General features: G+C 31.8%; 1 protein-coding gene across 1 annotated transcript; it reads left to right on the top strand.

The window, feature by feature from the left end:
- Positions 1-8,721: 8,721 nt before the first annotated feature.
- LOC145268369 (uncharacterized) lies at positions 8,722-98,870 on the top strand. The gene is made up of 18 exons (XM_080123919.1): positions 8,722-9,364; positions 10,653-11,041; positions 13,425-13,522; positions 14,887-15,040; positions 15,446-15,517; positions 15,910-15,958; positions 16,372-16,457; positions 23,493-23,695; positions 24,969-25,119; positions 28,748-29,520; positions 41,034-41,261; positions 44,943-45,035; positions 46,867-47,272; positions 49,915-50,054; positions 81,482-81,614; positions 83,576-83,718; positions 92,714-92,893; positions 98,502-98,870. Exons 1-18 carry the CDS (start codon positions 9,297-9,299, stop codon positions 98,748-98,750), a joined length of 3,615 nt encoding a protein of 1,204 aa, XP_079980045.1. The 5' UTR covers positions 8,722-9,296; the 3' UTR covers positions 98,751-98,870.
- The last annotated feature ends 15,462 nt before the right edge of the window (positions 98,871-114,332 follow it).

Below are 114,332 nucleotides of genomic sequence, written 5' to 3'. Positions count from 1 at the left end.
GACTGAATAGAGGTCCTAAGTAATTCGCAAATGTATTTTTTCAGTCGCCCACACTGAGGATTGAACTTTCAACCTTCAGGAGAATATCACTTTTACAATTGATTTTTCCCAGTACTCTAACCACTGCACCATGGGTCCACACTTGGGATGAGAACAGTAGTCTCATGAATAATAATACAAATAACCAATCCTCATCTCAAAGATTCAGAAACGTCATGAATAGGTTAGCCAAATTAATCATGAGCAGATAACTAGATCCAATATCTGGAACATTTTTTGTTCTTGTGATTAAGGATGGTGGTGTTTGAAGTACATTAAATTTTTTATTTTTATGTTAGCTAGTATGTTTACTTTTAGGCCTAATATTTTCATTTCTTTGTGTATGATTTTCTTAAAGTTTTCCCTCTTGACTTTGTTAGAATCTTTTATTATAGCCAATCCATCATCTCTATATAGGCCGATATCTGTAGTATCAAATATGCTTGTGAGAGTGTATAGAATGAACAATCCCACAAGATCTAATGCCTCTGTAGAGTCTAAAGTACCCATTGCCAAGTCAAAAGAGTTTGTTATTTTTGTTTTTATCCATTGGTTATTGTTACTGACTAGAACTGATTTTCTACACTTTTTTCATAATATGGATTTCTACCAAGGATATATCGGTATATACCTCGACAAACTTATGGGCAATGTCAAAAAGTTCTTCAGATATCGAGGGATAGAAATCCATGATGTAAATCTAGAAACATACATTTATTTTTGTTTCTATATTTTTAAACCAAGTGATTGCTTCGGCAGTATTTTCCCACTGGTTTAATTCTAGGTCTTGTTTGATTTGTTTGTTTACTATAGAAAGTATTGTTTTTACAAATCTACCTATTTCTGGTTTGGATTTATGAAGTGAGCGTTAAAGTTATTATTGAAGTCATATTTGTGGTCTTAATAAAATGTATGCTTCTCTAGGTTTTAATTTACCAACTTTATCGCTAATTTTAAGTTTATTGGTGATTTGTTTACTTTCAATATTTATTATATCTATGTAGTTGCATTCATTGCTACCCAGTTTTTGTAGTTTTTTGTAATGCTTATTATGATTAGTTTATATTCTTGTTTATTGTCTATTTTATAAAAATTTCTGGCTTTATCCACTTTTACGAAGATTTTATTAGAGTTGTTTGTGTTTCTAACGATTTTGTGTAGTTTTTTTTAACTATTATGTTGGTTGTGGAATTCTAAATTTTTAATTGCGTTTTAAAGGTCATTTTCAAAGTTTATCATAAGATCTACTTCTTTTGCATTTTTAGGGGTTTAAAACCGTAGGATTCTTTTTTTTTATGTGTTCGTTTTTGTTAAGAAAGAAATTAGCTCGCCATCATATTTGGCGAATTAGTTCATCTGTTTTTTTAAATTAATTTAATAATATAACTATGCTTGCTACGTGTTGGGATGTTTTAAAGCGATTTTTCAAAGTTAACTCTTTCCATATCTATTTCTGGTGTGGTGTGCACAGGATAAACTTTACTCTAGGATAAATTTTGAAATTGGAAATAACAAGAGAAAATAAATAAATAAAGTAAAATAAAATAAACATATATATATATATATATATATATATATATATATATATATATATATATATATATATATATATATATATATATATATGAACAAATGATTAATAAAATATGTTAAAAGATCTTGAAAAAGAGTTAAAAACATATTTAATTTTAAAAAAGGAAGCACAAGATAAGTGGATATTCCTAATATATATATATATAAACTAACATAATATCCGAAATGTAGACTAAAACACAAAATAACATGTCTAACTACATATAGGCTGAAAGTAGGTCAGCTTACTACAACAACAAAAGTATATCTACCCTTCTCATCAAACACACAAAGAAAAGGGGTGAACCGGAGATCAACTGTGCCTTTATTCTGTAAGTGCCCGTCCATTGGCTGATTAGGATAGGCGTGGTGGCAACTAGGAAGCTGATTGGCTACCTAGAAAATTCAATAGCATGTGCGTATATATAAATGGATGATAACTACAATTTTTTGCATAAGCCTGACGAATTCTCACGAGAATGAAACGTGGAATATTCTGTGTAGCTTCATTGCCATATATATTTTCATAACTTACTATATATATATATATATATATATATATATATATATATATATATATATATATATATGAATGAATTAAAAATAAAAGAGCTAAAAAAGAATATTGTCTTTATAAAGCAAGTCTATCAAGATAGTGGAAGCTATACTTAGTTATAAAGAGCAATTTATAAATTTAAGTAAAATGATGAGGAATAAAAGATGTATAGCTCTTTATTAAATCATCAGATCAATAAGGATGAAAATGAGAGGAAACTGGAAAAGAACCTTTTTGGATCATGTCATTTTGAACCTGAATGCTTCTCATCAGAAGAGGAGAAAAGCCAACATTATAACACCATATTGTTGTACAAAGATAAAACTGGCTTAAGAACATATAGATAAGAAATAAAAAAAAATGTAAAAAGGTATGGGGTAAATTAATGGGGACTATGAAAGAGGATGATGATTAGAAACGAGGAGTGTTGGTAAAGGAGGGCCAGACAACAGGGAATAGAGAAGAAATGATGAAAGAAGACGTAAAAGATAGAAACATGTAATAAAATGTGTAGAGATAAAGCGAATAAAAAGAAAATTTAAGTAGGAAAAAGATTTTAAAAATTTAATACAAAAACAGATAGTCCAACCAAAGTCCAAGAAAAAGCAATCTGGATATGATGACAATAACTCAATATAAGAGGTTGATTCAAAAATAAACTCCAATGGACGAAATCTTAGGTAAGGTAGTCCTCAATCGAACCCCAAAGTTCATTAAATGATCAGGAAGTACTTTAAAAATTGGTTGCAATATAAAATTCACAAGTAAAATAGTCCTCAGGCATATTCCATGTGTTTGGAATTGAATCAGTGAGGCCCCAAATGCAATTTAACTGTAATGTAAATGTAAATGTTGTATCAATTCTCAAAAGAGCCTCATAAAAGCCTCATGGGTTAGTAGTCGGTCTAAGCAATTGATATGTATGAGCATATTTAAATTTGTACTCCTTCATCCCCTTTAACCACTTTAATATGTCTGATTATCTTCCACTTTGTTGTAAGAACTCTGAGAGACATACACACAGACTTGGAGTCTATATTTGTAACACCCTCCCCATTACTAGAGAATCTAAACTAGAATCAGATGACCAGGTCTTCATGTGCTTTAAACTAACTTTACAACATACCGCTTTCCCTTGACCCAAGACTGTACTCTAATCAATCAATTCTCTGACAGCATAGATGTAGCATTCTCCCCAGACATTAGCGCCAAAACACAAGGATTTGGTGACCTTAATGTCCACCATAGTAATTGGCTTGGCTTCTCTAACTACACAAACACAGCTGGTAGCATCATCCTTTTCTATATCCCATTCCTTGACACAGATCTACCAGATCGTCAGGTCCAGCAAGCCTCATTTCTAGACTTATTTCTGACCACAGTTTCTGAGGATTGTGTAACAAATGCCCATTGCCCTCTCGGGAATGCTGATCATGCTGTAATAATAATAGACATCACCCTAAACTCTCAACCCAAAGTTGAAGAACCACTGCTCAAAATGATAAGGTATTACAATAAAGTTGATTGGAGTGCCATCAGGGATCACATCATAGATGCTCCATGGGGAAATATGTTTTCTTCTCCTGCTGACAGTGCACAAATGAAACCACTGAATGGTTCAAAACAGCAATTGAAGCACATGTTCCCACATGTAAGTTCTGTAGCAAAGGTTTACTTCTACTTGTGCAGCTGCCATTGCTCAAAGGCAGCATGCATACCACCCATTTATCTAACATAAATCCAGTACAAACAGACAAATGTTTATAGAAGCTAGAAGTAATCGCAAGAAGAAAGTAGCCACAGCCAAGAGAGAATATACCGAAACCACCAGAAAATGCATCAAAGCACAGAAATTAGGAACTTGTAACTTCTGGAAAATCTATAACAGTGTAGTAAATAATGGGCAATCAACAATTCCCTCACTATACAACAATCATGAGGTTGTTTGCATGGCAACCGAGAAGGCTAATCTGCTTGCCCATCGATTTGCCTCCAACTCTACTTTGGACCCAGCAAACCATTTCTTCCCAGATTTTCTCCTGTGGACAGAAACCACGCTGGAGGATCTGAAAATAACCCCTTCTCAATTACATGATATCATAACAAACCTAGACGCTTCAAAAGCATGTGGACCTGATCTTATCCCAGTTGTACTATTAAAAAAATGGTCCTGTTCTCTGTAAATTTTTCAAAAAATGCCTTAACGAATCTTGCTTTCTTGACAGCTGGGAAACTGCTTCTGTGGTACCAGTTTACAAGAATTCTGGCAAAAGAACTGACCCAATAAATTATTGCCCATTAGCCCCCCTCCCGCTTTTTGTCAAAATATTTGAGTCCATCATTCATCAAGCTGTAGTCCACCACTTCACAGCTGTTAAACTTCTGTCTGATCAACAGTATGGATTAAGACAAGTCCGTTCTACAGCAGATATCCTAATTATAATCTCTGAATGTATATACCATGCACTGGATAAAGCAGGGGAGGCTAGGTATATCTAAGGCATTTGACAGGGTATGGCATGATGGTCTTCTTATGAAAATCAGATCTAATTGTATTACTGGACGAATCTTTAATCTTTCTTAAATAAGAGAAGAATCCATGTTATCCTCGATGGTTGTATGTCAAAACAATACGATATAAATGTGAGTGTATCTCAGGGAGCGATCCTTGAACCGTTATTATTCCTGATATTCATAAATGACCTCCCTGATAAAAGTGTCTCTGAGATGGGTATATTTGCTGATGACACTACATTCTATAACAGGCATGAGGGGAAAATGAATAAACATGTATCCAAGGCAATCGCGGAAACCCTAGAGGAAGACCTCCATTTTGTAGCGAAATGGGGACAAAAATCAATCATCATATTCAATGCTGCCAAGACTAAGCTTCTTTCCTTTAATTACTACAAAAAATCTACTCAACCACTGATAGCCATGCCTAAAGATACATTATCTGAAAGTTCCTTGTTCAAACTCCTTGGCTTAACGTTTAGGGGGAACATGATTTGGAACAAATACATCGAGGGTATTGTCAAGACTGCTGCAAACAAGGTGGGCTGTCTCTACCTTACAGGAGTAAGTAAGTTACTTACTCCTGAGAGTATCATGTACCTCTACAAGGCCACCATTCACCCATGTATGGAGTATTGTTGTCACATGTGGGCTCGTGCATCTGCTACTAGTCTCTCCCTCTTAGACAAAGTTCAAAAGAGTCATCAACCTAATAGGTCCCGCACTATCAGCTAAGCTACAACTGCTGTCCCATCAACAAAATGTTGCATATCTCTGTCTGTTTTACAAGTATTTTAATGGAAGGTGCTCAGACAAATTTCAAGCCCTTATCCCTCCTCACCATGAATACTCCCGACAAACCCAACAAGCAGCAAAATCCCACCCCTACAGAGTAGAAATCCCTAGATGTAAAAAAGCCTTTTACTCTAATAGTTTCTTCCCTAGGGCTGCTAGACTTTGAAATTCTTGGGGTTCCTGCTATCCTGACTGTACTGACATGCAGAAGTTCAAGTGTAATGTAAATAGACATCTTGCTGCTCAACTCCCTACATAGTACCCCTGCAAATTATGTCCCAGATATTCGCCCCCTACATGAAAGTGGCACTGCGCCTTGTTTGGGGTGAAAATTCAGTAAAAAAAATAAGTTTCACCAGTACTATAAATTAAAAAAAAAAAAAAAAATGATCTTTATCAAAAATAATGATAGCAATATAGAAAATTCATGGAAAGAAATCCAATAGAATGTCATTCACTGGTTCCAACATAAAGGAGTATCTTCATTTTTAATCTAAATGCAGAATTTTCAAACCTTTGATCTTTGGAGCCAGGATTGAGAGAAAGTCCTTTGAGAATGAATCCCATCTCTTTTAAGGGAGACGTTGGTAAACGAAATCAGAATTATTATTATTATTATTATTATTATTATTATTATTATTATTATTATTGTGTCAAGAGTGAGATATCTGCTTCTTAGTGAGAAGCTAAATTCTCTTCTATGTCGGCAGTAATTTCCCTCTGTGTCCTTTCGTCTTCTTGCTCCAAAAAACCACTGCCGCACTTTTTGAGATTTTCTTCCTCTTCTCCCAATAACCCTTCCTCATGGTAACAAGTTTCTTGTAATTTAATTGGTTATCACCGTTTGAAATGAGGGTCTAACTCATGAGATGTCCCCCACCCAGTATCAGGTTTCTGACCCTTATTTTAGACTGGCTTAAATTAGAGGAGCATGTACTAGCAGGTCTCTGCAAAGTTTTTTCTTTTTATTAATTGCATTTGTGGGGTAGAATATGTGAATCTAACAGTGTTTGAGAGGTAAAGGAGAACTTTAATGGAGTATTTGAATATCTATGTATCTCATATAGAATATTTGAATATCTGTGTATTTCATATAGAAATCAAGCGTTAACTCCAAGAAGAGGCTCTTTTGATTTCTGAGAACTTCGATCAAAGTAAAATGAAACAAATATATATATTTGATAATCCAAGTATATATAGTAACATGTTAGGGTGGTTACCAATTATAGGTCCTGTCTGTGGGTCACTAATTAGTAAGGGTGTGAGTGAGTATTCACTAATTTATGATCCGGATCTATCAATTTTTAGGACCGAGGTTGCAGGTGTAGGAATCTCTTGAAGTCGAAAGTAGTAGGGTATCTGCAGGACCGTTAAAGGTAAATTTAATGAGATCGTCGATTAATACAAAGATGTCACCAGAGCACATCCTCGCATACATGAAATAAAAAGATAGAAATATATCCGGAAAATAACGATATTTGACAAAGAACTCAAAATCGCTGTATTAATATGAAATAAACAACATTTAGTTACATGTTAGGAATATTAGTAAAAATTGTTCCAACATAAGTGTTTTCTTGGAATGATTGTTCGTTATGCAGAACTAGCTAAATGAGGATCTCGTGAGAATAGCATGGTTTAAAATTACTGATTTTTATGAACAGTGTCACATATGGCTTGAAATTAATGTGATTATTTTTCAAGAGAAAAACAGTCCTTAAAGCATGTAAACGAAATGCATGTGTATTTATCACATAGGAAACAGTGATTCAAGATAACATTGCTTAAAAGAAGATGTGGTAATTTTCCATGATGGGAATTCAGGTTTATGTGCATGCCGCACAAATACAAGACGAGGGATTTTAACACCTTCCAGTGACGGAGTTTCATTGATATCCAGTTTTGGGGAAGACACAAGGAAAACCAGAATTAACTGATTAGATTTTCGCAGCAAATCTTTATATAACAATGTTCTAGAAAATTCCAGCTGCTGTATCACTACGCACGGAAAAATAACATAGTTCCTTTGTTCCATGTGTGCGGGTGGTCAAATCGCAACGTTGTGTGCTTACATGTTCTAATACTCGTGAGTATTGAAACAGTGATTGCTACAAAAATGTTCCTGCCATATGTAATGGTCGCTACATATATAATATAAATTTTATATTATATTATATATTTATATATTACATAAAACTACTGTATATGTGTGTGTGTTTACGTGTGTGTGTGTGTGTGAAAGTTCACAATATATATATATATATATATATATATATATATATATTTCTATGAAAATATAATTTTTTTTTCAACTACATTTCACCGTTTGTATATAGTAATCCTTAATTTATGAAACTTACTGTAATTGCAGAGCATATAACAAATAAATGACAAAAGTCTATATTCCACATTTCATGATGTTAACCATCTTACACTTTATTCCTTTAATTACGTTGACATTACAATTCTTGACAGCAACTGTTTCGTAGTGCAAAATCATTTATTTAATTATTATATCAACCAATGAATCTATTTTGCCCTTAAATCATCAGAAGAAATAGTAACTATCAATCCACCAAAAGTTGCAATGACCCCCCCCTTTTTTTTTTAAATAAAAGGTCATTGCAACTTTTGGTGGATTCATAGTTACTATTTATTCTGATGAGTTAAGGGCAAAATAGATTCATTAATTAATATAATAATTAAAAAAAAAATTGGTGTAATCAAAGATAAGATAAAAAGTAAAAATGGCGTAATAAAATATAAAATAAAAGGTAACTGCAACTTCTTTTCCAATTTTCGAATTTTGTAATCCGTCCCACATTATTTTCTTTTGGTAGATAGTTTCTATTTCTTCTGATAAGTTAAGAGCAAAGTAGATTCATTGATTGATATAATAATTAAATCAATGATTTTGCGCTACGAAACAGTTGCCGTCAAGAATTGTAAGTGTCAACGTAATTAAAGAAATAAATTGTAACATGGTCAACATCATAAAATTTGGAATATAGACTTTTTCATTTGTTATATATATATATATATATATATATATATATATATATATATATATATACTATTCGTTTCATATATACATAACTAATGTATACAGTTCAATTTCGTGTGTATGTGAAAAATAGCCCTTAAATTCCAATTATTCTATAGTAAAAAGCAAAAAAGTGACATAATCCTCCCCCCTTCTCATACACCGAAAAGGGTGAAAAAGGGAAGGAGAAAAGAAAGTTACTGACAAACGAATGGAGGAGTGTTTTTGCGAAAGGTTCTCCTTAACACGTATTCTTTTTCCGTATATATATAATACTTATTTATTTATATATATTTTTAAACCGGTAAATACAAGCATGAAAACGACAACAAAACAATACTTAAATAATTAATTTTATTGCAAAGTATTCAAATTAGTGCATTATTATTATTATTTTCTTTTTTTATTTTACGTAGTTAGGTTCTTTATTTTATTGACTATTTTGCTTGATTCATACTATTTCCTATTTTTCAAGTTTTAATTGAGAGACATTTTTTTTTTCGATTTTGACAATTAAAAAATTATTTAGCGTTTTCGAAAATTATTTCTTGCACATATTCCTTTAAATTGAAGTATAACATTTTCTTCTCTCTGAATTTAACGTGAAACAAATCATGGATTTCCAAATTGGAAAAGTTTTGCTTGCAAGTGAAAGTTTAGAAAAAGACAAAAACAATCTTCATTATATGTGAAACATTTAATAACAACAACAATAATAATTATTGTTGACAATAACTTTAAAGAAAAAGGAAGGAACGAACGAAGTCACTTTTAAACATGGGCATTGGAACGCGGAGTAAAACCCATCAAGGAGAATGTCTAGGGCAAGAACAGTCATCTTTACGGTAAGTTATTTTATTTATTAACAATCATTAAGCTTTTTTATTGTTTTAAATTAATTTAAAAAACTTAAATATAATTCACAAAATAAAAGAAATACCGGTTTAAAATTAAAGACGTTGATTCTAATATATCGTCTTAACTACCGCCATTTTTTTTTTACGGCGTCAACAACGTTTTGTTTTGAAAATAAATATTGCGTATACCTTACCTTTTCTATAAATGTTTAATTATATTATTTATTATTACCTTTAAGTCTGTTTAAAAACTCATATATATAAATATACTAACGCCTGAATGTCAGTGTAATTTATTCGAGTTATTCTTAACATCAATTGTTTATAAATCTTTCACGGAATGTGTTAGTTGGAAATAAATACGGACTTTTAATTTTGCAAAAAATAAAGAAAAAGTGCGAATTATTTTAGTTTCGCTAAAAAATAAAATAAATAATTACTGATTAATAAACATAAAATAAGCTAATTTTTACTGGTTTACAAGCGTCAATTATTTGAAGTAGGTTTAGGCATTTTTCTCGAACTTATTAAAAAGTCATGATTTAAGCAAAACCAACCGTATATAGTTTTCTTTTAACAAGTTAAATTGTACATACACGAAACAGATTTAAAAAATGGTCATAGTGAAAACACATATCTAAAAGTTTGCATATTTATTTATCGCCCAAAACGGGGAGCACTATTAAAAATAGAAACGTCTTGAGGTAGCCATTTTGGAAAAAAAAAAAAAAAAAATCGTTTCAGTTTGCAGACACAATGGATACACCCTGCAAGGGTTCTTTGCAAGGGGTTGTAATGAAGTAAGAGTTGCGTAATCTCTAACTGCACTTCTACAGAATTGACATTGCTTGAGAAGGTAAGGACTAATGGAAACAATGCTTGGCTAAGTAGATGAAGACTGACGTTATTTTGGAGTTTTCTTTGGGCACTAGTTGCACAATAAAGACTCGAGATACTAGTTTATCCTACTATTTAATTTATAACTCTAGGTAGGATAAATGGATTCATACTTTTTCCAAGAGTATTAATAAAAGGTATGCAGCATTGCAGTATCTGTGGCAGAACTCCGAACCCACTGCACTATTTCCCTGTTTTATTTAAATCTGTTCATTTAACAACTCAAAATGTATTAAACTTATTCTAGTTGAGAAAGAAAACAAAAATACAAAAACACTGTCTTCTTGTTTTACTTTTCTAATTTCTTTTTTATTTACTATGTTTCTTTATTATGGTTATTATTTATTTATTTTTATTTTTTGGGTGTATTTTTTCGCAGCCTGACAATCGACAATAGTACGACCGAGAAAAATGTTGTGAAAGGGGCGACAAGCGATGCCAGCACAAATCAGTCCACTAATTCGTCTGGCTGTGGCCATTCCAGTGTCTTCTCTGTCAGCACAAGTGTCAATGAAAGACGTCTCAACAAACAGTCTAGAGCTGATTCACTTTTACAGCAAGGTGTTGACGATGGCACTGTGTTATCGGGCAGTGTCATTGCAGGTGCTTCGGGAAATACTGGGGCATGCTCATCAGCCAGTGAAAACAAAACCACAGGCAGCAACAATACAAACAGTACTACTGGCTTAACTTTAGTGACCAGAACTCGAGGAGTCAAAAGACCAAAAAGAGAACCCAGCCCGCCAGGATCTCCGGCTAAAAAAGTTGGTGAGTATATCTTTATTTTTAAATAAATAAAGTCATTCAAATAAAATGTATTTAGCAAAAAAAAAAAAAAAAATTAGCAAAGTGTAACAAGCCATGCAAATATACACATAGAAGTTATTTACATCCACATATAGTCCAAATGTTTTGTCCAAGGTTGCTTTAAACCTGAATGTGGTAGTCATTGTCATGGCCTACTTTGGTAGGTTGTTCCACGACGCAACAACACAGACAGATAATGTTGCCTTCTATTGAGTCAAACGATAGTGATACAACTTTTGTAGATGCTCACTGATATCATGACTTGATGCTGGAGAGAAAATCTTTTTAAAAGATAGATGTAAATCTCCGTGGATGCCAAAATCAAGTCTCCTTCATCTTCCACTGCTTAACTGAGTTTGGATAGTCTTTGGAGTTGTTCTTTGTAAGTAAGCATGGAGAGTTCTGTCACTATTCTGGTTGCCAACTATTAAACACACTTCAAGTGTACGTTATTTTATTGCCCAATTTAGATATTAAGCTTTGGAATTTCTTCACTATCTTGTTTCAACACTAGCATGACCCCTCAATACAAACAATAATGCTTACAGACATTGTCATTCATCCATTGCATACACATCCTACTATCACCATAATACCACATTCACTCTAAAATGTATTTAAAATTTTTTTTTTTTTTTTTTTAAACATAGTTTGATAAATGTTGCTATTGGTAACATACTGTATTTTAAAAGAAATACAGTTAGAAACTAGTAAAAAATAATGCATTTTTGTTTACCTACTTATTTGTGACATATTTGCGTCAAAACATTAATCTTTGATATAAAATATAAACCTGGAAAGTTAATGTAAATATTGGTTGTTAGTTGAGGACATGTGTTGCATGGAAAGAAATGATATAAGGATGATGCAATGGATGTGTAATGTGAGTCTTAACCCAAAAAATCTCATCTATTATTTCAATATGGCTTAGTTTACAAAGGAAGGTAGAAGAAAATATGGGAAAAAGTGACAGAAATAAACCTGAGGAATAAATAAACACATGTCCACACGTAAAATGGACATGAAACTGAATATGATGTTGGTAAAGTAGTCAGCCATGTTAGTTCCAGAATAAGGTATGCAGTAAGTAAATTATAAGAACATGGCTGATCACTTTACTCACAACCAATATTGATGATAACTTACAGATATTACATATTTCCTTTTTAAATAATTTTTTAATGTAAATCTGTCACAAATGAGTATTTTTTGTACTAACGATTCAATGCTTATAAAGGCTTAAAAGCCACTTGAGGATTAGTGTGTTTATCAGATGAATGGTGAGACAAACACCTTGAGTATTAGTAACAGTGACTAAAACTGGTCAGAATTTATTTGAAAGGAGAATCAACAAAAATTTGTTAATATTGGACTTGAAACTGACCATGTTGTAGTCAGCTGGGAAGCAGCCCCATGGTATTGTGTTCCACAGATGGACACTTCTTGTAAAGAAACACTGTTCATCGAATTACTATTTAGCTTCAGGAACATATGGGAAGAAAGGGAAATGATTGTATAGGGGAAATTGTTGATAACGGTTGTAGCTAGATGAATGTTTGTCTTTTTGGGTTTTCTTTTGTGAAAGTTTAGCATGAGTGGCATAGATTTAAGCTCTAATGAGCACTTGTCATAAAATTAGCAATAGAGCAGAGCTAGACTCACAAAGACTCTTCTGTGGGAAAGAGATTGCAGGGAGGAGAAAAGGGCATCACCTGTCAGATTTCAAAGCCAATTTTGAACCGTCAAAGCAGGATAGGATGTGTTGAGCGGCACCTCCTTAGATGTGTCAACAGTATTCCATTTTAGGATGTATTTGATTCTTGTACAGGTAGTGGATTGCGTTAGAATGAGATACCTTCTGGAGTGGTAGATGATGCAATGATTCTTCTAGCGATCTTGGCAACTAATTGATGTAAGTCTTTTATTTCAAATCAAGAGTGAAGGTCAGTACAAGAAGCTTGTTGAAGCAGGGTGCTTCTTTGAGAGTAGTCATTTATATCAACTTGAACCAGATGAGGATCAGTGCATTGGTGGTGAAAAAATAAGCTTGGTTTTGGATGTGTTAAAATTAACCAACCACCATTTGACCCACTGCACCACTCAAGGTCGGATTGGAAAGATTCTGAGAGATCTTGGTCGTTAGATTTAAGAAAGGATTCCTTACAAATTCCTGAGTTTGACAAGACTCATCCAATGAAAGCCAGACGTTACATCAGACAAAACATTATGAGAATAACATTGATGAGAACAGTGGTCAAAATAATCCAGATAATCCAAATTAGGAATTCTCATTTCAAAAATTCCAAAATATATTATACTTATATTTCTCTTTTTTTTTTTTCAGCAAAAGAAGTTAAAAGTGCAACTCCAGAAGCCAAGAAAAGGCAATGGGAATTATGGACAGTCGATGAGAAAAGCACTTTTTTTCAAGCCTTAAATGAGGTTTGTTTCAAATAATTGTTAAATTTGTGTGTGTGTGTGTGTGTGTGTGTGTGTGTGTGTGTGTGTGTGTGTGTGTGTGTGTGTGTGTGTGTGTGTGTGTGTGTAAATACCTAATGAAAACATATCTAGAAAAATTACCCACTGGAAAACTGCCAAGGGAAAATAATATCTCCATGTTGAAAATTGCTAATGAGACAATTTCAAGTGATGCATGCTTCTACAGCGGTTTATTTTGGGGCATTCATCCTCCTGCATAAATCATTATAGAAGCGTGGAGGCCTTAAATCACAGGAAGATTGGCTGACCAAGGAAAGTTTGGAAGCAAGTGATTAGACATAAGAACTCTTAGTTGAATCTGGAAACAGTTGATCTACTGAAGTGAACTTGCATAATATCAGAAAATGTCTGATCCTTGAACATGGGAAAAGTGACATTAATGAATAGACAGAGAAATATTTTCACAGACAAATTAAAATTAATCTAAAAAAATTTAATGTAAATGAAGATGATTCCAGTTTTAAAAATGTAATTTCTCTTTTAGTAATTGCACATTTTATTATTTTAGATGTAATTTAATTGAGCAGAAAAATTATATAAGGTTATCAGTGTTAATGTTGTGCTTGTAATAGTGTTCACTCTGATCAAGTTAAGCTGGCTCCTTTCTTGGCTTGCATCACATTCCAAACCATGGTGACCTGTTGTATGGCAATCCTGAGCAAGGTCGCATAATATTGTTGATCACTTGTGATTCTATGATCAAAGACCAACCACTTGTGGACTGGAGAGCTCAGCCAAGTCCACTGATGGTTACCACCTATGTTCTTATCTGTCACCAACACACTTGCGGCACACAGAGATATAAGGAAGATTGTGTTACTAATCTCCCCTTTTGATGACCAGCTGCATACCTGAACCATTAAAGACATCTCTGTAACAGATAGCAAAGACTTCAGATTGCAACATTGGTGGAGAACAGTAGTTGGGATGTGGCCGAAAATGCAAAATATTTCAAAAGCAGTTATTGTCGAAAAATTTTGCCGATTGACCGTCCTCATTGGCGATGTTTTGCAAGGTTGATATTGAAATCTGGCAAGGTTCTAACTCAATGATTGATTTCTACCCTTCTTGGAAAAAAAAATGGTGGACCAAAGTACACAAATGACTTCATGTAATCAGTTCAACCTATAGTGTTTGATATGAACTGAACGCCTTGATCTAGATTGCCTTTGACTCAATTGCCAAAATCCCTGAGCCATTTATTTGCCACAGGATTTGACATTGGGCTTCTTGTTGAAAATAACTTACAAATTAAGTGATTTGTAAATTTTATAAATTTTTTGTTTTATTTTTTTGTTTTCCTGTAGTGTGGGAGAGATTTTGATGCTATCAAGAATAATTTTGCTCAAAAATATAAGAAGAAAGGAGCTCCAGCAATAATGATAAAAAACAAAGAACAAGTACGGCATTTTTACTACAGAACCTGGCATAAAATTTCTAAATACATAAAAATGAAAGATGGTAAGTCTTTTAATACTTTGTATATATATTTGACCTGTCTCATTACATGATAAAACTATAATCTACCCATTTATTAATCTTGTTAGTGAACCTGTCACCACAACACAGGCATATTATCACAAAGGAGTCCATTTTGTCCCAATCTCTTGCGCATCTCTGTTCTCCCTCATCTCTCACACATCCCTGTTTTCCCCATCTGTCATACATCTCCCCCCTGTCTAGCACACATTCCAATTACCCCCTCTTATGCCTTCCTGTTTTCACCCTGTCTCTCATGCATCCCCTTTTTTTTTATCCAGGCTCTCATATGCTCACATTATGCCATATACTGTTTCAGAAACCATTGCACTACTATCTTATTTAAAAACTATTGGATTAATTTAACTTTTTTCTCTTTGAATTTAGGTATAAAGAAACATGCATTGGAAGTTTATGGTTTGATTCATTATGGAGAAATGCGGAAACGATTGGGAGGAAGTAATTTCATTTTTAACTTTTTCATAATTTTATTTTTTTGGCACTTAAAGTTAGCACCAAGCTAACATTTTTTGGGAAATCTAAAGCATAACTTCAAGATTATATTTAAGTGTATATACATTTGGAAATGTTTGGTTCCCAAGTTATAGGCTATCATATAACATGGGTGGGAATCTTTGTTAACTATTCTGTATCTTACAATTTAATAGATAAAAGATACCATAAAAATTGAATTTAACTTGAAAATCCCATCTACAAAATATAGTATGGTTTGTAAACTGCAAAAATACATAGAGCTTAATCTAAATAAATTAATGAATATATTTATTTAAAACTTGTTTTTATTTAAAAGCCTTTCAATTTTAAAAAATAATTTTCTTTTATATTTTTAGTGTTAGCAGACAAGAATTTACATAAATTAAATGAATTTATACAAGAAGGGTAAGTGAAGCTCTTTTTATTTTTTATTTAGTTACAAAAAAGCTCTGCATACTGATCACCAATGAAGGAAACAAACTTTAAACATGTATAAATCATTTTTTGTTGGATGTCTATTTACTTCTTTCATGTAAATGTTTGATTCTTATGACATATTTGCATTTTACAGCAAACTAGTAGGAATGTTTTTTAATTTTTTTTTTTTTTTTTTTAGTTCTACTCTCTACTCTAATCAAAATATGGAGAAAAAGTATCCGTATTCGAACTCCATATTGTAAGGCATTAAAGAAACTTTAAACTTATAAATCATTTTCTGTTGGATATCTATTTACTTCTTTCATGTAAATGTTTGATTCTTGTAACATATCTGCATTTTACAGCAAACTAGTAGGAATGTTTTTTTTATTTTTTTTTAGTTCTACTTTAATCAAAATATGGAGAAAAAGTATCCGTATTCGAACTCCATATTGTAATGCATTAAAGAAGATTAACAACATTGAAGGTAAGTTAATAATAATAATGTTTATTATTTAAAAAATGTTTACTTTTTATTAATTTTGAAGTCAACATTAATCTTTTATTTGTCATAGTTCATTATTTGTCCCAATTGATTACAGGATTGATTCTATATTCATTTGATCAAAGTGGATTGTCTGATTTGTATTCTGTACAAAAACTGTATTTAAAATATGGCAAGCAAAATTCCCTTTAATTTTTCCTGTTGCATGGAACTTTTTAGATATTTTGATTAAAAAAATAATTTTTATATCAAACTAGCATGACTATTTCAATATATGAACCTATGTTTCTGTGTGTTCACTGAACAGTCTGTGATTGTCCACTTGTCATCTTTGCCTCAATTTGGTGCCTGATTTTGACATTGCTTATATTGTCAAGCATGTGATTTCTGTCATTATTGTAACAAAAGGATTCTCTCTCCAAAGTAATGTTTTATTTTGAGATATTACAATGATTCTTGTTTTATTCTACCTAATGACAAGTCTGCAAAACAAGACAAATGCATCTTTTAACTGAGCACAAACAATCCATTAACTTGAGGCTCATCTGTTTCTGAGACTCATAGAAACTCAACTAACTTTCTCTGCCTGTTTTGTTTGAATTTATATAAATATTTGGTACTTGTACAGTTTAATCAAGACATCAAAAAATGAAAATATCAAAAAAAAGGTTATATTCTACATATATGTTATGTGGAACAAAGTTCTCCGGAAAAAAATTTGACTTAATTTCATCAAGTCGTTTTTCTTTTTTTTTTTTTTTTTTTTTTTTTTACAGCGAAAAAAACAATTATGATACCGAGCAAAAGCTTTGATTTTTTGGAAGAAAAGCTAGTATTAAAGTTGGGGAGGATGTGTTGGGGCTTTAAATTAAGTTATCTACCCATGGCGTGTTAAAAAAATTCCATAATGACTGACTTCAACACGATCTCATAAAAACGTGTTTTTCTGCTGTAAAAAAAAGATCTTCAGTCCAAAACAGATACATATAATATAACCTTTTTTTTTTGATATTTTCATTTTTTAATGTCTTCACTAAACTGTACAAGTACCAAATATATATGTGTGTGTATGTGTGCACATAAAAGTAATAGATCACTGTTATTTGAGGTAGGCTATCCAACAAGACTACTCAAGAATCATAAGCTATCTATGGACATAAACTTACTATCTAAGGTGTCTTGTATATAGAAATACATTAAATTTTGTTAGACTTAAGTGGTTCACAAAAAAGCATGGAACTTTGTATTTGAGAATGCATAATTATTTCATAGAGATCAGCCCTTTTTTTATATAGTCCATTCTATTTTCCACTTTCTGTAGCCATGCCATCTGCAGCAGCATCGATGCATCCCAGTATTTATATGCAACATTATGTACATTTAAAGATATACATTTTCTAGAAAATTAAGAAAATTCTTATATCTGTAGTATAGTGTAGGGTACAAGGATACAAAGGTACCAAATTATGCAGAATAAGAGGGTACTGAAATTTACAGGGTACAAAGGTATAGACTTTTGTACAGTTCATGAGATAAAGTCATTTTCACCTAATTTTGAGAAGCAAACAAGTAACTTGATTGGCCAGCTAAGCTTATACTTGAAAGCAAGTGGTTATACAAGATCATACAGAATGGAATTATTGCATAACAAAAACAGACAGTTTTAATAGAGAATGATTGATAGGTTTAAGTTCAGATATCAACCTTAGCAAGGAAAGAAAACTTAACAAAATCATGTGACTTATGGCAAGAGAGATGTTTTTCTATTTTTTAACAATATACCAAGCAGAACAAATGTAAAAGTCATAATATGTAATATATTTACTTACTAATAATAATTATTAAGCTCTTATGTTGGTGCGTTTTAAGAGATAATAAATATGATTCATAAGTCAATTATGCTGCATAGCTCTCTTTCCCTTGGGGAGATAGAACTAGCAATACACATAAAAAAATTGAAATGGCTTGAAATATTTCAATAATGGCATACATAGAAAGAGCTTGATGAGTTAAGAAAGAATCTTTTTAATTTTTTTTAAATCCGATTAAAATTAAAGTTATGGCTATTTTTGTGCCTTACGCATTTGGATATTTTTCCCTCTTTAAGACCATATGCGTTTTGTCACATTTTTTGCACTACTTTTTCAGTAAAAATGTTATATCTTTGTTAAAACAAGATTAAGCAATGAAATTTGCTACATAAGTGTATTTTTGTGCAAGAAACCATAATATGCTACTGAAAATCTTCAGAAATTAATGGTTTCCAAATAATCTGCAGTAAATGTACATAAGTATGCTGCAATTTCTTAAAATGTCATGTATTCATTAAAAGAAAAGTTAAAACTCAAAGTTGATTTGTAATGCATTTTATATACAAAAACTGAAATAAAAATTTAAGACTGTTTAAAAATAAATATCGCAATATTTCTTTGGTATTATTGTAGATTCGTTACCCCCCCCCCCCCATCTGACCACTTCTCCAAAATATGATTCTATTTTTGTAGACAATTATGTGTGAACACCTTGAAAAACTTTAATAGAAGATAAACAAAAATTATTTGAGAATTTTATTTAAAATGATTCCCCATTTTGAGCCATTCCAGTATTTTAGGGCAGTTAATCTTTTTTTTTTTTTTTTTTTTTATGGGAGATAAATTCTAGGCGTTTTTAAAAAAATTAAAAAAAATTTTTTTCTACAAGCTGATTATGTGTGGTTTTAAGAGGGTCTTTGTGCAATTATGAGGGGGTCTGGAGATTGCCACTGATTTTGGGTTAATGATGGGCTAAAAGAAATTATGTGTGAACATCCTGAAGACTTGATAGAAACAAAACAAAAACAATTTTAGAATTTAGAGTAGAGGTTGGTTTCACATAAATTTAATGTAAAATAATTCACCATTTTGAGACCATTCTAGTGTTTTAGGACAGTTTGACCAATTTATTTTTTATGGGAGATAAATCATGTGCACTTGCTTTCAGGAAAGATGTTTTTTTTAATGTTTATATGTAGCTTACCAAGGAATTTTGTTTGGTGGGGAGCTTGCCACTCAGACAACATTATTATTAGGTCTAAAGAAGATTCTATGGTTAGAGGTAGGATTTAGGGAGTTTTTAAGAGGATGTTTGACACCCATATTTACAGTTAGTTATTATTGACTATTTTAAAATTTGGCCACTGGTCAAATTTTAAAATATTTATATGGTTGATAACAAAATAGCTCTAACTAAACATATATGAATATTCTTTTATCTTCATATTTTCAATTAAAAAAAACAAAAGAATGTCTGTTTACAGCCATGCTATTGCCACTGCTACTAATACAAGACAGTTTACACTCAAACTCCAAACGATTTTTTCTGAGGAATCATGATTTTAAATTGCTAGCTACCACAAGAGAAAACAACATATAATTATACTTTTTATGGATAAAAACAGTAAAAAGATTGTTTTATTTAACAGTGGGTGTCCAAAGAAAACTTTTTTTGCAAAATTTTCAATACTCGTCATGTTGAAGTTTTTGTAGTCAATAAATAGTATTTCAAACACCTCAAACTATTAAAAGTGACATCTCTTCTGGATAGTTTCCAAATTTCATGAAAAATTCTTAATACAAAAGCAGTATGAGCATTTACAGGGGGGGGGGGTCATTACAAAATCTAACCCAAAAAAACTGTTTGTTGATGTTTAGATTTTAATCACTTTATTTGCTTAAACCTCTTAAAATATATAATGTACATTATTATTTATTAATTCTATTATTTGAATTTATTTGAAAGTATATTCATTTCCAAACAAAATGGTGGTATTTTGAGGACTTAAAGTACTTTGTTTTTTAAAATATGACTATTTTAACAGTAACTTATTGAAATCTGTGATTATCCAAAGCCTTTTATCATCCATGTGTATTGCTAATAGAACTCTCTTTAGAATCACATTTTTTGTGCTTGCACTAAAATAAATACAATATTTCTCTCCCATATCAAAACACAATTGTCATGTTGGCTTAATGGTTATGGAACCAAGGTTCATAATGCATGGATCAAATGTTTGAATCCTTCGACTGGTGATGTGGTTACATAATTCCTATCGACAAGCATAAAATAAAGATGGATAAAAATATTAATAACAATAATTATATAGGGGTTCAGTAGCTTCAGAGGTTGAGAAAATCATTTTAAGTTAAGCTTTATTTTTTGCCATAGACTATTCACATCCGTGGAAAAGTAAGCAGATATTATGTATAAAACCAGCTCTGGATTTGTAAAAATAAGTAAAATATAAAAATGTATATATCAGAAAACCTAAATATGTTCCTGCACTAATAAAATTAGAAATATTTCAATTTATTGCTAACAACTGATGGAATGCGTATATAAACAATGTGAAAAGTTTGCTGTGTAAAAAGAAGTCGAGCAAACTATTATCTGCTGAAATGTGCTTGATTCAACTGCCAACACGACTACTCGACCTAGAACTGCTATTGTCTTGCGTGGCAAAGTGAGGGATGAATGAATATCCACAACGGCAATTTCAGGTAAAAAGAACAAATATGGCAGTAATTATACTAAAAACCAAATGAGTTACCAACGAAAGTAGAAGATAGTGTACAGTGTTTACTTAAGTTTTAGTTTCAAATAAAGAAATGTAGGGGAGATTTTGTTATGCATATTCTAAGAACATAATAGGAAAAAAAATTTTGATATCTGTATCATTTGTAATCTGAAAACATGATTTTGTGAAAATCAGACCAAGTATCTTCGTATAAGGCACATCTGGCTGTTTTTCACAGTCAAGTTTCAAATGGCAATTTTGTTGCTAAACATTCAAATTGAATGAACACCTTATACAAATGCAATGTAAGTGTTATAAAAAAAGTATGAAATTTTGCCTTAAGCTTTAAAAATGAATTGCTTACCTTAATATCTAAAAAATAATGAAATCACACAGTGTTTGTAAAAATAGTTTCTTATTAATCATATTGGGTAATATTTTTTGGCACTGCTTACAGAAGACATGATATTAAATTGTGTAACAGCTAAATTTTAAATCTGACAGATTTTTGCAATTTTTTAATCTTTTTCTATATGAATAAAAATATAAAATTATATAAATGAAAGAATCTCTCACCTGTTAGTATCCAGTATCTCTATATAGTTACTATTCACCAATGCATGGAGTATTGTTCCGACATACGAGCTAGAGTGTCATTCACTAGTCTCTCCCACTTTGACAAGGTTCAAAAAAGAGTCTATAATCCAATAGGTCTTACACTGTCTACCAAGCTCCAATCCCTGTCCCATCACCCCAATATTGCATTACTGTGCTTGTTTTACAAGTATGTCAATGGAATGTACTCTAATAAACTCAAAGCACTTGTGTCCTCTCAATGTAAATACCCCTCCCTCGATGAATGTGACAAACAGCATAGCCCCACCCCTTCATTATAGAGGTCCTCAAATGTTGGAAAGCTTTCTACTCTAATAGTATCTTTCTTGAAACTGCTTGACTTTTGAACTTCTTCCCTGTTTCCATAACTGTATCAACATCCAGAAATGCAAATGTAATGTGAACAGACATTTCACTGCACAACTCTCTGATTAGCATATCCCTATAAATCTAACCCTTAATTTACAGTAGCCCCTTACATCTCTGTTCTGATGTGCTTCTGGGGGCGAAGTACAATAAAAATGTTAGTTACATTTGCTGCTGATAACGAAGATGGCATTCATCTGAAAAATGTTCCTAGTCTGATAAATTATTTTTTGAAAGGGGTAGAATCCAATTACATTTTGTTGTTCTGAAGAACACGATGCCACAACCCACAAGAAAAACTAGCTATTCAGAATGAAATATTGATTTTGTAGGACAGAAAATCAACAAGCTGACTTTAATTTATCATATAACTATTAAAAAAGTGCATTCAAGCACCTATGTATAAGAAATATTTATTAGTTTGTCTCTGAAACTTAAGTTTGAAATCAAATAACTTGTTTTTTTTATAGGAAATTTGAATAAAAATAAATTTTCTTGAACTTTTATCATGGCTGTTGTTTTTAGTTTTGTGGCACTATACTCAATGGCATACAGACATAACATGCCAATACAATTTCTATCAAATGTAGTTCTTTTATAAAAGCGGGAAAGTGTGTGATTAGACTTGTGAATTTTGTCGCAGCTATGAAATGGCATATACCAATTTCAAACTCTATTGGATCGATTGTACTCATTTGTTCACTAATACTGTTAGGAAAGTCATAGATCTGTAATTTTTTCTTTTCTATTTTAAAAGCAACCTATGTATGATTATAATATACATCACCTCATTTACAATGTAGGTATTATTTCAATATTCATATCATATGAATCTATTGTTGGTAATTGCATATCTGATATCTTTCTAGTTATAATCTTTCTAGGACATGGAGTAATTACAGAAGGGACTAATTGAAGGTTACTAACATCCTCAGTATAAGTGTTTATGTGAAACGAGCTGGATATGGAAAATTAATATCCTTTTTTCATCATTATTTTCAGATTTGCACTCCTGGGTATCAGTCCAGGACATTAACCACTGTAACCTCCCATTTTGGTATTAAATAATAGCAAAAGACTTCATTTGCTGTAGAACAGCCAACCAAACTTTTTATAAAGTGGAATTGATAATTCTACTAAGGCTTAAATCTTGTTTGACTTACTGTTTCACTCAGAATTTGGGAGAGAAAGAGATAATTAATTTTATTTATTGCGGACTAAGATGAGGATAATAGTGCGCAATAAATAAAAGTAATAATACTCATCTCAATAATGAATTCCAATTAAATAATAGAAATAGATAACGTTATACATTTTCTATGAGTATTGGTACTTGCTTTAAGTTTGACTGCATGCCAAATTCATTCTGTGTTAACTATTTGTACTATTTGCATTTGTCAGAACGCTAATATGTATCAATATTTTATAATAAATGTGTTATCATTTTCTTTTTTATATATTTATTTCATATTTTTCCTGTCTAGATCCAGTTGAGGATAATGATTCAGTTTGTCGTGTCCCAGAGAGACTAACCTTAGAACTCAACCCCAAGAACAATTCAGCATGGTTGCATGTTCAAGAAATGGCGCAGAATCCACGTTTAAGGATGACTCTAAAATCAGATCAGCACTTATCAACCGTTATGTTATTTTTACAAAAGAAATGGAAGCCACCAAGACTAAAATTAGTATCCTTTTTTCATCATTATTTTCAGATTTGCTGTCTTTTAAGCATGTGATGATATGAGTTTCTCACATTATGATTGTATTCTAAAAAGAATATCTCCAGTTGCACTAGTTGGACAATAGAGATTAGACAAGGCAATGTTGATTTGTGTGGTCCTCATTTCCACAGATGTCTGGATTGGTTTTGTAGCCTCATCTGGCCATAGAAACTTTTATCCTCTACTGAACCCAGGATGCTTTTAAGCCAGACTGGAAGATCTCAAAAGAGGTGATTCCCATATTAGTAAGAGGAGAGAATTTTCTACTCTCCTACAGCTTGGTCTATTCTCGAAATGTGGTTAGAAGCTTAGTATAGCCGAAGAAGCTTCTTGACTTCAGTCATTGGACCATTTGTTTACGCCTATGAAGGAGATGATATTCATTATACCTTTGTGAATTTTCTGTCTGACATCTGCATTACTGTAATATGTAGATATATAAAATGAGATGTGTTGTCTGAAAAAAAAAAATGACTGCTATTGCAAATAATTAATTTAAATTCCAAACAACAAACTGCATTTGTTTCCTCCTTCAGAGACATTCTTCACTTTCTCACAATTTCTCCCTCCAGATATGATTAAAATTGCAATGTATCCAATTTAACAGATGTAAGTATTTTTAATGTGCCATTGTTCAATTTTAAATAACCCAAAAGGATAGTTTTTTTTTTTTTTTTTAACTCGTGTGTCACCACTTATCAAAACCAAAAGCCACTCTAGTGTAAGGGTTAATGAGATCGATATTGTCAATTATAGGATGAAGAATATTATGAGATGATTGAAAATGATAAATGGATTAAAGTACAATTTGATTACTTGTGTAGGGATGACTTATGACATACCATAAAATAAAATAACTGAAAACTTCAATTAATGGAGGTCATAATTTTAAACAAAAAGTCAGTTTAATAGTAGAGTTATTTTTTCTAATCAATGCATGATAATTTCCTCTACTCATATTCTGGTCTTCAAAGTAGAGGTCTATGCATGGTTCAACAAGTGAATGAGGAGTTTGTTTATGCTCGTGCATTAGTTGTACACTAACTTCTGTCATGTGTGGGTTTCATGGTTAAAAAATTTATTGCATAAAAAAATTTCACAAAAATCTGAGGTATCTGAATTTTCAAAATACTTCCATCTCCTCTTTAATAACCCCATAAAAGATAAAGTGGTTTTGTGAGATAAAAGTTTTTAAAGCTTGTGAATTGTCATATTTTTGTTCTTAACTTTGTCTCAGAAAGAAAGTTTGAATTCTTTTGATGAAACTCAAAATCAATTGGTTTTGTACCCACATCGTTCAAGCAAGTGCTATCCAGTGTCTTTACAGGTCATAGAAACACAACCAAGGGCAGATTTAAAACTCAATAACTACCATGCAAACCTCAAAGGTAAGTTCTTTCATTTGATAATTTAAATACTAAATAAGTTTAGTGATTGCACTATTATACGCATTCACACATATCTTGTTATAGTCATGTCACAGATAATCTGGCAATAAGCTCTTAATTCCTCACTATCTTCTGCAAAGTATTCCTATTTACTTGCCTCTCCAAGAAGGTAATTAGATATAAGGTCAGTCTTTAATGTGGGGAAAATCCTGCTACTCAAAAAGAGGCTCTCTAAAGTGGGATAATTTTTTTAAAAATTACTTAAATCTAAAAAGATTTCTCTACTGATCAAGGATGGAAAAGATGAAGTGTAGTATCTGTCACTTTGTTCTCACTATAAAAACCCAAAGTCACTCTCCATTTCAATATGTTGCTTTCCTTCTCATTTGTAGTCTTTCTCCCTCTGCAACACCGTTTAGCAAGCCTTGTCAAGAATGTGATGTGCCCGTACCACTCTAATTTGCTTCTTTTTATTGTAGTCAAGAAGTCTTTGTACGATTCAATTTCTTTTCATATTTTATTTCACATTTTCTGATTTCCCTTTGTAATCTATTCCACTTTTAATTACACACCTGTAATTAAATGATATATAACTGTCAGAAAGCATCCACTGGATTGCAGGAATAATATTGTACCCTTCCCTATGATCCTAGGATTTTTTAAAGAAACTAATTTGTATACACACATTAAAATCCAATATTAGCAATATAATAACATTTGACAAGAAACAAATGCATATTAACTTACACAGAAATATTAACTATATTGTTATCAAGCAAACAATTTGAAAATCTGTTCAAAAGAATACTTGACCAGATGCTTGAGAACAAAACTCCACCCAATAGTTGATTGTTTTGTCGTATCTTCACATATGCAATGGTGATGATATATATATATTTTTTCTTTCTATTCAAAAAATGCTACATTGCCTAAAGTGCGTTTATTCATAAAGTCTGAAGAAATGCTGGTTTTTGAAAATTTCCAAATATATAAAAGATATCAAACATATAATGCTTGAAATTGTCGAACTAGACATTGAAACAATTGTAACGTAAAATGAAATACACTTTTTTGTTGCCATACACACCTTGTCTTGAAGTCTTGATTTTGCACACACAGTATATATATATATATATATATATATATATATATATAATGATGAAATTTTTTGATATGAAGAAACTTTGCATAATCATTTGATAGGGATCACTGAGTTGACTTTTTGAGCACTTCTCTGTTCCCATTATTTGTGAGAAAGCTTTAAACCTGCTCTCTGCCAGCCACAGCTGCAGGACATCAAATAAAACTTTCTGATTTTTTGGATATATCTACAAAGACTTTTTAAATTTGGCAAATTAAAACAAGCTATTTATAAGACTAGCTATACCTACCTCTTAATTTTTATTTTAAATTTGTTAAATTCTATTTTGAAATAAAGGTTTATTTTTCAAGTTCGTAAATATATATATGCATAAAACAAAATTATTATTCAAAATTAAACATAGGATTGTTTATTTTATATGTTCATTAGAAAAATTTTAAGTCACCAAACAGTTCAAATTCTTCCTGATGTTCTCAAAGCAATAATTATAAATATAAATATTTTTTAATAATAAATTAATTCCTATATGTATTTTTGGTACTTATTCAGATTGATACTTACAGCAATAAACAAAAATGAAGAAAAACTTATATTGTATCTACTTGTCATGGAATGAAGATTGTATATTCCAAAAATCACAGAAATTGATCAAGTATTTTTTTTTAATTTTTTACGAAAAACAAATTTTCCATTTTTTACTGATAAGTTACAGATGAGGCCATGTTTCTCTATAAAGTCAGGGGAGGTAATAAGTGATTTTGATAGTTTCCATGTATATTAGGGTTATTTGCCACCAATTCATTAATTTCATTTTTTTCACTCTCATTACAACAGAATAAATTTTTTTCTTGAGTAAAAAAAAAAAAAAAAAAAAAACCCCAAAAGAAACTACTTAATCAAATCATGTGATTTTTGGAATTTTTCATCTTTGTCCCATGACTGGTACGTACATCATACAAACATTTTTGTATTTTCTTTAATTGGCATTTATGGCAGCTTTACAATCTGAATAAGCACCATATTTTTTTCTTAATCAAAAGAATATATAAAGTCTCTAGGATATAGTTCAAAGCTGCAGATAAAATGAAGCTCAATAATTTATATCAATTAAATATTCAACCATGTCACTTTCCGTATATGAATATGGAACATGTTGCAAAGATATGGAATAATTAATGTTTTGAACTTTTGAAATGTATACTATTAATATATTAAAGCATGATTGATTTTTACCTATTGAGCTTAATTTTATATTAGTAATAAATGGTATTATTAGACCTCATAAACACTGTTTAAAGCTCTCAAAATTCATGCTAGAATTGGACATGTGGTGCAACAAATAAAGTTAAAGTAAAAATCAGTTCTAAGTGACAGTTTCTGGTATCGAAGGGTCAATCCTCATTGTAGGCAATTTTAAGAATAATATGAAAACTACTTAGCATTTTTATCCATTCATGGCAGGAAAAATTAGAACAATCTAAACTATGGATCAAATAAAGGGTTTAGTTCTAAATTCTGTATACATTCTATAGTTAAAAAAATGCATCTGAAGAAGGTTGTAGGTTTCATTAGCTGAAATATTATGAATATACCAAGATGTAAATACTAGTCCAAATAATCTAAATTATTAATCCACATCTAAAATATTTCATAAAGAAATAACTAGTATTTCTATGCTTCTCTGATACCTGGTATATTAGGAGGAACATATATAAAATGGCACAAAAACCAAAATATAACCAGGTATATAGAACACACCCTATTATCTTTGCTGTCAATTGTTACTTTCTCTTTATTTAATTGTATGTTCTATTAAAGGCTTATATATAATTCTCATAAAATAAGGTAATTAAGAATTGCTCATTTCACCCACAATGTCTCTTCTGGGAAGTTTCTTAAAATCCCCACCTTTCAGACTCTACTTTTTTATTTTCCCTTTCTCTTAGACACTCTCTTATCCTTGTTTTAATGCATACACACTGTTCTCTCAAACACACTTAGTTTACTTTATGTAATAATTACTCTTCTGCAATTTTTTACATCCTCTGACACTCTCCTTCATATTCCCACTTTCACCCTCCCATATTCCCAGACGCTCTCCCCGTTCCATATTCTCAGACATTCACTCTCTATCTACTGCTATATTTTCAGGCATTCTCTCTTTCTTACCCCATTTCTCCCCCAACTAATATTTTTGGATACTCTCATTTATTATCAAACACTCATTTGCATATTTACCCCCATTCTTACAAAAATATTACAGTTTACTTTTATGATTAATATTATTGCTGATACTGACATTATTATGAACAAATAATTCCTTGAGAATGGCTAGAAATTAAAACGTAGAATTTCCTTTATTCTATTAGAAAGAAAAATATCATTACTCGTAAGAGAAAATGAAACGCTACCAGAAAAAAAGACTAAAATGTTCCTTGTTGTTCTTTACTAAATAAAACATCTGAAACAAAAGATGAGCAGACATAATTCTAATATAATACTATTTTTTTTTTAATCTTTTTACAGCCCACAAAGAAAAAATGAAAACCATGTGTGCAAGCAATGAAAATTCTTCTGATATCGCAATGGTCCAGTCTCCTATATTTATGGATTCCATTAAGATTGAAGGTTCTATTGCTAGCAGTTCTACAAAGGAACCAGAAACGTCCTCATCAGTTAGTGGGAGTGATTTTGTTGATCTTGGTTCTGACAATGCTATGTTTCCTGACAATCTTATAAACTTACCAAGCAGCAAACATAGTAATCATTTTCAGTCCTCATTACTTTCCTCGACAGAACTGACCAGTACTGAACCATCTATACAATGCACCACGTCAGAATATTCTTCAGATATCAAGTTTTCTCTTCAACCTTTGACAAACACTTCCCCAACAACCACTGCCATTTCTACCTCCGACACAAATATTAATGTTACGATAACTGCAAATACAGCAGTTTCTACTGTTACGCCTTCCACTTCATCTAGCAATTGTAACATGTCTGCTACAGATCCTGGCGCAACTGAAGATCTTGAGATAATAAAGAGCAGGTTGGTTGAGCAATCCAAGAGAGGTTGGACTTTGAAAGAAGCAGAGGATTTGACCATTGCTCAACTGTTCTTAATATTTGGTAAAGAAGAACTTATAAGGTTAGAATATGATTGGTCAAAGAAGTCTACTGAAACCAAAGAGGATCTTAATGATTGTTATACAATCATTAATAGGTTACGGAGACTTGTACATTTGGCAACAATGGAATTTACAGACTATGTGAAAGTGAAAACACCCAAATCTGGAAAGGTATTTTTATTTTATTAATGAATGAATTTTTTTATTTTATTTAAATTCTCTCCACTTGCATGTTTTTGCTAGTATATATAAGTGCTGAATTTGCTAATAAACAGATAATTGTGACAATTTCTTGTTAATATATGCCCTCCCTCCTCAGGAAGGTAGTGCTAGGGAGGATGGTTTCATGATAACAAAACAGATACTAGACTATGCACTGAAAGTTAATATATTAGCCAGAAATAGTATAGTAAATTGAATTGAGGATTAAAATATAGTACAATTAATAGAAGTAATAGTATAGTTCAACTTTAGATAGCAAGATATAAAATCTTTTTTAGTAATAGATGTGAACAAATTTGTATAAAAGGTACGTCATAAAATACATATTTCTATTTACATTTTCCTTTGGACTGTTGTCTTCATCAGCATTATATCCCCCCCCCTTTTTTCTCTCTCTCTCTCTCTCCTATATATATATGGTCCTGGATATGACCTTAAACTATATCCAGTGGTGAGGCCCCAGCTTGTGGGCTTTGGGGAGTGTGGAGCCACCCTTGAAAACAACAAATATATTCTATTAAAAATTTTTTCTTCAAAATCTTTGGATTCGGCATTGAATAACCCGAAAAGGGTTGATATGCCGTAAAACAAAAACAACCAACCAACCTATATATATATATATATATATATATATATATATATAATGTGTGTGTTGGGACGATTAACCAGAATCGGAAAAATTTGTGCAGAATTTCTGATTCCAAAATCGTTTCTTTTAATATATTTTTAACTTAATTTTCCATTGCTTGTATTGACGATAAATCTTTATTGTTTTTAAACTTTTAGTAAAGCTAAACTCTGTAGATCATAACATCCAAATAAGATGTAATTTTTTTATTTGCATAAAATAAACAAACCTTAAAACATTGTGAAAATTTGCTAGGTAAAGTCTAGAAGAATGTATTTTATTTACAAGGTATCCAAAGAATTGTTTAAAATTAAAGAAATATTTTGTCAAGAAAAATAATATCAAGCATCATTGCTAATTAAATAAGAATAGAATATAAAACGTGTTTTTTTTTTTTATCTCTAATTTATTTATTTTATGGGTTTATGCTCTTTTTGTCCAATTGGGTTTTGTCTGGTAGTTTTTTAAGAGATTCCTGTGGTGCCAAATGCTGTCTTATGTCTGATCAAATATTTAAGTATTTTTTTGCATCTACTTAAATGTCTAGATGATGCTTCTCAGAGAGTTCAATTAAAAGATTTCAAATGAATGGGCAAGTTTTATTTTCTTGGAGCTGTTTTGTCTGACTAGGTGTTCTCTGAAATTGTTAATGTTTTATTGTATCTTTCTCAGGTTATGAAAAAGTTAAAAATATACATGAATATCTCATAATAAATTTATCAAAATCTTGCATAAAGGGAAAACATTTGCATGTTTGTCAAATTAAAAAATGAATTATATCTACGCTTAAAAGTATCTACTTTTTGGGGCGATATTTGTGAACCCACAAAAACCAAAATTGTTTTAGAATTTAGGATGGAGGGTTAGTAGTGCATAGAAATATAGGGCAATTATTGAATAAACATCGATTGAAAATAGTTCGTTGTTCAAGATTTTTTATAAACTACCCCTCCCCCAAAATTTATATTTAAAAAAATGTCTTAAAATTTTAACTAAATAAAATCGATTTTTATAAGTCATTATGAACATGCTACATACTACTGTTCATGTTGAGTGTTCCTATTTACTTGCCTCCCCTAAAGGGTAATGTTAGACACAAGGTCGTTTTTTAATGTGTGGGAATATCCAGCTCAAAAAAAATAGACGCTATGGATCGGAACGAAAATAAAAATTGCCTCAGTCTAGAAGGATTTCTCCTTCATTGACCGAGGAGAGAATAGGTGAAGTGTAGCACCACAAAAGATACATTTTGTTAATATTTCGATTGATATAACCTCCGACCAAAATTCTGTGCAATTTCTTGAGTTCAACAGAAAAATAATTCCCAACGAAACAATTAGTATATTAATATATTTTTTTCATTAGAGTGAGAGATAGGGACCCTCTACTTAAAACAATATCTCCCGTAAGAACTGGTCTAAACTTTATTTTCAATTGATATTTATTCAATAATTGCCCTTTTTGTCTAGCTGGCCAAAATGATCCTTTTTTTTTTTTTTTTTGCCCTTTCGTCCGTTGCCTTTTTCCGTTGCCTAATTAAATGATAAAATGATCACCCGTTTCCGGGCCATTCTAATTGTTTTAAAGCAGTTAACTAAATTTTTTACCACTGACCCCAAAGCCCAATTGGCAAAGTGCAAAAAAGCACAAGTAATCGCTTTATTTTTCATATTATCACCCGGTCTTAGGGTTAGTGGTAGGAAGGAGTCATGTCTTTTATGACTTTTGACAATGACATACTTTATACTACAGTTTGACCAGGAACATGAAAATGGCCAAAATTAAAAACAAACAAAATCCATTACCTGTTATTAAAACACTGTCTGGTTTGAAAGAGGTGATCATTTTACATTAAATTTATATGCAAAACTGTTTTTTTTTAAGATTGTTTACATGCAATTACCTAAAAAAAAAAAATGAAGAATCAAATTTTTCTTTTCGCAACAAAAAGTTATAATTGTGATTTGTGAAAAATGAAAACGTAAGAAAAAACACTGATAATTTCATGAGACTACAGTATTTACATATACCGTTTTAGACATAACTGTTAAAAATTAAATAAAAATTACCTATAAGCACTCATAATCATAAAAAAATAAATATTAAATGATTTATTTAGGAATTTAAAGTGCAAGAACAGTTCCACATATAAATTTAACGTAAAATAAGCATCTTTTTCCGAAACATTCTAGTATGTTAGGGTAGTTAACCAAAAACAAAATATTTTCTTCTATTAGAAATAAATTATGTGCATTTTTATTTGGGGCATGTCTATTTTTTATTAAAGTGATTACGCATGGTTTTACAATGTTGTCAATTGAACTTAAGTTAGTGGGAAACAATTTAATTAACATCCATAAAGAATTAGAATGGCACAGAAATGATTATTTTACGTTAAATTTTATATTCTAAACTGAGATTCCACTCTAAATACTAAAATGATTGCTTTTCTTTCCATTTAAAGGTGTCACATGTAATCACGTATAGAATTAATATTTTATTTTGAAATGGGGATTTAGCTGCGTGTTAATCTACAAATTTTTATTATTTTTTATTTTTTTTGCCTTGCTTTTGTTTTTGCTTTTTTTATAGGAAAGCAAATCGATTTAATAACTCACCAATTTTTTATAATTAAAATAAAATTTTAACTTCATTCATACAGAGAAGACACTGAATAGTTAACAAAGACCACACTCTCTGCATGTTAAAAATTGTTTTCTAAATAATAACATTATTATTTAGAAATTTGTCCATGACAGTGGGAGAAGGTGTTGTTAAATATTTTGTTCTTACATCGTTTTCTCATTTTGCCTTCCAATCGTCGACTATTTTCAGCTGTTTATGAAAACTTTCAAGTAGCATGTAGCACACTAACAAACTGATACAATCTGGCTTTGTTTTAAAATGAAAATAAAGCTTTTGTTGTCTTACAATTTTCAATCTGTTACAAGGAAAACATTTCAGAAAAAATATACGCAGAAATTAGCTGCGCTTATGTAATAATTTAAAACTTTACAGAAAACAACACTAATTAAATATTTATAAATTTTAAAAGTATCAGAATCGGGAATCATATTGGAATCAGAAATTTAGAACAGAATCAGTAATTATATCGGAATCGGGAAAAATTTTGGAATCGTCCCAACATACACACACACATACACACATTGATGAACACATAATACGGTTTGTTCCTTTTTATTTCTCTGCATATATATATACAGTGATGATCATATTTATTGGCATGGTAAAATAAAAGTTAAATTTTGTCTAATAAATTCTAAAAAAGCGATTAAATTAAAGAAAATAACAAAGTATATTATGTATTTTTAACTGGCCTTTCCGATGCAGCAATCGGATTTTAGAAAAAATAAATAACAAAGGAACAACAAACATAATTGCAAAAAACCCTTGTTCAAAATTATTGGCACGGCTTTGTTTTTCTTTTAGTATCAGTATAATATCAATCAATTTCCGGTTTACGTGCTTTCTGAACTTTTTTATAGCCATATTATGCTTGTTTAACGCTAATTCAGTGAATAATTTTTTTCAGATAATTTTTAGATAGCGATTTATTTAAACTATTATAAGTGACTAAATTATAATTTTCAATCGCCATGGTTAAAACTAAGGAACACAGCGAAGACGTTAGGAAGCTTGTTGTAGCATGCCATACCAATGGGGAGGGCTATGATAAGATTTCAAAGAAGCTAAACCTTCCCAAATCCACTGTTAGAGCCATAATAAACAAGTTCAAATCGCAAGGCCACGTTATGAGTTTAGAGGGTAGAGGGAGAAAAAGGATTCTTTCCCCAAGAGATGAACGGAAAATTGTTCGACAAGTAAAACAAAACCCAAGGATCTCTGTTGGGGAGATTGTTGATGAACAGAGCACCTCTGGAGTGAATGTATCTCGACATACAGTTGGTAGAGTTTTTAAGAGAGCTGGTTTAAAAGCATGTCGTCCGAGAAAGACTCCCTTATTGAAGCCTATGCACCTGAAAGCAAGGCTAGCCTTTGCAAAACGTCATATTGATAAAGATGTTGCATTCTGGAAACGTGTTCTATGGACTGACGAAACGAAAATAGAGTTATTTGGCCATAATAAAGTGTCTTATATTTACAGAAAATCTGGCGAAGCTTTCCTGCCTAAGAACACCATACCCACAGTGAAGCACGGTGGAGGCAGTTTGATGTTTTGGGGATCCTTTGCTGCCTCTGGACCAGAGCGACTTGTTAAGGTCACAGGTAGCATAAAAAAGGAAGATTATGTTAAAATATTGGATGAAAACCTGAAAGACTCTGCTAAAGAGCTCTCACTTGGTCGTCGTTGGTGGTTCATGCAAGATAATGACCCAAAGCATTCGGCTAAACTGACTAAGAAATGGCTTGAGGACAATCATATTAATGTTTTGGAGTGGCCATCACAAAGCCCAGACCTTAATCCAATTGAAAATTTATGGAGAACATTAAAATTGAGGGTAATGCAAAGGAAGCCTAAGAATCTTATTCAATTGGAGGATTATTGTCAGGAAGAGTAGGCTAAAATTACTACTGAAGAGTGCAACAACTTGGTTGTAAACTATGAAAAGCGACTGAGGAAGGTAATCAAGGCCAAAGGCTATACAATTGATTATTAAATAAATCATGCCAATAATTTTGAACAAGGATTTTTTGCAATTATGTTTGTTGTTCCTTTGTTATTTATTTTTTCTAAAATCCGATTGCTGCATCGGAAAGGCCAGTTAAAAATACATAATATACTTTGTTATTTTCTTTAATTTAATCCCTTTTTTAGAATTTATTAGACAAAATTTAACTTTTATTTTACCGTGCCAATAAATATGATCATCACTGTATATATATATATATATATATGTGTGTGTACTAGATACTCTGAATTAAATTCATGCAGATTTTATATTCATTATTATAGAGCCAATTCTCTATTGATTATTATATTGTACCTAATATATAGTAGTGATTTTAAAAGTAAAAACATAACTTGAGTGTCATCAGCTAAACTTGAAACCAAGACATATAACTCCCCAGTGTTATTCTTTACCCTACACTAGATCATATGCTTATCAAAACTTTACAATAATGTTGTTGAACGTATAAATTTATATATTTGCGCATGTGTACAAGATACATGTTTAGTCGACTTATGTTTGCCAAATATCAATTTTTTCTGGCTAGTAATCAAACCAAATTTGTTTCACAAATCCAAATCCTCTGTATATCAAGTTTCAAATCTATAGGCTAAAAATTGACCGAGTATTTTAGTAGAGACCATTCTGCATAGGTAAGGTCATTTTTATATATATATATACTAGCAGTTCGCCTTACATTGCCCAGTTGTAAAATACACTTAAATATGATATTTTAATTTATGCAGATTTTCTATTTGTCATTATAGAGCCAATTCTCTATTGATTATTATATTGTACTGGTGCATAGTTCTTATTAGAAGCGGACGTATATTATATCTTTGTTGTTGTGTGTTCGTGTTAGAGTGTTCATGTTGTGAGATAGACAGGTCTTATATATAAGGAGAAAGGGTACATGTTAATACTTGAGAGCCGACAGCATGTAATACACAACGAGAGGAGATTTGATATATAGATAGAGAGATTGATAGTGATATTGACATTTATACGTTTGACAGTTCTGTGAATGGGAGTGTTTCTATAACATTGACACATATATTTCTTTACCTATTTTTGAGATGATGATTTTCACAAAGTTCTTATAATATAAATTCACAATACCTTTTTGTTGTTGAATAACATAACACGAAGACGCAGATACAAAATTATGAAGTTGCTCGTTTATTCCATTCTGACCAGTCAATGGCTTTGCATCAAGGAATTCAAGTCTCTACATGATACTTTCTTCGCCTCCCTTCGCTTCCAAGGTTCCATGTCAACTCTGTCTCTGACTCCTCTCTTCTCCCCTGACTGACTGACTTCTGACTAAAGCTCTCTATATTGAGAACTCATGACGTCATTGCATGACTAAACACGTGCGTATCATACTCGTGGCCTGACATGCATTGTTCCTCCTGTTTCTACAAAGCCGACTCTCTAACCTAATTTTTGATTAACCCATTTTACAAACATTTTCCATCGTCCGTTTTTAAATTCCTTATTTTAATTTCATTTCTTTAACAGAAACAAAATTACATAATTACATTCCTTTTTCAATAAACTATTTTATGTGAACTAAACAATGGTAATTCTATATTCCATTTTCAATAACATTCTGTATTATATTTTAACTTATGATCGGAATTCCCAATTCCAATCTTAGCTTCGCAGGTTCGAATCCTCTGCTATCCTATCTCATATTTACTCACTTACAAGAACAGGCGGCTGTTCTTTAACAGTACCCAATATATAGTATTAGCTGCCCAACATCGCTTGATCATAAAATCTGCTTAAATATGATATCTTAATTTATGCAGATTTCATATGTATTATCATAGAGCCAATACTCTATTATATTGTACCTAATATATATATATATATATATATATATATTAGTAGTGATTTCAAAAGTTAAAAATATATATGACTTGGGTATCATCAACTAGAATTGAAACGAAAACATTTAACATTCTAGCCTTATTTTTTACCATGTGAGCTAACAGCAGTTGGATATCAGAACTTTAAAAATTAACAGACTTTACCGTATAAATGTATATTTATACATACGTACAGGATACACGTTTAGACTTGCCAAGTTTCAATTTTTGTCAGTTTTGACACCTTATCAGTTATTTTTACTGGCTAAAATCCAACTAATGGGAGAAGTTCACTAGTCAAATGCCGTTGTAAGCTTCAGTCTAATATAAGTATTAATGTTTATATTTATCCCAACCAAAGGTTGACAAAGTTCTTGCAGTTTTTAACTTTTAAAATTCAGATAAATATATCTCGGCTCAAACAAAGTTTTATTGATCAAAATAAGCACCATCAGAATCAACACACTTTTGCCAACTCAAAGCAAGTGTATTTATGCCAGTAATGTTAAAATCTTGCATTCTGGTGGTAATGAAGTCGCTGTAGGCATTTTTTGATATCACTTAGGTTTTTGAAGTATTTCTCACGCAGAAAATTGTTGAGATGCTTGAAGAAGTAGTAGTCGAAAGGTGAGAGGTCTGGAGAGTGTGGTAGATGAAGCAGTTTCATAACCCAATTTGTTCAGGTTCTGCAGGGTTGTTTTAGCAACTGTCAGTCAAGCATTGTCATGGAGGAGAATTAGAACTTTTCTGTTGACTAATGCTGGATGTTGTTGTCAAAGTTCCTGATGCATTTCATTCATTTGTTGACAGTACTTCACTGCCGTAATAGTTTCGACTGCATTTAAAAAACTGCAATGGATGAGACTATTTGTAGACCACCAAACGATCAGCATGAGCACCTTTTGGTGCAATTCTGGCTTCGGGAAGTGTCGTTGAGTTTTGTCAGCATCTAACCACTGAGCTGAGCATCGCCAGTTGTTCAAAGAACCAACTTTTCTTTGCAAGTCACGATCCGGTCGAGAAACGGGTTGTTCTCGTTGCGTAAAAAAGGGAAGATGACACTTTATAATGGCGTTTCTTTTGGTTGTCATTTAATTTGTAAGACACCCATTTATGAAGTTTTTTTGTCTTTCCAACTTCTCTCCCAGTGGTTGGAAATCGTTGTATAGGTTACGTCTAATTCAGAAGCAAGTTCTGTAGCAGTTGTGCATAAATTGGCTTCGATTAAGGCTCTTAATTGATCATTGTCAACATCTGATGGCCATTACGCTCATCATCCTCAAGACTCTCGTCACCACCACAAAATTTCTTAAACCATTGTGCTGTGTATGCAGTAGTGATTCCTGGGCCAAACGCTTTGTTGATATTGCAACTGTTTTAGCAGCTTTTCGGCCCAACTTAAATCTAAATTAGAAAATTGTGATTTTGCTTTTTTTCCGTCTTTAACATAATTATTAAAACGTGATATTCTTGTAAATAGATATCACTAATTTCTATTAATGAGATGCTATTTTTAAGTTTCATATAAATATTTTTAAAAATGTAGTAACCGGTATAAAATAAGAAAGAAAAAAAGAATATATTAATTAAATTCTAATTTGCAAAATTAATAGTAATTGTCTGTATTTTTGAGATGAGGTGTTTTCATTGATTGAGATTGTCGGACTGAGAAAAAAACGAGAATCAGCAACTATGTCCCAGAGCCTAGCTGGAGTCCGAACACGGTATCCCCGTAATAATAATAAAGGGTTTGGTTCGAGACTCCTAACAAACTGTTCCCCAGTTCGATATGAAACACCTGATGAAGGCCGGAAGGCAAAACGGCCGAAACGTTGTGACGCTAACAAACAAGATGAGGAAGTCAGTCTGACAATCTCAATCATTGCAAAATTAACTCGCACTAAATCAAAATATTCAGTGATCTTTTGAAGAGTCTGGTGTTATTTCATAGTTATCATTTTTCCCCGGTACAATCTGATCTAGAGATATGATTTGTATCATAAAAACTGTATTTAATATATAAAGTAAAATCAGTCTGATTCTCTATATAAGACCAACCTTGCATTGCATCTGACAAATTGATATTTGATTCTAACTAGCCAGTGATTGGGGAAATTTTTAATATTATATGTTCATAACATAAAAGAAACTCCAGTACTGTTATGCTCAATCTGCCCTGTATATGAAGACCTGAAACTCTATCCAAAGATATTCATAAATATTTCCCTCATGTTTAACTATTTAAAGAAAACTTGAAAAAACTTGGTGTATAAAAAATTTACCAAAATATTTGAATTCAAAATTACAAGATATTTAGGATAAATTTATTTTAGTGTTAAGGCCTTTTTTTTTTAATATAAGATCTTGCAATATAATGGCTACGTGATGCATATTCATAAGATGCAACATCACACATAGTCATTTGAAGTATATTAGATGTATTTGGAACCTGCATAAGGAGACAGAGATGCAAATTCTCTGCTTTTTAACAGAATTTCACCATTTTATTTTTTTTAATCCAGAAAAGGTAAATTTTTTGCTTAAATCATGAGAACCTTTCATGTGAAATCTTAGCTTTTAGATCCAATTTATTTTCTAATTGAGAAAAACTTTATTCTCCCTCTTATGACGGTTCTCTCTAAAAACTGAAAATGTTAATTTTGTCATGAAGGCTAAAATTTCAAGTAATTCATAATAGGAGAGGAGTAGTTAGATTATTTTTGTTTCATTGAAGAATGAATTTTCTTTCTTCCTACATTTAGTATCTTTCTTTTAATTTAGACTTCTTTAGTTGAAATTAATTGGAGTTGTTCAAGAAAAAGTTGGTTTTTGCATTTCTTTCTTTTCACACACATCACCCCCACCAGTGGGGAAATTCATCTTGATTTCAGTATAAAAAATTTTTTTTTTTTTGGTTGTTCACATGCTGAGATAATAAGAAAAATGTTACACAATGATTTGCATCAACAATGAGTTGAAGATAATTACCTTTTTTTTTTTTTTGCATTTTCACCCCAAACAAGGCACAGTGTCACTTTGATGTAGGGGGCTACTATCTGGGACATAATTTGCATGCATACTATGTAGAAAGTTGACAGCTAGATATCTGTTTACGTTACACTTGAACATCTACATGTCTGTCTAGTCAAGGAAGCCAGAACCCAGAAGAGAATTCCAAAGTCTAGCAGTCCTTGAAGAAATTAGAGTAGAAAGCTTTCTGGCATCTGGGGATCTCTACTGTATTGGGGTGGGATTTTGCTGCTTGTCGGGTTTATTAACGTTGAGGGGTGTACGATGGTTTGGAGTTTGTCGGAGCACCTACCATTAAAATACTTGTACAACAGACAAAGGGATGCAACATTTTGTTGATGGGACACATGTTGAAGCCTTGTTGACAGTGAAGGATCTATTAGGTCGGCGACTCTCTTTTATGTGGATATCAAAGAAATAAGAGGTTTTGTTACGTATTTCATATTCTATTTGATACATTAAATGAGGGACTGTTACACTCTTAAAGCAATGAATTTACTCCTCCTCTGAAGATAAACATGATTTATTTGTCTCTCTTTACTTGCCCCTCTCCATGGGAGCAGAGTTAGACATAGTCAGTTTTTAATTAAAAAAAACTTCTTTTTATTTACATTTATTCATTCTAAACAAGCACCACCAAAGTGTAAGGACTACTGTAGGTAGGAGGTACTCTAAATGAGGAGTTTGTAGCAAGATTTTTGTTTATATTACGTTTAAATTTCTGCATGTTGGAGCATAAAGGGAATTCCAAAAGAAAGTGGCCATAAAAAGAAGCTATTAGAGTAGAAAATTTTCCAGCATCTGGGGATCTCTACAGTGAAGGGATGGGGTTTTGCTACTGGTCTGGTTTGTCAAGGGTATTTACTACAAGAAAGTACAAGTGCAGTAAGTTTGTTAGAGCGCATTCAGCAGAAGTACTCGTAAAACAAGCACATGAATGTAACATTGTGGTGATGGGATAAGGACTGATTAGATTAGAGATTTATTTTTTTGTTTTACTCTGTCCAAGAAAGAGAGACTAGTGGTTGGTGCACCAGACCCAATGTCGCAACAATATTCTATTAGCTTGGGGAAAATGCAACTTCAAAAAAAAACGGTACACTCTGGGTTAAAACAAAAAGTAAAATTGCTTCAGTCTTGAAAGATTTCTAACTGACTGAAAACAGAAAAAGATAGTGTTGTATCAAAACAAATACTACATTTTGCTTCTAGCCAAAACAAAGTCCCAATTTATTTGTCATTTAATCAAGAAATTCTTTGTTTTTATTTCTTTTGCAGTCTAACATTGGTTGTGAGGCATGTGGGAAAATTTTAAATCAATCCGATTCCAAAGGAAATTCAAAATTAATGAATAAAAATATCAACAAGAACTTATATCTTCAGAACAATGCAAAACCTGGGAACATTTTCAAAGAATCCTGTGGAAGTTCAGAAAGTGCCATCAAAGACAAGAAAGATTCAAAAACGGACAAAACTGATAAAGATGCGAATGTAGAGAAAACAATTGTAAGAAATTTTATTTTACTTTTTAATCTAAAAAATAAAATTCTAATTTTTTTTATATTTTTTTTTGTCTGTTACGCACTTATATTATTATTGTTATAAATGTTGAAGTTTGAATTGTCTAACTTGGTATTTGTATATAGAAAATAGTTGCTCCTCAAAGTCAAGAGGCACCTTCCTGGGATTAACACTTAATTTCTTTATGAAATGCATAAATATCCTAATGTTCATTTATGGTTCTCCCCTACTTCTCAAAGCTTAAGTTAGTAAAACCATGAAGAATATTAATTTTCCTTTTCTCATTTGATCAGTTTATTTGATTTATATTTCTTATGGTCTGTTCTTAGTCTTGCGGGATTTTAGCATAAAAATTAATTTGGTCTGATAACGTATCCAGCTAAGTGCCGTTATTTAAAGTAACCTCATTTTGAGAAAGTGCACTATTTTTTGTATGAGCCAGTTTATAGGTGTGTTCAGGATTTTTCTTATTTTGAGATTCGAATACTGTTATTTTGAAAATTTGGTCAGGGTTTACTTGTAGAGGGAAGTATTCTAATGCTATCTTGTCCTGACAAACCCTTGTACAGAGACCAAAAACCCTCAAGACTAGTGTCTAATAGACATTCAAACTCTCTTCTGATTATATATATCAGGAGAGTGTTTAAATGTTTATATTAGACACTACTCTTGAGGGTCCTCGGTCTGTTTGTACAAGAATTTGTCAGAGAAACATGGCATGAGAATACTTCTCCTTACAAGTAAACCCTGATCAAATTTGTGAATTGTATCCCTTGTTTTTGTGGCAAAAATTAAACATGGCATTCAGATAAGCACACGTTGCATCTATTACTGCATTATTGTAATTTACATATATTCATTTTATGTGTGCATATATGTCTTGCTATGGTTAGGATGTTTAGCAGATGTGTTTGATTGTGTGAGTTTCTTATTTCTCTGGTCATTGAATATAAAAAAAAATCTTTTCTTCTGTTGTGTAGGGTTGTCAGATGGAGTTACTCTCTCTTTCTCTCTTATAAGTTCAAATATATTTAACTAAAAAAAACAACAATATTTTTACAAAAGTGCTCAATATGTATGTAGAGCTTTTATAATAAAATTACATACACATCAGAAAAAGGTCTACACAGATTGCTCTATGCTTTGTCGTTAATCATCTTGTAAGGGGTTCAATATTCTATTATCACTAACAAAGCATTCACATGCGATTGGGAAGGAGAAGGACAATCTTTGACAAAACCAGAAATAGGTATTCTTCTAACCTTTACATTATCTGTTTTGTATCCAGTCCCACATATTTCCTTTAGAGAGCATGAACTGAAGAAAGAAAGAAAACAGAAGAGAAACAAGCAATAAATATAGTAGTGCCTTCCACTTTGGATAATTGATAATTATTATTGTCACACGTTATTCAAGAAAATTTACAATGATAATAAAAATCCTGAAGATTTATATTCACTGGATAACTTTTAAAGAAACTTTAATTTGACATCATCATAATTTATTATCTTTGGTTTAACGTTTGTTTTACATACTGACATGTTCTGAATTTTTGAGATGAGGATTCATTATTTGTGTTGTTTGAATTCTTCAAACTACTGTTCTCACCTTGAGTGTTATTTGCACAACATTTCAGTTGGCGTAACTTCCGACAATCTTCAGGTGTATCTTGTTGAACTCGGTGAATCTTTCTGTCAAACTCGGTGAATCTTTCTGTCAAACTCGGGGCATCTTTCTGTCAAACTTGGGAATCTGCGCAGTATTTCACATGGAACTCTTTATTTAATCCATGGAGGTAGCATGCTCTCATTATGTCAGCCATGAGTGGGTAAAAGTCCTAAGTAATTTGAAGTTATATTTTTGAGTCACTGCACTTTGTGAATTACTTAGGACTTTTACCCAGTCATGGCTGACGGAACAAGAACATATTACCTCCATTTATTAAATAAAGGATTCCATTCAAAATTTTAAGTCTTTAGGTCTTTATTTATTTCTTGTTCTCTCAAATCCATCCTTATTATTTTCTCTCCTGTTATACTAGGCTTTACCCCTGCTACCTTAATTGTTTTACATCTAACTTATGAACTCTCATCCATTCTTTCAATGTGGTTTAATGTCTTTTTTCATGCTGGCATGTGTTGGAAGTAGTCATACAATTATAGGCTCCTGTTCTACACACATCACCCTATACTGTCCACACATTTAATCATCCTCTGAAGTCATCATACTTAAGATTGCCTTTGAGGCTTGCATTATACAAATATATAAAGTCAAAATGTTCTGCTCAAAAATGAATATTCCAAGCTTTTGCTTTGCATAAGTCATCATCAAAGAATAGCAGATATCTTGTGAACAAACTAGGGAATTTGGATTTTGTGTTATCCTTCTTTATCAAAAGTTTTAAGATGAGGACTGATAATTTGGATTGTTCAGATAACTGTTCTTATCCAATGTAACCGACAACTTTCTTGAAGTGCATCTTGTTGAACCCAGAAATTCTGTACAGAATTTTGAATAGAACCCTTCATTTAATCTATATGGATACCTTGTTCTCATTCCATCAGCCATGACTGGGTAGCAGTCTTCAGTAATTTGTCATTGTATTCTTAATATTGTCCATTGTGCAATAAATTAGTGTTAAATAATAATAAGTTCTAATTGACGGTCTTCTCGAGGTATTTGGACTAATGTTCTCATCTTGAGTATTATTTTCACAACAGTTCAGTTGAAACCTCCAATGTTCTGCAAGTATATCTTGTCAAACTTGGAAATCTTCCTAAAATATTGAACATAACCCTTTATTTAATCCATGGGAGTAGCCTGCTCTTGTTCTGTCAGGCATGACTGTGTAGAACTTCTACACAATTTGTAATTATATTAAGAGTGTAATATTACAATTGAACTTTTTTATTAAGTAATATATTCACTATGTCACAGGTTTGTATGGAAATAATATCAATAATCAATCATCGTCTCAAAATGTTAGAAACATTTCTATCGAGGTTGAAAATGTAATCCTCAGTATAGGTGAGAATAACATTCAAAATGAGAATAGTAATCTGAATAGTTCAAATAATACCTTCATTTTAAGAAAGATTGGGTGCTTATGTAGTACTGGGCACAAAGCGAAAATCGCATTACAAGTAAAAACTCTTTGATATACTTGCATATCATGCAAAAAATAAGTATCCTCAACAAAAATTATATTTCCTCAAAGAATGAGTCAGCATAAGGGAAATAATTCCTTGATTAAAAACTCAGTTATTGTTATTAAAATTTTCAAATGCAAGGTTGGGTCCATATTGTGCTCTTAGTTCCTTTAAAATACTCCAAAGAAAGTAAATTTTTGGGAATATTATTAATTGATGTCTAATACCTCTTGTTACAATTTCAGAAAAAATCAAATGTATCTGAATTTTCATGAAGGTCTTCCACCACACCCTCTTTGTCCCTTTGTATAAAGCTAAATTAAATTAGCTGTAGGCCACATGATCTAACTTTATCCATAGCAGCTGTGTTCCAGAATTCATAATGATCAGTTAATTAATTTAGGAATGAATCCTATCTACAAATATATAAAACTACAGATACCCAACTTTCTCGAAGATGTGCATATTTGATACTTTTCGATTATTATTTGAATATATTTTCTCTTTTTTTATTCAGGATGATTCAGAACGAGTAGATGGTGTATTCCGTGTGCCAGTAATACCTGGCCGAGGACCTTTGTCACAAACACTTGTTCCAAATGAATACATTGTAAGTAAAAGGAAATTTGCATTTTATTTTTTATGTACTTACACTTCTTATATATAAGTCATTAGTTTCTTCTATCAATGTTTTAATCTATTATACAAAGGGCAGGTGTATGTGTGTCAAAGTCACAAAGTTGGTAAATTCTCGATCAGCGTTGCCTTGGATGAATAATATCTAAAATTTAGAAAAAAATTATTTATTCTTTGACTTTGAACGCATACAAATTCCATCAAAGATTGTTGGTTTTCAGCCCAAGAGAAGTAACTGATTTTTCAATCAAGGAGTTAATTCTCTTATGCTGACTCTTCCTTGGAATCTATATATAAAAAAATTGTGTGTGTGTGTGTATGCTCAGGTAAGAAGAGAAAGAGGGGGTTGAGAGAGCAAGGGGAGAAACAGGGGAGGAGAAAGAGAGACAGATAAAGATGGGTAGCCTTGCTAGTACATTCTAAAGAACAAAAAGGAATAATTGAGGTGACTAAGTAAAATTTTCTTTTTACAATTCAGTGTTTTTTTTTTTTTTTTTTTTTTATCAATTTTGATAAATAAATGTAAAAAGTTCATAGAAAAAGTATATATTGCATACAGAAACATCATATCTACATTTTTATAATTTATGAAAACTTACTGGTAATTGTTGGACTTTAACTTTTTCTATTGGGAAATTTGGTGCTTATCTATATAGGGAGTTTGACATAAATTTAACAATTTTTGAAAAAGGGGGAAAAACCTGTCATATCTTGGCCAATAATTGATGTATTCACAAAATTCTAAGTACATCTCTTAGAGGACCTTTTACTGAATACAGCTCACCTGTAAGATGTTCTAAACTTTGCCCTTGGTTTCCAGGTAGGACATGATCCTCTCTTTTGAAAGATGCTTGTTTGATCTTGGTGATCAGCTTGTTTTTGATGTTGCAGGTGATAAGGTTGGTCAATTCCTCCCATGCATAATAGTACATAAGGTTGCAGATGATGGGAGAAGTGGTAAAGTAAAGGTAAATAGTCATCTGAATCAAGTTAGAATTCCTCAGAGCAGCATATTGTGATATTTGTTAGAGGCACATCTATAGACCATCACAGTTTGAAGAACCTTGGTCTACATGATGCAGGGGACTTTGTGTAGATTTTAGGCCAACCATCTGTTCTTCCATTCATTGTACAACTTGCTCTAGCAGAATTACTTTGTCTGAGGAAAACCAGAAAATTACCAGTTCTATTGGATGCTTGACCCTGCCGAGAATTTTCTTGGCTTTAAAGGTGGTTCTCGGGGCCTTGGTGGTGAGTTGTTGGCAATTACAATTTTTATCTAAGGAATGGCAATGATCCCTGTTCAGTTCAGTTTGATACTTGAATCTCTTGGAAAGATTGGCATTGTCTTGCTATACATGTTTTTTTCAACTTCTCTCACAATTTTGGTTGTGTGCTCTAATTTCCATCTTCAAAATGCATTGAGCTGCAGCTAAGATTTCCAAATGCAAATCATCATGATATATTACAATGTTTTCCAGTCATCCATGGTGTCCATTTCTCAAATTAGTAGTATACAGAAACAACTATCTATTACACTTTACTGCTATTAAATACTTTAAATGATTTTGAAATGAAAAAATAGATAAAAAAATCAAAATCATCCCAAACCCCTGCATATTAATAAAGCATAGTTGAATATTTAGATGCCTAAAACATAAGTATATCACTTCAGCATCTTTGCAACAAGGTTTAGATGTGTTTTTTTTTATATATTAGATGGGCAATGCTGAGTAGCCGTGTTAGTCCAGATTAAAAAAAAAAAAGAAAAAAATAACTTTTTTTTTTTTTATGACTATTTTCAGAATCAGTACAGACCTCCAAAATTTCGTAGGAAGTTACAACGTAGTGCCAGGAAACCTGTATTCTTTCAGAGGGCATTTGTGCCAAAGGAAAATCCACGCATGATGACCCTCGCACTTTTACCTAATGCCACCCCTGTAAATGTGGAATCATCATTCTTGTCTGTGAGTAATCGGCCTAATACTGTGATCACTACCAGAACTGTGTCTTCATTTTCAAATACTTATACCACGCAAGTATTAACCCAACCGATTGCTAGTACACTTTCTGTACACCATCCAAACAATTCAGTCCTTGTGCAAGGGGCTATATCATCACAACCATCTACAGGAATAACTCTTAACACAAATCCAAAAACCACTACAACGACTGCGACAGCCACTACCTTAACGGATTCATTCAATACAGGTAAGAAAAACAAGATTATATATTTGTTAACCTGAATTATATAATATTTGCATTTATATATATAGCAATTTATGGGTACAATTTACAAAAATGTTCAATATGCTGTTTTTTAGTCTTCATGCTAATAGTATTTTTATTTATGTGCTACAGTTTGAGTCTGTAAGGAAAAATATCTCCATGTTAACAATATTAATAGCAGAAAACCGTATTTTCGGGAGAAAACTAAAGCAAAACACATATCATACAGAGAACATAGTGTGAGAGGGAAAAAGAAAAAAACTAGTTAGAATCAAATATTAATGTCAGATGCAATGCTATCACTATCTAAATTCAATTTTGTAAACAGTTTTTTGCTCATTTCTGATGAAGTTTCTATTTACATGCCTCCGTCAAGGGCATACACAAGATCAGATTTTGATGTGGGGGAAAAACCCAAAACTTCCCAAAAGAGGGAAAGCCGAGGAGCTGTCTTCGTTTCAGTTAGTTTTACTTTATTTATACTAAAAAGCTGATAAATCTAGATGCGACGCACGTTCATAAATTGTAGATATTACAATCTAGACGGTATATAAAAAGTTCTAAGACATAATAACCCCCCCTCCTCCTCCTCGAGAAGCCTGGCGAAAAAAGCCTTTCTTTGACAGACAAAAATGCGCATGCTGCATTTGTCTTTTATATATATATATATATATATATATATATATATATATATATATATATATATATATAAGATTAGTTGCAAAAATAGGTAAATATAGTGAAATTCACTTAAATTTCCATTTTATTTTGGTGTCATTTTGATGAAATTTAAATGGAAACAATTTAAACTTTTCCTTTATAAATGTACTAGCGGGGGTGCCCGGTTGCTTGGGTGTAAAAGAAAAAAAAAATTTTGTTAGGGAGGTAGGCTTGAACTAGAAGCCTTGAGGCGAATAGCCTGACAACTTACCACGATGCTACATGGGCAGAGAATTGAGGAAGGGTGTAATTAAATGTTTAAAAAAGCAAGTGGTTAAACGAACGTAAACATGTGGTTTTCTAGGTCAAACATCATGCCACAGTAGTAAAGAAAATGAAATCACAATGTGAATTTTGTAACATAAAAGATTCGGACAACCTCGTTTTGTAAATCGGACATATTATAATCTAGACAGTATATAAAAAATTGTAAGATTTAGTGACCCCCCCCCCCTCCTAGCGCCCCCCACAAAAAAGCCTGTGGCAGAAATACAAAAAAAATGCACACACATACAAACACACACACATAAATACACACATTTTTGCTTTTATATTATAGATAATACTTTCTCTTGTGTCATTAATATTGTTTTTCATTTTTAGGCTATCATGAGTTAGCTCACTATTTTCATTAACAAAAATTTATTTTGTATGTGAAAAAAACATTTTAGAATTTTTGAGTTGAAGGTTAGTGATTTGCATTATTCAGTTATTCAGAGTACTGTTCTCATTTTGGATATTATCCTAGTGTTTTAGTCTCCTTCAAGTACATTTTGTCAAACTTGGGAATCTCTATAGAATTTTGAATAGAACACTTTATTTAATCGATGGAAATAGCTTGCCTTCATTCTATCAGCGATGACTGGGGAGAAGTTTTTAGCAATTCTTAATCATATTCTTTGTATCACACATACTTCATAACCCTTATCCCTAAATGGCTCCCGGGCCTTCATATGTGGTGACCACCTTGTAAAAAAAAAAATACTTAAGATTACACCTTCAACCTCTAAAAGACTGACACAAAAATGTTTGCAAGAACTATTGATGCCAGGGATAAAAGTGCTAATTTATAATCAAATTTACGTAATAATCTGAATAATTTAAATAATAAAAAATATTATTGTTTTTCAAATTTGTTGTACATAATATTGTGTGTAAAAACACAACCCCATCTTCAAGAAAAATGGGCATTTGTCAATATAGTGGGAGTTAGTAAAAGGTTTTGAGTTGTCTTAAAAAAATCCGATATTGAAAATTTTCATGAATTAAATATTAAAGAAATTGAATTTTAAAAAATCCTGAGAATTATAGCATTTTGCAGAGATTTATTTTTATTGATTTGCTGAGGTCATATTACTATGCAAATAAAGAAAGTTGTACATGGAATTTGAAAATTTACTGTATTTGAAAATTTACAACTGTTAACATAAGTGCACAAGCCACATTCACATATAAGCAGTGATCAAACGTTAATAATAACTATGTCTTTTTTGTCTTAATTAAAACTTATTTAAAATAATAAATCCAAGAATATATTTAATTGAAAGCACTACTTGAAGTTACCTGAATATATATATATATATATATATATATATATATATATATATATATATATATATATATATTTTATGACACCAGAGAAAAAAAATTATACATCTATGAAGAGAAAGGATTAAATTTTGTTTTACATTCCAGTTTTATCAAAATAACAAAATAAAAATGAGTTGCCACAAAGGAACTTTCCCATTTTTGTACACTAAACTCTATGCTGGTTTGTGCTAACTAATTTTAGTCATACCTAGCATCACTAAAATAAAAATCACACGGAAAAGTATTGATAAGCAGATTATTTTATTAAAAACAAAATCTTTATTAATTTTAATTATTTCTTTTTACTCTTATAGCTAATTCTGCAGTTGTTATATCTGCCTCACATTCATCTTTACCTGTAGAAACCAATCCATTATCATTAAAATTATCTTCCATTGTGACAACTTCTTCATCACCTGCAGTTTCAGAATTAACTGACACATCCTCTGACATGGTAAGTATTGAGATTTTTCTCTCTTCTTACATGTATAATAAGAATGTCTGTTGCATTTTTGCTTACCAATGGGTGTATAAACTCTTATATGCTTGTGTTGTTGTTACAAACCCAGTCTCTACTCATTTGCTGCCAAACCCATGTGATTTGTTAGATCCTTGTATTGCATGAGAGATTAACAAACTTCATTAATTATGTTTCAAGGATAGTTTATTTCAATACACATATGTAGCTGTGAAAACTTGTTGGCACTTTTCTGAATTAAAGAAAAAAGCTGCTACTACATTTAGCTAACTGACCAGAGGGAGAAAAATGATGAGCAAAGTGGCCTGTACTCTTCAGAACCAAATCTCCAAAGGCTGACCTCTCTTTCTATGGTATTGATTTGCCTAAAGAGACTGACTGAATCACCATTCAAATGTAGGGGCCTCTACATTATTTTAATTTTCAAGTTATGTAGAAGATAAGTAGTCATTTATTTTGGTTATTAGACCGCATATATATTATTATCTATTTATGTCATCATTATGTGCATATATATATATATATATATACTAGCAAAAGTACCCATCAATGACTGGGTTCAAAAACAGCCTATAGAAAATGAACTCTGATTTATGAAAGTATGATAGGTTATGAAAAGGAATGGTTGTAAAGAGAGAGCTTCGAATTTGGGGGTATCAAAACCAAAGCAAAATATGATGAGTAAAAATAAAATAGATAAACCCCATAATTTATTATACCATACCTGTTCACACTGAAACACTTATCACAATATTCTGTGAATCTATATTAAAAAACCTTGTTAAACTTTGTGACATATTTTCATTCTATGGAGATCAGGCGCGAACGAACACCCCATAATTTTATTATACCATATTTCTTCAAACTCGAACATAATTATCAAAGTATACTTACGCAGATAGATATGAAAAGTCTTTATTAAAGTTTGTGCCACACTAGATGATCTGAAAATTACCCCTTCTCAGGTGCATGGCAGCATAAAAAAACCTTACCACCTCAAAAGCATGTGGATCCAATCTCATTCCGGCTGTGCTATTAAAAAAAAATGCTCTTCCAAGGTTGCTTCAGTTCTCTCCAAACTTTACAACAAATGCCTAAATGAATCTTGCTTTCCTGACTGCTAGAAATCTGCTTCTGTGGTGCCTGTTTTCAAGAATTCTGGCGAAAGAACTGACCCATTAAATTATCGCCCTATTAACCTCTTCTTGCTTTTCGCCAAAATATTTGAGTCCATAATTAACCAAGCTCTAGTCCATCACCTTACAGCTGCTAAATTTCTGACCGACCAACAATATTGATTTAGGCAAGCCTGTTCTACAACAGATATCTTAATGCTGATCTCTTGATGTATATACCATACACTGGACAAAGCAGAGGAGGGGATAGCATTAGCCCTAGATATATCTAAGGCTTCTGACAGAGCATGGCACAATGGTTTTCTCAACAAAATCAAATCATACAGTATAACTGGATGAATACTTACCATAATTAAATCCTTCTTAAGTAAGAGAAGAATCCAGGTTGTTCTCGACGGTTGTACATCTAAACAATATGATATTAATGCGGGAGTATCTCAAGGGTCTATCCATGGATTTTTATTATTCCTAATATTCATAAATGACCTCCCTGATAAAATTGTCTTTGAGATGGATATATTTGCTGATGACACCACTGTCTATAACAGGCACGAGGGTAAAACAAATGAACACATATCTAAGGAAATGGCAGAAACACTAGAGGAAGACCTCCAATCTGTAGTGGAATGGGAACAAAAATGGATAATCAGATCCAATGCTGTCAAGACTAAATTTCTTTCCTTCAATAATTACAAGAAACCTTCTCAACCACCAGTAGCAATGGTTAAAGATACATTACCTGAAAGTACTTCTTTTAAATTCTTTGGCTCAGTATTCACAGGGAACATGTGTTGGAACAGATACATTGAGACCACTGCCAGGGCCGCTGTCAGGAAGGTAGGCTCTCTCTACCGTACTAGAAAGCTACTTTCGCCTGAAAGTATCTTGTAGCTCTATAAGGCCACCATTTGGCCATGTATGGAGTACTGTTGTCACATTTGGGCTGGTACATCTGCTACTCGTCTCTTGCACTTGAACAGGGTTCAAAAGAGTCGCCAACCTAAGTCCTGAACTGTTATCTAAGCTTCCATATCTGTTCCATAGATGAAATGTTGTATCCTCTGCCTGTTCTACAAGTATTTTAATGCTGAATGCTCCGATAAACTACAAACCCTTGTACCCCCTCGATGTAAATACTCTCGACAAATCCAACAAGCAGCAAAATCCCACCTCTAAATAGTAGAGATCGCTAGATGTAAAAAAAACCTTCTACTCTAATAGTTTCCTCCCCAGAACTGCTAGACTTTGGAACTCCCTTCCAGGATTCTGCTTTCCCAATTGTACTGACATGCAGAAGTTCAAGTGTAATGTGAACAGACATCTTGCCGCTCATCGCCACACATAGTATCCCTGCAATTTATGTCCCTGATAGTAGCCCCCTACATCAAGGTGGCACTGTACCTTGTTTGGGATGAAATTGGAATAAAAAAAATAAATTCAATAAAGCTCAGTTCAGGGCTGATTGAGTGTGATGACCTGGATGCAGTGGTAAAATTAAAAGGCATCTGGGCTGATAGTCAGTCGCTGGACCAGTGGCACTAGTCAACAGTCAGTCGTGCAGCCATGATCATAACAGTTAACTATGTGGGCTGGTGTAGTTAACAAAACTGCGGCAAACGTCCTATTGCCAAACAGGAAATAAATCAGGCCAGTAATTTAATATGGTTCAGGGTTAGATCAGATATTACATTTTGATCATGATGATCAGTGCCAACTAATTGGCCTGAGAGGCAATTTTTTGTTCACTCACTGCTAATTTTATTTTTTGCTAAAATAATCTTCAGTACAATTCAATTCAAGAAATTTGGTGGTGGTGGGGGAAACTAAAACAAGCCTGCTTCAATTTCTATATCATGGTAGGATGTTACAAATTTAAACCAAAGAGAAAAATGGTAGCAAGTCACCTGTACAAATTCACCTTGAATTATTGTGTTAGCACATTTAGTAAATCTCCATGAAGTCCATTTCAAGGTTCATGGACCCTGATTGAGAAAGCGTCCCTTCTTTGGTTCAATTGAAATGGCAGTAAAACTGTTTTTTCTGGTCTTGATAAAGATCATAATGGCCATTGAGGAGATTATAGGTCCAAATGAGATCACTGCATAAAGTCAGCATTCAAGTATTTAGCTTCTAGAGTTGGCTCTCAAAAATTTAGTTAGTGGAGATCATTTTCCAAAATGTTTTACAATATAATTTATATTTTATGGAAATAATCTCTCTCTCTCTCTCTCTCTCTCTCTATATATATATATATATATATATATATATATATATATATTATAAGATAAAATTAAAAGCCAAGAACAATGCGAGATTTTTTTTTTATATAGAGTAAAATTAAATGCAAACAAAAGAAATAAATTTCTTTTTTTTTTGTTGTTTGTTTTTTCTTTTTCACACAAATTTTAACTCTAAACAACAGTAATTTTTTTTTTTCTGTTGTATTCAATGGTGTTGTAAATCTCAATATATTTCAGACTTATTAGTCCATTTTCAAGAGAAGACAGCGGAAGAGTGTTCAAAATTGGAAAAGTAGCCGCAGAGTTTGCCACGTGATACCGCGAAATATAGAACAAAAAATGACGTTAGGAGAACGTTAAAATAAATCAGTTGATGTTTGAAATACTTGTTGCGTTTGTGAATCAAGGGAGATGACTATTCAAGCAAGGTTTTTTTTTTTTTTTTAATTATTGTTTTTTTTATGTTTTAAACTTATATTATAAAAGCGGAGCTCAATTCCAGTCTATTGTTTAGTGTGGGAGTATTTTTTTAAATAATTAAAGATTCGAGGATACGAAGTTGATCTACGTTTCTTGAAGAAGCAAGAATGTTGATGTGAAAATCTGGTTCTGAATTAATGCAAGTGCGAATATGTTTATAGAACGACGAAGCAGTAGTGTTTAAGTGCTCTTTAATGCGGTGATGAAGCAATCTGGTAGTGCTTCCGATGTAAGATGCACTGCATTTAGCGCATTGTAGGTCGTAAACAACGTGGTTCTTAAAGCATAAACCTGTGTGTGATATTGGGCAATTAGAGAGTGAACAAGGGGAAGGTGTATGCGATGGATGTTTTCGGTTGAGCTGTTGTCTTAAAGTAGATCCAGTGTGGATGAGTTGAATGTTGTGCCCCTCGCTGCGGATGGCTTTTCGGATTGAAGATGAGATTTTGTCACTGAGGAAGGGTAGTTTTAGAAAACAATTGTTAGAGAAGGGTCGGGTGTTGCGTTTTTTCTTTTTAAGTGAGGATAGGATCGTATTAGGGTAGCCGTTTAGTGAGAGGGTCTGTAGGAAATTGTTAGTGTGTGTATGTTTGTCGGAGATGTTAGTGCATTTGTCTTGTATGCGTGAGATTTCAGCATGTGCGTAGTTTAGTTTGTCCTTGAGAGGTAGCGCAGATTTGAAATGTACGAAGAGGCGTTTGCTGGCGGGTTTTCTGTAGAATTCAGTGCATATAGCACCATTTTTTTTTATTTGTATTTTAAAATCAAGTAGAGAAAGAGATTCCGAAGAGTCTGGGTGTTCTATAGTAAATTTTAAGTTTGGGTCGGCGTTATTGAATTTGTGGAAAATGTTAATAGCTTCTTCGCGGGAGTATGTGATAATTAAAATGTCATCGATATATCTAGTAAAAAGGAGATAAGAATAGCAGGTACTAAGGGTGTGTCTTTTGAGTTTGTCCATATAAGCAATGGCAAGAATACCGGATAGACTGGAGCCCATGGGTAGTCCAGATACTTGTTTGAACGTGTTTTGTAGGAAAGTAAAGTAAGTGTTGTCTACTATAATACGGAGGAGTTGTAAGAGATCTCCTGGAGTAATTCCGAAGCATTGTGGGTTTTTAGATGCTATAATGTCTGCCATGAGATTGATGGCTGGATGTGCAGGAATGGAGGTGTATTCACTCTCTAATTGCCCAATATCACACACAGGTTTATGCTTTAAGAACCACGTTGTTTACGACCTACAATGCGCTAAATGCAGTGCATCTTACATCGGAAGCACTACCAGATTGCTTCATCACCGCATTAAAGAGCACTTAAACACTACTGCTTCGTCGTTCTATAAACATATTCGCACTTGCATTAATTCAGAACCAGATTTTCACATCAACATTCTATATATAAGTTTAAAACATAAGAAAAACAATAATTAAAAAAAAAAAAAACCTTGCTTGAATAGTCATCTCCCTTGATTCACAAACGCAACAAGTATTTCAAACATCAACTGATTTATTTTAACGTTCTCCTAACGTCATTTTTTGTTCTATATTTCGCAGTATCACGTGGCAAACTCTGCGGCTACTTTTCCAATTTTGAACACTCTTCCGCTGTCTTCTCTTGAAAATGGACTAATAAGTCTGAAATATATTGAGATTTACAACACCATTGAATACAACAGAAAAAAAAAATTACTGTTGTTTAGAGTTAAAATTTGTGTGAAAAAGAAAAAACAAACAACAACAAAAAAAGAAATTTATTTCTTTTGTTTGCATTTAATTTTACTCTATATAAAAAAAAAAAAATCTCGCATTGTTCTTGGCTTTTAATTTTATCTTATAATTTTCTTCAACAATGCTTCAAGCAAACTACAACCTACTTATATATATATATATATATATATATATATATATATATATATATATATATAAGCGAAAATGTATGTATGTATGTTCGCTTTTCCTCGATGTCCACAAAAGGCTTCTTTCAAAGAAGCGCTTGCTCGCTTCACAACTTTTTAAAACTTTTTATATCATCTATAAATTGTAATATCTACGAATTATCCACGGAGCTCGCCTCTATTTAATTTTATTGACTTTCAAACGTTAATTATTCCACATTTCCCGCATCGTTACATTCGGTTTTCCGTATAAAAAAAGCGAACCTCGACTCTAATCACAGGCCCAGAGCCAGTTTGTTCAATGTCGACTTCGTCATATCAGACTGTAGCTTTCATTTTGAGACGAGGGAGCAGGTTTTTAAAAACAAACAAACCCATTTATTCAAAACTGCCCCGCACAAAATAACTGCTGAATACCTATCGGCATCACGTCAATCAAAAACACGCACCTGTTTTTTTTTTTAAACACTTTACTATTTTCCAACTGCGCGTCGTCAATGCTTCGGGTTTTTTTCACATACCCCGAAAAACACTCGGGCAACGCCGGGTACTCCTCGCTAGTATATATATAAAAGCGAAAATATGTGTATGTATGTATGTGTGTTCACTTTTTGTGTATGTCTACAAAAGACATTTTTTGCCGTGATTCTCAGTTGGCTCGCTCCTTAAAACTTTTTATATGCAGTCTAAATAATAATATCTATGACTAAGGAACTTGCGTCGCAGCTATCTTTAATTTACCCAACTTTTACGAGCTATTTTTGAGATATTTTTTGATCGCCATGTAGTGGAGAAAACAAACTAGCTTACAATGCAAAACTAGATCAAACATTACGTGACTTAGCGTTCTCGCACCTATTAATTTCGCTTTATAAACTTAACACCTATCAATTCATCTATTCACGTGGTTGAGATGGTTAGGTTGCAGGGTTTTTTTTCCATTTTCTTTCCACCTCCGAGTCAAAGGTTCGGGGTTCAAGCCTACCTTTCTATTAAAACTTTTTTCTTTTACACCTCCAAACACCCGGCCAACTTTTTTTTTTTATTTATTTTTTTTTTTTTTTTATAAACAGGGTTGTTTTGATCTACCTCCCCCCTCCAAGCCCCCGCCCCTACACACACCTCCAAGCACCCGGGCAACGCCCCCCCCCACCCAACTCTCCGCTAGTCATGAAATAAAAGGCAACTCAAATAGCCGAAGAAATAAAGAAAACACTGAAAAAAAATAGTGAAATTTTTATGACCATAAAACAGTTTCATGTTCAAATTCCTATTAAAAATGTGGTGATTGAGCATAACAGTCGCTTAACTTTCAAATACATTGTTAGAGGGCACTCGTGTTTCTTAATTGAGATATGAAAGCATAAAATGGAAACAGTACCTCTGCTTTTCTACAAAACTGCTGACATTTTTTTAATTAAAAAAAATTTTTTTATCGCATATTTTTAAAAAAATACTATGTTTATAGTTTGGTAAACTGTTTAGATACTTAAAATATTCTGTTTATTTACAGAATTATAAAAAAGAATGAATGTGTCTCGTTGTATTCCAGTTTAAAAAAGCTTTTGTAAAAGTGCTTTTTTTTTTTTTTTCATTTATCTAGATATTTTGAAAATATATTTATTTATAAAAATGTAAAATATTGTTTTGAATTCTAATAAGATTATTTGTAAACTTTTTCTATTATTTAATTTTACTTTCTTTTTTTTTTTTTAAATAGATTACTTTTTCCATTTCTACTGCCACCTACAGGAATTTCTGTGGTATTGCCAATTTAAAAATAAATTTTTGGGTAATATCATCGACTGGATTTGTACTTTGAATTTAAAACTTTTTAAACATTTGTGAAATATTAATATTTTGGCAACTGTTAAACTATTTTTCTCTTGCGCATTTACCTTTTTGTAAATTGTAAAAAATGTGATACATTCATTGTTTGTTTCTTTTTTCAAGTTTCTGCAAATAAATTACTTTAAAAATATCTAAATAGGTTGCTAAAAATAAAAATTGATAAAAAAAAGTTTCAGAATTTAAAACAATATTTTGCGACACATTCATTGTTTTTTCATATTTCTATTAATAAATATATTTTAAATCTTCTATATATTAATAGGATAGTGTGTGTTGTTTATTTTATGTGTCACGCTTACATCAGAGTTACTATTGTTTAATTGTTATGGGCTTCCATTTCTTGTAATAAATAATTTTAACACAAGTTTTGGTTTCGATTATAGTTGAAGGAACTCCTATAATCTAATTTTTTTTTTTATAAATAATTTTATCAAAAACTCATAAGTTTTGTTTCGGTTATAGCTGAAGGAACTCATATTATATGTCTATATATACTATATATACATATTTTTTTCATAAGTTTTGGTTTTGATTTCGATTCAAGCTGATGCACCTAAGTCATAGGGATATATTTTTTATTTCTGAAATCGCAACTTTATAATATATAAAAATCAGTAGAACATAAACTCTGTAATAATATATACAAAATCTGCAAGAATTAAAATATCATATTTAAGTGTACTTTACGATCAGGCTATACCAGGTATCCCTGCTAGCTTAGATAAATACTTTTGCAGTTTTAACAAAAGAGCTACAATAATATCAGAGTGCCTTTTGGCCAAGATCAAAGTGTAGTATTTGTTCTTCAGATGCTGCACTTCCATTTCTTGTTCTCTTTCGGTGGAGGAGCAGTCCTTCGCGACTGAGACAATTTTCTATTTTTTTACCTTTTCTCCACGTTAAAAAACGACCCTGGTGTCTAACTCTGTCCCGTGGAGAGGCATTGTAAATAGGTAAAATAATATCAGAGCGTCTCCATTTACGCTGGACATCTACAGAATGCCAACATCAATATATTACATATGAATGAGTCCCCTGTGGAATTTTCGCAGGTCCTGCTAGTAAATATATTGGCATAAAATATCTTAATATTTTGGCCAAATGTATAAGTAAGCAGTTTTGGAGAAAAGCAGAAGTATTGTTTCCATTTTGTGCTTCCATACCTCAATTGATAGAAGAGGGTGCCCTCTAACGATGTGTTTGGAAGTTAAGCTACCGTGTTATACTCAATTACCAAAAATGTTGTTTTATTTTATAATTTAAAAAAATATTAACATTTATCTGTACTTGAACCTAAAATATAGTGTTTTTCAGAGTTGTCAGAAGGATGGAAATTCTAATGTTCATTGTACCCCACTTCTTTTGTTAGATATATTAGGGAATTAGTTGGGAATAAAACTCATGAATTGAAATGGTCAATTTTAGATAAAGCAAATAAATATATACCTAATAAGAGAAAAAAATATAATTCATGCACTTTGGCATCCTTCCATATAGTAGAGGGAGAATTTGCTTAATAAAAAACAAGAAATTATACAAACTTGTATCAATAGAATGAGATATATGCAGGCCTATTAAAACCTGTGGAAATTCTAGAGTAATAATCTAGTCAAGTTCTGTATATGAATATAGCAGTAATATATATATATATATATGATGATGAAAATAATGGAAATAGTATTCCGACAAAATAGAGAAATAAAAAGGAACAAACCGTATTATGTGTTCATCAACATTTCGTCTTTATTTCGAGACTTCCTTTGGATGAATGAGATTAAGAAACAAAAAGCACCAGTACAAAATATTTGAAAATGTTTCACATGCAAAGTGTGATGCTGTTCTATTTCAGAAAAAAGGAAAAAGACATTGGAAATTCAAAAAGGGGGGGGGGTGCGCTGTTAAAGAGAGGGAAATTTTAGTGATGTCATATAGTCGTTAATGTAATTTTAAGAGATATGAACACGGTTAATATTCTTACTGGAAAGAAATATATCTGTTGAAATTCAAATATAGGTTTGTAACAGAAATGAAATGAGTTTTTTTTTTTTTTTTTTTTTTTTTTTTTTAATGTAATTTATTGATTGAGATTATATGTATTAATTATTACATGGGGTGTTTGAATGGTGTGAGAAGGTTAACCTATGTCTACAGTTAAATTATGTTCTTTTAATAAAAGTTTACTTATCAATGGCGCTATGTTATAGAAACCTGCACATTGTTTAATTACAATCAAATGTAAAAAACAAAACTTTGCAAGAAAAGCACTTCCCAGTATCCAATCCCCTACATAAAATCTAGTGCTAGAAAACTACTTACACCTGAAATTATCCTGTACGTCTATAAGGCCACCATTCACCCATGTATGGAGTATTGTTGTCACATTTGGGCTGGTGCATCTGCTGCTAGTCTCTCGCTCCTAGACAAGGTTCAAAAGAGTCGCCAATCTGATAGGCCCTGAACTGGCATCTAAGCTTCAGCCTCTATCCCATCAACGAAACGTTGCATCCCTCTGCCTGTTCTACAAGTATTTTAATGGTGAATGCTCTGACGAACTGCAGACACTTGTGCTCCCATGACGTAGACACCCTCGACAAACCCGACAGGCAGCTAAATCCCACCCCCACACAGTAGAGATCCCTAGATGTAAAAGATCTTTCTACTCCAGTAGTTTCTTCCTCAGAACCTCTAGACTGGAATTCCATTCCAGGTCCCTGCTTCCCTAACTGTACTGACATGCAGAAGTTCAAGTGTAACGTGATCGACATCTTGCTGCCCAAATCCCAACATAGTGCCCCAGTAGTTGCTGGCCCTGATAGTAGCCCCCTACACCAAAGTGGCAATGTGCCTTGTTTGGGGTGAAAATGTAATAAAAAAAAAATTTTTTTTAAATCTTCAATAAAAATAATCTAAATTTATCATACAGCTGCTGCGAAAATTTAGAGATGATAATTAAAACACATAACAAAATATTAAATAAAGCAATGAAAACAATAATAATAAAATAAATAATAAAAATGTGAACAACAACAAAAATAAAACTAACACAAAGGACAAAAATGTAACTAGTAAAAATAATAATAATAATACACTAAACCTAAACAACTCCCAATAGAAATAAAAATAAGAATACTAATAATGAACAAGATAAATGCAACTGTATATCCCGCATACTCTACCCACTTCAAAATAAATGTCTAACAAAAAGCATAGTTTACCAGGCTACAATATTTGCCAACAAAACCCGAATGATAAGAAATATTACATAGGTATGACTTCTTTAGATTTCAAAACTGGATATTATGACCATAAAAGTATGTTCAAAAACAAAACACTGAATGAAAACAGCACTAGCAAACCAATACTGGGAACTCAAAGAAAGTGGACGTTCGCTGAAAGTCGAATGGAAAGTAGTATGACAAGCAAGTACATTTAGGGATCTAAACTATCCATGTAGATTATGCCTGAATGAAAAATTTCCTATTCTTTAAAGAACTCCAACATCTATTAAACTGTAGGATAGAAATAGCTAACAACTGTGTGCACAAGATAAACTTTGCTCTAGGATAGTGATACGAAATAATCTTAAAATTGACAATAACAATAGAAAATTAATAAATAAATAAAATAAACATACATATTCATGAATAATTTTATATATATACATAAACTAGTATAATATCCGAAATATAGAATAAAACACAAAATAACTTATCTACTTACACTTAAGTTGAAAGTAGGTTAGCTTACTACAACAAAGGATATCTTCCCTTCCCATAAAAACACACAAAGGAGATGGTTGAACCTGAAGATAACTATTCCTTTGTCCCATTGGCTGATTAGGATGGGTGCTGCGGAAACTAGAAAGCTGATTGGCAAACTAGAAAATTCAATAGCATGTGCGTATATAAAAAGGCACACTAACCACAACATTTTGCATAACCTGATGAATTCTCACGAGAATGAAATGTGGAATATTCTGTGTAGCTTAATTGCCATATATATTTTTGTAACTTACTATATATATATATATATAAATGTACTGTTTTTCGTCGATTCATATGTTGAGTTATTTGGAAAATTCGACATAGCGAAGGCCTTCGATAAGGTATGGCATAAGGGCCTACTTCACAAGATTTCCAGCTACGGTATTACTGGAAATGTTTTCTCAATCATTAAATCATTTCTATCCGATAGGTTCATAAGAGTAGTGGTTGATGGGCAGAAATCAGAGGCCCACAGTATTAATGCTGGAGTCCCTCAGGGGTCCATCCTGAGTCCAACTCTCTTCCTGATCTACATCAATGATCTCCCAAAACACATACTTAAATCATTCGTTGACATCTATGCTGATGACACGACCATCTATGGCAACACATCAAAGGCTGTAAATGACAAAGTTCTCTCAAATTCTCTCTCCTCTGATCTTGAACACTTGGTACAATGGGGGAAGAGGTAGCTGGTCACTTTTAATGCATCCAAAACCAAGCTTCTATCTTTACATCATCAATGCTCTGATCCCCATCTGGCATCAATTGAAATGGATGGCTCTCGTCTTGGAGAGGCTCCATGTTTTGACAAGCTTCTGGGTTTGACCTTTACTCCTGATCTAAAATGGAACACGTACATTAAATCTGTTGCCAGGGATGCTGAGAAAATGGTAGGATCCTCCTACCGCTCCAGAAGATATCTCACTACTGATGCAATTCTCTATCTTTATAAAAGCCAAATACGTCCAAGGATGGAGTACTGCTGCCACATCTGGGCAGGAGCTGCTAAAAACAGCCTATCCTGCCTTGACAGAGTACAAAATAGACTTCGTGGTTTAGTGGGGGATGCCCTTTTCTCTTCCCTGCAACCTCTCTCCCACAGAAGAGACGTTGCAAGCCTGTCTTAGTTTTATCACTATTTCCATGGCAGGTGCTCGTCTGAGCTCCAATCTCTAGTCCCCCCTCGCCAATCTTTCCCGAGAAACACCCGTCTGGCTGAAACTACTGTCAATAATTTTCCCCACTCTTTATCTGTGCCTAAATCCAAACGTAGATTCCATGAGCAAAGCTTCTTTCTTAGAGCTGCACGCCAGTGAAACTCTCTGCCGCTTGCCTGTTTCCCACCTGACTACAACTTAGACGTCTTCAAGTCCAACATAAACAAACTCCTGACAAACCGCTCCCTTGAGACATTCTGTCAAAACCCCCAATACTAATGATTACTACAATATTATCTCATTGATTACTGTAGACGCAATAACCCTTATCCCTGAGTGGCCTTCGGGCCTTGATAAGTGGTGACCCCCATGTAAAAAAAAAAATGTGTGAATTTGTCAACATCATCATCATCATCATGTACTGCATATGTGTGAGTCTAAAACAAACTTTTTATTTAAAAAAAAAAAAAAAAAAAAAGGAAGGAGGAAAAAGATCAGGAAGGAAAAGGGACAAAAACGGTCCAGCCGCTGATCACTTACTATGTATGACTTTTGGAATGTTCCTTCATGGGTATTTTACATGTATATGTATGTGTACGTATGTATAGGCATATTTATGTATGTATGTATGTGCATATATGTGTGCCTCTACGTGATTATGGTTGCATGTGTGTGCACATGCATATGTATGTTGGCATACATCTGTATGTATGCATGTGTTTATTGTCATGTGTATGTGGGGTAGAGAGGGCTCCCGTAAGCCGTGGTGAAGGCAATCCCTCTAGGAGAAGCAAATCTTAGATTTAAAGAAAAAGAAAAAAAAAACATAAAGCGGGAGACCAGTACTCGCATTAAGCTGGTTTGCAGTTTGACTTGTTGCTGGCTATCTTGCTCTTGTTTGTTGCTGGATGTCAACATTTTGAACCGAGAGAGAGAGAGATTTAGCTGTTGTACAAAGCTAAAACTCTGTAACATCATCTGTGTCTAGATACTCTCTCAGCCATGGAAAAGTTGTGACGCGTGTAGGTCTGAAATGCTGGAAGCATGTAATAATTGATCTGCCATCATTATATGTATATATGTATGTATAGGTGTATGTATGTTCATGTACAGGTGTATATATATGTGTGTATATCTATGTATATATGTATGTGTGTGTATATACGTATATATATATATATATTGTTTCTATGTATATATATGCATGTGTGTATGTATATGTATGCATGTATATGTGTATGTATCTGCATGTTTGTGTATGAGTGTATATTTATGTATGTGTATGTATGTATATGTAGGTAAGTGTATATGTATATATATATGTGTGTGCGTGTGTGTACATGTATATGTGTGTGTGTACATGTATATGTGTGTGTGTGTACATATGTGTACATGTATGTATATGTGTGTGTACATGTATGTATATGTGTGTGTGTATTTATATGTATGTACATGTGTATGTATGTGTATTATGCATTGTGTATGTATATATGTGTGTATGTTTACAGATGTGTATGTGTATATATGTATATTTGGATTTATATATATATATATATGTATGTATGCCATTGACCATCTTGTGTATGTTTATATATGTATGTGTATTGTGTATGTATGCGTGCATGTATATATGTGTGTATGTATACTAGTGACCGTCTTCAGTGTTATGTCTGTTTGAGTGTGTGAATTTTACCGTCAGGACTAAAGTCATGTTCGGCTCATGGACTTTCAGTGCCTGAGTGAGTGACACTTGTCTGACAAGATGTTGCAATCATCATATATATGCACACATTTACAGACGATTAAAAGTTATTTTATGTGAATAAATTGTTAGAGGAGTTAAATGTTCTCATGTTTGTAGAACGTTCAAAGTGTATATATCTGTTTTCTGTCAATGTGAATATGTGTGTGTGTGAGTTCATAAAGCAGTGTGTGCATATGTAGCTTTTGTCATTGTGTGAACTTCTATGTGAGTGAGTTAAAATAGTTATTTACTTCCTATGCCCCAAAGGCTAGAGGGGAGCTGAGTGTTATGTTTCTGTTGACTGCTTTGTCTCTGGATCCTTCTCTCTCATATTAGCAGTACACATGAACGATAAAACGCTTTGGATAATTACGGATTTCAAAGGGGTTCTGCTAAAATCGTCATATTTTAAAAACAAATGCAACTTAAGTCCTCAAAATACCACCGTTTTGTTTGAAAATGAATATACTTACAAATAAATTAATAAATAATAAGGTACATTATATATTTTAAGAGTTTTAAGCAAATAAAATGCTAAAAATGTTAACATCGTAAAACAGCGTTTTTGGTAAGATTTTGTGATGCCCCCCCCCCCTGATTTGTAAGCAGTCGTACCGCGTTTCTCTTAAGAATTTCATCATGAAATTTGGAAATTAACTAGAAGAGATATTACTTTTAATAGATTCGGTTGTTTGAAATTCTTTTGACAGCTCATTTTTTTGTTGTGTTAAAAAAAGGCTTCAATGACGAGTTTGGAAAATTTTGAAAAATTTCTTTGGACACTCACTGCTAAATAAATAAATCTTTCTATTACATTTATCCGTTAAAAATGCAAATGTAACCAGCTTTATCTTCTGGTACCGAGCAATTTAAAATCATGATACCTGGAAAAATCGTTCTATTTTTAAAAAGTATACAAGAATGATCTGTAGAAGCAGCAACAGCTACTATCGCTGATATTACTTTACTGTAAACAACCTTTTTTTGTTTTGTTTTTTATTCCAGAATGAATTAAAAAAAATTTTTATATGAAAATATGAATATAAAAAAATTTTCTTACATATTTAGTTAGAGCTCATATTATTAGAACATAATTAGCTTAACTAGAGCTATTCAGTTATCAGAATATATAATTTTAAAGCAATCTGGTGTTATTTTTGATCAAATTTTAAAAATATAGTTGAAAAACAAATATGTAACGTGTGCACTTTTATCCATTACATTAGTTTTTAACGGTGAATTAAACAGTGTTTTGTTTTGTTTTTAAAAAAAAAAAAACGAAAATGTGAAATATTTTTTTTTTTTTTGCTTCACGTGTGCGAGCAGTACCCCACCCCCTCCTAATATATTTTTTTCGTCTTTTTTTTTTTTACAATTTTTTTCAGCAGATTATAATTGAATGGACACTAATCTACCCAATTATATATGTAAAAAAAATACAAAATCAAAATTTGAATATTTATAGGAGGTGCTCAGTTTCTAGTTAAGTTCCTATTTACTTGCCACCCCACGAAAACAGGAAGACACAAGGTCAGTTTTTAATGCGAGGAAAATCCAGCTTCCCAAAAAGGGTCAATCTGGATAGAAACAAAAAAGATTTTCTCAGTCATGAAGAATTTCTCCTTTACTGACAGAGGACAAAAAAGGCAAAGTGTAGTATCAGAATACTATGCTGTGATATTGGCCCGAAGTCTAGGTAGAGAAATAAGAAAAACAAAAACGTCTTAAACTGGAAAGTTTAACGAAATAATGTGTCCCTTGGACAAGAAATGTAATTGAAAATAAAACCAAATTTATCAAAAATTTGTGAACGATTTGTTAGCTTTAGCAAAAAATGTTTTTTGATATTTAAATAAGTGGGAAAAAATACTTAATAAGTTTTCCAAATGTCACATTTTCTGTTAGTGACGTCACTTGTTTTTAATAAAATTTATTTTTGTCTATTTGTCATAATCCTTAAGCTTCACACCCCTTAAGAATTATGACAAACAAACAAAAATAAATTTCATATATAAAGGTAATTCGATGTCCAAAATCTAAAGCATAACATTTTCAAAGGCCAATAATTATTACCTACTAACCGTAAATATGGGGGTCAAATGCATTAAAAAAAAAAAAAAAATCCCTTAATCCTACCTCTAACATTAGGTATGAGTGGCAAGCCTTCTCCTCTTAAAACCTTTAGCCCTAACAATAACGCTAAGTCTAAGTGACAAGCTCATCACCAAAGTTCCTTGATAAGCTACATATAAGTGTCTAAAAAAAAAAATCCTTCTTTAAAGGAAAGTGCACCATTTATCACCCATAAAAAAATAAATTAGTCAACTGTCCTAAAATGCTAAAATGGTCTCGAAATGGTGAATTATTTTACATTAAATTTATGTGAAACTAATCCTCACTCTAAATTCTAAAATAGTTTTTGTTTTGTTTCTATCAAGTCTTCAGGATTTTATACATAATTTTCCTTAGCTCTATCATTAACCCAAAGTCAGAGTGTCAACTTCCCCGCCCTCTAATAATTGCACAAAGACCCTCTTAAGACCACACATAATCATCTTAAAAAAAAAAAAAAAAAAAGGCGCACAGGATTTATCTCCTATAGAAAAATATGGTTAACTGCCCTAAAACCCTAGAATGGCCCAAAATAGGGAATCATTTTACATTAAATTCTAAAATAATACTTGTTTATATTTCATTAAAGGTTTTTAAGGTATTCACACGTAATTACCTACAAAGGTAAAATCCCATATTTTGGAGAGGTGGTCAGATGGGGTGGGGGGTTAACAGAAGGTAATAATCTGCAATAATACCAAAGAAATATTGCAATATATTTCATTTTTAAACAGTCCTAGATTTCGATTTCAGTTATTTGTACATATAATGTATTGCAATTCAGCTGTGAGTTTTTTAACTTCTTTTCTTTTAATGTATACAAAGCATTTTTAAGGAATCGCAGCATATTTATGTGCATTTACTGCAGGTTATTTGGAAACCATTAATTTCTAGAAATTTTCAGTAACATATTCTGATTCCTAGTGCAAAAATACACTTATATGGTAAATTTCATTGCTTAATCATGTGTTTTAACAAAGATATAGCATTTTTACTGAAAAAGTAGTGTATAAAATGTGACAAAACGCATATGGTTTTAAAGAGGGGAAAATATCCAAACGTGTGAGGCACAAAAATAGTCATAACTTCCTTGATTTTAATTGGATTTTTAAAATTTAAAAAGATTCTTTCTTACCTCATCAAGCTCTTTCTATAGATACCAATATTGAAATATTGTAAGCTATTTCAATTTTTTCATGCACATAAGAATAATGTTTTTGGCCAATTTTTTTATATTTGTCGGGCAAAGGTTGGAACTTTAAAATGATATCGATCTCGTGAAAATCCGTGACCCATGTCGAAAGTTTTTGCGAGACATACAAACACACATACATACATACATGCACACATTTTTGCTTTTATATATATATATAGATTATATTGGACTCAATATATAGCAATGATTTAAAATTAAAAAAAAAAAAAATGACTCGTGCGCCACCACCGAGAATCGAAACCAAAACGTTGAGCTTATGATTTATTATGTCTTCTACCGTTAATGACTGAGCTATGAAGACGTTTACTGCAAGGCTAAGAATTAAAACATGAACCAATAGCTACTGCGTTATGCATGCATATTTGTAATACTGTCATTTGACCATCACCTGGCAGATTTTATTTTAAAAATACTTTTCACGCTTTTGTACCGATTTTCCCAGGCTAAAACTCAAATATAAAGTTTCACATGGATTCCAATACCTTATACATGAAGTTTCATGTCTGTAGACCAAAAACTATAAGGAGGAGTTTAGTAGGAAAAATTTTTTAAACAAAAATATATACACGTACATAAATATATATGGAAAGAGTTTTGTGTTTACTATAAACCTTTTATGCAAATATAAATCATGTAGAATATCTGCATGAATATAATTACATGTTATATTTAACTAAAGATGATCATCCCATTAGCTAACTAAAAAAACTAATAGGGAATTAAAATGAATGCTTAAAAGGATATGCAAATTACCTAGATCTTTTGCTAGTGAATACAATTCCATGACCCATATATAACAAAGTTATATTTTCTCTATAAATAAATAGAAAAAGAGTTTTTAATATGATTATTAATGCACAAAACCCCCAAATTTATAGGAGTATAAATAAAGCAAAAAGTGTTAAAATTAGTTTTTTTCCTTATTTCTATGTAATGCTAAATTTTCACCTATACATAGTTTTTAATTGTCTTATTGAAGAATCATAAAAATAATAAACATAAGTTGAAAAGAAAAAAATATTGTAAAATTGGTAAAAATTTAAATTATAAACAGGTTTTGTATTTTTTTAATATTCAGTGAAGACAAAAAACAGCAAATCATTGATAGTGACTAGTGGTGGGCATAAAATGTGCTGTTTAATTTAATGTAAAAGTATCCTCTATTTCTGGGCCATGGTAATGTTTTTATTTATTAAAATACTAGTGAGGGCACCCAGCCCTGCTTGGTTGTAAAATATACAAATATATTTTAATACATGCAGATTTCGTATACAACTCTCTATTGAATGTTATATTGTACCTTATATATATTACTGATTTCAAAAGATTAAAAAAATGACTTGGTTGGTATTAGCTAAAATCGAAACCAAAATATTTAGCACTGCGGTCATGTTCCCTACCATTTGAGCTATCAATAAAAGAAAGATTTAACATGAAGTTATGGATAAATTATATATGCGCAAAAGTAATAAAAATATGTCAGGTAGTTTAAATGAATATTTTACATTTCAACTTGACGATATATTTTTGTATGCATCATTCAGCTATCCAAACAAATATTTTATTTGTAATAAACCATCCTTGGTGTATTATTACTATTTTCTGTTGATTTCAGTGTTATGTGATGAGTAGTTTAAAAGTTTATCAGTTAAATATTTTCACACACATCCATCCACTGTTTTATTTATATAGAATAATTAGAAAATACAATACAAGAATGATGTTCCTAGAACAAACACTTACCAAAGTCAATTTTATTCGCTTTAAAACAGCAGTAAATATTTTTAAATATTTGCTTTTAACCCTTTGGACCATGACCCAATTAAGCAATAATTAGCCGAAATGATAATAGGTGATTAGCAAAATTATTTCATAACATATGAGAACCCTTTTTGGTAAGCTATTATGAGAAATCTAGACATCAGACATGTAGAAGAAATATTTAAACAAGACAAACTGAAGAGAAGGTTAACATAAGAAAATTCATGTCTTACCTTCCATAACAGACAATAGAAGTAAAACACAGCAGGCAGTATAATTTTTCCAAGAAAAAACTTTAAAAATTCTGACTTTAGAAGTAGGCACAATTGATTTATTTTAGTCAAAGTACCTAAAAATAAGTTAAAAATAAGTTTTTTTATACAGTTATCTTTGACAAAATGTAATATTTACATGTCTTTTCAACTATTTATACTTCCAAATCATAATTTGAATAAAAGTTATTTTTTTGCTCACAAGTAGAAAAACAGGTGGCTTTGTTTAAATTAAAACGAAAAATATTTGTCTTTTTTTTTTTTTTTTCAAAAGTTCTTTGTACAATAATAGTAAAAACACAAAAATTAGGTCTTTATTCATATTTTCCATCTGGGCTGATGCATGATCAAGATCTTTGATTGTTTTTATTTTTTTTTTGAATGCTAGCAAAGAACACCCCATGTAAATGTTTTTGAAACTTCAAGCTCATAATGTGGTCTCTCTTGTGCTCTCCTAGTTGGCAGCTGTCGCTGCAGACACAGCAGTCGTTTTCTTTTTTTCTTGGAAGTTCCTTCGTTTAAGAAAAAAAAAAGAAGCCAACTTCATACCCAGTGTATAATTTTAATTTTTTTTAAATAATAAACATGATTTTTCATATATATTTTTATGCTTATTCGCTAGGTAAATGTCTAAACATTCTTGTAAAAATAAACTTTATTCAATTTTATTCTTTAGAAAAAATAATTCATGAGTACGCCACACAGAAATTTATGAGAAAAATAGTTTTGTTTTACAATCGAAAACCTTGACTTCAACTCCGTTGTTTGATTTAAAAAATAATAAACTCGGATTTTAATATATAATTTTATGTTTATTCGCGAGATAAAAATGTAAAAATAAGGGGGTTTTTTTTCTGTAGAAAGTTGTTTTTATGACGGGGTGAAATTTGGCGCGTGACATACTTTTTGGCAAGCTGGCGTGCCAAAAAAGAATTACTGGAAAATACTGAGGTAGATATAGTTTTAATTGAGCCCCCCCCCCCCTCCTCCCCAAAAGAAAATAAATTTGTATATTTTTTAGGTAATGTCCAAGATCACTGCTGGGGAAAAAATCAAGCTACCGGAAGTGGATAAAGTTGATTATGTAATAAAATTAAATGGAAGGCACAAAAAAAATATATATATAAAAAAATACTTTAGTTTTTAACACTTCTTGTGTTATTACGGAAAAAAAGAAAAAAGAAAACACTTCTTGTATTATCAAATAATAAAACAAATATTTTATTTAGAAAAATTAATTTAGTTTTAACACTTCTGTAGTATGCAGACAGTAACCATCTTTTCTTGGTGCATTTCACTAAACTGTCATTAGGTGGCACTTCTTGGTCAAAAAATATTTCAATTATTAATTTGTTGTGGACCCTTCAAAGTTGCTTTAATTCAAAAAATGTTTCATTTAAATTATTTATTTGTTTAAAAAAAAAAAAAAAAAAAGAAGCTATTTTACTTTATAAAAATCCAATGATTCTTTCATTACAAAATTGTTTTATTAAAATTATATTTTCTTATGCAGACTTTTAAATGTTTTTACAATTATATATTGATACATTTTTATACAATAAATGTTTTGGTTTAAAATATTTCAGAAAAAAATCTTGTTTATTACTTATTTGCTGCGTTATTTGACCAAGAAGAAATTATCACCCCCTAACAATAGCCGTTGTCTGCATACTGCAGACATGCCCCCCAAATGATTTTTAATAGCACTACACATGGTCAATAAAACGCATTGGATGATCACAGATTTCAAGGGGTTTCTGCTAAAATAGTCATATTTTAAAAACCAAAGCACTTTAAGTCTTCAAAATACCACCGTTTTGTTCAGAAATGAATATACTTTCAAATGAATTAGTAAATAATAGCATACATTATATATTTTTAGAGCTGCTTTAAGCAAATAAAGTAATAAAAATGTGAACGTCATAAAACGGCATTTTCGGTAAGATTTTGTAACCCCCCCCCCACACACACACCGATTTGTAAACACTCGTACCGTGTTTCTGTGAAGAATTTTTTTAATGAAATTTGGAAATTAGCCAAAAGATGTCATTTTTAATAATTTTGAGTGTCCGAAATTCATTGGACCACTCATTTTTTTCGTGTTAAAAAAAAGATTTCAAAATGACGTGTATGGAAAATTTTGAAAAAGATTTTCTTCAGACACTCACTATTAAATAAAACAATCTCTTTACTATGTTTATTCGTTAGAAAGATAATTGAACAGTGTTTTCTCTATTAAAAAAAAATAAAATAAAAAAAATAATCAATATTTAAATATTTGTAGGAGGTGCTCAGTTAAAAAATGAAAACGGTAGAAAAAGACATGAAATGTAACTAAAAATCAAAATAACATTAATTCAAAATTTTTAACAATTTGTCAGCTTTAGCAAAAACTTGTTTCTTGTTTTATATTTAAATAGGTGGGACAAAAATATTTGATATTTTTCCAAACATCATGTTTTCTGTTAGAGGGACGTCACTTTTTTAAATAACATTTATTTTTGTCTGTCATAATTCTTGTAAAGTTTCACAATGGGTATCAAACACCCTCTTAAACAAAAAAAAAAAACAAAAAAAAACTCGTTTAATTCTATGTCTAATCCTAGGTATGAGTGGCAAGCCTCCTCCTAAAACCTTTAGCCTGAACAATAACGCTAAGTACAAGTGGCAGAGCTCCCCACTAAGCAAACTTCCTCTGTGAGCTCATATAAGCGTAAAAAAAAAAAGCATACAAAAACGTTTAAAGAAAAGTGCACATGATTAATCTCTCATAAAAAATAAATTGGTCAACTTCCCTAAAACGCTAGGATCGTTTTGAAATTGTGAATTATTTTACATTTCTGTGAAACCAACCTTCACTCTAAATTCTAAAATTGTTTTTGTTTTGTTTCTATCGAGTCTTCAGGATGTTCACACATAATTTTCCTTAGCTCTATTATTAACCCAAAGTCAGAGTGGCAACCTCCCTACCTTCTCATAATTGCACAAAGACCCTCTTAAAACCACACATAATCGCCTTTTAGAAAACAAACAAACAAACAAAAAAAAAAAAAACACCCAGGATTTATCTATCATAGGAAGGGGGGGGGGTAACTGCCCTAAAACACTCGAATGATTCAAAATGGGAAATTATTTTACATTAAATTCTAAAATAATTTTTGTTTATCTTTTATTAAAGTTTTTCAAGTTGTTCACATGCAATTGTCTATAAAGATAGAATCACATATTTTGGAGAGGTGGTCAGATGAGGAGGGGTAACAGTAGGTATTAATCTACAATAATACCAAAGAAATATTGCAATATATTCATTTTTAACCAATCCTAGATTTCGATTTCAATTTTTGGCACATAATATACATTACAATTCAACTTTGAGTTTTCTAACTTCTTTTCTTTTAATGAATACGTCATTTTTAAGCAATCGCAGCATATGTATGTGCATTTACTGCAGATTATTTGGAAACCATTCATTTCTTGAGATTTTCAGTAACATATTCAGATTCCTTGCACAAAAATACACTTATATGGTAAATTTCATTGCTTAGTCTTGTGTTTTAACAAAGATATAGCAGTTTTACTGAAAAAGTAATGTAAAAAATGTGACAAAACGCATATGGTCTTATCTAAACGCACAAGGCTTAAAAATAGTCATAACTTCCTTGATTTTAATTGGATTTAAAAAATTTAAAAAGATTCTTAGCTTATCAAGCTATTTCTATATATACCAATATTGAAATATTTTAAGCCAGTTAAATTTTTTCATGTGTATTGCTATTTTTAAACTAAAAAAAAAAAACATTTCAAAACATTTCAAATGATAAAACAAATATTTTATTCAAAATACTTAATTTAGTTTTAACTCTAACAAAATAATTTAATAAATTATTTTATATAATGATTTAATATTTGATAATACAAAAAAGTGTTTTCTTTTTTTGTTTTGTAATAACACAAGAATCGTTTAAACTAAATTAATTCTTCTGAATAAAATATTTGCTTTATTTGATAATACATAAGTGTTTTCTTTTTTGGGGTTTGTATTACTGTACACATAGATTCGGAAAAGTTGTCAAAAAACAAATATTATCAAAGGCAAGATAAGTTACTTTTCTACCAAACTGGATACATTTTTTTGTTTTTATTCAATGTAACATGTTTATTCAGCTCGAAAAACATGCAGTGTTTACTGATGTATTGGAAAATTCAAAATGGCGCCCGACACTCTCTTTAACATTTTAAGTTTGGGAAAAGGTGTTATAAATAATAAACTAGATAAAATACTATTTAAAAAACACCGAATATATGTCAACTTATGTCACGGTAACATATAATGAGCGAATTTCTAACAGTATTTTGTCTAGTTTATTATTTATAACATCTTTTCCTGAACTTACCTTGTTAAAGAGTGTCGGGTGCCATTTTGAATTTTTCAATCCATTGGTAAAAACTGTATGCTTTTCGAGTTGAATAAACATGTTACATTGGATAAAAACACAAAAAATATATCCAGTTAGGTAGAAAAGTAACTTATCTTGCCTTTGATAACATTTATTTGTTATATATTTGTTTTTGTTTTTTTGTTTTTTTGACAACTTTTTCGAATCTGTGTACAGTAATACAACCCCCCTCTTTTTTTTTTTTTTTTTTTTTTTTCGTAATAACACAAAGTGTTAAAACTAAAGTATTTTTTAAATAAATATATGGTTTTGCTTTTTTGTATCTTGACTCCATGATCCAGTTTATCTTTTTTAAAACAAGAGTAAAATTTGTAAAAAAAAAATACTATAGGGTGAATAGTCGCCTTTAAAAACAATATCTCCTTCAAGAATGGTCATAAAATGTGTTTTCATTTTATATTTATTCAATAAGGGACCAGTTTTCCTACCTAGCAAAAATGAATGAGTTTTCTGGGATGAATTTCAAACGTGACACATATTATATTGACCTTAATAAAATCTGGATTGTTTTTCACACAGGACATATTCTTGGCACATTGTTAAGAAAACAGTAATTTAATATGATAATAATTGTTCAATTGTTTGAACTTTTAAACTTTTCTTTTAAGAGAATTTGAAAATGCTGCTGGTAAACTTTTTTGTTTATTTATTAAAAAAAGACAATGGCTGTGTTTTTTTATTAAAATTTCAATTAGAAATGGACAAATTAGTTTTGACAAATTCAGTTCAGATTTTAATATTAAAAAAAATGTGTGTTTTCATTTTATTTTTCAAATAAATTCAACAAAATCGTATAATTTAAATTTAATAATTATATTATTCTCTCTCCCCAACTATGGAAAATGTTTATTGTGGGGGAGAATCTAGCATTTCAAAAGGAGCACCCTAAATTGAAACTAAAATTTTAATTTCACAAGTATAAAAGGATTCTGTTTAAACAACTGAGAATAGAACACATACTACACTTTGATCCTAGCCTGAAAAATATCTAATTTAGTAATATTGATTCAAAGTCTATCAAATAAAAACTTTCCCGTTTCTCATTTATAATGAAAACAAATAGAGCACCGTGACCTACTTAATTTAACTTCCATTATTAGAGATTATTTTAGACTTTGATGAGCTTTATTCATTTTAAAACTTTTAAATCTTTTTTATTTAAAAATCTTTTTTATTTTTTTTTACGCTTGAAATTAAAAAAAAAATAAGAATCATGGATTTGATAATATATTATGGATTAACAAAAATAATTTAAAAAATTATATAGTATCAGAAATTTCAAAAACTACCTATTATCTCTATAAATGAGTTTGTGTAAATATGAACAAGCATGATTTGGAAAAATTTGATTATTCATTTAAAATATTTAATTATAAAGAAAAATTGAATAAATTTAGAATTTAGGTGGAAATGGTATGAAAAAAAATTGAAAAATATGGGGTTCAGTAAAAAAAAATGCTGGTAAAAATGGCACAAGTGAATTAATAGAAAAAAAATGATACAGAGCTAGAACTATTCAGTAAAAGAAAATTAAGATTGTTTAGAAGGAGCAGGCTAAGCTCCCTCCCCAGTGCTCAGAAACTTAGGTAATGGAAAACTGCACAATTTTAGCAAGGTAATAAAATAGGCAACTGTGGAATAAATATTTTTATTTTAAAAATGTTTTATCACTTTTCATCCCAAACAAGGCACAGTGCCATTTTGATGTAGGGGGCTACTATCAGGGACATAAGTTGCAGGGATACTATGTAGGGAGTTGACCAGCAAAATGTCTGTTCACACTACACTTGAACTTCTGCATGTCAGTACAGTTGGGGAAGCAGGAACCCAGAAGGGAATTCTAAAAGTGTAGCAGTTCTGGGGAAGAAAATATTAGAGTAGAAGGCTTTCTTATATCTAGGGATCTCTACTGTGTAGGGGTGGGACTTGGCTGCTTGTTGGGTTTAATGGGAGTATTTATGTTGAGGGGATACAAGGGCTTGTATTTCGGCGAAGCATCCACCATTAAAGTACTTGTAGAACAGGCAGAGGGATGCAACATTTCGTCAATGGGACAGAGTTTGAAGCTTAGATGACAGTTCAGGACCTATCAGGTTGGCTACTCTTTTTCGAACCCTGTCAAGGAGTGAGAGATTAGTAGTAGATGCACCAGCTCAAATGTAACAACAATACTCCATACATGGGCAAATGATGGCCTTATAGAAGTACAGGATACTTTCAGGCATAAGTAACTTTCCAGCATGGTAGAGAGAGCCCACCTTCGTAGCAGCCTTGGCAGAGCTTTCAATGTTCCCTGTGAACATTAAACTGAGAAGTTTGAAAGAAGTACTTTCAGGTAATGTATCTTTAGCCATAGCTGTTAGTGGTAGAAAAGGTTTCTTGTAATTATTGAAGGAACCAAGCTTAGTCTTGGCAGTATTGAATATAACCATCCATTTATGTCCCCATTCCACTACAGATTGCAGGTCTTCCTCTAGTGTTTCTGCTATTTCCTTAGATATGTGTTCATTTGTTTTACCTTTGTGCTTGTTATAGTGTGGTGTCATCAGCAAACATACCCATCTCAGAGACAACTCTATCAGGGCGGTCATTTATGAATATTAGGAATAATAAAGGTCCAAGAATCAACCCCTGAGGTACACCTGCATTTATATTATTATTTAGATGTACGACCATCGAGGACAACCTGGATTCTTCTTTTATTTCATAAGGATTTAATTATGTTACGTATTTGTCTAGTTATACTGTATGATCTGATTTTCATGAGAAGACCGTCGTGCCATACCCTGTCAAAAGCTTTAGATATATCTAGGGTTGCTGCCCTCCCCTCCCCTGCTTTACTTTATCCAGTGTATGATATATACGTTCAGAGACTACAGTTAGGATATCTGCTGTAGAACGGGCCTGCCTAAATCCATATTGTTTGTCAAACAGAAGTTTAGCAACTGTAAGGTGATGGACTAGAGCTTGATTAATTATAGACTAAAATATTTTGACGAAAAGAGGGAAGGGGCTAATTGGGTGATAATTCAATGGGTCAGTTTTTTTTTTGCCAGGATTTTTGTAAACTGGTATCACGGAAGCAGTTTTCCAGCAGTCAGGAAAGGAAGATTTATTAAGGCATTTGTTGTAAAGTTTGGATAAGATTGAAGTAACTTCAGCAGAGCATTTTTTTAATAGTACAGCCGGGATGAGATTGGTCCACATGCTTTTGAGGTGTCTAGGTTTTTTTTTTTTTTTTAATGATATCCTTCACCTGAGAAGGGGTGATTTTGCTGGGTCTAATGTAGAGTTTGAAGCAAAGCAACTAGCAAGAATATTAACCTTCTCAGTTGCCGTGCAAGCAACCTCATGATTTTTAGATATGGGGGGGAATTGTTGATTGCCCATTATTTATTACACTGTTGTAGATTTTTCAGAAATCACGAGTTCCTAAGTTCTGCGCTTTAATGTGTTTTCTGTTGGTTTCTGTGTATTCTCTCTTAGCTGTTGGTATTTCTTTCTTACATTGATTGAAAATAGATTTTAGGGCTGTTCTTGGGTGAGAAATAGTTTTAAAAAGAGGAAAAGACTACTTTTCTCGCACTACAAAAATAATTATATTTAAATTTGGTAGATAATTAAATTTTATTGCATTTGGTATAAGTCCTTTGTTTTTGTTTTTACAATTTCTCAATTAAGTATTCTGCACTCTTACCAAGTTAGTAAATATGTATTTTAAAAAATATGCGGAGGGGCAATTAGTTCCTATTTAAAAGTAAATGTAAGAGAACCTAGCCTCCTCCTCCTCTGCCCCTCAAAAAACTTAGCAAAGTTAATTATTTTAAAATATTAATTTTGATATTTTAGGGGAGAAGGAAACTTAACCTGTATTTATAACTAAATGGGATGAAGCCTAGTTTGATCCTTTTAGATGGAAAAATGTGACACAATATACAGATCCTAATTGAATAATTATTATCAGCAATAAGGCACATATGCTGATAATATTTATTAAATGTATTATTATAATTATGCAAATTATTAAAAATTTAAATTTTCTATTAATTAAAATGTTCCTGGCACTTCAAAATGTACCTCTACACATCTAAAAACATGTATTATAAATATTATCAAATATACTTTTGTGTCCATTCTATTCATCATTTTCAATCTTAATATTTTTCATCATTTGATAGTCCATGCATCTCATCAAATGCTTCTTGACCTTGATAAGCAATGATTCATTGGTGAAAAAAAAAAAAAGAGAAAAAAAAATTTAACAATTCAAAACCAGGTTTGAAGCTTTTTATGGACAGTAATTTTCTGTGTTTAAAAATACTGCATGGATATAAAACAAGAGATGTTTGCATCCTTATCTGCTGTTGGTGCTCGGAAAACTTATTTATCTTCTATTTTTGAGCAATTATTGAGACTCCCAAGTCTCTCATGTTGGATATTTTTTCTTGTTCTCACATAATTGTAGATATAGACTGTTTCATACCCTCAAAAAAGTTCCAGCAAAAACCTAACAGCTAGCAATGGTTCTCTCCAGAATGTGCTGCTGCCATTGCGCACAGAAATCACTTTTTCCATTGCTTCCAATGTAATAGATGTATGGAGACTAAAGCCACGTTCAGGACTGCCAGTAACCATTGTAAAAAGAAATAAAGAATGCAACTGAGTTATATGCTCAATCCATCAAGTCCAAAATAGCTGAGCAGCGGCTTGGTTCCCACCAGTTTTGGCAAATAGCAAACAGAATCCTGAACAGAAGTGTGTGCTCTATCCCAACTATCATCAATGGACCTGAGGTAATCTCGTCAGCTTTAGACAAAGCCAAACCCTTTGCCAAGAAGTTTGCAGCTAATTCTACCCTTTGCGACTAAGGCCGCCAACCCCCAATATTTCCTCCTGTATAAGAAAACATACTATGTGATATACAAATACCTGTATGTGATGTTGCCAGGCTAATCAAAAACCTTGATTCCAGTAAAGCAATCAGCCCTGACGGTGTTCCAATTATAGTACTCAAAAAACTTCAACCAGAACTAGCACCCATACTTACAAAACTGTTTAAATGTTGTCTTAAGGAGAATTGCTTCCCTGGAAAATCTCATCAGTATGCCCTGTATTTAAGAAGTCAGGTGATCACTCCTCTCTCTCTTAGTACAGGCCAGTAAGTCTCCTGTGCGTCATGAGTAAGTTGCTGAAATCTGTTAAATAGAGAAGTAATCAACCATCTCAGCAAAAATAACCTTAGTGACACACAATATGGTTTCCATTTTGCTAGATCTACAGCAGATATGCTTACAGTAATATCTCATAGGATTAGCGAATCTCTCGATGGAGGCAACCATATCAAAGGCCTTTGATATAGTATGGCATAAAGGTTTACTTCACAAGATCTCCAGCTATGGTATAGCTGGAAATATCTTCTCAATTATTAAATCATTTCTCTCTGATAGGTTCATAAGAGTAGTAGTTGATGGGCAAAAATCAGAAGCTCACAGTATTAATGCTGGAGTCCCTCAGGGGTCCATCCTGGGCCCAACTCTTTTCCTGATCTACATCAATGATCTTCCAAATCACATCCTTACATCATTTGTAGACATTTATGCTGATGACACTACCATCTATGGTAGCACATCTAAGACTGTAAACAACCAAGTTCTCTCCGATTCTCTCTCCTCTGAGCATGTGGTACAATGAAGAAAGGAGTGGCTGGTTACTTTTAATGCATCTAAAACCAAACTTCTATCTTTACTTCATCAATGTTCTGATCCCCATCTGGCATCAATTTAAATGAATGGCCCTCGTCTTGAGGAGGTGTCATGTTTTGCCAAGCTTCTGGGCTTGACCTTTACTCCTGATCTGAAATGGAACACATACATCAAATCTGTTGCCAAAGCCGTTGGGAAAATGGTGGGATCCTTCTATCGATCCAGTAGATATCTCATTACTGATGCAATTCTCTATCTATATAAGAACCAGGTACGTCCAAGGATGGAGTACTGTTGCTACATCTGGGCAGGAGCTGCTAGAAAGGACTTGTCTTGCCTTGATAGAGTTCAAAATAGACTTCGTAGCCTTGTAGAAGATGTCCTTTTCTCTTCCCTGCAACCTCTATCTCACAGAAAAGATGTTGCAAGTTTGTCTCTGCTGTATCGTTATTTTCATGGAAAGTGCTCGACTCTATGGTCTCCTCTCGCCAAACTTTCACAAGAAACACTCATCTAGCTGAAAACACTATCAATAATTCCCTCCACTCTTTATCTGTGCTTAAACCTAAATGTAGATTCCATGAACAAAGCTTCTTTCTTAGAAGTGCACACCTGTGGAACTGTCTTCCGTTTTCCTGCTTTCCAGCTGACTACAATGATTGTCTTCAAGTCCAACGTAAACAAGTTCTTGATGAGCCGTTCCACTTAAGTTAACAAATTTACCGAATTTCCATTACTAATGATTACTATATTGTCCAAATGACTACTGTACATTCTTAACCCTTATCCTCGAGTGGTCTCTGGGCCTTGATAAGTGGTGATGCCTATGTAAGAAAAAAAACAAAAAACACTGGACACTACCTTGTTTTTTAACTGAATAAATGCTTTAAAATAAGTTAAAACACTGAAAACTTAGCCAGCTAGGTAGAAAATGGACACAGAACAATTTATTATATCTTTTTTAAAACAGTAAACAAGTAAAAATATTCTTAAAAATATTATGGAGGAGGTGTAGTCTCTTTTTAAAAACTATCTCCTTCATGAACAGTTAGAAAATGTGTTTTGAATCAATATTTATTCAATAATGGCCCAGTTTTCCTACCTAGCAAAAATAGACGCGTTTTCCGTGAATGAGTTTTCCTAAATTCGTTTTTGACAAGAGTCAACATGTCATGCCTTTTTGTAGTTATGTTGCTTCTTTAGCTCTTTAATCAATCTTCCATAGTCTCGTACCATGCTTCTTAGTACCTGGGATTTCTAGATGCATTGTAGAATTGATTCATGAAGTGTCACACTGTACATTAGCTGAAGCACCTGAGACAAAATATCTGTAATCCCAGTAAATAAATAAAGTTTCTGATGAAGCATGATTGATGAGATCCTTTTATCCAGTTTACAGCTGCACATCCACCTTATCATTGCACGATCATTGCACCAAATTTTTTGCAGGTGGGAAGTGTTTTTAAGAAAATAAAAATTATAAAAATGAATTAAGATTGCTGTAGTAATTGTTTAGTTTTTATTATTTACATATTTATTATGCAAGTTTCCTTTAAAAAAAAAGAATCCAGCTAAAATTAATATAATTATCATTTTTTTAATATTTTTCAGATGTCTTTATTAAATGTCAACTCCAATTCATCTTCGGCGGATACTTCTCTACTGTCAACAGCCCCAAAAGCAGGATCTTCTCCGCCAAACATATCTACATTGTTTGATATATCCTTGTCTGATGTTCCTATGCGTAAGTATAAGCATTTTCTTTTGTATATTATGATCTTTTTCATTGAGAATTATTCTGTTTCTTAACTCTTCACAAATATCCATGGAGTTCTCTCTCTCCATTTAACACCACTTTTTTTTCTTTTCTTTTTTTGTTTTTTTAAACATTTTTCAGATTTTACAAGCTCACTTTTCAGTTCTAACTGTTCAACAATTCAACCGTCTTCAAATTTCAATCTGCACAATTCTTGTCAAATCACTTGCTCCCAAGTTTCCTAAGCCTTTGCAATGGTTCTTCTCACTTTCTCTAATAAATAATTACATATAAATATTTAAAAAATATTAAGAACTTAAGTACAAGAACTTTTACTAATCCAAAATGACTTAGTTGTTATAAAATAACCCAGAAAGAGTTAATGTGCCATGGGAAATAATAAATATTATAAAATTAATTGAAGCAATCTAAACAGATTTTCACTATGAATAAATATTTGAAGATCTTAAAAACAAAATATAAATTCTGAAGTAAATAACCTAGAAATGGTTGTCTTTAAATAAAACCATCAAACATATGAGAATATAGGAACTGCTCCTACTTTTAAAATTAGAACTGCTTTCCTTCTATGCTCCCTCTTTTTTTTAACCTCAATAATGCTACTCTAAATTCTGCTTTTTAAAAAAAGTTTGTTTTTTCCTAGGGATGAAAAGACAGTGAATTTTATGCTTCATTTGGAATATTTTTCTATTTTTCCAGATTAGTGAAAAAAAAATGATTTTTTTTTTTTAAAGATTTTTAGAGGGAACTGATTGTTTTGAATAAACCAAATGATTTTTTTAATCCAAAAAAGGGCTCATAATAATATCCTTCTGGCATTATCAGTTAAAATACTTTCTACAGACTTTATGGAACAGAGTTGCAGAGTCAGAAGGTATAAGGTCTGACTTCAGTTCTTAAACCCCCTCCCCCCCAAATTGACTCCAAACCCTCATCATCCAGTAGTGTTGGATTTTCCTAACTCTCTTCATAGATGCATTGTGAGTCTTCTGCTAGTTGTTTGATGTAGGTTCTGTTTTAGCATCCACAAAACATTGCTGATTTCATCCTTAGCCCTCTAGCAATCACCAGCAAATTTAGTTTTTCTCTCTCTGATCAGAGCTGAAACTGGAGGAATGTGTTCATAGAGTTGCTCTCGTGTGAATTCTGCCACCAACAGATGTTGATAACAGCTCTTAGCACTTTGGTTTACATTTTGCAGTATTTTTTATAAGTCTAGATGCAACTTCCATATACCAGAAATGATGTAACAGTGGCTTCAAATCATGTTTTATTTTGTTGGAAAATTTGACTTAGATTATTTTCACCTTTTCCAGTCCTTTGTAACTTTACTGGTATCAATATTTTTTAACGCGTCCCATTTAGAATTCCAAAATATCTGACTTGACTCCTTATTGTAAACTTAAAACTCCTTATTTTAAAATCTTAAAATATTCAAAGTGTCTTTCTATCTTTTTTTTTTTTTCTTTTTTTTTTTTTTTTTTTTTTTAGATTAAAAAACATAACTTTGGCTCCTTCAAAAACCACACACTTTGACTCCAACATTGACTTTTCAAATTCGTCTTTGTTATCCTTTCTTTCATTTACTCTCTTCATATTTTCAAATACACACCATGGAGTTTTGAATTTTGTTTGGAAAATGTACTTGGTCATTTCATCTGTTTCTCCACTTGATTTCTTCTTTCAATAACACAGTTTCAGAAATCAAATCTTTAGTTCATTAAATATATTCATTTATTTGATTAACAGTATTGTAGCAATTTTGAATGTTCTTTTTGTCAGTCAAAAAAATTAGTTTTAATGTAATAAATATCTTTCTCAGTAGAAATATCAGTTTATTATGAATTATGCCTACAAAATGTTTTTTAAATGACTAAAGCATATGTCGAGAGATTGTTTTTTATAATTATTTTTTTTTTTTCTTTCAGCAATGTTAGAAGGATCTGAGTCAAAAGGTCCAATAATCAATAGTGGCCTTGTCACACCACCTGTACACAATGACTACAGGATGCAAAGTCCATATAATAGTCCATTTAAATTTAATTCAGATAATAACTGGATGCTTGGGGAGGTAAGTATGTATTTATATATATATTAGTAATGGGACGATTTCAACATTTTTTTCCAATACAATTACCGATTCTTTCTAAATTACTAATTCTGATTCTTTCTAAACCTTAAAAAATCTAGCAATACCGTTATTGTTTTTTATTGTTCTATTTTTGGATATCGGTTTTAGTTTCACTCATAGTTTAAAATCAATAAATATTTATTATTTTAATAGTTAAATGATATTATCAGCAAAGGAAAATTAAGCTTTCAACAAAAACAAACAAAATAAGAAAACATTTACAAGAATTAGTTTTGGCATAAAAAAAGGCCACATTTTTCTGATACCGATTCCGATAATCTAAGTTCAGATTTTTTTCTGATTTTTTTATCCCAATTCCATATATAATATAATATACATATATATACAGTAGTGTCCAAAAGTTAAGGAACGATTGATCATTTTTTTTAATGGCTTCTAACTTTATCTATGAAAAAGAAAAAAAAATTTTTTGATGAATTTTCCAATGTTTAATAATGGTAGTTAAAGGAAAAAAATGTTTTTAATTTTTTATTTTAATACATATTAGTTTTTTTTACATATAAATAAATTTAATTAAATTACAGGCGTCCAAAAATTAAGGAACAAGGGAAATTCATTATGAAAAAATAAAGAATCCTTTCAGTATTTAGTGAAAAGCCCCTTGTTTTCAATCACACTATGGCATCTTTTGCTGCAAGACAGAACCAATCGTTCACATGTTATAGGTGAAATATTATTCCAGGATGTTTTTATACATTCCCATAAATCATCAAGATTTTTTGTTTTTTTTCTGTGATCTTATCACCAATAATTTTCCAAACATTTTCAATTGGATCCAGGTCTGGGCTCTGAGCTGGCCAATCCATAACGCAAATATTGGATCTATTTAGCTCTTCCAAAACTATTTTTGCTTTATGGCACGATGCGTTGTCTTGTATAAAGATATCAGAATTAAAAAGATTAGGTGCCACATGTTTTCTAATCAATTCTCTGTACATTCGGGCATTAACTTTTCCATGAATTCTCACAAGCGAGCCAGTTCCTCTTGAAGATATCATGCCCCATACCATTATACTGCAGCCTCCAAATTTTACTGTACTTTTAACGCATTTAGGGGACAGTCTTTCTCCATTTTTTCTTCTGACATGTGGTCTTTTGTCTGATTCAAAAAGATTAAATTTAGATTCATCAGTAAAAATCAGGAAGATTAAAAATAGATGATGGAAACGTAAATGAGTAAGAGTTAACAGTCGGTTTTTACATATATTCATTTATTTCTCACAGAGATGGCTTGTCAAGATAAATATAAAAGGATATAAGAAACCTGATACATAAAGGGGACAATCACAAACATTACCAACAAAAAGTTGTTAAAAAGCTGTGTTTCAAACACAATTGAAAGTATGCATAGCATCTGGGTAAACAAATAGAGAAATATGACTTGGAGCATGTGGTGCAATGCGGGGATGGGATGATTACTTTTAATACATCTAAAATCAAGCTTTTATTTTCTCTTTTACCACAAACACTTGGATTCTCATTTCTTCCCAATTGAAATAAATGGCTCTCTTCTTGTAATGACTTTGAAGAATTGATAATAATTAAAACAATACAATGATATACTTACAATAGTATATTTACAAAAGTGCAGAAATAATATCTACAGTAAGTCTACATTTGATACTGTAGCTATGACGGCTACCATTAACTGACTCAACATTTAGCCATAGTGTCTGGAAGAGTTCATCTATTCCTGAAATAGTGTAGATAAACATCACACCATAACATTCCTTGAGAAAATTACCTTCTCTAAGTTCTTAGGACTGACTTTCATCCCAGACCTGAAATAGAAGACTTACATCAAATCCGTTGCTAAGGTTGCTGGAAAAAATGTTGGATCATTTTACTGTTTCAGTAAGTATCTCACTTCTGATGCCATTTTTTATTTGTATAAGAGCCAGATATTTCCTAAAATGGAGAACTGTTGCCTCAAATAGCACATCAGATTTCACCAGTAGAAAAAGGAGTCACTCATTCTCCAAATGCTCAAAGAGACATTAAGAAATATTAGGGAGTGGTTACATTAATATAGAGTGAGCGGGGCAAGATAAATACATGGATAGCTGAGAAATAGATGAGTGACTTGTTCAGTTAATTAGAAATTATTGTTGATTAGGACGATTTAAATGGAATTTTTTTTTCAAATATAACACAATCCCAAAACTAAATTATATTTTAACATGCTGACTGCCAGTGTTTTCTAGAAATATGTCAGTGGTGGGATAAAAAATGTTTTTGTAAATTGGCATAATATTGAAGCTATATATATACTAAAATTGCATTTTCTCTTAATTTTAAGATTTTAGCATTTAGTATGCCGATCAAGTAATTACTACTGACTCCTACATGTAGACATACAAAATGGGTTTCAATAAGAAAAGAGATTGAAATATTGCCAGGAATCCTACTGTGGATGGAAATGGATCGAAAAAGGTCTTATTCTATCATATTAGAGTAATAGTCCACTATACAAGAACTCCACTTTTTCTAAAATAATTTGAAATATTTTTAAATTACTTCTAAACTATTTCCATTTCTCCAACAAGAAAGACATCATAGAAGGAAATAAATTATGAAAGATGCAGCCCTTATTAGATATTCTCATTAGAAATTTTACGTCCATATATACTTTTGGAAGTTGTAATCTATGAAGATGGTTATGGAGTTCCAAAGGGTTGCATCCTCATCAAATAGCCACAAACGTAACCGGAATAAAACTCCAAGGAGTGTTCACTGGTATGTAAGTTTAGTTCTAAGTAGTTCCGATTTCAGAACAGCCAAGAAAGTTCAGTAGTGTGGCTTTGATCGCCTATATGCTGACAGGGTTTGATGCATGACTCTGGTTATTCCTCTTTTCACAAGTGGTCTGTAACTAAAAGAACAAAAAAGAAAAGAAAACAAACTCTAAGTCTCCTGAAAATAGGGGTTATGCAGGCTGCAGTCTGTATTAGGGTAGGTGCCCTTTCCGCTTGCTGTCTCCTGAAAGGAATTAACTCAAGTGGACTGTTTCGTTTAGTGGTTAAGTCACAAATTTCATAGATAATAAATAAAATAAAACTCCAGTCATCAGTTCTTGTTTTTACAAGGATTAATGTTTAAATAAAATTCTTGCTTACAATGTTTTCCTATTATAGAGTGGAATTAAATGAGGAAAAAAAAATGCATTTTTTTAACAACGCAAATATTTTGTCACGTGTAATAGTTCATTCAGAAAAAGAAAAAATCTATCTACGGTATATGTTTTGTTTCTTTTTTCTCTTGTGATATTCCCATCGCCTATGGTCAGTGAGAAGGGTGGTTAGCAGGCAGCGTGGGTGGTGGAAATAGTTCAGACTCTGTCTACCCTACCAACTTGACTGCCAAAATTCGCTCTAACATACCTTCTTATAACTAGGGAGTAGGGATGGGCTGACAAGGTCTGAAATCCCATTCAGCCAATCAGTCTCTGCATTATCAAAATTCAATTTATCCGGATTGGCCAATTTGGTAAAATAACTTATGCATACTAATCAAGTAACTTTCCATCGAAAGCTTCTCATGCTGAGCAAACCTTGGGGATTGACTCTTGGGTCAATACTAGTTCCCAAGTTTAGACAAAACAACATTAATATTATTTTCTCTATTTCAATGGGTTCCTTCACAAAACAATATTATTAAATATTATCAATCCCCAAATCTGTTTAACTGAATTTATTTTTTTCTTATTTTGATTTGAGTCATCAACCAAACAAATGGAGTCAGAAAGGCAATTGGGAATTGCTCACATAATAAAAGCTCTTACTCAGCCCCATTTTAACCATTATTAATGTAAAATTCAATCACCACAAGTGTTTGAGTCGTAAAATGACATTGTTGTCAATGAAACCCTAATTCCCTAGAGAGGAAAATTAAAATTCTGTCAATTTATTTCGAACAAGGCTCATAAATATGGAATAAAACTCTTTAAACTCTGTTCACTGAAAGAGTTTACATAGGGAGGTAGGATAAGTGGAGAAAATTTGTGTCTACAATAGGGTGTCTACAATAATTGTTGGCAGCCTTGGTAATGAAAAGAAGCTATCAACAAATATTGTGCCTGTTTTACAAATATTTTAATGGAATTTGTTCTGATAAACTTGTTGTACATATCCTTGACAAACCTGCTTAGCAATAAGATCTCACCCCTTCACTGTTGTTATCCCTAAATGCCAGCTATTCTAATAGTTTCTTCTCTCGAACAATTAAACTTTGGAATTCCCTTCCTGCTGCCTGCTTCCTTGGCTGTACTGATATGCAGAAGTTTAAATTTAACATAAACAAACATCTTGTTAATCTTTCTTAGACATGGCCCCAAATAGTAGCCCCTTATGTCCAAGTGGCAATATGCTTTGTAAGGGGTGAACACGAGTAAAAAAACAAAAACAAAAAAACTTTGAACTAAATTGTAGAGGTTAGCTTCCAAACATTTGTGTTTTTTTATTATTATGCTGAAAAAAATATGGAAGTTTATTGAACAAAATAATACAAACTTATTTTTTGACAATTTTATTTCTGCAACATATTTCTTTTAATAAAATTCCATAATTTTTTTTTACATCGGAATTAATCATTATAAAAAAGACATGATTATTTGAAAGCTAAACTCTTCAATATATAAATATATATGAAATGCATCGCTACATTGCCATGGTGCATTCATTTTGGCCACTGGCCTAGTGGTCGCTATTTTACTGGGCCGGCAATGGCTCTCAGTAACAGCCATAGTTTTTATTGTTTTGTTTACAGGGGGGGGGGGGCACACTTCCACCAGGCATTGCCTGTACATGGGTCCTGCTAGTTTATTTATAAATGTACAGTTTTTTCTTTTGTGTCATTAATGTTTTTCCCCAGTCTAATTCAAGTTAAGTTATTATTTGTGGTAATGGATGATTTACAATTTAATGCTTGTCTTTTACCAAATTTGGTATGTACAATATTGTATATGTCTATGCACATAGAAATAATCCCATCTTAAAGAAAAAGAGCCGATATAATGGGCCCAATATAGGGTTTTAAGTTTTCTTTCACAAAAATAAAATCCAACGTGAAAACTTTAGCAAATGAAATTTAGGCTTGATTACCAAATTGTGTTTACAGCAGGTTTATATGTTGCAAATCTTAATTATTTTTTATTTGCTATTCAAAGAAAAATCTAGCTTGGTCTATGGAATCATATTATGAAGATTCAGTGTTGTTGAAATAAATTTTATATGAACAAGTTCAACTATCATGTTATTTTTGCACTTTTTTTTTTTTCTTTGTCACAAAGGAGTCCTCACTTATCAAGGCCCAGAGGCCACTCGGGGTAAAGTGTTAATGAGTGTACAGTAATCAATGGGGCAATATCATAGTAATCGTTAGTAGTGGGAATTTAGTAAATTGGATTACTTAAGGGGACGACTCAGCAAAAACTTGTTCATGTTTGTCTTGAAAATGACCATATTGTAGTCGGTTGGAAAGCAGGGAAACAGAAAAGTTCCACAGGCTTGCAGTTCAAGGTGTAATGGGATTTTATCAAGGGTTTGTCTGATCTAAGAATTATTTAGCATTACAAGCACATGCTGTATTTCCGTGGACATCGGCAATATTATATATCTAATGTATTTCAACAAGTCATATCTTTTATTTGTGGGTCAACTTTTAAAAGAATTACATTGATGGAAAGAGAATAGAATAATTATTCCATTGATGTCAATTTAGTTTTCTTTTATGCGTTCAATGTTTTTATGCTCAAAGTTAAAAATGAAAAAACGGTAAAAAAATGACAGCAGGAAAAATGAAACTGTTTTTTCAATGTTTACATTTCATATGTTACATTTGGATACATATGCGCAGGGTCAAATTTGATTGGATATGGCTGAAATTTTACAGGCTATATAAGAATAGAAGTCCATCTCTACTGGACTTTGATTTATATTTTTATGACCACAGGAAGCAAAGTTACAACCGAGCAAAGTTTACAAAGAATATTTCATAATTGATGCAATAAATCTGTATACATCATCCATTTTCATATAGATAATAGTTCCAGAATTATTTTCATGTATATTTCATGTAAATATTTGATAATTATTGTGTGGAAATTTCTTTTAAATGTTATCTTTTATAGAAATTTGAATGTACTTAATGGGAAAATAGCTTGCTATGCGCTGACCAGCGTTTTAACGAGTTTCATTTGTATTCTCTTAAAAATAAAAAACTGTTTTTTCTGCTTTCAAAATGAAAACAGAAAAATCAGTTTCATTTTTTATTCTGAGTTTGTCAATTTAAAAAAATTATTTCAGTTTTTCAAATTTGATTTCCAAACAATACTATTTTGTTGTTTTTAACGCTTTTAGTACACATGCACTAAAAGCGTTAAAAAACAACAAAATGTGCTAAGTACATGCGTTTCTGTTTTCATTGTATTTATAACGTCTTACTTGTACTTAAGGTAGAATTGTATTTTTTAGTGGTAAAAAAAACAAAAAGAAATGTATAACAAATAAAAAGTACTTGTGCACATGCTCCTCTCATGCTGAAATAATAATGTTATTATTTAGAAACCCATTCTTAACATGGAGAAGGAAGGGTGTTTTGTTAACTATTCTGTACTTTCACCTAACAATTAAATAAAATATATCATAAAACTTGAATTTATTTTTAACTCATTGTCAAGATCATTTTTTTGAATCTATAAAACAAACCCGTTTTTTTTTAACTGAGGATATCTAAATAATAATAATAATAATCAGGCGGTTCGAAAAAATTTCATTTTGATGCATTTTGTAAATTTTTACCTTGTTTCTACCTTAACATTTTTCTTTAAAATGACTACCTTTTCAAGGTTTTCGGGTATGCTGAAAACGAATATCACATTTAAATTTTCCACAAGTAAGTTGCTTTCCGAATATTAAGCAATGTCATTTCTTATGTTATTGCTGGTGACCATCTTGGTATGTGCGTTTGCGCATAGTTTCACAGGGTTACATTTGCGCGCTCGTGTATACCAAGATGGCCACCAGTGATAACATGAGAAATGACATTACTTAATATCCGGGAAACTACTATTTGCAGAAAATTTAAATTCGATATTCGTTCTCAGCATACCCTAAAACCTATAAAAGTAATCATTTTAAATGTTAAGGTGGAAACAAGGTAAAAAATTACAGTTTTATTTCTTTGTTTACATAGTTGAATTTTCAGTAAAACAACAGAATAGAAATGACAAAAATTACCATCAACTGGTGAATATATAGTTGTTGCTTATCAGGATTCCTGGTATCCTGGTACTGTGAAAGCTATATCACGGATTCATGTAGAGTACGATTTATAGTTACATCTCAGAAAATAGGGGTAAAAAATAGGCGTATATTTTGGGCCAGATAGAGAGGATTTACAAAATTGAAAATTGGACTGGTCCCAAAATGCATAAGTTCTGGTCAACTATGGTAATTTCCATCTTTTACAGAAATTCAAAATCTATATGAAAAATTTTCTTTGATTTATTTCTGATATTAATTCATATCAACTCAATTTTTTTCTTTTCTTTGAGGGGAGTAGTAAATACTGGCCATGAATGCTCTTTAGGCATTCAATAGCTACACCCCAAATTAAGCTCTCCTTATTCTCAATAAAGCTATATTTAAATACCACTATAATACTTAGTTTTGTACATAAATAGAACGCACTGTATGATACCATGCGCCAATTTAAAAAAAGTTGAAATTTGTACATATTAATTTATAATTCATGGCTTATGGTAAAGTGATATATCAGATTTGACTGCATAATCAGAAAGAGCACAATTTTACATAAGCGTGTCAAGTTTCATGAGAATAGCTTGAAAAATAAATAAATAGTGGCAAAATTACCAAATTTCTTGAAATGTTGAGGTCCGTAATTTAGCCCACTTTTTCTTAAGAAAAATGGCATTAAAATTCTCATAACTTTTGAACTACTGATGGTATTTGCATAATTCAAATGGCTTTAAGCATCTTTTACATAGCTCTTTTCATGCAAGTTGATAAAATAACAATTATCTAAAAAGAAAAAAATCTACTTGTAATGCTAAATTATTGTCTTTTACCATGAGATAACATTTTATTTGTAAGGATTTTTACTTATTCAAAGCCTGCATGTTTATAAAATTTTAGTTATAACTATTAAATTTGGCTTCTAGCTCAAGGTAAAATGTTCTAATTTCCAACAAACTTTGAATGGTTATAATTCAGTGGCTACTATCAAAATGAATTAATATCATTGTTCATGCTTTACAAAGATCTATGTGACCACATCCAAAGATTTTAGATACAATGAAAATAAAATGAATTGAAATACCATCACAAGGTTTCTTTTTTGTGTCAAATATTTACTTTTTGGTGTGTAAGCTTCCCTGCACTGCTCAGCTTTTCAGGCTAAGTATCGGCATCAGCATCTGTTGTGTGATCTTAATAGGAAAGCCATGTCTTTTGTACTGTCTTCACACCTTTTCTCCATGGGTTCTGAAATACATTAATCTCTCATTTTATTTTATTTTATTTTTGTCTATTTCTTCGTGACTTCTGTCTCTCTTCAGATAGACATATGACACCTCTTTCTAAAACCTTAAATGAGTTTAGGAGGAGTAACTGTCTTTTGTTCTCACTGAACTAAGTTTAATATATTCAATATATTCTTCACATTATAAATGAAAAAAAAATTTCATCCTTTTTCTTTTTAGAAAACAAACATAAATGGAAATATTTACATAAATCTAATTTAAAATACTATTTCAGACTTAATCATGACAGACCACTGAAATTGCCTTTTCATGTTTAACTATGAGAGACAGATGGACACACTCTCTTATACACATATACAGATGATTAAAAAGAAAAACTGAAATTATTTTTGTTTGTTCTTGTTATAATTTTAGATAGGTGATATATCACTTGGTAGTCTTTTGGGTGATTCACCAATCAAAAAGAATCCCTCTTCTGACCTCCAACCTCATGTGATCAGCACTACTAATAGCAGCAGCAACAGTAGCAGCAGCCTTACTTTAAACAGTCTCTTTAATGATTGGTCACGTGATTCTTCGACATCAAAGATGGATGTAAGTCAACAAGAAATTCTATTATTATTATTTTTTTCAGTCATTAGAAACACTTTATCTTCCTAATTTATTAACAATGTTGGAGACACCCCTCGATGGGATTAATGGAGTACCGGTGCACGCGAGTTTGAGTTTGGCACGCGACCAAGGCAGTCGGATGCGAACACCCAACCGTTGAGGAAGAGTATTGCTCCACCTGTTTTTGCCTGTAATATATGTGAATACATGTTCGTTCTTAAAAGTCCTGTGTTCCTTCGTTCTTATTACCATTTAACCCCATAACAAATGGCGACGACAAATTCGACTTTCAAACGGGTTAACTCCACAAAAAAAGAACAAAATTCTAATTGACTTCAAAAGAACTTTGGATTTACAAAGAAGTCGGCTGGCAATTACATTCTAAATACAAAAATTCTAAAAACAAAAAGAAAACGAACACAAGACAAAGTTATTGACGCAGTTGTAAGTAATCTTTTTGTCTCTATATTTAAATTGGAAAGAACTGTGCTTAACGCATTTTGTTAGGCCATAAAAGTTAGTTTGGTTGCTTATTGAAAGAAGAAAAAGAGAAATGTTGGTCCAATTTTCACCACGAGAACAATTCTATTGTAAAATGTCGACTGTTTATTTGTATGCAAATTTGAACATTTTTTTTTAAATGAAGTGAAAAGTTTTTTTTGCCTTTGTTTTGTGCAGTTAACTTTATGCAATATTTTAAAGGGAGAGAAATGTTCCCCCCCCCCTTTTTGGTTTTACTTGGATTAAAAGAAAGATACTTTTCCTTGAGTGGAATTTTCTGAAATATTCTATGTTTAACTGTCGGTTCTAAAGTGAACAACCCCCCCCCCCACACACACACATAAAAAAATAAAAACAACCATTTTGGTTAACTTCCAGACAATTCCAAAAGTATTTTTTATTCTTTTGCAACTGTATTGTACCACAGTACTTTTTTTTTGTTTTTGTTTCGCAAGTAAAAATTTTTTGTCCACCCTCATATTGGGTTATCTCTAAGTTTTTTTTACCAAGAAGCAAGGGATAAATTGCTCCCTCTTCATATACACACACTCAAGGAAAGGACATTTTCTTTTTTTATTATTATTTTATCTCTCTTCTCCAGTCAAAAACGGAAATTTTTTTTTCATTTTTCATGCGTTTAGAAAAAAAGCTATTAAAAGTAGTATTAATACAGCTAATCAAGGCTCAGATGGTCCAACAGCAGAAAGCGGAGGAAAATTTAAAAGAACGTGACAAACAGCTCCAGTTACAATTTCAAGAGAGGCAACAAGCATTGAAGGAGAGAATGCTACTTCAACAACAGAGACAAGAAGAACTATTGTTAAAAATATTTGATAGAACGGAACCCAGGGACGACAGTTTTGCTTTTTCCCAAAGTACAATATGGAACGCTATAGAAACATTCAACTACCAACCGGAGGTGGATGGGGTGTTTGACGCTTTCTATCAGAGATATGAGGACCTATTCACCATGGATTGTCAAGAATGTAGCAACGCTAAGAAAGTTCGCCTACTTTTGAGGAAATTAGGGACCACAGAACATAGCAAATTTGTGGATTATATTCTTCCCAGGAAGGCGAGTGAATTGGAATTTTCTGAAGCGGTCAAACTTTTATCTGAACTGTCCAGCCCAAATTCTATGCTCTTTCATAGAAGATGAAAATGCTTTAACCTGCAAAAAAGCAACGACGACGATTACCTAACCTTCACGTCTGTGGTAAATAAACACTGCGATGATTTCCGTCTATCTGACTTATCGGCAGATGACTTCAAGTGTTTAATTTTTGCACAGGGTCTAGTCTCATCCAAAAACACTGAGATTAGATGACGTGTTCTCTCTAGACTTAAGAGCAAACAGGGCCTCGCCCTCCAGAAGTTGGCCGAGGATTGTCAACGGGTAGTCTGCATAAGGAACAACTCGAGACACGTCAAAAAGTCAGGCGCAACATTCATTAGTAGGACGACCTTCAGACTGGAAATCACCCCAAAAAAGCAAAGCTAGAAGTAAGAAAACGCAGGCTACACCTAATAAGTACCACCCAGTCACAAGACCCGGATCCCCTACAAGCCTGTGCTATCGCTGCGGCGGGAAACATTGGCCGAGTCAATGTTTTTACAAAAATAAGTACTGCAACGAATGTGGCAGGAAGGGACACAAAGCGACCCAGTACAGGAAGAACATGGTCAAGGAACAGCGTCTGACAGACTAGATTTGACTTGGATTTGGATAAGAACCAGCGCCAATATGTCAAAGTTAACATTGCAAATAAAACTATGCATCAACAATTGGATTCCGGATCAGACCTATCCATCATTAACCTTTAGATGTGGAAAAGGCTAAGGAAACCAACCATGCAGAAGACCAACAAATCAGCTTGAGCTGTGACAGGCGATAAAGTGGAATTTGAGGGAGAGCTCACACTCCCGGTGACCTTAAATGGTGTTACTAAAAAAGTGAAAGTGTATGTGCATAGGACATCCAAAAACCTGTACGGTACTGACTGGATGGAACTATTCGAATTGTGGGACCAACTTCTGAATAAATTCTGTCATAGGGTAGAAGACTCATTTACGGAAGCGCAACAACTGAAGGACGAGTTAAAAGAGGATTTCCAGAAGTATTCTCATCAGGACTAAGGAAATGTACAAAGGCTATAGCAAGATTCGAACTAAAAGAAAATACTCTGTTTTCAAGAAGAAATGAAACGCCCCATTAGCAGCAACAGAGAAATCGAAAAAGAAAGCATCAACAGAATCTGCCAAAGGAGCCAAAAAAATTGAAACTGCAAAGCCGGAAGCTAAAAAAACCCATGCCAAAAGAATTCCCCAAACCAAAGCAACCTAAGGCTCAAGGGACCCCAACAGATGAAGCACTTCAACAATTTCTACAAGTGTATAGGATTACACCCAACCCAAACACATCAACAGCAGTCTCACCTGCAGAAACAATGTTTGCGCAGAAAGTGAGATCTGTTTTTGACAAGCTCTTACCCAAACAGTTAAGGCCACTAGTGACCACATATGTACCCAGTAAACGTTTCATACCAGGTGAAAGAGTGTTTTTCAGAAGTTATAAAAACAACACATCATTCTGGGAGGTGGGTACAATTACTAAGAGAGTTGGTGACACGGTATGTATCGTCCAAGGACCAACATATACCCACAAACATCACCAGAACCAACTAAGATGTTGATCAGTTGAAACCAGCGACAGTCCACTATTGAAAGATGAGCCGATAGACACTGTCTTCAAAACTTTGGATGTTGAACCTCCTCAACCAACACCTGAACTATAGTGGTCGTTCCGTAAGAGAAAGTTTACCAAGCCATTGATGGTAAACCCTAAAAGAAAGAGGTACTGCCAGCTTTTATAAACAAAAAGCTTGGGAGGGGGTGTTGGAGACGGCCCTCGATGGGATTAATGGACTATCTCATGATGCCACTTCCTCTGGTAATGTCACTTCTGGTATGGAGTACCGGTGCCCAGCAGTCTGAGTTTGGCATGCGACCAAGGCGGTCGTGTGCAAACACCCAACCGTTAAAGAAAGGTATTGCTCCACCTGTTTTTGCCTGTAATATATGTGAATAAATGTTCGTTCTTAAAAACCCTTTGATCCTTCGTTTTTATTACCATTTAACCCATAACACTTAAGTAAAAATGATTAATCAATAGTAAAAAAAAAATGAAAAATAAAAACAATAATAATCTATGTCATTTAGAAATGAAAAATATACTCCAAAAATCATAGACAGTATAGAATCACATCAAAGACAGTGTTACCTCGGATGATAGCTAAGGAGATGTCCTAGAACCTCTAAGCAGTTTCACGAGGTTTGTTCCTACACGTGGTTACTATCTGTCTAATGTCCAAGCAAACAATTTATCAAGAGCAAAGACCCCTGACTTTTGACGGAGATATACTGGAAAATGAAATAATCAGTAAGTTGTGCATGTTTTCCTGGTTTCAGCATAGAGGGCTGCAATATCAGGATTCGTGTGAAGGGGTCAAAACAAGTGATGTCTCCTATGACATTTTGTTAGACGATAATGTGTAACATTTGATTGATGGATACTATCATGGCATCAGTTCCAGATGTACAATCATATTACTATGCTACCATTGCTTGGGAATATATTTTTAATGAGTCATCACTTATAAAGTCCTAAAAGCAACTTGAGGATAAGTGTTAATGAGATGGACTTCATAAATGACCTCCCCGACAACATTGCCTCTGAGATGGGTATATATGCTGATGACACTACACTCTATGGCAGACACGACAGGAAGACGAATGAACACATTTCTAAAGAAATGGCAGAAACACTAGAGGAAGACCTCCAATCTGTAGTGGAATGGGGACAAAAGTGGTTGGTCGCGTTCAATGCTGCCAAGACTAAACTAGTTTCATTCAATAATTACAAGAAACCCTCTCTACCACCCATAGCAATGGCCAACGACTCTTTATCTGAGAGTCCATCTTTCAAACTCCTTGGCCTAACGTTCACAGGAAACATGAGTTGGAACAATTACATTGAAGGCATTGCCAGGGCCGCTGCAAGAAAGGTAGGCTCTCTCTACCGTGCTAGAAAACTACTAACACCCGAAAGTATCCTGTACCTCTATAAGGCCACCATTCGCCCATGTATGGAGTATTGCTGCCACATCTGGGCTGGTGCATCTGCTACTAGTCTCTCGCTCCTTGACAAGGTTCAAAAGAGAGTCGCAAACCTGATAGGCCCTGAACTGGCATCTAAGCTTCAGCCTCTGTCCCATCGACGAAATGTTGCATCCCTCTGCCTTTTCTACAAGTATTTTAGTGGTGAATGCTCTGACGAACTGCAATCACTTGTGCCCCCACGACGCGAGCACCCTCGACAAACCCGACAGGCTACTAGATCCCACCCCCACACTGTAGAGCTCCCTAGATGTAAAAGATCTTTTTACTCCAATAGTTTCTTCCCCAGAACCGCAAGACTCTGGAATTCCATTCCCGGTCCCTGCTTCCCCAACAGTACTGACGTGCAGAAGTTCAAGTGTAACGTGAACCGACACCTTGCTGCCCAAATCCCTACATAGTACCCCAGTAGTTGTTGCCCCTGATAGTAGCCCCCTACACCAAAGTGGCAATTTGCCTTGTTTGGGGTGAAAATGTAATAAAAGTAAAAAAAAGAAAAGAAAAAGGACTGATTGTCAGTTTATTTATGAAGGATATGAGAAGATTAAAAATGATTAATGAATGAACAAAATGTGATTGTTTATAAGGATGGTTTAACAAGCATTTGACATTGGATTTGAAGATAACCATGTTGTATACTTCAGAAAAGCAGTCCCATGCTAATGTAACTTCTGTTTGCTATTAGCAATTTTTTAAATTTTTTAATTACTAAATTATTATTTATTTTTGTGTGTGTGTGCAGAGGGGTAGTTTGCATAATTTTATTAATATAGAAATTACTTGTTAAAGAATATTAAGTCAAAGTCAAACCTTTTAAAATTTCAACCTTGGTGTGTAATCATTTATTTATCTTTTATGTATTTTTTCAAACTCTGTTAAAAATTGTTTGAATAATTTCCTTTTCTTTTGTCAGTTGGACACCACTCTCCAGATTATTATGAACGAAAACAGTTTGGACTATGTGAGCAAATTTGCAGAACTTGCAGAGAAGGTAGCTGCATCTGATGGAACTGTTGCCAATAGTAATGCTGCTGCGGCTGCTGCAGCTGCAGTACTTGCTGCCACAAATACCACGGAAAATAACGATGAAACTGCACAGGATAATGTTAATTGCACGAATGCAGATGATTGCATAGCAGATTTAAATAGCAACTTTCATTGATCCATTTGTAAACTAACCCATTTTTATCTTCAGTTTGTATAAATTTAAGTGGAATTTTTGGCAATTATGAAAGGATAACGCATATTTGTCTTTATATTGCACATAAATTATTTCTTTCAATTTTTTAATTTCTTTAATTTTTCGTTTGATGAGTATTTTATGCATTGACTGTAAACAAAGAACAAAATGAATTTTTCATATTATAATGCTTATAGCTTAAAGCAAATTATATTTTGTTATTTATATATTTTAACTTTTGAACGGGTTACATAGGTAGGTAATGACAACAGTATTACTATGTCTAGTTGGTTGTTTTAATGGAATTCATTTGGGAATATAATGATGACTGTTACTCAACTTAGATGTTATTTATAAGTTATTGAATTTAATAGTCAGTGCTCAGCTATCTGTCCAGTTGGTCTAGAACTAAACTGTGGTCAGAAACCAGTGAATTGGTATATAAGCAGGCTGGGATGCTCCAGTATACTTAGATAGGCAATTCTATTTTTTGCATTTTTATTGGCTGCCTTGACTGGATACTCTATTAAATAAATATTACTTCATTCAACAAAATGGAGCCCTTTCATCAATAAGGACCATTGAGTCTATAAATTGTATTAACTTTCTCTTCTAGTTGCTAGGTTGCATGTTCATAGATTGTAGCAAAACAAACTTCGGATACCTCCTTATAAATATGACCTCTAATTTAAAGTAGCCTTTTATGTTTCAGTAGCAATGTGTCCCTTGTTTGGGGCTGAATTATTAGCTAATTAAAAAAAAGTAGTTATAATAATAATACATAAATTATTGTGCAGCATTCAGGAGATAAACTACAACTCCTCAAAAGTGCACCATCTGTTATACATATGCTATTATATTGTTGTTAGGGAAATAAACAGTATATGAATCATGATGTAAATGTGTCTGAAAGTGGGAGGGAGTATCAGGTGTAGTGAGGGTCAATTTCAGGAAAAAATTTTTTCGTAGATTTTAAAAGATGCAATATACTGAAATTTATTTTTGGTTGTGATTGAAGAAAACGTGAAGCTGTATTGCCTTGTTCAGGAATTAAACTGATGAACTGACAGTTATTCCCGTTAAGAGAGTTTCATGTTTATTACATCCACTCCTCCCATCACTTTTTGTCGCACTCACATCTGCAATACATTATGTGCAGATACACGGAGAGATGCATAGACATATCACCAACCACCACCCACACACATATTCATAAATTAAAGATAAACCACATTATATAATACTGAAACCATTTGTGTAGGACGCTCAGTCAAAAGTGCATGTATGGTGCACAAGATAATGTGCAATTGTTAGGGAAATGAAGAGTGTATGCATCATGAAGCTTTTTATGCGATGCAATGTTTCATCAACCAACAACTTGTGTAGGCAGTTTGTTTCAAGCTTCAGTGCTTCTGAGTGTTAAAAAAATGTTTCCAAAAGTCATGACAACAGTGCTGTTTTCTGATTTTTGTAGATATCTCCATATGTGAAAATATAGACAATTACTATCTCCATATGTTTTAGATGTGTGGAGGTCATCAGGGTTATCATTGGCAAAACTGTTACTAATTTTGTGGGTGTTTATCAAGTCGGTTGTCAGATGTTGAAGTTTCAATGGATCTCAGCCTAGGGGGGGGGCAATGTGTTCAAAGATTAGAGATTTCTGATGAAGCGTTTTCACTTTGTTGCACGCCTCTGAACAGTTTCAAATTTATTTTTTAGTCAATGCCAATCAAGTTGTGAAAATGGTATTAATATATAAAACACAGAAATAAACAATTTTTAATCTGCTCAATGAATAGAAAACAATAAAAAATATAAAACTAATATCTTATAAAAATATTTAGAAATGATACAACAAATTTAACTTAAATTTATTCAACAAGTTTCCTTTTTTTAATGCTTTTAAAAAGGAATATGAAACATTAAGTAAAAAAGAAGAAAAAATAAAATTGCTCATGAATTAATAATTTTCATTTTTCATTTAATGATTATTTTTTATTATTGACTTTAAATAAAGAAAAAAAATTAAGCAATCTGTCCTAATGAAGATTACAGATGTAAGATATTATAATAGCTAATATAGCTTAAATAGTGATTGTAGACAATAGACAAACTAGCTTTACTTATGGAAATTTCATAGATTTTAGATTTGTTTATAGACAAGTACTGTTGCGGGATTAAGTCTAACTTGTATTATTTGGATTACCTTACATGTTTTGGATATTATTCTCGTGTTTCGGTTGATATAGCCTTCAGTTGTGTCTGACTGAACTCAAGAATCTTTATATCAAACTTAGGAATGTACATAATTTTTAACTGACACTCTTTCCCTTTTGTTTTAATATAATTATGAATAACTTAGACTTCTACCCAGTCATGACGAATGGAACAAAAACAATCTACCTCTGTAAATTAAAGAAAGAGTTTAGTCTGAAATTCCATACAGATTCACAAGTTAGAAAATATTCACTTGAAGAAGGCTGGAGGTTACATTGACCAAAGTATTGTGAGAATAACATCCAAGATGAGAACAGTAGTCCAAATAATACAAATTATCAATCCTTATCTAAAAAATTCCAAAACATATGCTTCTCAAATAATTGTACAATAATCTGTTTTGACTTACACTTTTAAATTTTTGTTATCAACTACTGAGAGATGCCCACAATTTAATCCATCTTCATTTTCAAAGTGTTTCATAGCCTTATAAGTTACTTATAAAATCCATTTACATGAATTGTTCAATTAATTTAAGTTGCTAAAATCATACCTTCTCATCGATCACCTGGTGCATGATGCTATCCTGTAAGATTGGGGACAATTTCATAGCTACAATCAAAACCATTAATTCTACAATTAATTCATTCAACATATTTCACAGGGAAGGAATAATTGAATCTAATTGGCTGCAATTTGATCATCTCATGCTGCAAAGTCAGAGATATTTTATGTCCATGTTTAGTCTGATAGTCTCACTTAATCATATCTGGCATTATTACTGCATAACTTCTATCACTTCTTGTAATATCTAAGATATATGCTGTTTACAGACACAAACCAGATCCACACAAACAACTATATTTTACCTAATATCTATACTATCTAAAGTATTCAAAATATTTAACTTGTAGGTGTTTACCACGTCAGTTGCTAGATATCAGAGTTTCAATAAATCCAAGTCTAGAGAAACAATATTCACTGAATGATGAGTGTTCTGATGGAGGCTTGTGATAAGTTAATAGGTAAATTAAGCAATATCAAATATTAGTAAAAGAAAATATTGAAATAAAAAATTTGAAAACATTCAGATAAAAAATGGAAAATATTTTGAGATTAGAATTGGAAAAAAATTATTTCATAGGGGGTGCAATATGAATAAAATAAATGAGAGAAGGGAACAAAAAAAACAATAAATGCTAAATGAATATACAAAACAATATATAAGAAAACGAAATACTAAGATATTTTTAATTTACAAAACTTTTTAAAAACCTTTGAAAAAAATTTATAAAAACTTAAAAAAAAATTTTTTTTTTAATTATAAAATTTTGCTAAAAAAATTAAATTATAAAATATAAATAAAACAGGTCAAATTAAGTATAAAGAAATAAGAAAAGAGTAAGACAGGGAAAAAGAAAAATAACAAAGTTAAGAAGTAAATCGACTCAAATTCTTGGAAGGTAATTCATCAGTAATTAGGTGTGCTCCAGGATAAAATGAGATGGAAGTTATATCCAGTACACATGCATGCAGAATATTCCACAGGAAATATTTCAATGTCTGTAGTAAGTCTGTATTATATATGGGCAGCTGGTGAGCTTTATCTTACTGCTGCTACACATTATATCCTCTCTTTCTCTGTCTGTTGCACACACCACACACACACACACACACACACACACACACACACACACACACACACACACACACATATATAATGAAAAATAAAAATTACATTATTTTTTACTTGATCCAAAATTTCAGCAAGGGAAATAATAAAAAAAATTAATTTTTTTTTTATATATACTTTCTTTGAACTTTTCATAAACTAAGAAATAATATAATTTTTATTTTTCATTTCAATTTATTTTATTAATGCTCTATCTATAATATTGAGCATCCTTTTATCATGACAAAATCTAATATAAAATATATTTAGATTGTTCAATATAAGTGGATAACATTAAGCGGAGTAATTCAGTATTTAACATTATAAGCAACTGACTTGCAGTATCCTTGAAGTGAAAGTTAGGTGCTTGTGCAGTATAATGAAAATAAAAAAAAACAAATTTTAAATAAAAACATTATTACATACTTTTGTGTCATGGCAAAATTAGTAAAAATTTCCAAGAATGATTAAGTAGGACTGCTAGAACTATTTTAAAAAAATTAGCAGCCTGCCATTTTTTTATTTTGAAATCGCAGATTTGTCAAAACCATAGATTGCAGTTACCTCCCCTGGATTTTAAGAACTTTTCAACATTAACCAATATAATAAAATTATGATTTAAAAAATTTTATTTTTACTTGTAATCATTTTTCTATTTGACCATTTTTTAAAATTTTTTACTAATTTCGAGATTACATATAAATATGTAATTACGTTTTTAGCTAAAACATTCCTTTTGATATCCCATTATGCTGCACAAGGACCCGATTGTTTGTGCTTGCTTGATGTGAAGCAACAATAAATACTTATTGAGCAGAGAAATGATGTAAGAATGATATGATGGCTGTATAATATGAGTCTTAATGATGGACTTAATTCTGATAAGCCCAGAGAAAGATTAAATTTGGATAGAGTAGAGGGAGATGTGTGCAGAACAGAAGACTTTAATGATGTAGAACAGTTAAGGTAACAGGGTCAGTTTACAGGAATAGGCTAAAGAAAACATGAGAGGAAGTGATAAAGATCGACTTGAGAGATAATTAAAGACCTGACTAGAGGTAGGTTAATTTGAAAATTAATTCTTTTTAAGCTGCCAAACATGCTAGCATGTAAAACAGACGTTAAAATGAAGAGTGCAAGTGAAAATTTAAAAGCCAGCAATTTTTAAATTTTTTGGATCAAATTCCTTCTTTTTTTTCCCTGTTATCTTTAATAAAAAAAAGCCATCTTTGAAAACTGAAAATGTTAATTTTCCCTTACTACTAAGACTTCAATTCATAAAGAAGGTAGGGAAGTAAGATAACTTTTGTCTCATCAAAGAATGACTTCCTGTTTCTTTCACCCCTCCCCCACATACACACATGCACTTAGTGTATTTCTTTTAATTTTAACTGTTGAAACTGATTGAAGTTATTTAGGAAAGAAGATTTTTGTGCTGCCTTCTCCCTTTCCGCACATACACACACACACACACACACACACACACACACAATCATAGCTCCCCAGGTTGGAAAATTCATTTTCATTTCAGCTTTTTTGCCATTTGCTACCCATATCCATGATGAAATATTTTAATTAAACTTTTTCTCTAATTTAAGCAAAATCTATTTGGGTTATTCCGACTGCTATCCATCTTATTTGTTAGTCGGGATTGAACTTTCAATTTCCAAAAGACTTTCACTTAGAAATCCTTTTTAATCGGTGCCATTTAATCATGTATCTATGTATTTGTTCTCCTGTTTACTTGCCTCCCCACAACATCAAACATGTATTTGTTTAACCCTTTATGACCTAAATTATGATTTAGATGATTAAAACAATATTTGTTGCTATTTTAGATGGCAGCATACTGAATGTAAGCAATGGACAGTTGCAATCTGGAGGTATCTGGCATCTACCTAGATACTGAACTAATACGTACAAGGAGTGTTTGAATCAATTCCCACTTTATTTATGCTGCTATATTCATATGAACAAATTAGTTCAACTAGGTCATAAAGAGTTAAATATTACAATACTGTGTTTAATTTTTTCAATTTTGGTCACATTAAAAGAATGGGTGGAAGTACTTAGGTTAATAGATATAGAGCAGTTGAGATAATAGGGTTTGTTGGCAAAGGGAGACTTAGGAAAATGTGAAGAAATGACAAGCATAGATTTGAGAGAAAGATGGAAACCTGGTCAATGATATGTTATTTTGAAAGTCCATTTCTTATAAAAAGCCATTTGACACCTACTCGTGTATGAAACACATGTAGAACACATTTCAGATTAATTACCATCAAATTAGCATATAGTAACATGAAGCAGTGAACATACCTTTCCTCGGCATGATTGACTCTCAGTAAATGTTTTCAAGCAGTTAAGTTATAGAGGGGAGATCAGATTGAGCAATACAATAGGGATTAACTTCTAACAAAAGAAAACCAATATCTGCCATATCTTGTAGAATAAAAAAAATCTATTGATATTGTCAGTATATTTGAGACTACAATGTTTACTAGATTAGAACCACTGACTTCCTTTATGCATCGACTGGCATGGTTACCTGGTGTTGCCCAGGAGCATTGGACAATAAAATAGAAGGAATTAAAGTGTATGTAACATCTTTCTTTTAAAAACTCTCTCTCTCTCTCTCTCTCTCTCTCTCCCCCATTCTCCATCTTTCTCTCTATCCACTCCCTTCCTTCTTTCTTTTTCTTTCTTCTCTCTACGCTCTATTACCCTCTTTCGGTTTTTATTGGAAACTGAAAAAACAAACCTTAACAAATGACTACATAATATTTAAAAAATTGGTCTAAATGTTGACTTTCTCGACTATTTCTGTTCCTATTAACTCCCAAAACAAAAAAATATTTTTTAAATGTGCCTATATTTTGTCCAAGGTGATGGTGAAAAAGAATATATCAGTTTTGTGGGTGTCTCTCGTGTAGTTTTTTACTTTTAGCTGGACACACAGATATACCCACAGGCAGACAAGTTGCCATAATATAATAAAATAAGATGGTTCACAGATCTGCACAATTATGTGCTTGCTTTTGATTTGTGCACAAAGGTATTACTCCACAAATGACAACAATTCATTTCCACAGGAGAAATGAAATGAGAATAGAAAGTTTTTCAGGAGGATATTATGCAATTATCTGGTGCCTTCTTTTGGAAAAAAGATAACAGATAAGTTTCCATGGTTACATCTTTGGATCACCTTGGCATTTTATAGTTTCATTATATATGCATATCAACATCACAGTGTTACATTTTCATGTAGACTTTGAGAAATTGATATTAAAATATTAAAATGTACAAAAATATTTTCTAAACAATTGGAAAAACAATTAAGAAATAACGTTCCAGTTTTGGATTTTGTGTGAATGGGATTTGTGCAAAGTTAATCATTGTCATCCCAATTGTTTTTTTTATTTTATGAGACAAGAAGGATGTTGTTTCAGCAAAATAATTCTTCAGTTCTCAGCTATGTTTTAAAAAAAAAAAAAAAAAAAAAAAAAAGTAATTTTCTGTTATTGTTTTTCTCCTTTTAAAAGAACTTTTTTGAAAGTTTAAAAAAACAAAAAGAAAAACAATTGTTTTTGTATAAAATTGCAGATATACATTTTATCAACCATTCACCAAGAGAAACAAATGAATTTTTTTTTTCTCAGATGAAATTGGCAAAAAGTGTAAGTTTTAATTTAACCGTTGTTTTTTTTCTTTACATACAGTTAATTTTTTAAAATATTTTTTTATCCATGTTCAATATTTTTTTATTCATGTTCAATATTTTTTTCATCCATGTTCAATATTTTTTTCATCCATGTTCAATATTTTTTCATCCATGTTCAATATTTTTTTCATCCATGTTCAATATTTTTTTTCATCCATGTTCAATATTTTTTTTCATCCATGTTCAATATTTTTTTTCATCCATGTTCAATATTTTTTTTATTCATGTTCAATATTTTTTCTTTATTCATTTACAATATTTTTTCTTTATTCATTTACAATATTTTTTCTTTATTCATTTACAATATTTTTTCTTTTCTTTTCATTTGTAACAATTGTCTTCATTGTTACTCAGATGTATAAAACCTTCCTATTTAATCAAATTTTCTGTTTTTATAAAGCCCTGCTTGTTATAGGCATTTCAGTTTGTACAAATTCTAAGAATTTAAAACCAGCAAAAGTTCTTTTAATGTTTCTTTTAAGAATTTAAACTTTAAAGAAAAAATAATCAGGCAAAATGCCCTTGAAAACCACGTATAAGATGCAAAAACTTTTTATTAAAAATCATTCAGTTTTTTTATCTTGACTTTTTTCTTATTAGTTTCAGTCACATGTCCATCTTCAGAGAGTGTTTCACAACAAAATTATAGGTTTTACCTTAAAGTTTTATTTTTATGTTGTTTTTTTTATTAGTAGTCCTTTCTTCATTGTGTTTTTGTAGCATAGGTTTGATGTTATTTGAACACTGTATGAACATCTCTTTATATATGAACTTTTAGTAGCACATAGCTGCTGTAGCATATTAAAATTGGCAAAAGTATTTTTAAAACATCTTTTAAAAACAATTTTTGAAAAAAAAAACCCAGACAAAATGCCTTTGGAAATCGTGTATAAGATGCAAATATTTTTTAAGAATTAAAAAAAATTGTTTTTAATTCTTTTCCATTAAGAACAAAGTAATCATCAGACCCCCCCCCCAAAAAAAAAATATTATTTGCCAAGGAAAGCTAAATAAAGTCTTAATTAAATAATTATTTTTTTAAATGAAACCTTCAAGATGAATAATCTTATTTTTTATCTGGTTCAGATAGTTACCCAAAAGGAGTATCAATTAGACTTATCGCCATTGTAGTACAGGATGGCCCATTTAAAAGTAGCCCTGACTGCTAGTCAATCGGAAGAATGAATGAAAAAGTGAAATTATGTCTTTCATAGTGTATCTGTGTGTTTTTTGCTTGTTTTCAATTGTATGCAGCAAACAACCAAAAGATTCTTTCATTTTGTCTGAATCAGGTGATTTGGTTGTTGGCATTAGTTTCCCTGCTTTCTTTCCAATTAGAATTCTTTTCTGGAGAGATGTCAGGTATTTCACAAGTGAAAGTGTTTCTGTGGAATGAACTCAATTCGAACTTGGTATGTCCCAGTTGTCAGTCCGTTTCGTTAACCACTGTCATCTCTCAAATGAGGCAGTGAAAGCCTGTTTTTCATTGTGTTCTTGTCTGCTTTCAACTGTAATGAGACAAGCAATAACCAAAAAAAACTTGGATTGCCTAGTAACATAGCATATGACATTGAGGTACTTTTAAGTGGAACACTCTGCAAAAATGGATTCTTCTTGGCCTTTTGACTAGGAGCAAAGTGTAGAATCTGTTCTGATACTACACTCCATCTTTTCTGTCCTTGGTCAGTGAAAGAGAAATCTTTATATAGCTAAAGCAAATCTTTATTTTTTTTTATATATATACTAGTCTAGAAGTGTGTCTTTTTTTTATGGGGGGGGTAGTTCTCGGCTTCCTCGCTCATTCTTATAACTTTTTATATGCTACACAGATGATAATATCTCACACTTAGGAAACGTGGTCATAAATATATTTTATTTCGGTCACTTTTATCTTACAATTACAACAAAATTCGCGCTGTGAATTCGTTTGCTGCTGCTGCTACTATGGCGTAAGATTTGACCTAGAAAAACCACCTTCAATTTTTTAAATGCTTATTTTCGGCTAATCAAAAGTGCCTGGCTTCCTGGCCTCATGGTTTGTCATCAGACTATTAACCTCAAGGCTTCAGGTTCAAGCCTGGCTCCCTCCCAAAACTTTTTCACTGTTTTTTTTTTTTTTGTTTTTTTTTTTAATTCGAGCCTTCATTTTTTATCTACCCCCCACACAGAGCCCCCCCCCATTGTGTTCGAGCCTACCTCCCTCCCAAAACTTTCTACAAACACCCGGGCAATGCTGGGTACTCTCACTAGTTGATTTATAAAATTTACCTTTTTTAAAAAAAAAAACCTTGCAAATCATTTCTACACTAAGAAAATAATGTTTTCTACCATTTCTTCTTGTTTATCAGTTCTCAAGTATTAACATTACTGTAACACTAAAACTCTTATCCATTATTTCAACATGGCCATACCATACTACTCTTCAGCACACATATCCCTGATACTGTCCAGATTTAATCTTTGCGGTCAACGGATCTGATCCTGTCTTTAACACTTAGATTACACCACTATTGTATCATTCTCATATCATTTCTCTCCATGCAACGCATGTGCTCAACCCTCACTGACCAGGTCTCACTTTCATACATCATCACACTGTACATACATGCCAAGTAGACTGTTCCTTTAATCAACAATGGTAATGCTGTACTGGTTAGTGATGGCAAAAGTTTTTTTGAACTTACCCCATTTACACCTAATTCTTACAGGAGAGCATGTGCCATAACATCTATGAAATTTATTATCATTCTCTCTCTCTCTCTCTCTCATATACACCCCGTGCCAGAATTATATGCAAATCGATATTTTTGTTCTAACTTCGATAGTTTTCAATGAAAATTTGTGAAACTTCACACGTTATACGGCAACACTAATACATACGCAGATGTAAAATTTTAAGCTGATTTGCGCAAAAGCGAACAAAGGCAGCCATTTTGGTGATTTGCATTTTTTCAGCATGCCAACTTTATATGCAAGATGGGATGTAAAGGTGCTGTAAGTCAAGCTGAGAAGTCTAAAAGTGTTCAAAGGCTCCATAATAAGATTTCCACCTTAGAAATTGCCAAAGAATTACACCATGATCATCGTACAATCCAAAAATATTGTATTAATCTTTAATTTTGCAACGGACGTTCTGACAAAGGGAAAATTCGTAAGAAATCATATCTGTCATGTTGAACAATGAGCAAGATTAAGAGAGAAGTACGCTGTAACTCACTTGAAAGTAGCAAACAAGTTTTTGAAAAAGCTGGCGTTCCTCATGTGCCCAAATCAATTCGTTGCAGTGTCCTGAGGACAATTGCAAAATTTGGAAAGCCAGAGGTCCGCCTTCAATTGAAGGATATCCACAAGAAAAAGAGGATGGAGTGGGCAAGAGATCACATGAAGGTGAATTTTCAAACTGTTCACCAATGAGTGTCGAGTGACCCTTGATGGACCCGATGGGTGGAGGGGAGGATGGTACCATAATGAGGGTCTACGTCCCCAAAAGATCGGGCGTCAACAGGGAGGTGGTGGTGTGATGTTCTGGGCTGCAATCATTGGCAACGATCTGGTAGGACCATTCAAAGTCGCAGATGGAGTGAAAATTACCGTCAAACTCTACATTGACTTCATTAAGGAACACTTGGAACCCTGGCACAAGAAGAAGAATTTGGCATTCCAAAAAAAGATGGTATTCATGCATGATAATGCACTGTCTCATTCTGCAAGGATAGCCACTGAATATTTAGAGAGAGTTTTTGCCAGACATGGGAAAATAATGTGATGGCTAGCCTGTTCTCCAGATTTAAATCCCATCGAAAATCTGTGGAGCATCTTGAAACAAAATATTTACTCCGGAGGAAGGCAGTGCAACTCCAAGTATGACCCCTAGAATTCTATTCTGACTGCTGCCAAAGACATTTCATCAGATGAAATCGAAAGTTTGACATCTTCAATGGACTAAAGGCTTTTTGCTCTTGCCAATAAAAATGGCAATTATATAAGATATTGATTTTACTATGAAACCATATTGAAGGTGTTTGTTCTTAATTATAGTTCTCAATTTACAAATTCGTAAAATAATCAATGTTTTGAGGATCATTTAGCACTTCACCATATTTTAGCATTGGTTTGCATATAAAGTTGGCACACTGAAAAAAATGCAAATCACCAAAATGGCTGCCAATTGTTTATTACTGTGCAGATTAGCTTAAAATTTTAGATCTGCACTTGTGTTAGTCTTGCCATATAACATGCCAAATTTCACAAATTTTCATTGAAAACGATCGGAGTTAGAACAAAAATATCGATTTGCATATAATTCTAACACAGGGTGTGTGTATGTATGTATGTATATATATATATATATATATATATATATATATATATATCGTGAAATTTAGTGTGTGTGTCAGTTTCTGTGTTTGTACATTTCTCTACCAAATTACTCTATCAATTTTCAGTCTACACACTCGAGATTTGACATAAGGGGTATTGAGATTTGATAAAATCTTTTTAATCGGTTTTTGACCAGAAATTTCACTACCAAGAGGTTAAGTTCAGAAGATTTGACTTTGCAGACTCTACCAAACTCCTCTGTCAATTTTGGGTCTAAACATTTGAAATTTTAGATGTAGATTACCTGGACATGAGTCAAACTTTTTAATATATATATATATATATATATATATATATATATATATATATATATATGTTATGAACAGTACATAGGGCCTGAGCAAAGCCGGCTGAACTGCTAGTATATATATATATATATATATATATATATAATATATAATATAGATGTTTTTATTAGCGATACTCATTGAACGAATTCAGTTATTTATACAAAAGTGCATTTTTACCTAAATGCGAGTTGGGAATAATTTTCCCTTTGACCAATCTGGTACTCCCTAAATGGGGAGCGGCATATATATATAATTATCCACTGACACGTGTTTCGTCGTCTACGACTCATCAGAGTGGCTGAATATATATATGTATAAAATGAAATGCACTTTTTGTTGCCAACAACATCTTGTCTTGAAGTCTTGATTTTGCACACACAGTATATTAATGCTCAATTATGAAATGTGATAATTTTGTAGCTTAATCTTTAAGTCAACCATTTTTGGCTTAAAACCTATTGGTATATGAAAATTTACTGAATTATTACACAAACTCAGTATATTACATATATATATTATATATATATTATATATTATATACATATAATATATATATATATATATAATATATATATATATTATATGTATATAATATTATATATATATATATATATATTATATGTATATAATATTATATATATATATATATATATATTATATGTATATAATATTATATATATATATATATATATATTATATGTATATAATATTATATATATATATTATATGTATATAATATTATATATATATATTATATGTATATAATATTATATTACCACCTGACGAAGGCCAGAGGAAGTTGGCCGAAAGGTTGTGAACCAATAAAAAGATTAAAAAAAAACAACTAATAAAGATGAGACTAGTAGTTCGAAATAAAATAAAAAACTAATATATATTATATGTATATAATATTATATATATATATTATATGTATATAATATATATATTATATGTATATAATATTATATATATATTATATGTATATAATATTATATATATATTATATGTATATAATATTATATATATATTATATGTATATAATATATATATTATATGTATATAATATATATATTATATGTATATAATATAATATATATATATTATATGTATATAATATTATATATATATATATTATATGTACATAATATAATATATATATATATATTATATGTATATAATATAATATATATATATATTATATGTATATAATATTATATATATATATATTATATGTACATAATATAATATATATATATATTATATGTATATAATATAATATATATATATATTATATGTATATAATATAATATATATATATATTATATGTATATAATATTATATATATATATATTATATGTATATAATATATATATATATATTATATGTATATAATATATATATATATATTATATGTATATAATATAATATAATATATATTATATGTATATAATATAATATAATATATATTATATGTATATAATATAATATAATATATATTATATGTATATAATATAATATAATATATATTATATGTATATAATATAATATAATATATATTATATGTATATAATATAATATATGTATATAATATAATATATATATATATATGTATATAATATAATATATATATATTATATGTATATAATATAATATATATATATTATATGTATATAATATAATATATATATATTATATGTATATAATATAATATATATATATTATATGTATATAATATAATATATATATATTATATGTATATAATATAATATATATATATTATATGTATATAATATAATATATATATATTATATGTATATAATATATATATATATATTATATGGATATAATATAATATATATATATATTATATGGATATAATATAATATATATATATTATATGTATATAATATATATTATATGTATATAATATTATATATATATATTATATGTATATAATATTATATATATATTATAAGGAAGATTAGATCTTACGGTATCACTGGTAGAATACTTAACATAATTAAGTCCTTCTTGGATAAGAGAAAAATCCAGGTTGTCCTCGACGGTCGTACGTCTAAACAATATAATATAAATGCGGGAGTGCCCCAGGGATCTATCCTTGGTCCTCTGCTGTTCCTGATATTCATAAATGACCTCCCCGACAAAATTGCCACTGAGATGGGTATATATGCTGATGACACCACACTCTATAGCAGGCACGACAGGAAAACAAATGAACATATATCTAAAGTAATGGCAGAAACATTAGAGGATGACCTCAAATCAGTAGTGGAATGGGGACAAAAATGGATGGTAACGTTCAATGCCACCAAGACAAAACTGGTTTCATTCAATAATTACAAGAAACCTTCTCTACCACCTATAGCAATGGCCAACAACTCTTTAGCTGAGAGTACGTCTTTCAAGCTCCTTGGCCTAACGTTCACAGGAAACATGAGCTGGAACAATTACATCGAGGGCATTGCCAGGGCCGCTGCGAGGAAGGTGGGCTCTTTCTACCGTGCTAGAAAACTTCTAACACCCGAAAGTATCCTGTACCTCTATAAGGCCACTATTCGCCCATGTATGGAGTATTGCTGTCATATTTGGGTCGGTGCATCGGCTACTAGTCTCTCGCTCCTTGACAGGGTTCAAGAGAGAGTCGCAAATTTGATAGGCCCTAAACTGGCATCAGAACTTCAGCCTCTGTCCCATCGTCGAAACGTTGCATCCCTCTGCCTGTTCTACAAGTATTTTAATGGAGAATGCTCTGAAGAACTGCAAGCACTTGTGCCCCCACGACGTGAACACCCTCGACAGACCCGACAAGCTACAAAATCCCACCCCCACACTGTAGAGATCCCTAGATGTAAAAGATCTTTCTACTCCAGTAGTTTCTTCCCCAGAACTGTTAGACTTTGGAATTCCATTCCAGGTCACTGCTTCCCCAACTGTACTGACATGCATAAGTTCAAGTGCAACGTGAACCAACATCTCGCTGCCCTAATCCCTACATAGTACCCCAGTAGATGTTTCCCCTGATAGTAGCCCCCTACATTAAAGTGGCAATGTGCCTTGTTTGGGGTGAAAATGTAATAAAAAAAAAAAAATGTATATAATATTATATATATATATTATATGTATATAATATTATATATATATATATATTATATGCATATAATATTACATATATATATTATATGCATATAATATTACATATATATATTATATGCATATAATATTATATATATATATATTATATGCATATATTATATATATAT

The sequence above is a fragment of the Euprymna scolopes genome, chromosome 43 (assembly GCF_053919585.1).
Source record: "Euprymna scolopes isolate OS-2025 chromosome 43, ASM5391958v1, whole genome shotgun sequence".
Taxonomy (NCBI): Eukaryota; Metazoa; Mollusca; class Cephalopoda; order Sepiida; family Sepiolidae; genus Euprymna; species Euprymna scolopes.
The sequence above is the reverse complement of the archived record's forward strand: the minus strand, read 5'-3'. Positions and strand labels throughout refer to the sequence as shown.

Bases quoted from the DNA above. Each gene is read 5' to 3' on its own strand.
- LOC145268369 (XM_080123919.1), top strand. From the start codon at position 9,297: ATGGGCATTGGAACGCGGAGTAAAACCCATCAAGGAGAATGTCTAGGG. The intron at 29,521-41,033 runs GTATTTTTATTT...TTTCTTTTGCAG, and splicing joins AAACACCCAAATCTGGAAAG to TCTAACATTGGTTGTGAGGC. The intron at 83,719-92,713 runs GTAAGTATGTAT...TTATAATTTTAG, and splicing joins ATAACTGGATGCTTGGGGAG to ATAGGTGATATATCACTTGG.